This window comes from Musca autumnalis, unplaced genomic scaffold, assembly GCF_047663935.1.
Source record: "Musca autumnalis isolate F117 unplaced genomic scaffold, ASM4766393v1 scaffold_1, whole genome shotgun sequence".
In the NCBI taxonomy this organism is placed as follows: Eukaryota; Metazoa; Arthropoda; class Insecta; order Diptera; family Muscidae; genus Musca; species Musca autumnalis.
In genome coordinates, this window is record NW_027411644.1 from 119,361,462 (window position 1) to 119,505,640 (window position 144,179).

Consider the following 144,179-nt stretch of genomic DNA (forward strand, 5'->3'; position numbering starts at 1 on the left):
AACACCACCGTTGTGGAAAATCCCACGAAAGAGGAAGTACACAAGATGGTAGAGGAAGTGAGCGAGCATCGCAAAGCTCACGACGAAAAGAGTGCAGTGGTCTGGGGCCCAAAGGAAGAAATATAAGAGGAACCAGGCTAAACTAAAGAAGGAACAACAGCTGGTTGCTTCAAAGGTTACCACAGACTGTCCCTCCACTTCTTCGGAAGCGACGAAGAGGACAAGGTCTCCTGAGGAGCAGAACGTGGCAAAACCCAGTAAGAAGAAAAAGAGCTTCCCACCTTCAATTGCCCAGGACAAACCTCGTCAGGACAAAAGCCAAGGAGACTGCCAAAAGGATCCTTCAATTGTGACTGAAGAGGCGATGTCTGACAAAAAGAAGGTGAGCGCGACGTCGGAATCTTCTGCGGTGGCCAAGGACTCAGTAAAGAAGCCTACTACCACCCAGAAGAGGAAGATGGACGAGGAAACCGGAACGGAGCCGCCATCGACTTACGCCAAGGTAGCCAAGAGATACTACAAGGACGAGCTGTGCTACGCAGTAATCGATACTAGTAAAGGATCTGGAAGGCTACACAAAGAGTACTTATCGGAGATCGAGAAATCGATCAACGATAAAATATTGGAACAAATCCTGCAAGGACGGGTCTCAATAAAAATAAACTGCTGTGAGCCAAGGGGGGACCTCCTATTGTACCACCTGGACTCACACGCAAACTCTGCAGCTCTCGGGGAGGTAGTCAGCAGTATAGCAACTCCATAGGAATGTGGCAGACTAAAACTGGTGCGGAAAGACGAAAATTCTCATCTAACCAAAGCATCGGTGTACGTCAAGGGGTATGGCTGCAAGCTCGAGACGGAGCACATTCTCAAGGTCTTTGGCGTACAAAACGAGGCCCTAAAGGTGGAAAAATGGGAAGTCTTCCACAGGGAGGAAAAGGAAGACGGCACTCTCCTTGCATTATATGTCACAAAAACTTATGCTTTCTTTTTTCTCCAGAGTTGTCATCGTCGGACGTCACAGTATTGAAGCAGGTGAATGGTAACATATTCCTAGCATTATTATACCTGCCGTTCGACTCCCCGACATTACCACCTTCGTCGGAATTGCAGCAACTGGTGAGACGGATAAAGCAAACAGGTAACAAAGTACTAGTAGGTAGCGATGCTAACTCTCACCACATCTCGTGGGGTAGTACTAACACTAACAAAAGGGGTCAAGCCCTTATAGATTACTTAAATACTAAGGACCTGATTACACTTAACACCGGGAATACGCCAACCTTTGTTAATAGAATTAGGGAGGAAGTACTAGATATAACGATATGATCAGAAAATTTAATAAACGAGGTACACGAGTGGAGGGTCCTGGAGGAACACTCCTTCTCAGACCATAAGTATATTAGATTTAAAATAGCTAGGCCATCGCCTAACCCGATAACCTTCCAAAACAAATTGGACTAAGTTCCGAAAACGAGTAAAAGAAAGACTTGGGCAACCCGATGAGGAATGCCTAAGTAAGGAGGACATAGAGAGATGTCCATAAGCTAACCGAGGCACTAGTAAGGTCATTCAAAGAAAGTTGTCCACTTCGAGAAGGGAAATCTGCCTACGAAAAACCCTGGATGACAGGGGAAATTCGTAACAAGGGCAAGGAGGTCCGCAGATTTTATAATAGGGCCAAACGTAAAAAGCAGCTGTATTATGGGACAACTATCAGGCAAAATTAAAGGAATACAACAAAATAACAAGAAACGCCAAACGACACTCCTGGAATCTTTTCTGCGAACAGGTGGATAGTGCAAATGACGTTTCAAATATTAAAAAGTTTCTATCTAAAACCCATACACAGACCGAGCAATTGGTCGATGGAAATGAAAAAAGGATTGAAACAACAGAAGAAACTCTAGGCCTTGTGATGAAAACGCACTTTCCGCAGAATACCATGGTTAACACTGAGGCATCGACGGAATGTATTAACTCATCGGAAGAGGCACCAAAGATCGACAGCTTAATGGTCCAACAAGCCATCTTAAGCTTTTCACCACATAAAGCAGCTGGACCAGACCAGATCTTCCCGGCTTTACTACAGAGGGAAGTGGACATTATTGCGTCCAAACTGGTCGGGATCTACAATGCATGCTTAAAACATGCATACACTCCTATAGCCTGGCAGGAGGCAAGGGTAGTCTTTATACCCAAACCTGGTAAGGCAAGTTATGCAACACCAAAATCTTATCGACCGATAAGTTTAACTTCATTCTTACTCACAACAATGGAACGGACAGTCGACACCATAAAGAGTCGACATGATAAAGAGTAAGATCCCCAACGATATGCTTAAATTCAAATAACATGCATACGTTAAAGGCAGATCAGTGGAAACCGCATTGCATGAGGTAGTACACCACATAGAAAGAACCTTCGAAATGAAAATGTACACACTTGCTGTATGCATCGATATCGAAGGCGCTTTCAATAACGTAAGCACCGAGACACTTATCCACTCCTTAGACGAGTTTCAGGTAGACAGGGCCTTAAGGAACTGGATAAACCACATGCTAAGGAACAGATGGATAAGCTGCGGGCTATACGACTTGAAAATAAGAGACAAAGTTGGACAAGGAACGCCAGAGGGAGGGATACTTTCACCTCTGTTGTGAGTTACCACCATAAACAGTCTCTTGAGGACCCTAACCGAAGAAGGAATTGACCCAGTCTGCTATGCAGACGACGTTATAATACTTCTGAGGGGAAAGAATCCGAATCAACTCTGTCGAATCCGAATCAACAGAAACGGCTCTAAAAATTGCTTTTAACTGGGCCAGGCCGAGAGGTCTGAATGTCAACCCGGAAAAAACAGAATTATGTCTATTCACTAGGAAAACGAAAATGGGACACTACGAGGAACCAGTTTTTCTAAATAAGACAATAAATATCTCTTGTACAGTTAAATATCTAGGAGTAATTCTGGAGAGGAAACTTAAATGGAAAGACCATATACAAGAAAGGGCCAACAAGGCCCAAATATGTTGGTCAACCTGCAGAAGGGCGATAGGCTCAAAATTGGGGTTCAATCCCAGGATGATACACTGGCTATACAGAAGCGTAATTAGACCAATTCTAATGTACGCGTCTGTGGTATGGTGGACAGCCATGGACAAAAAATGCAATGTGGAAATATTGCAAAAGGTCCAAAGAACATGCTGCCTAAGCATTAGCGGAGCAATGAGGACCACACCGACTAGGGCTTTAGAAACAATTTTGTTTGTACACCCAATAGATATTCAGGTAAGGTATGAGGCAGCCATCGCAGCTGCAAGGCTAAAGTCGATGAGCGAGTGGATCGAAAAGAGCCACCAAATATACCACCAAAACATATTAAAGGTCACAACGGGTGAATCTATAAATCAGGCCTTGTGTGAAGTGTCAATACCTGACAGAGACATGTGGATCGGGGGAGCTCTAGCACAGATTCCCGCTGGAAGCTGTGGGTTTACGGATGGGGCTGTGCTAGGGGGGAGAACCGGACTGGGTCTTTATATAATGGAACCGGAAATCTCCCTCCGTCTGCCGGATCATAACACGATCCTGCAGGCGGAACTCCGGGCGATAACAGAGTGTCTGCTTTGGTTTGATACTCACACAAGGCCTACCACTGTAAATATCCTTACGGATAGCAAAGCAGCCATTAGAGCTATATCAACCAAGACAGTGAAATCTAGAACTTTCTTGGAATCTATAAATAATTACTCTCAACACGGTAAGGTAAACATTATATGGGTACCAGGGCATACCGGGATTAGGGGTAATGAAATAGCAAACTCCTTGGCAAAACAAGCCAAGGAGAAACCCACGGTATGTCTAGAAAACGCTAAGCCGTTTAAAGCTACGCGACTAGAATTAAAGACATGGGCAAAAAATGCACATATATCCCTCTGGAGTAGTGAAGAGATGGGAAAAAACACAAAAATCCTATGGGGAAACCCAGACGAGGACAAAACAAAAGAATTACTTTTACTAAGTAAAAAAGATATTAGTAGACTGACAGGAATCCTTACAGGTCACCAAGGTCTAAAAGCGCACCTGCACAAAATAGGTTGTGCAGAAAACAGTGAATGCAGAGCATGCGGAGAGGACGACGAAACGTTGGAACATTACCTCTGTCATTGTCAAGCCTTCACAAATCTGAGAACCCAGTTACTAGGGAATGACATTATACCAGGACTTGACCAAATTAGGACAATCGAGTTCAAAAAGATCAGAGACTATGTAAATAGGACAGAGATCCTAGACTAAGTCAAAAAAGATAATCTTCCATAACCCAAAATTAGAGCGCACAACAGGCCTACTTATGGCTTAAGTGTATGTCCACATGGGCATGTGGTGATCTAGTATCACCCCTCTTTTCAACCTAACCTAACCTATGTCCGCTTCGCTTCACGGATATAACTCCCAACGAATTTTGGGAGTTATGTCCGCAAAGCGCAGTGGACATAACGCCCAAAATCTTTTTGGGAGTTATGACCGTGGGAGTTATGCCCGGGCACCATCTTGTGGTACAGCCCTGGAAGGAAACAAACCCGTCACCAAGTATCGGAATTTAATACAAATTCATTTAAATACTTCCCTAATAATATTGCCCGGTTTATCTCAGGGCTTGAGAGTTACACACGTTGGGATTGATCTGCATTATTCAGCACAAATCTGTAGGCCCATTGCACACCATCACTGCCAGCCTACATTGCCTGTGATGGAGTTTTATTGCGAAGCTCTTGAAAGCCAAAGCCCGTGGAGGGTTCCTTAAGGGAGACCATTTTTGCTTTTATGGCGGTCTCAAAACCACGGCCAAATAAAAATATCCCTAGCTTCCGATGTGACCCTAAAGCTAAATGGTAGTAAGGCGTTTAGTATATAGGGGTTTTTTAGGCACTTGCTGCGGGTAACCGTATTTTTAGCTATACCTTGTTATTGTTAGATGTTAGTCTCAAAATGGTAAAACCTACGATAATATCATAAAGGCCAATCTTGTATAGAATTTTCATAGTCCCATTTCGTAGTACTTGCGGTTTCCAAGCAAAATCGTGAAAACCTAAAAAAAAACCAAAATTGTCTACTTGAATAGCGATTTATTTAAAAATAGCTGTTGCGATTTTTTGTTTTTAGATTTTTCTCATCTATGAACATTGTAGTTTCAGAATCCCTGATGTAAGCACTTTCCATTTAAGGTTAGATGAGTTTCGAAGAATGGTTTCGTTGCAAATAAAAAAACAGGTATTTGTTAATTAATTTTTTTCCAAATATTCTAAACAGTATTTATTTATATTTATTTACAAATGTATGAATGATGATTACGCACATGCACACCTTTGCAGGCAATTTAATAAAATGTACAATTTATTGCTAAATAATGTATATGCAATTGTTTAAATAATATGTTGGTATTCCATTAGTAGACTGCGGAATCCTATGCAAATGCATATATGGTTAGGATGGTCGTAGAGAAAATCTGATTAGACAGAAACTCGTTTTATTACAAAATAAAACGAATTAGGCCCAGAAATTTTTGCATATTTTGCATATTCTGCATATCGTGCATATTTTGACATATTTGTACATATCTGCATAAAAAGAGCATATGCAAAACCATATGCAAAAATATATTCAGGGATTTGTGGTCTAAATATCCTACCAAAATGGCTGAAATTTGGTATTAAGTCTTCGTTAGGGGTATGCAACTTTACAACTGAAATCTGTCCGCATATGCCCACGTCTTCATATAGGCCCCATAGAACGGTACCTACCGATATTCGGTATTTTGATAGTTGTAGCCTCAATATCCCACCGAAATGACTGAAAATTGGTATTTAGTCTTCTTTGGGGTATAAAACACTCCACCTGAAATTTGTCGGCATAGGTCCACGTCTTCATATAGCCCCCATAGTATGGGCCTTCTCATTTTCGGTATTTTGAAGGTTGTGGCCTCAATATCCCACCGAAATTACTAAGATTTGGTATTTGGGTTTCGTTGGGGGTGTACAACCTCCCACCAGAAATTTCTCGGTATAGGTCCACGTCTTCATATAGCCCCCATAGAACGGTACCTACCGATATTCGGTATTTTGAAAATTGTAGCCTTAATATCCCACCGAAATGACTGAAAATTTGTATTTAGTCTTCGTTGGGGGTATAAAACATTCCACCTGAAATTTATCTGTATAGGTCCACGTCTTCATATAGCCCCCATAGAATTGTACCTCCCGATTTTCGGTATTTTTAAGGTTGTGGCCTCAATATCCTACCGCAATGACTGAAATTTGGCATTTTGTCTTCGTTGTGGGTATAAAACTTTCCACCTGAAATTTGTCGGTGTAGGTCCACGTCTTCATATACCCCCCATAGAACGGTACCTCCCGATTTTCGGCATTTTGAAGGTTGTGGCCTTAATATTACACCAAAATGGCTGAAATTTAGTACTTAGTCTTCATTTGCAGTATTAAACTTTCTCCCAGATTTTTTTCGGTATAGGTCCACGTCTTCATATAGCCCCCATAGAACGGTACCTCAGGATTTCTGGTAGTTTGAAGGATGTGCCCTCAATATCCACCCGAAATGGCTGAAATTCGGTTTTAAGTCTTCGTTGGGGGTATAAAACTTTCCAACTGAAATTTATCGGTATTGGTCCACGTCTTCATATAGCCCCCATAGAACGGTACCTCCCGATTTCTGGTATTTTGAAGGATGTGCCCTCAATATCACTCCAAAATGGCTGAAATTCGGTATTAAGTCTTCGTTAAGGGTATAAAACTTTCCACCTAAAATTTGTCGGCTTAGGTTCAGGCCTTCATATAGCCCCCATAGAACGATACCTCCCGATATTCGGCATTTTGAAGGTTGTGGCTGTGGTTATACATTTCTCTATTTTATTGACTTGTTTGAAGGGAATTTTAAACAGAAAAATTTTACACATAGGCATTTTTGTACCTATTATTGAAATATTTGTTGCATAAGCAGATATGTAGAATGCATAAATTTTGCATATGCAAAAATTTATGCATTTTGCATAATTTTGCATATGTCATATGTTTCGATTGCAATATAATCAGAAGCCAAAAATATGCCCAGTCCCAAAATTTGACATGAATCGGACCAAAAATAGGGGTTGCATAAAATTCCGCTGTCTATCCATTAGTTGAAGTAATTGACATTAAATGAGTATTTTATTTAAGGATCATACACTGGTATTGTTGCATTGCAACAGCAACAATTTCATGTTTAATCTACTATTCTAAATAAACAAATGAAAATGTTTACGATTTGTGGAGGAGCAGAGCAATTGACTCAAAGTGGATTGCGCCATTGTGCTTGGAACATGTCTGTCTCCACAAATCGCATTTTCAAAAATTAAACGGTTCGGGTAACGGCAGTGTGTTTAGCTTAACTGATATGACATTTCAGTGGTTAAAAAGCAACCACAAAAATAATTCGTTGTATTCTTATTTGTATGTATATATAAATCTATAAAAATTTGCATTAATTATTTTATTTTTATATACAACTATGAAAGAAATAAACAAGGCAGCAAAAGTAAAGGCAGTAAAAGTCAAGATTGAAGTCGGAATTAAAATTAAAATAAACGGAAATGGAGAAATCTGTTGTAAAATTGGAAGACAATCATTTCGTGTGGAGCAGCGATTTGTGACGTAAAACTTAAAAATACTTTATCAAATAACATAGGCAATTTGTAATTAAAAAACAACTAAATTATTAATATAAATTATATGAGAGATAATAGTTTCGTCATAAAACACAAACAAAAAATGCATTTACAGACGTCCCGTATTATTGCTGTTAGTACCCCATGTAACTTGTGGTGGATTTCTGGTTGTTAATCTCAGTGAATTGACTTCGTCTTCTTCGGTTACATGTTCGTATCCCTGGTTTATGGTGCCACCACCATTGGAACCATAGATTTGCTGAAAATATACAAAGAGAAAAAATCAATTAATTAAATTAAATCAATTAAAAATTACAAAAAACATGGTTTTTCGATCTTTTGATAATTATTATAAAGCTACATCCAATGTTTCAGTAAAATTGGGAGCCATTCTGATAAAACAATAAAAGAGCAAGGGCAGCATACATCGTATTTTTCTTAATTCTTTAATCAGAAATGACACCCAATTTTACTGAAACGTTGGTTGTGTTTTCAGTTTAAGTTTTTGCACACTTTGATCTGGGATAAGCCAGGTTTCGCCCCTTACAAAGGCAATTGGTTATTGGCTTCATCTAAAAACATTTACTATAACTATACTGAACGTCTTTTTATGGTCATCTTCTTGGTCCACGAGCGCTACATTCATTATTAAAAATAATTTGCTAGGCTAAGGCATATCACATTGTATACCTTCAATCGAGATACATAAGTGAAGAACTTAAAAAGTTAAGTGAATACCTATTCAAGATTTTTTTATATTTGCAGCATTAGGAATTAAAAGGCGATACGAAGATAAGAGAGATTAAACAGAAACTTGTAATCTAGATATTTTGTCTGGATCTACTGAACTACCAAGAACTACGTTCTCTAAGAGATTGTTATGTTTACGATTTTTAATTTCCCGATTTCAATTTCCGTAGTACCCTGGAAATTTCTATATAAATGTACACGAGTTGCAGAAAAAGGATAACTTACCTCTCCTGGTCCACCATTCACATTAAAGACATCTTTAATACTAATGCCTGCATTAGAAACTCGCCCGCTACGTGTTGGTACGCCACCATTATTATTAAGCTGAAAGTGATATAAACATTATAAATAAGCATATAATTTCGATTTTTTGTAGCAGTTCCTAGGTATTTATACTAACCGTTGCAGCCGTGGTAATGCCATATTCATTTTTGGCGCCCAATGTTTGCATAGCTGATTTTCTTCTTTCTGCCATAACTGAATTTTTGCGAACTTCCAATGCTCTTATGGTTTCGGCACGCATAGTCAGTCGCCTCGTCAATATAGGCGTTGCTATAAAAAGGGGGAAAAGGTTAGAAATTTAGATATTGTTGCAAGGATAAAACAACATCTACACTAGCGTCTATTATCTTGCCATGGATTAATCTTGTTTTTACGACAGATCTATTAAAACACACTTTACAACATATAAATCTAGATGGATAAGCTTACCGAGACTAATAGCCTGTTTATATTATAGATTTCTGCCGGGTTAACCTTTTCTTTGAGGACTTATTTGACGTATACGCAATGGAATTGACATTTGAAAATAAGTGGGTCTATTATATCCTGTTATATGTAATCGAACTATAAGCAAAGTTTAAGAACAGTAGGTCTGTACGATAACCCAAAAGTTTGTACAAATGTGCACAAACTTTTACAAAATGCTGTTCGATAACAAACTTCTAAAGTAAAAGAGAGCGAATTTGGAGACAATTGTGAGAGAATTTTGGAGAGTTTTGTTTACAAGTTTTTGCAAGGAAAATTTTTCTTGTAAGAATTTACAAGTTCGATCAGCTGACTTAAATTCGAATGCTTTGTGGCGGGCTTCTTGGCAAAAACATATGTAAACAAACGTTTGGTTATTAAAATAAATAGAAATAAAAAAGGGAAAAATATTAAATAAATGTTGGAAAACGATAATATAAGTAAAATAACTTATTTTGTAGTTTGTGGTGACGTTTTTTTTTTATTTTATTATTTATTTTATTTAATCTTTTCCGCCAACTTCTTCTTCTTATTTATCAAATCAGCTGACTTCTTGCAAGTTCTGGCAATTTGCTGTTCGATAACAATCTGCAAATTTTTAGCTTCGACAGAGTAAAATTAGTGGAGAGAGGTTACTGAGAACTTGCTGAGTACTTGCAAGCACTTTCACTTGCGAAGTTATCGTACAGACCTAGTATGACAAGTGTTTAAAAGTATTTCCTTTAAGCCGCATTTACATGTAATGTACATTTAAATCATGGATGACCAAGAAGTAGAGCTGCTAAAATCTAGTTCGTTTGAACGATCTAGTTAACTATACAGTTCAATGGACACCGGTCGTTTATATGAATGAATTGCGTATGAGTTATTTCACCGCTTTGTTTTTATGAATTAACTAGTTCACTAGATTTAACATCTCTACCAAGCCAAAATGTGAATGTATTCAAACAATTGACAAGTTATGAATGTGACATATGCTCTTGTTTGTATGGTCTTTCTTTGCATTCGAATCGTGTGTGTAAATTGCCAAAAAACTTTGGTACCACCGTGTCTAAGGAGAACACTTTTGAATGTTAATTCCGTTGCCATAAATGCTCGCCATAATTCTAGTGTCTTTTATTTGACGCATACACTATTGAATTGACATTTGAAATCCAGTGGATTTCGTAAATCTAAACGTGTTATAGGGTTTTTATACCTGCATAACGTACGTTCACACTCAACATGTTTAAATAAATATCTCGCAAATAAATGGCGTATTAACACAAAACACTTGCTTTAGGTACCAGTGTAAATAAGTTTAAATTATCCTATCTAAATACATACATGGATTATTTTCTGCATCGGCTGTTAATTTCATGAAACGCTTCTTAAATGCCACATCCAGAGTACCAATTTGACGTCTGGGCTGTCTTGCCTTCTCCAGATTTTGTATAGTTTTTCGACGAGCAATACGATCGGGTCCGCTACCAGAATCATTGTCGTAATCTTCATCGATGCCTTGCAGTCGTTGTAGATTCTTCACAATTTCCACAGCATGCTTTTAGGGATAACACATAAATATTTTAACTTAGATATTAAACAACAATTAAGAGCCACTGTACTTACCTTATCTATCAGTGCATCTTGTGACAATTCCTCTGGTTTCTTCTTGAAGAAGTTCAATTCCGTCGAGGATAAAATGTGGGCCAAAGTACCAAAACGATGGAACAACATAGCCGTAAACTGTATTACCAAAATCAAGGCGAAGAAGAACACAAAGACTAAACCAATCGGTTCCAGTTGTAAATATTCCTTCGATATGTGGACCTAATCATTAGAGGATTAGAAATAAAATATAAATAATGGAAAATATTAATATTGGATTGTCATGCGATAGGTAGTAGTAATTATGTTAGGTGTTAGTTACAATTTTTCGATCAGAGAGTAGTTTTTTTTGGGGGGGATTTATTTTGTTTTATTTGATTGAATGCTTTATGAAACATGAAAACGGATATAAGTTTTATTGTTGTTGTTGTTGGTAAGAATGTAACAAGTAAAACATTTATGTGCCACGTGTAGGTGAGAACTGAATGTATGTTTCTTGTTTTATTTATTTTTTTAGTGCCGACACAGATTAGAAACACCAAACCGACGAACCATTGGCTCATTGCCCACATTTTGTTTTTATGTCTGTCTGTCTGTTGGATTGTCAAGCCACCAGAGAAGTACATATTTAACATTGGTTTTATTTTTTGTATTTAGGTGAATGAGAACGGATTAGGAATGTGAGAGAGCGTTATATGCTCGGGATCCTGGGAAGCCTTGGTGGTGGTGGATAGAACAAAAGTTATATAGCAAATAAGTTTGATTGAAAGGCTGTTGACTGATTGATTGGATATTAGGAAATTAGATGAGAATGATTATTGTTTGCGTTTATCCACAGATGACCATTCACATTGTTGACCATCACACTGTCATATAACAAATATACACACTTACATACACATACATAAAATTTATTCAAAAACATACATATTAAAATAGAGTTTTCTTCTTTTTTTTCATTGTTGTGATGAGAAAGTAGACCTAAAGAATTGTTTCAAAGTTCTAGGGGTTCGAGCAAATGAATCTTTGCATTAAAAATACAATGTATAGCATTTTATAGTACATGGTTTGCAAATCCTTTTGAATTAGTTGTTTTAAAACATGTGGAATCTTGATTTTACTGCCTATTTTGATGCACTCTGTTCCTTGCATTTGAACAGCATCCGGTTTATATCCAAGGAAGCTGTGACAAAGGCATTGCGGTCGTTAAATGTTTAACACATTTGTTCTTCAAAAACATTTCCAAAATTTTGTTACAATGTAAAAAAATTGAGAACGTTTTTGTTTTTGGGAATTCTTAATGAGGTGCAGTACAACAATTTGCAACAAAAATAAACAGACAGCTTAATTAGAAAGGTTAATTCGAGTGTTCCTAAAACTTCAAAAGAATATGCACAATCTATGTATGTATGTGTACTGTTTGAAAAATAGGTGCTGTTTTCACCCAATTCGTCAAATTCATCGCTATTAGACCCAATTTGTCAACTTCATGTAAACAAACATTTTGAAAGCTTGAAGAACTTTTAATCAAAATAGTCTTGTTGTTGTGGTTCACCTTAGTTATAGCATCATGGACTACATTAGATTAAAACCACGACGCTGGCTTTTTAGCCCCCCTTCCACACGATGAAATAAATTTAATGAAATTATGCGTCCTTAGATCGAGTTCCACTCGGTAATACTCGTCAAATTTTTGTTTGATAATGTTCTGCAAATTTTTAGCTTCTAGAGAGCAAAATTAGTTGAGAGAAGTTACTGAGAACTTGCAAGTACTTTTTACATGTGAAGTTATTGTACAGACCTAAGAATGTTCACAGCTAGAAGGAATTTCAATTGAAACAATCATGATGCAATAAATAAGGTGAAACAATATGACCAGTTGGTTCCACCCAAGTCTGATCGGCGCGAAATTTTATGTAAGCTTTGAGTTTACGACAGAGAAGTAGATTGCAATTTAACGTGATGATCAGATAATATTTAGCGGGTTAAATGAACCAGAACTTTTCTGTGAAAATTGGTAAAGTTTTTAGTGAAATGACTATATGTTTATATCTGGAAACTATGTTTAACCCATGTAAGTTATATTTAGAAGAGGAATGCTTGACCTTTCCATTGATCCTAATTATGTTGATGTACGTGGTCAGATAACAGAGTTACAGCCTAGTATATACATGGATCCCTCAGTTTTAATTGTGGGTAGTGTAATCTTAATCAGGCTAGATGTCGCAGTTATAGTTCAATACTGACAAATGTTTACACGAGGTAATGGCCCCGGCACATACGGCCCGTTGTTAAACCCTCGGCACAAACGGTCCGTTTAGTGACACGTTGGGACACCCGTTGTCCCAAAAAAGTTAAATTATGTTTAACTTTAATGCGTCAGCCACATTGTTGTTTTTCAAAAAACTTGGCATCACTTGTACTTTTTCCATGTGGTTGTCGTACCGCGACGCTCAACGCACCGTATGTGCCGAGCGCTTGAGTCATGTCACGCGTTAATAACAACCACATGAAAAAAGTGTAAGTGATGTCAAGTTTGTTCCCGAAGTTTTCATGAGGTTCTTATAACGCGATGCTCAACGGACCGTATTTGCCGAGGTCTTTATAGTTTTCGTCAAGGATAGTGCCAATAATTGTTGATAATTATCGGATAGTATTTAGCGAGTAAACTTGACCATAAAGCCCTCGGCACATACGGTCCGTTTAGTGACACGTTGGGACACGCGTTGTCCCAAAACAGTTAAATTATGTTTAATACGTCAGCCATGTTGTTGTTTTTCAAAAAACTTGGCTTCACTTACACTTTTTTCATGTGGTTGTTGTAACGCAACGCTCAACGCACCGTATGTGCCGAGCGCTTAACTTTTGTGGGAAAGATATCCAAATTTAATTTTTAATCAGTAATTTAAATTTTGGGGGCTTATTCGGACAACTTACTAAAACTTAACTTGAAAATCCATTCTTAACCTCCCACTTAATGCACATTATATCAATGTAGCAGTTAGATAAATGAACTACTGTCAAACATCACGGTGCGCCTGAACCAACTTTAAATGGAAGTTGCTTACACCTCGGAAGTTTTTGCGGATTCTGAAACCACAATAAAAAAACGGCGGAGCCCTTTTTAAATTAATCGCGATCAAAGCTAACATTTTTTTCGCTATTAAAGCTCACAAATTGGGACAATGCACTGACTGTATAGCCTCCTTATAAAACAATGTCATGTGCGGTGCGCCTTAACTAAATTCAAATGAAAACCGCTTACACCTGTAAAGTTTTTGCAGATTTTTTCTGAAACAGTAATGTTCATAGATGAGAAAATCCAAAAACAAGAAAATATCGCTGGAGGGATTTTTAAATAAATTACTGTCAAAGTTCACATTTTTAGGGGTTTTTAGGTTTTCAGGATTTTGCATGGAAATCGCAACCCCTATCGAAATGTGACGAATGAAATGTTGTAGAGAATTTTCACTGTTACAACATTTCCTGAAAACTTAAAAAACTCTAAAAATGTGACCTCTGTCGCGGTTTAAAGTTAGTTAAGGCGCACCGTGCATGACATTGTTTTGTATGGATGCTTTACAGTTAGTTCATTGTCCCAATTTCAACTTCTATATCTCAAAAATGGCAAAACCTAGAAAAAAGTCATAAAGGCCAATCTTGTAGAGAATTTTCACAGCTACAACATTTGCTCTAATCCCAAAAGGACCTGCGGTTTACAAGCAAAATCGTGAAAACCTAAAAAACCCATAAAAATGCGAACTTTGATCGCGATTAATTTAAAAAGCGCTCCGAAGATTTTTTTATTTTTCTCAGCTATGTAATAGTGCGGTTACACTAGAGTTTTTTGCCGGGTTAACCCACTTCATGAGGATTTATTTGACGTTTGCGCTATGGAATTGACATTTGAAACCCAAATCCGTTATAGTGTAACCGGGGTATAAGCACCTTCCATTTAAAATTGTTTAGGCGCACCGTGACATATAAGTGTGTTTTCCTTTATAGTTTTGTGCTATGTTTACATTTACGAAATCCACTCGATTTCAACTGTCAATTCCATTGCTCAAACGTGAAATGAAATCCAATCGACTTCAGATGAGTTTTCATTTGACGTATACACAAAGGAATTGACAGATGAAATCGAGTGGATTTCGTAAATGTAAACATAGTATTGGTTTGTTTATAAAGAACTACGTTTATCTTCCATGCTACAAAATTTCTCAACCATGATTGAAAAGTATTAAAATCATGATAGGGGAATTCCCTTTTTTTCTAAATTGATGCAAATTACGATGCTGTACGGGGTTTTGAAGTTTTTATACTACCTTTGATTAGAAGTAATGTAATACCTCGAAATATTGATCGATTTCATTGATCGAATCGGATGAAGTCCCAAAAGCTATTCGTAAATGCATTTGGTATCATACATACATATATTCCCAAAACATACCCGAAGGAAAAAGGGAGACTTGGCAATCATATAAATAAATTCCGAGGAAAATTAGTGGCCAGGGGAAGTGGTGTAGGGTTTAACATTGTCGGCCCCGTCCGACAATAGCCCTTTTTGATTTGTTTTTTTTTTTTTTAATTCATTCTGTTAATACCTTTTATCTTAATTAGATATTTACATTATTTGATGTTCTTATTTTTACGTTGAATGAATCGTATGAAAACATAAACAACAATTTTGACAGCTGTTACGTGCCACCTACTGTGGCGCAACGGTGCGGTTCCGAATAGCTCAGGGCGTCATACTCAGTGCGGTCCCAACCCATACACCTGTAGCCCTGGGGGAACTATAGGGCTACTGGTGTATGGGTTGGGACCGCCCTGAAGATGCCCCTGAGCTAACTGGCACCACACCGTAGCGGAACTGCAGGTGGCACGTAACACAGCTTGAAGGACTTTCAATTCAAATAGTCTTGCCGTTGTAGGTTTTGATTCACCTTATTAACAGAATCAGGGAAACAATCTTGTTATTGTATTCTTTACGTAACCATCTTAAATAGACCTTGAACTATGCTTTTCCCAGAACCTTGAGAACTAACTAAACGTACGCGTCTACTAGCTCTTGCTATAATGATTAACATCTCTATTTTGATTTATTTAACATTATATATTCCATATAAAAATGTTCCCCTTGTTTTATTTGTTCAACGCATGCATAAAACATAATTCAATCACTAATACCAGAAACTAGAACCAAATTATTGCAGCATTACTACATAGAGATTCACTCCGTCAAAACTGATAGTCCCTCTAAAATAGTTGAGAAAAAAAACTCATTCCAATTTGAAGAAAATAACAATGTCCATTATCCAAAGTGTAAAAAAAACAAACAATTATGATTAATCATAAAAAAATAATGTTAGTGTTGGAAAAGCTTTAACAAACTTTTTTTTTAGAAAATGGAATAGATATTTGGTATGATAAATGAATTTGTCACTAGTATAAAAACAGAAGTAGTATCCAGTTGAATTTATCAGTTAGATTTCAAATGTCAATTCCATAGTGTATATGTCAAATAAAATCCAATAGGTTTATGAAGAGGATTTATTTGACGTTTACGCTATGGAATTCACATTTAAAATTGAGTGCATTGCATAAATCTAAACTTTGAAGTTTGATCAATCAATCAATCGTCTTAAGCTGAAAACACATCCAACGTTTAAGCCAAGCTTAAATTTTTCTTTATTGTTCTACCAGAAATTACAAAAATCTTTACACAAACGTTGGATGAGTTTTCAGCTTTATTCTTTTTAAAATTTCGAATTTCAAATGGATACAAATGTCCAAATTTCAAATTTAAAAGAAATAACAAATATCACAAACATTTATCACTACCAAAAAACGCAATCATTGTTTTTTTTTTTTCCAAAGGACATTCGCAAATAAATCAATCTCAAACATCATTTACAATAAATTAAGAAAGGGTGAGTGAGACAGGGTTAGGTTCAAAGGGGTAAGTTAATTAACTGGCAAAAAAGAAAAGGGAGGGACAGGAAGAAAGGGTGCTAGTTAGCTAGGTCTAGAAGAGTGACTTAGAAAAGTTAGGCTCATTTGGGTGTTGGGGAAGACAAACGGGGTTTGTTAGGAAAAAACACACACACATAGTACATTAAAAAATATACACATAGAGACAGATATAGAATGATAGTAACACATTGAACAAACAAATTGAGGGTATTGGTTGGGTGGTTAAATATTATTTGCTGTTGTTTTTTGAGAATAATATTCGTTTGATAAAAACCTCAGATGTCTCTTCAATGTACGTTATGTTCGTCTTGACGCCCAATGGCCACACAATGTGAAGCTTATCCTTGTTCAATTGCAACAAGAAAACGATCAACACAAACAAGGCATTGGCCATGAAGAATGCAAACACCGACTTATTCCTCAACTCAATCAGATCTGCAGCGATACGAGCCTGCATGTTTTTAGCATATTCATTCAAAAGTTTGTTTGCCCAAGACGTATGTATGTAGTACGTTGCCGGCACATCACAAAGAATTTTTTGTTGCGGTTTGGTTTCAAAATAATTGAATTTTTTCATTTAACATTCAAGTTTTTTTGGTTTTTCAAAAGCCCAACAAGTTACAAATTGTCGTAATACAAATAAAAAAGAAAATAGAAAAAAGAAGAAAACAAAATGGGTTAGTAATGTTGTACCGGAGGGATTTCCTTTAGAATAATCCGGTTGCCATAATTATCAACTTTTTATTCCTCCGGAAATCCCTTTAAAAATTACCTCTTGTGTGGATTCGTCATATGTAATGTTTGTGCGTACACCGAACGGCCACTTGACGTGGATATTATCCTTGTTCAATTGTAACAAGAAGACAATGAGTACGAACAGGGCATTCACCATGAAGAATGCAAATACCGATGAGTCGCGCAATTCTTTAAGATCTTTTGCAATTCTTGCCTAAAAATTTATAATTTTTATCAAAAAGGTTATTATTAAGGTTATGAAAAATAAATTAGATTAAATATCCTCGGTATGTTTGTTTGCTTCGTATATAGGTTATATTACAAGAATGGACTTCTTAAGAGAGATTAGATTATAAGGGGCTTCGTCCGGGTAAGTCAGTTACACATATGCTCTGTCCTTTTAATTTTAGAAATGGTAAAAGTGGCAAAAGTAGTAACAGTCGTGAACTACTCTCATATCAAGTTTATGCTTACATCAAGTTAGGGAAGACTTTTCAAGTAAAAAGTGGTAAAAATGAAGATTCTTACACGTAAAGGAACAGAGCTGTAATAAAACGATTAAAATAAATGATCTGTTCCAGTACTGCAAGAATCTACTAAATTTTACTACTTCTTTCGATAACATAAATGAAAAAATGTTATCGTAGTAAAAAGTAGTACCTTCTTGCGGGTTCTGGAACAGAGCAAAAGGTATACAAATTTGAATCAATCAAAAATTGTATAAAGTTCGACAGTCCGAATGACGAAATAATATAGGCTCATCCACATGGCACAGATTATAGAGTTCGAATTCAGAGATCGAGTCTAAAGGTTTTGACGACAACAACGCATTTTGTATGTCATATCTGAAATATTTTTAAAGGCTTGGCTACTGGCGTGAATTTTTAAAATATTTTTTAAATGCTTGCGTATGGGCGTGGATTTTTAAAAACATTTTGACTATGGGCGTTGATTTTTAAAAATATTTTGCCTATGGGAGTGGATTTTTAAAAATATTTTTTAAAGGCTTACCTATGGGCGAGGATTTTTAAAAATATTTTTTAAAGGCTTACCTATGGGCGAGGATTTTTAAAAATATTTTTTAAAGGCTTGCCTATGGGCGGGGATTTAAAAAAAGTTATGGCTAGCATATTGGCGTGGGTTTTTAAAAATATTTTTTAAAGTCTTGCCCATGGGCGTGCATTTTTAAAAATATTTTTTAAAGTTTTGCCCATGGGCGGGGATTTTTAAAAATATTTTTAAGACTTGCCTATGGGAGTGGAGTTTTAAAAATATTTTTTAAAGGCTTGCCATTTTCTAAAAATTGATTAGAAAGTAGTTGAAATTTGAAGTTTGTTTGAAGATAGTATGAAAGAACTCGTAATTATGTTGCTTTCAAGCCTCAATTATGTATTAACAAAAAACGTAGGAATTTAACTGGAAAGGTCGTAAATAACATGCAAATAATTTTCCCCTTCAACTGAGTCCAATTTTCGAAAAAATTTTTTTGGAACTAAAATCAATTATTTGCAATATCCCCAAGTCCATTCTTGTACAAACCAATATAATCTCATCTCATCTGGAGTTATCTGCTCTAGAAATAGAGATTTCGAGCATGCAACTTAAGCTGAAACAAAAAGGGTATTAAATAATCACGGTGTACATGTGTCATAGTTTTTCTGTTCTAATTTTTGCAAGAATCCACAAGCTTCTCTAGCAACATCTGACATTACCTGTTCCACGGGATCATTATCGATGGGGAAGAGATATTTATCAATTAAATCTTTCCAGAATTGAATTTCAGCACTTGACAAATAGTCCACTTCACCCTTACGCAAATCGGGATCTTCAATCCAATAGGGATTTGTGAGGAAATCTCTTTCCTGCTTTGGTTCGGCCGATGAGTCCGAATCACTGGTCTCAGATTCATCGCCAGATTTTTCAGCTACCGATGACAACAGATGATGATCCTTGGAACTACCCGATGTGGTGCGACGGCGATGATGACGAGTGGAAGTGGTTTCGTGTGGATTAATAGTTTGTTCTATGCTATCGATACGATTCTTAATTGTATCCAAAGAATCGGCAATGGCTGTTAGCTGTTGCTTTTCATCCGATGTCTTGCCGTGCGTACAGAACATACAACGGAACAAACCGGCCAATGAGAATTCCACTGAACCTTCTTCGTCCGCATTATTGCCCATACCGCCTTGTAAAAAGGCCAACATACTCTTTTGTTTTGCCTTTTTGGCAGCTTCTTCGGCTGCCTTCTTTTCCGCTTCCATTTCTTTTTTGGTCTTTTTGGCAACAACTTCACGAGTACCCCAGGAGACGACATTCAAATTGATAATGGAGTACAAAATCAAGAGCAAGTACATAGAGGGAATGGACAGCAGATATATGAGACCACACGATATACACCAAAACTCCTGCGGATGAAGACACGCCGCTATGAAGAATGACCCCGTCATGGCAATCAAGAAAATAGCCGATGGTGAACCGATACCGTCCTCACCCAACTGTAATGCCGTACCAACAATGACAGCCATCATAATCAGGGCATACGCCGTTGACAGCACTTGCGCCACGAACAGCTGTATATTGGCTTTACACGTGAAACAGACAAACATGAATCCCAAGATCGGCACAATATTGTAGTGGAAGGAGGTCCAATTGTCAATACGGAAGGCAGCCACAAAAGCACCCACCAACATAAGGAAAATCGTACCAGGGCCCAAAATAGTACCACCCATCAACATCATTTGGTAGAAGATGTACAGCAGCGAAATATTGTCATTGATCTTAATCGTTCGCTTGGCATCGCCCAGCAGATCCATAATGTTGGCAATGGTGGAGGGTACCCAACGACGACGTTGATTATAGAACTCATTGAAACCTTCGGGGCAATGAGTGTAGGCATCGGAGGCAGCTGAATATTCGACACGATAGCCTCTCTGCAGCAGCAGTGTACACAACCAACGATCTTCACCCTGATCGTATTGGACATAATGGCGAGCCTCATCGGATTGGGTGGTGTATTTCTTCATGACGTTGTCGTCCATCAAAGCCTTACCACGGAAAAGCGAGAAACATCCCGGACTACAAAGTACACAACCGATCATGTGTTCGGTGGCCTTTTGCAGCCAATGACCAATAGCGTATTCGAACAATTGATACCACACCATTGGACCGGAGCCGACAGGATGAATACGACCACAGGCAGCACCCAGATTCTTGTTCTTTTTCATTAAATCGACCAGCAGTGTTACGGCATTTGGTTTGAAATCAATGTCACCATCGAGTGTCAAGAGATAGGTATTCAGGGCAATGGTGTCTTTGCGATCGGCAGAAATTGGCAACTCCATAAGACGGTGACCCAACAAATAGTACATGTACATGACTTGAGACCAACGCTTACGATGACGAATACGATCTTTGTCCTTCAAGTGGGCAATGAATTTAGTTTTGCCAGGCAGGGTCCAGACCAAACGGCCACCATAAGGTGTGGGATATTTTTTGGGTGGGCGTAAACGAATCGTAGTTTGATGAATTTCCGAGGCAGCATCATCCATGGTGGCAACAAGCAATTTTACGAAACGATTTACCTGAATATCATCATCACTGTGATCGGAGATTTCAAAGGCGTCATCGAAGAATGTGTGGGCTGGAAAGATGAAGTAGAAACATTTTGCATTGGCAAGGGAAAACTGGGTATTTTTTTAGGACTTACTTTCAAATTCATAGTAATCAGGATCAACAATTCTCAAATATTTCTGAGCCACACGACGGGCACATTGATCTTCATCCAGACGCATAACACTCTTTAAGAACTCCATCATCTCATCTTTAGTTTCGTGCCACATGGTAGCGCAAGCATAGATGCGGGTAATATGATCCGATGATTTAACAGTGGATTTGGTTTGTATGGCAGAACCATCAGTGTGGACCGAAATCGTTTCATAATATTCATCACCTTTTTCCTTGTCGATTTCCGAAAGATCCTGCAATGGAATTTGAAGAGAAGCCATCAAGCAACATAGTATAAATTTTTGAAAATCTAAACTTACCTCTGTCTTGACATCAGCTTGATCATCTCTTCGCCGATTTAATGCCATAGACTGATCAATAAGCAGAGAGCAATACATGGGTTTTACGAACAATTTTTCTGTTGTGGCCAGACGTTCACATTTCGGTGTCCAAATATGTAAACTAATCCATGTCTGACTGAGCAGCCACAGGATCCAGGCCCAGGCCATTTGTTGTGTCACAAAGTCATTAAATCTAAAGTTCGATGGGCTCGTAAAGAACAAATAATCCGGTATGGTATCATGGAAGAAGCAGGGATCATCAATACGAATGCCACAGGCCGCAATCAACAACGACACCGAAATGGGAATAGTCAAACTCACAGGGAAGGCATAACTGAAGCCCTGAATGAGAATTTTACAAGCGAATTTGCCAAAGATGTAGCAAAGGTAGGCTCCGAATATTTGAATGAGCAAAACATAAATTACGGTGTTGTGCGAAGCATCTATGTCAATGCTGTCAATATTGGCAGCATCAATTGTATCCGGCAGTGAGTTTGTGAGTGAGGTGGCCAATTCATCCACAGATATTTTGTGGGGACCAAAGGCATCGCCGTACATGCTAAATATGTTGCCCGGTTCATCTCCCTGTAGCCAATAGATAAACAACACCGAACATATGAATAGAGAAATCTTCCAAATTGACAAGAACATGTGACTGAAGTAACGTGTATATCTGAGGTCCTCTTTGACACGGCCCATTGCTCGCACAATGCCAAACGATGATTGTGGATCGACATAATTTTCCCACCAACCACATGAAATCATAAGACATGCCACGGGTATAATCCACAATTCTTTACGATTTTCCAGCAAAGGCCAAATTACAAAGCCCGTAACCTGTGCTGCCAATGCCACCAGATCGACAAGCATTTTGGCAAAACGTTTTCCTTCCTTAGATGTGCGGGACATAAGGCCCAAAATGCCGGGTACCACACACAAACAATTCGTCAACATAGCTCCCTGAATGGCGTCCAATTGTGGCAGTACAACAAACATCAGCAATGCTGTTCCAAATGTATTCAAACTCTCCATAATGAACATGAATAGGAAATGGGATTTTTGTGGTACTTTAAACGTCTTGAAGAAGCAGATACGTGTCGAACGTATTAGAGCACCAAGTTCCGGTACAGAGAATGCAATAATCAAGGCCCATATCCATGCAATACGCTCCTCTTCTGGCAATTTGACGACAAAGGTTTTATCACGACCCTGCGGGAGAAGATTGGAGGTAATTTAGGGTGTTACTATTACTTATACCGATCTTACTTACCAGATCTTTATTACAATATTCTACTCTCTTATTTTTATTGATTTGTGATGTCATAAATAGAACACAGCCCTTTGCTGCCACGCCTCCGGCTAACACAACGATGAAGGTGATTATGTAGGCCACAACTTTCAAGATTTTCACTGTTAACTCCAGACATTCTTGATTTGCTGTTGAACCTGTCTCAATTTTAATTGGAGGATCTCTGAACACATCCCAGCCTTTTGTTTCCTGTATTGTTCTTTGGCTGTATTTAAAAAGAGAAGAGAAGAAGATAAGATATTAAAGTTATTATTGAACCATTGTAGTGACTATACGGGTATATCATTGTTGCTGTGTTTCGGTAAAAGGGGTTTGGAAAATCCTACTAATATTACAAGTACGGATAACGCCTTAACTTTGTATGTAAATATAAAAACGTGGTCCTGTACAGGTCATTTTTTGGGGCAATATTATGGATTGGGAAAAGCGTCACAACAACACCTTAAGATGAATCACTGTATAATAGCTGTCATGATATAAAGCAAGATTTCGTTTGCGGATTTCAACATCAGTTTTATTTGCGCCCATGCGTCAACCGAAGAGAAGGACGAGCTGACTGAATATACATATATTTTATGATCGCTTAAAAATAAACATGTGAACGTGTACTGCCCATGAGATGCAAGTTATTGTAACTTCCAAAGGCTGCGCTACAAACCGTTTGTCATGCAACGGAAATCCAATATTACTTCAGTATAAATATGAGTTTCGAAGCACTGCCAGAGAAGCCACAGCCGATATGTCTGATGAACTGCGTAACTAACAGCGAAACCGGTCACATAATTTGGTGGTTGTGTGGGTTATTCGATTATTACTATTATTTTATATTATATTAAATGATCTTCGCCCTAACAGGCAAAATTTCAAATAAAAAACATGATAGTAAGGTCACCTGGCTGCCACCTGATCAAAAAAAAAAAAAAATAATAATAAAAATTTCGAGTGGGTTTGATGTTACAGAAAAGGTACGTATCCGATTAAACTTAGCAAATAAAGTAAAAACAAACACAACCAGAGTTCCGAAATTATAGTGAAACTCGCTCGAATTCGAGTGGCAGTACTCCTGTGAAAAGAAACAAAAACAATTACAGTGAAGATCGTTCTCCAGAATTTGTACCGACATAGCGACAAAAACCGGAAGCTACTACTCCAGAGCCAGGCAATATGCGCACTTTGCTCTCAGTGAGCGTTAATTTCAATGTATTTTATGATCACGGAGAGTAAAGGAGAGCACTTTGCCTGAACCTGTACTACACACACACGAACATACAAATCGACAACAAAAAATCATATTTTCACTCGGTTTTACTCTTACAGTAAACGCTTACTCTATTTCGAACATTTTTACTCCCACTCTTATTTTTCAACAAGGAGTACTCGCGAGCGCTGCGACATAAAACAAAAGGATGGAGAGTAACTTCTTGTAAAACTCGTACTCTCCCTCGCGAGTAAAATCGAGCAAATCGGAGCTCTGGACTCAATACGGAAGTTGGAAATCAGTAACCTGTAATCGCAACAAATGTCACAGCATATTCCACTCAATTGGCCTAATTACTTAATGAATGCACTTTTAGTTCCGATAGCAAATCAGCACAGTGACACGCAGTCGCAAAATTCATACTTGGATACCAGACACGAGAGATGTGTCGGGAGGAAGGGGGAGAGACGTCTTTTCCGCAGGACTATAGTAAAAAAACGGTACAGTGAAACAATATAGATGTACAGGAGCCAGAATTTCTACATCGTCCTATAGAGACTCTTGTTCGTCTGGTCAGGTTATGGAAAGAGCATTTTTCCAAACTGTTGGTATCTAATATTAGAGAAGACGACGAAGACACAAAAGATCCAATCTCAGAAGATGGTATTGAGTGTATTCCGCCCGGCCAAGATGAGGTAAAAACATCAATAAACCGACTGAAAATAATAAGGTTGAGCCGATGCCTTACCAGCCGAGTTGTTCAAGATTAGAGGCGACGCACTGATAAGGGGTATGCATCAGATCGTTTGCTCCATCTTGGAGGAAAATGACATACAGATTCGATTCTATCTTCCAATTATAGAGGCACAAGTCTGCTCACCATCGCTTATAAAATCGCGTCCAGTGTATTATGCGAACGATTTGAGCAGACAATACCAAAGATACAAACCATTTCCACCAATACATTTTTAAATTTTTCAATATGTATTTAAAAAATTGTGTATTGGTGAAAAAGGTTTGTATTTTTGCTATTGTCTGTCCAAAACTGACGTTTGTAAAGGCCAGGTAAAGCCTAAGGTCAATGATACTATAGGACCCTATCAATTCGGCTGTAGATCAGGCAAATATACAATTGACTAAATCTTCACCATACAGCAAATTTTGAAGAAAACTCAAGAGAAGCAGATTGACACCTTCTATCCTTTTCTCGACTATAAGGCAGTTTTTGACAGTCCTTTACGTTTAATGGTATTAAAAGCCATGTCTCAGTTTGGTATCCCAGCAAAGCTCACACGATTTTGAAAGATGACATTAAATCAGTTTAAATAGGAAAAACATTTTCGAGCAGTTCACTACCAAACGCAGTTTTAGAAAAGAAGATAGTCTTTTGTGTGATCTTTTCAATATTCTGCTGGAAAAGATCATACGACATGCGGATGTAAACAGAAATGGCATAATATACAAGAAAAAGTCACATGCTACTCGCTTATGCCGACGATCATCAAAGATCCATCAGAACAATTAGTAATGGATACCTTTACAAGAGTAGAAGAAAAATCAGCTATAGAGAGCATGACAGTAAACGTCGATAAGACCAAATTGATAGTATCGGGGCGTAATCCATTAGAACCCAAACCAACGGCGCAACTACAATTTTGAGGTACATAGTTAGTGATTTCATCTACGTAGGCACCGCTTTAAATAAGATAAATAAAACAACTTTAGTTCTGAACACCGACGTAGCCAGGGGGTGGCATGGGGGGCCAGGCCCCTCTCCCCCTAAATCGTAATTTTTAGTCATTTTTTGTATATTTTATTCAAAACACATCAAATATTGCCCACTCCCCAAAATGGTGTCGAGATGCATTTCTGACTACGTCCCGGGTACTGAAATAGGGAGAAGAATAATAATGACAAAAGGACGCTACTCTACAAAATGCTGATACTACACGTTCTAATGTATGGTTTCAAAACAGTACTTGGTGTGTTTGAGAAATAAATTATTCGAATGATCTACTGGCCAATCTCCGTTGGCGGTAAATATCGGCGTCGATATACCAGATATATTCTCAAATCGACATACAAGTTAAACGTATTGAGCTACAACGATTGCGTTGGCTTGGTAATGTCATAAGAAAAAAAAGGTGTATGCACGTTAGTCACAAGGCGGTGTGGTAGATTAAGACTTCGATGGAAAGAAAGGTGACATGGAAGACCATGTTATCTCGCCCATCTTTGATGATTGCTAGAGATCGGGGAAAGTTTAAATCTATTCTTAGTTCGGCTTATACGACAAATTTACTGTACGCAAGTATAGCCACCTAAGTAAGTAATACCAAAAAAGTGTGTTGATTTCTTCTCTTATAAAATTGTTGTTATATTTACGCTTGTAGAGATTACGAATTTAAAATATTTCAAATAAAAAACTCGTTAGGTAAGGGGTGTGGTACCCTTAACTGAAAACAACATTTAAATCTTACGGTACAAATGTCAATGTCGACAATACAATTACTTTGTTTCTAATATATCCGGCATTTGAAAAATAATGTTAGGACAAGAATATGAAAATACAAGAATAAGCGTTGATAACATAAATGTTAAAAAATGCATGAGTGCTCATATATGACCACACCTAATAATTATTTTTTCAATGAAATAAATAGATTAAATAAAAGACTGACATGTTTATCTGCATACATAACAATGATCAAATCTGGTTTTTAATATCATTTATTAGACCATTGAGAGAACGTTTATAATTGCTCAGGGTACCAACAAAAAACTGCTCTATATTGGATTATTTCACTTAGAGTGTTTGAAAAGTGATGAATAAATCAGAATCTCGATAATAACGTAAGTATAAATTCACTCTGGGTACAGTGGAACTTCTCAACAACGTAGCTGCTGTGAACGAAGTAAAACTACGTTATAGAGAAAAATCGTGAGAATTCATATTTGTACACCCTCCACCATAATATAGAGGTTAAAATTAAATTTGTTATGCCGTTTGTAACTCATCAATATATTCGTCAGAGACCCCATAAAAGGTCTGTCTGGTTACTTTCCCAGCAAGAATTGTCCAGCAAGAACTTTCTAAGAGTGTAAGGAGTTTTTATTCTCTTTTGCTAGAAAATTGTAAAAAGAAAACGGACAACTTCCCAGCAAAAACCAGCAAGCAATCAGCTGACTTGCATAAACAGAACAATTTGTCGGCAAATAAAGGAACCAAAGGTAGCAAAAATTTTGTATTTTATTAAAAACTAGCGGACCCGGCGAACTTCGTCTCGCTGTTAAGGAATAAAATTTCATACAAAAACTCAATTTTCGATTTTTCCAATTTTCCGACTTTTCCAGAGAGTTTTCCAAAATTTTCTTCCGTAAAGACCTTCTCCTCGAAAAAACGAATAACTGACAAAAAATTTTACAGAAATCGGCCTAGCCGTTCTCATTTTATGAATTACTATACATTTTTTACACCATTTTTATATATATAGATAAAAAGAAAATGACCCAAAAAAGGAATTTTTACACACCGCAAATTTGTTCTCCAAAAAAAAACCATCACATTTAGGCTTGCTATTTCCACAATAAATTTGTTTTTAATTTTCAGAAGCTTAAAGCACCGAATAATTAAAAACAGCTGATTGATTGTTTTCAGGAAGAAGAAGTTGCAAGTGCTAACTGGAAGAAATTTTTCCAGCACGAATTTTCAAACTCTCAGTAAAAGAACTGTCAAAATGTCTCTCTCGATTCGCTCTCTTTTGCTGGCTTTTTGTGTTAACAGACGACTTCCAGCAACAGTTGGTACAAATTGTTACAAGTTTTAGCGTAACCAGACAGACCTAAAGTATATATGGGGATTTCCGAGTGAAATCAGACACTTCTTCAAAAAGTGGTTTTTGATTTCCTTTATATTTTGCTGTGTGGATGCTGCTCCTCAGAAAAACATTTCAGTATATTTTCAGATTTTGTTTGACTGACGGTTTCAGAGATATCGCGCCTTGAAAAAGTTGAATTCTGTAAAAACTATAGCCAAAGAAATACTCATAACTTCTTTAATACAGGTGCAAATAGAAAAAATCGTTTTGGTATTTTTTGTTATTTTTATTGCACAATGGGCTTGAGTGCAATTTTCGCGATTTAATATACATAATATACATAATAATAATAATTATCATAATTAATCATATCTACCAATTTTTTTCTTAAACATTTCAAATGTTGGCCCGACTTCTTATTCATGCAAAATTTTTAATTAAATTATCGTTATTTTTACATATTTCTATAGCAGAGGCATTCCAGAAGAATAGATGAACAAAAATTTTGCTTCAAAATCCTTAAAACCCCAAAATATATAGTGCTCATAGGTGTACGAATACGATCTTTGCCACCCACACAGGCGCCATGTATACCTAAATGACAGAATAAATTAAAAATTTGTTTTGAAATTTTTAAATCTTTCCTCTTCATAGTAATTCTTATCAATTGACTCACATTTGCATACTAAATATGTAATTAACAACGATTTTATGCAGTTTTAAGGGGTGTACGAAATGAACTTTGCATACTGTATATTGTATTCTTCGATTTTCGATCAGTGTGAAACATTTGTCGTTTTATCAAAAAATTAAATTTTGTAAAATTTGTTTTGTTGTTTCATTTAGGAATTAAACATCTTTGGAATTGGTCAGCAATTAATGTACCAGCATTAAGGCCTCGGCACATACGGCGCGTTGAGCGTTGTGTTACAACAACCACATGAAAACTTCAAGAACAAACTTGGCATCACTTACACATTTTTCTTGTGGTTGTTGTTTTCAACGCGCAACGCGTCGCACAACGTACCGTATGTGCCGGGGGCTTTAGTGGGTATGACTGAATAACGTTTTTTTGTACCCGCGATAGTTATAGCCATTGTATATTTTAAATTCAAATCCTCACTTTAATATTTGGTAGATTATTCGGCAGCCCATTCATATAATTCCTGAGCTGTAGTTAGTATTTGATGATCAATTTAGTTAGTTGATTGTCTGGCTGTTGCAACAATTTCTAATCCATTTTCAAAATTCAAAAATGAAGCCGTTTTTAAGATGTTTAAGATAAATTCCTAAATATACAACAAAACAAATGTTAAAAAATTTAATTTTGTACATATTTTTTTTTTGGTAAAATAACAAATGTTTCACACAGGAAAGGAAAAATTGTAATTATTCGAATCCCACTACCAAATAGGACTTAAAAATTGCAGTAATTAATCGTGGTTTAATACAAAACAAATTTTAAGTAAATCGAAGGGAACAATCATTGCTAAAAATTGATTTCAAATATTAAAATTAATTTAATGTGCAATTTGTTTCTATTTCTATTTTGGAAAACAAAAAATAATAAAAAAATACAAAAAAAATACAAAAACAAGATTTTTTTATATTTGAACTAATATTAAAGAAGTTATGAGCATTTCTTTGCATATAGTTTTTACAGAATTCTAATTTTTTAAGGCGCGATATCTCTGGAAAAAGAATCTGAAAATATACAGAAATGTTTTGCTGAGGAGCAGCATAAAAGCACAAAAAAATAAAGCAAATCAATAGATTTCTCTCAGAATTCTCCATATGAATTTTCTTGATCAGCATAAAATTCTAAGTCAATATAACCACGTCCGTCTGTCTGTTGAAATCAAGATACAGCTATTTATTACTCCTAGGATATTTGATATTAAAAACGGGCTACATCGGTCCACGTTTTGGTATAGCCCCATAAAACGGTACCTCCCGATTTTTGGTATTTTAAAGGTTGTGGCCTCAATATCCCATCGAAATGGGTGAAAATCAGAAAATTTTCGGTATAGGTCCATGTTTTCATATAGCTCCCATAGAAGGGTACCTCCCGATTATCAATCAATATCCCACCCAAAATGGCAAACATTTGGCATTACGGCATATAACTTTCCACGTGAAATTTGTCGGTATAAGCCTTCATCTTTATATAGCCCCATATAACGGTACCTCTCGATTTTCGGTATTTCGAAGGTTGTGGCACCAATATAATACCGAAATGGCTGAAATTTGGCATTTATTCTTCCTAGCGGGTATAAAACTTTCCACCTAAATTTTTTTGGTTTGGTCCACGTTTTTATTTATTACTTTTTTAGCCACAGAAATGAACAGGTAAAATTTTCTCATCGATTGGACAATAATTACGGCCTTTAAAGCAATTTCGTGAAATTACCTTTGGTCCCATACAAATTACTATGGAAACTTTGAGGCACCAGTGGCACGTGTTAACATATTCCAATTGTGCTTAAACTTTGGCAATCTTATGGTACATTTACGAAATCGAGTGGACTTCAACTGTCAATTCCTTTGCGTATACGCCAAATGAAATCTCATCTGAAATCCATTGGATATCATTTGACGTTTAAACAATGGATTTGACAGTTGAAATCGAGTGTATTTCGTAAATGTAAACCAAGCATTAAAATAAAACAAAATTAAACACTTTAGGTGGGTGCCGCCTAAAAAAATCCGACTTCGATTTTTTCCCTTTGAGTTAAAACCAGCCTAATGTAGCCGCATCAGCCCAATGTAAACCAAGCATTAAAATATAACAAAATTAAACACTTTAGGTGGGTGCCGCCTAAAAAAATCCGACATCGATTTTTTCCCTATGAGTTAAAACCAGCCTAATGTAGCCGCATCAGCCCAGCTGATGGTACCACGAGCTGTCAAACTGGATTTTGTTTTTTAAAATAACATCCCTAAATTTATAATTTGTAATGAATTTGTTGAATTATATGTTTAATAAAATTTTCCGAATGAAATTTTGGGGAAAATATTGTAATAATCGCTTTATTTTGCAAAATATTGCCGAGGCCTTTAGGATGTGATTAGTTCTCTAAAAGAGATTTTTTCTATCACCATTAATTATCACTCATTATAAAAGATGTTAAAGACCCACAGAGATTCCATTACTTATTGAAGGATGAAAAATTGTTTCGATCATCAATCATTTGGCTATTTTTGGAATTACTTGCATTTAAATTGTACTGAAAAATACCACAACTATAAACTTCATTATTACCTTTATAATTATCAACTTAACCTTTATAATTATCAACTTAGTCATCATCGACATTTACACAAAATGTGGTGGTGGTTATGAGTAGAAAATAGTTTGTCATTGCAGCAGATAAATTCGTATATAATTGCAAGAGCTAAGCAATAGTGGGTAGCTAATGATGATAGTTCAAAATGTTGCAAAAAAACTCTTTAGTTTAAAACTATTTCATTCAAATTTAGATAAATAAGTAACTTCAAAAATGATTCCTATCAAAAAATTTGCTTTTTTTACTCACCTTCCGCCATAAATATCATGTGTCAATGGTGTACTCTCGTCGTCTGTGAAATTGTCATCACTATCGCCCGTGCCTGGCGGGGCCAGAGGGCGATGTCTGATGTTAGACATCTTTTTCTCCCACGGTTAGAGTAACCAAAATCAGTCAGCAATGCTTTACTGTGCGAAATGTGTAAATTCCAATTTTTCAAAGATTGCCGTTGCTGTTGTCTTTTTGTTCTGAAGTCTCTGTCGTTTTAGCGTATCCAAAGTCACTTTTCTGATTAACTGAATTTGAATACCAAACAATTTTTATTATTTACACTGTAAAGAGACAAAGAAGTAAAAAAAATTATTACAATAATAAGAAGAGGATATATTCTTCAAGTTTTATTTTATAAAAAAGTTTTGCAATTACAATACATTTATTTATAGCGTTTTCCTATATTTGCTGGTTCAATTAATTAAAATAAGAAAACGGAATTTTGTGTATATTTCTATCAAACTAAAAGACAGTGTTTTTTGACATTTATCAATTCGAGTGAACAATTGTCTCTTGAGTTTAACAAGTTTTTTTATTGAGGAAACAAAAGACAAAGGGTCTGATGAGGATAAGTGGCGAGATCCGAAGCTATAACCTGCCCCTTGTTTAACAATGTAAAATTTTCCCCACTAACAAATAAAAGTTGTTTTTAATAAAATATTAACTAAGAAACTTTATAATACCCCCAACTAAAGAATCATTGTACTATAATATTCTCCCATTCTGTTAACATAAAGTACCAATTTAAAATACATAATCATTAATTAATAATGAATATTTGAACAAATTATTCTGAGACATAATAACTTCAATTAAATTACTAACAATTATTAGTGATGAGAATCATTTATACAATCAATCATATAAACATACATACATATGGACATATGAACATATGTATGTACGTTTATGAGATGTTGACAATTTAATTGTTGCCTTAATTGTTTGTCATTAGAATCTATTAATCACATATTGAGCATTGAATTAATAATTGAATTATTTTAGTCGACAACAATGTTTATTGCGATAGCCAATCAAAATGTCCAACGGAAAAGTAAAATATTGCGTAAGTTTACTCACTTGTATCGACCGTGACAGGACTCGAACCTGCAATCTTCGGATTCGAAGTCCGACGCCTTATCCATTAGGCCACACGGTCCTTGTGCTTGTCACAGAAGGTTTTTATAATTTAAATTTGTTATCTGTCAAAGGATGACATCCTTTAAGGGATGCCATTGTCTATGTACATCTATGTACACACACATAATCAGCCATAGAAACCACCCTTTAGGGATGCTGTATTACTACTACTGCATAGATGAACAAGATGAGCACTCGCCGATACAAATTCTGTCTTCGTGTTCATCATTGTACTAATGCTACATGCACAGTTATCACAATCATCTTTCAAAGTTGATTTAGAAATAAGTGAGGTAATGTCATATCTATCACCTTTGCTATAATTATAGCAATTTTTTGAAAAAAAAAACAAAAATTTTTGAATGTTATTTGATAATCGTTACGGAAAATGTTTTTTGGTCCGTTTTCAAAAGATTTGGTGTTATTGTAATTTCATATTCAGAAACACACATTAATACCCGTCGTTCATGAAGAATAATCCAATATGTTGAATCAATCCAAGATATCCAAGAGACTAAATTAACTGTAAATTTTGAGAACTAACATTTTGAGGTAATTCATGACCCTTTATAACCTGCGAGAAAGGCATTTGGACCTAATGAAAGCTCGTACAGTAGTGAACAGCCTAAACGTCAAAGTCTAGATTTCCAAGTGAAAAATGGGTTTCCAGTTTGTAACAGTTAAATAATTGTGGTCATTCATTCGTGCACCAGGAAATAATTTTTTGAAAAAAAAAACATTTTTCATTTCATAGTATTTTTTCAAAAAATTTTTTTTCAAAGTCGTTTGTGCGGAACCTTTTTATATATTAAAATGGAATGAATTCTATTTTAGGCATTAGTAGGCATACATTCATTCATTCTCACTTCAGGAAATTATTTAAAAAGAAAGTCAAAAAGTCACAACCCTAGTGTGAACCCGAAAAAAGCTCTAATATAAACATGGCATAAAGATAAATATCCACCTTCCCCAATCTCTTGCAATATATTCCCATTTTTACGAGATGACATGAAGATATGTCATTGGTGGATTTGCTACGAACCCGTTGGTCTTAGGCTTTTTCGTTCGTATAATACGTCTTATAATAATGGTTTTAGACCCCAAGTATGTTTGGACCAAATGTGTTTCAGACAATTTGGAGTCGATTGAGCAATGCCCGTCCGTCTGTCTGGCTGTCTGGCTGGCTGGAGCGCACGATAACTCGCGAACGGATCAACCGATTCGATCCAAAATTTCGTAATATTTTGTCCAAATTTAGTTTAAGTTCGAAGATGGGCTATATCGGTCCACTCCTTCCGGTACCTCCCCCACAAAAGTTCGAAAATGTTCGGAAAATTTGAGCGCACGATAACTCTTGAAGGAAGCAACCGATTTGATCCATACTTTGCACATCGTGAAATTTCTACTAAACTTAGATGAGGTTCCAAAATGGACTCAATCGGTCCACTCCTTCGGGTACCTCCCACACAATTTTTCGGATAAGTTCAGATTAGGACTCGCTCTCGAAACGCTTTGATTTTTGTTGCAACAAGTTGTATTCATTGCCCCCCATACGACGGTAAAAGTTTCATCAGGGGCAAGTCCATACTTCCTGAGAAAATAACCTGAAAGATGCAAAAAGCCCCTATGACACCGTGTGTAGTGGTTGGAGCGCAAGATAACTCTCGAACGGATCTGCCGATTCGGTTCAAAATTTGGCCTTCGTAATATTTTGTCCAAACATAGTTTAAATTCGGAGATAAGCCATATCGGTCCACTCCTTCAGGTACCTCCCCCACAAAAGATCAAAAATGTTCGGAACAATTGGGTGCACGATAACCTTTGAAGGGATTGACCGATGTGAAGGGATTGACCGATGTAATCCATACTTTGCACATCCTAATATATCTACCAGATATAGATCAGTTTTGAATATTGACTATATTTGTCTACTCCTTCTGGCACCTTTCACAAACAATTTCGGATAAGTTCACTTTAAGACCTGCTCTCGAATTACTTTGATTTTTGTTGAAGCGGTTTGCATTCGCTACCTCCATTACGACGGTAAACGTTTTTTTCAGGGGCAAGTCCATATTTCGTAGGAAAAAAGCCCGAAAGATGTAAAAATCCCTATGTCACAATATGTGGCTGTCGGAGAGCACGATAATTCTCGAACTGTTCAACCGATTTGGTCCAACATTTGGTCTTCGTCATATTATATCCAAACTTAGTTTCATGTGGCAATACCGATCCACAACTTCCGGTATTTCTCCCCAATATTTAAAAAATGTCATTAAACTCTAGGACGATATCACTTGAATGGGGCAACCAATTTGGTCCAAACTTTGGATCTCCTAATATTTTGTCAAAAATTTAGTTTAACTTCTAAAATGGCCCATATCGGCCCTCCCTAAGGGTACCTCTCCCACAAAAGTTCAGTATTTGTGTCTTAGTGCAGTTAATTTTTGTCTGTAAGTTGAAATGTCCAAACAGGCCACAAAATTCTGAAGAGACCTTAATTACATTCGATCTGTCCGTAGGTGACAGTTTCACATTGGCTGAGGGTATATATCTGTCGGCAAATCGACTGACACTTTATTACTTGTTTAAATTCAATATCGATAGATAGTTTTGTCTGTCGATATTATCGGACTAAAACTGCCCAAACTAAAATCTATTCAACAGAATATAAATTACGCGGCTTTTCGGTTTTCAATTTCAAATGTTAAATCGCTCAAACTTACTTTAATAAGCATCACTACTTTTAGAACAATTATAACCTCGACTGTGTTTATATGTATAAACCATTGGTCGACTGCAGTTGCATATCTAAAAAGAACTTGTTTGACATTTATTGAATATTTAAAATGCATTTTTTATTAATTCTAGATTTTCAATGCCATCGTGTTTTAAATTATAGTTGTTGGTATTAGATAAATTTAACTAAAATCTGTTCACATAAAAACTGTTCCTGAGAACAGTATGTGTGATACCGTGCATGCGCATTTTTCATCAATAAGGGTGGTTTTTATCTCAGTATGGGTGAGATGGTCCATTGAGAAGAAGGATGTGATGTTTGTTAGCATCCTGTGATGAAACACAAAAAGGATTTTGTTGTATATTAACCTTAAAAGTAAATGACCAAACACGAAGACCGTGTGGCCTAATGGATAAGGCGTCGGACTTCGAATCCGAAGATTGCAGGTTCGAGTCCTGTCACGGTCGAAATACAATAATTTTTTTGTTAATAAATTATTATTGTGAAATATTTTCAGTTTTTTTTTCTGAAACATTTGTATATTTTTGCAAAACACACCCTTTGAGTGGTCAAATGGCAAAGCTGTGATTGTGTCTAAACAAAATACCAACTAAAATCAAATCATGGCATAGCTGAAACAAAAACAAAGCAAAGAAAAAAACAAGTCTTACTTTCAAGGTAAACAGCAAATTTAAATCTCACTCTATTAATTATTGCCAGTTTATGGTACCAGCAGAATTTGATTTGCACCCGTGTACCAGCGTCCGGTGTATCGGTCTGTCCGTCCATGTGCCTAAGCCAAAGTTAAACATGTGTCATAATACAAAGTTGATGTTTACTAGAAGAAGAGAGCAAGAATTTCTAGAAAACAAAGAAATATATAAGAATAACAAAGCATTGGTCCATAGGTAAGGTCGAACATACAGATGATCCAGCATATTATGAATCGTTCCCTATTCATATTAGAAATATTTTAGTAATCAATTCATTGTGTTGCCTTCAATTGCTAAAAATTATTGTTGTAATTTAAACTTACAGCAAATAAACATAAAACATTCGAATCTTAGAAAATCTTAGAAAATCTTCTTAAAATATCTATTTAAACAAACACGACTTGGAATATTTGTAACTACTGATACACACATCTACTGTAAGACGTTTTATAGCTTCCTGAACAGACAAATTTCCCTAAGTAAACCCGAATGCTACCCGCATTTTGCTGTCATTATTTAAACATACAACAATTTTTCTTGCAATAATCTTGAATCTCTTAAGAAGCAGAAGCCATTAACGCAACACATATACAGACTTAATGCTACAAAGGCAACAAACAAGACATATAATTCGCTGTAAGCCCTTTTTCGTAAAGTAGTCATTACGAAAAGCTTCTATGAAAACCCAGCATGCCTGTCATGGAACTGGTAGTCATCAATAAATTTCCAACTACATTTGTGGGAACATGGTGTGATAGTTTTAAGATACGAGTTAAGTAAAAAGTACAATTTAAGTGTACCTTGGAATAGGTTAAGTGATCTTGAACTAATGGAAGGAACACAAATAATGGAATAGCCATGAAAACAGCTCTACTCGAAAGGGGGATAAATTAGATAACAATTACTTTGTTTCCGTACTTTTTCTAACGGTAAAACTACCAAAGAGCAAATTGTCACAATTTTCTTTACCATATAAATTTATACAAAATGTACGGGAACGAAATATGGCAAATCTAGAAAACAGTCTGGCCAATATTTCAAAATTAACGTAACAGCCAATCAGATGCCAACATAAAGTACTATTTTGCAGGTTCTAGAACGCAACTAATATTGGGAGTCGCACAATGTGGAGTCCTGATTTTACTGCAGTAAAAACGGAGTTGTGATACCGGCACTCCGTTTAGCTACTCATTTCGTTACATTTTAAAAACATCCGAATAACAGACAAGTTAATCATTACACATTAAAACAGCAGTTTGTTCCACAAACAAAAAATTCCAAAATTCTGTTCTAAAATAAACAGTTATTTAAATTATTATTTAAGCTTCAAAATAAATTTGGGAACATTTTGGTCGTAATTCTCGAGAAGGAAATTCTTTATTGGAGTCGACATTTGAACTAAGGATGGGAAGCAAATTAAAACAACCGCTTTAAAAGAAGAATCAGCTCAGATGAATTAAATGGACAGCGGCGTAACAAACTTTATTGCTGTACATATTTTTATTTGTAATTCGAAACATTTCATTTGTAATTCGGAAATTATATTTGTAATTCGAATTATTTCATTTGAAATTCGAATTATTCCGTTTGTAATTCGAAATATTTTATTTGTAATTTGAAAAAGGAAATATAAAACCAATGGAACCAACTATTTTGTATTTTTTTCGAATTGCAATTGGAATAATTCGTTTTACAAATGGAAAAATTCGAATTACAAATTAAATAGTTCGAATTGATAATGAAATGTAATGAATTACAAATGTAATTCTCGAATTATAATTGAAATGTTTCGAATTTCAAATGAAATAATATTTGAATTACATGTGAAAATGGTGTAAAAAACTTTCGTCTATCAAGAAGTCTCCCGTGTCTCTTCTGGGATGTGTATGGGAACAAATCGCTCATTTACTCAAAGAGTATCACATCTCAAAAAATGTAGTTTCGGGAAAATCGCGATTTAAATTGTCGAAATTTGTTTCTGCAACATAAAAAGATAATCACATAATAAATAACAACCTGGACCTTCTAATGCCGAAAACACATCAAACGTTTTAGTAAACTTAGTCGTCATTTCTGATAAAAGAATAAAGAAAAATTCGATCTATGTTGTCCTTGCTATTTTGTTATTTTAACAGAAACGACGCCCAATTTTACTAAAAAAACCCTCGACTTTGGAGGGTTTTTTTTGTGTAAAAATCTTTTTATGTTGAAGAATCAGTTTTGAATCGACAAATTGCAAACAGCTAACCAGACATCAATGCTAAGTTTCTGTGCAAGATCAAGCATGACTTGAAGTGTTTTAGTGCTTCATAAATAACAAAACCGTTTTGGTTGATTTATGCCAAACTTTTAGAAAATACACTGTAACTCGTTGAGTTTTAGAGACATCAACGTGGAAATTTGACACAAGATAAAGTAGAAGTTCTAGACAAAGCAGAAAATTCTAATTCAGAAACCCATTTTTTGAGTTATGTCACTATATGAGTTAATGAGCGATATGAAAATGATATCAGTGTCATCGGTATTTTGTTGTACATACATATATTATTCTATTTCTGTTTGCTTCCGCATCTCGTAAGACTTCTCCAGTAGGACATTGAAAAAAAATCACCATTTCCTTGTCAGAAACATCGTTTGGTAGTGAACTGCTCGAAGAGGTTCTTTCCTAATGGCTATATTACACCATATGCTTTTTCACATTTATGTACGTAGTCACTTTGGGTATACTAATATACAGACCAGCAGATGTTATACACGTGAAAAACATATGGTGTAATATAGTCATAATTTAACAGATGATTGCGTATCAGTTGATGTCATCTTGCAAAGTTCTATGATTTTGGCGGGCATACCAAACTAAGACATGTCTTTAAATACCTTTGAACCTAAAGGACTGTCGAAAGCAGCCTTATAGTCGACAAAAGAAAGGTAGATGTCGATCTGTTTCTCTTGAGTTTTCTCCAGAATATTCCGTTAGGAATGATTGGATTTGCCAAGTCTATGACATAGAAACGAATTTATTCTTATTGAAGTATTTAGCATTCATGGAATTGGTTCTAATGCTAAAGAAAAGATAGGATGTTTCATGACTTCATTTGAACAGCGCATGGAAACACTGCCATAAAATGTTGCTGGGATTTAATTTCGCCTCCAATCTTAAACATTTAGCCGACTTATTGCTGTCTTTACCTCGCTATGGCTGGGCCGTATACATTCAATTCCGTCATCTTGAAGTCTGGTGGTAGTTCGAACGAATTTTTATTCGAATCATCTTAGTGAAACAGGCCATTAAAATTAAAGTTGGGCAATCTAGTTCCTGGAGCGGATCGATCTTTCTAGTTCATTTTTCCAAAGGGAACTAGTACCTTAATATAGTTCCATAGTTCCAAATAGTTCCGAGAGCAATATAGTTCAGTGAATCTTTCTCTCTCATCGTTCTTTATATTTCCTTCGTTCTAAATAGTTCCGAGATCGATATAGTTCAATGAATCATTCTCTTGCGTCGTTCTTTTTATTTCCTTCGTTCCAAATAGTTCCGAGAGTGAAGTAGTTTAACGAATCTTTCTCTATCTTTTTGTTTTCATCTTTTGGTGTATTAATTGACATAAAAGTAAAAAAATTGCAGCGATGTAACGAGGATGTGATTTACGTTTATTGAAAGAAAGATCGAAGTGCGAAGTGCAATTAAATAAAGAAAATTAATGAATGGAATTATATGCACGGCTGAACTATATGAACTAAAGGAACTATACAAATGAAGGAGCCGGATATAGTTATAATAGTTCCTTGTCCAGAATAGTTCCTTGGAACTAGTTCGTCCGGAACTACACAACTCTAATTAAAATGATTATTACAAGAAAAATAAAAGTACTAGACCATCTTTTGGAAAGAGATAGATATCAGTGCCAAATTTCTCTGCAAGATCAAGCATGACTTGAGATGTATTAGTGCTTCATAAACTTAAAAATTTATTTTGTTAATTTGTGCCAAACTCTTAGTAAATAAGCTGTAGCTCGTTGAGTTTTAGCTCTTTCAGTAAATGAACGATGTACACCGCACCCCGCTTATTATCCTCTCTGCTTAACTGCCTTTCCCGTTTAATTGCCTCACAATCTGAATTCCCAAAGTTTTTTTCATATAAATGAGTTCAAACTGTCCCGCTTAACTACTTTTCTATAAGTACCCAATTCGGATATTTGCCCGTCAAATATTTCCACAAAAAGAACAGTTAATAATGTTTTTCTCGGTTTATTACCCGCACTGGTGTATTTATGAGAAAATCAATTTCGGCGGCTACGTGAATTGTGATGAAGATGTCCAGTGTCATGTTATGGTGTTATGCTCACTGATTACTAAATTTCTTATTGATTAAATAATATAACTTATATATTTTTAGACTTTTTTTACTATAGACCGTTTTGTTTGTTTGGCGACTATGTTCTAATTGTTGTCATGTTTTGTAAGGCTGAGATGAGATTTCTATAACTACCCACATGAGGTAGTTATGCGGGATTTTCGTAACTGCCTTTCCCGCATAACTGCCTCAATTTTTTGGAATTTTATGAAAGGTAGTTAACCGGGGTGCAGTGTATGTAGATGCGATGGGATCGCGTAGGAAATAATCCATTCATGTTGTTGTGCACATAAAAGGGTTGAATTAAAAACTCCCAATTACTCAACATTGAGTTTTCGTTATGTCACACCAATTGTGGCCTACCATTCACTGAGAAGGTAGTCAAGATAGTAAGTCGTGTCATTACCATTTTTGAAGTAAACTGATTTTGATTTCAACACCAAATTAGGGAATAGTGGATAGCAATGGTGGTACTCATTTCATTTTGTACCAAATTTCAATTCATGTAATTAACATTTTTGGGGTTACCTATTGAAATTGTTGTGGGTGGATTTTGGTAAATAATATTGAAACACAGTTAAATTGATGATTGTTAGAGATAACAGGCACAACGAACAAACGAAACGTAACACAAAAGAAACGGAAAAACAAATTATTTATTTATTATTATATATTTAAAATGTTTATTATAATAACAAATTATAATAAAATTATCATTACAAAGCACTAGCACCAAGATTGGTTTAGCGGATAGCCTTAGATGCTAGTGCTATTTTTTATATAATTTTATTGTAATTTTTTATTATAATAAATATTTGAAATAAATAAATAAAATAAACACAGATTGGTGAAATCCACTGTAAAGTTGTCGTAAAGATTTACCAATAACAAAAGTATTGCTAACTTATATATAAACTTTTAATTCAAAATTGGTGTTTAATTTTTAGTGATACCTATCGCTAAAGTGGGGTACACACGATCAGTTTCGACTGTCAGTTTTGCTCAAATAATCGGTTGCTTGCCAGTGTGGCCGTTCATTTTTGTCAGTCATCAGGCAACCACAAAATATTTTGTGGTTGCTGGGCAGTTTGACATTTATCGATATTTCCGAAAAATCTCCAGTCAAAACTGATTGTGTGTATCCCGCTTAACCAAAAAAGTCGTTGCAGAAATCCACCAAAGGACACATATTTTATCAAACAATTTGAATTATTTTACCAAATACAGAACACTATGACCAATATGTGTAGGTAAGTGTGTAATTAGCCTTTCATTTTAGCCCACAAGACTTCTAGATCACAACAGCAACAGACACGTATAAAAATGTAGGAAACATACGACTTACACTACACTCAGTGGTGGGGGAATTGTGCATTTTAACTGTTTTCCTGCTTGTTTCAAGAAAACGAGAGACAAAATTGAAACCGGTTCTTCATTTTATTTACCGCAAAATTTAAATTCAACAATTGTTGCCTTCATTTATTCTACCCATTAAGCCAACCCCACAATACGACATATCGACAACTAGCCAAACTGCTCTGATCAACTAACCGAAAAAAAGAACTCCGAGACAAAACGTAACAAAATTTCAGAATAATGACTATGAAAATGTTATTTTATTCGTTTGTCTGAACGTTTCGAATTCGTTATAATCTGGAAACAAAGAAGGTATAAATCTGTTTTTTTTTTTTGTTCAATTTCAATGAAATGTTAACAGAATTTGTAATTTGGTATATCCATGATATGTTTGTGTGTTGTTGTTTTTTTGTGTTAACGAAACTTGTTTTATTTTTATTGGTTGAAGGAAGTTTAATGTTTCGCCACACTTCGTTTTTGGCTTAAAATCTTTTGGAGTTTTGAACAAAAGGTCATAATTTGTTTTCATGTCACACTTTCTAGCCCTTTCCCCTCATTAGACAGTAGGGAAATCTCTTTAAGCCATGAATGAATGAATGGAATGTTTATAGTGTTGGTGTAATGTTATTGGAGTTGAAGAAGTTGAATGTACATTTGACCACTTATGTAATAGGAAATGAAAAGTGTGTTCCAGAATGTTCCTCCAAACTGGAATGTAATTCGGGTATATTCTGTGAAAATTCATTAAAAATATGTAAATGATCAAACTATATTAAAGTAAGTACTGAGTAAAGTGCACTGTTTCGATTTCGAGGCCAGATAACAAGCGGTGGCAAAAAATCCTCAGGGTAATTTAGACATTTCCTGAGCATGTATTTCAGCCATGTAAAACTTCTTTATAAGTGGTGTCGTTAAAACGCCGTTCTGTCGATTAAATGGAGGTTCCATATTCTTGAGCACTCATTTACAGGTCAAAATATATTACGCATCACAATGACTCATAGATTCTGAGAAGTTATTGAAAACCAAAACAACATCCAATAAACTCATTAATGGCAACAGTGCAGCAAGGCCGCCGGAAAATGATAAAACCAGTTCCGGAAAGATCGAGTATACAGAAGAGTTTTGCCAATCTCAAGATTGCCAAACTGTAGTATACAGTGGACGGGATTGTAGATCAGGAGGGGATGAACGTGGACTACTCGGTGGAAACCGATATAATTACACTTACCAGGCAGGACATAGTTTAGGAAGGAACCCCAAATAAGATATTGGTAGACAATGTTCCCACCGTCCAAACTAGTGTCGTAAATCCGATGTCAAAAGAGGGCTTACCGCAGGTCGATGCACTATCATGGAAAATGTGGCGGCAGGGAACCCTTCCATCAACGATGAGAGAGTGCGGGTTGATCAGGATTAATTAATAGGTGGTGAACACATTCGACAGGAGATACCCTCACTTATCCAAGAAAAATCTTTCTCTCACTTATCCCGATGTTCATAGAGGATAAATTAAATTTATCCTCAACATAAACCCCAATACCCCCTTAAGGCTATATCGAGAGCGATGATGCATTTTTTAATCTCGCTTTGCATTTTTTAATCTCACTTTGTAACCACTCCGGCAGGACAGCCCTCGAAGTTGGAATATGTGAAGTCCAAGAAAAATAATCAGCCGCAACTGCCTCACACATGGGCGTGTGGTTTTAACCAAAACCAACTCTTTACCACCAAAGAACAAGGTCAAAAGAGTTAAGAAGGAACCACAAACGAAGGCAGAAAGACTCCAAATTCGCTACCTCCACGGTTTGCTATCAATATACTGACAGCCGAAAAGATACCGCTACCAAGGTAACCTCACAACCTAAATAAAGCCGCAGGATACTTCCGGATCTATTCTCACGTTTAATAAATAATTTCAAGGTGGTGAACAAATTCAAAAGGAGGTACCCTCACTTATCCATGATAAGTCCTGATCTCAACAAACTTTCCCTTTTTTATTCCGATGTTCACAGAGGACAAATTAAAATTATCGTCAAAATAAACCCCAATAGCTCCTAAAGGCTACATCGGGAGCGATGTTGAATTGTTTCAATCTTTCATGAGTGATTCTTCAAAGGGAGGCTTTGTAACCACTCCGGCAGGACACCCAGAAATATGTGAAGTCAAAGAAGAAGAATCAGCCGCAAGTTAAATCAAGGACGCAGAGAGCTGAAAAAAACTGACTTAGCAACTTCCCCGACAGCTGGGCGTGTGGTTTCAACCAAAACACAACTTTTCACCACCAAAGAACAATGTGAAGAGAGTTAGGTCAACGAAGGAGTCATACCGGAAGCTCAAGAGTCCAACCCGAGTGAGGATTCCAAATTGGCTACAGCCTCTGTTTGCTATCCAAATACTGAGAGCCGAAGAGACACCACTGCCAAGGTATCCTCACAAGCTAACCAAAGCCACCAGGTATCTTCAGGATCTTTTCTAAAGGGTAGAAACTACGAAAAGAAGATTACCAAATGACCAGTGGTTCCAGATGAGCTTCGAATTATCAGTTATCAATATAGCTGACAGTGAAAATCCATGGATGCTGATCGTAGATAGTCTGCGAGACATTGTGTTATCGGACAATGGGACCACAACTCTCCCCTTTAAGTCAAGTTTAACTGAATTTCCTTGGTAACATAGTATATGGTCTGAACTATGGGTAGGGTGCCAAATAGCTGCTGTCAGTATAAAAGAGATCTCTCCTGTCAGTATTATGCGCCTTGCACGTATACTGATAATAATCGGTAGGCGGAATCCAAACCTCCAGACAAGCTCAAGTCACATTATCAGCCACAGTCCGGAGAATGGATATCTTGCCAACAGGGTATTGTTTAAGGATACGTGAGGGCAAGCTGTATTTTGGTCTGGGTTCGATAAGATTTTATCTCACCTTAAGGCAGGACGAACGTAGCAGCAACCACTGCGCAACATGCAGAACCATTTTAAATCCTTCAAATCCATCCCATTATCAAGTCTGCGGCAGTTTTGAAATGCAAAAACTCTTTGGGGGTCTTAAAATTGAAAATTGATTACCATTATGTTGGGTCCCAGGTTATTTTTAACAAAAAAAAAAAAAAAACATGAAACCATAAACTTGTACTTATCCCATTTCCTCCCAGACCCATTGACGGCAATTGAGATCTGTTAATTTCTATTCACCTTTACACCCAGAGCTCCGATTTTACTCGTGAGTGAAAAATACTCGTGACTTGTTTTCTACTCACAGGAGTACTCCCGCTTGAATTCCAGTAGAGAGTGAAACTCGCATTTCGGAGCTCTTACACCTCGTATGACCTGTCCCACATTCTCCGAGTATTTGTTTGTTCCTTCTATGGTAGTATGGTATTAATTAATATTATCAGACATTATCAGGCATGGAACACCTTTTATGTTATTGTGCTTTAGGTTTGACAAAAGGCCTTTGTTTTTCATGGGTCTTCTGTAAGATTTGGTACGAAGTACTTTCCTATGGTGGAATCGGAAGGTCGAGGCCTCCATTGATAATTTCTTTGACGGTTGGTATTAGTGGCTCACAAGTAGTCCCTACACAGCACATTGAGTGCGATGGGTGAGAGGCTTATGTCTCTGTAGTCGAACTATAGATTTTCATCATTGGATCCAGCTGACCAGCTGGTGCATACTTCAAATCGGCATGACGGAAAATATTCATTATACCCTCTGTAATATCTTGGATATTTTGGTGAAATTTTTGTATAACCAAAATGTTGAAAAACTTTCTTTAACATTTCATTTTCTATACCAATAATGTTGTTTTTGTACAATTATTGGTTGTTGTAATTTATGCTTATGCCTCGTAATTGATATACTTTGATGATATAATTTCTTTTACTCGGACAAGGGTGGAGTAAAATTAACCATTTCAATCTTTATTGTCCGAGAATTTGTTGCCTTTCATTTAGCAAAACTTTAAAAGCAATTGCAAAGTAGAAAGATTCGTCATAGCTTATGGAATGTTCAATGCCATTGAAGGTAAACTGGTGAATTGGAATTGTGTAATTGGTTATGAACACAAAAGAAAGAGTAACAATTTATTATTTATTATAGTACGTAGATACCAGTTTGAAATATAAAATTCGAAATTTACGAAACAATATCTAATCAATAGACACTCAGTTTATAATTAAAAATTACCAAACACACTGCAATCACATAATTAAAAGCTCATGAACACGCGATCAGTTTGTATGTAAAACAAATATAAATTTTTATTTGAAATTATACATATCGCTCATTTACTCAAAGAGTGACACATCTCAAAAAATGAAGTTTCGAGAAAAACGCATTTTAAGTTTCCGATTGAAATTTGACTTTCCAACTTAAAAAGGTTATTGCGCAAAAAATAAAATAAATATTTAGATCATCATTTTTAAATACCTAGCCAGATATCTGTGCTAAATCTCTGTGCAAGATCAAGCATGATTTGAAGTGTTTTAGTCCTTCATAAACTCAAAAAACTTTTTGATGATTTATGCTATGCTACAGCTAGAAAATAAGCTGTAACTCGTTGAGTTTTAGAGGTATCAAATTTGACATAACATAAAGTAGAAGTCGTAGAAAAAATAGAAATTGGTAACTCCAAAAACCCATATTGTGAGTTATGCCACTCTTTGAGTAAATGAACGATATGTTCGAACATATGTATTTATGAATTACATATGTTCTCAAAAAAGTTATATAAATTCGGAATAATTAACAAGAATTAGAAAAAATTGTATTTCCTTTATTCTATTTCATATTTAATACATATAAAATATTTTAAAGCTTGTCGGAATATTACGTCAAATGTCGGAATGTAGGCAAATACGTTGATACATAGTATATACAGCCTACCAATACTAAATATATGTATGTATGTAAGTGGTAGTTAGTGGCAGTTTTAGACAAAAAGCAAACTCTTTTGTGTCTTTGTTGTTATAAAGGAAACTGAAAAAGTGAAAGTAAAAACAAAACTAAAGCAGAAACTGAAACTTTTCGTTTTTATTTTAGGTTTTGTTTTAAATTTTTCCATGAACACAAAGCCACAAAGCATTAAAGCGCAACAACCACAAGAAAGAAATAATAAAACACGCGCGCAGACGCAAAATGCTTTGGGCGGAGTGGAAACAACAACAACAACAAATGCCAGCGAATGTTGAACCATGACTATGATAGCATGTTTCTCTAGCAGACTGACAAACGAACATGGTCGAAGCAACAGCAACAGCTGGGTGGTTGGATGGATAGACCACAGACCAACATCTGATTGATGTGTAAATGTATGTGTATCATTGCATAGCTTTAATGAAACTTGTAAAACCATTCCTTAGTTTCCCTTCTCCACCACTGCATCACCATGCATGTCCGAACCTACATGATGCTGGCGGTCAGATGAAATGACCGTTCAACTGAAAATGAAATTAAATAATTCTATCTTAATGCAACATGGCAATAAGAAAGAAAACGAAAACATGTTTGTTGTTGCTGTTCGGTTTCTATATGCGAAGTTAGGCAGAAAAAAATCTGACTTAAAAGTCTTTGTTTAAAATGGCAAATGAGTAAGAAAACTTGGAACAAGTCTTCGACTAAAACTGGTCACCACTGCCGCAAACTGACCAGACGAACAAAGACCGAGAATTGAAATAAATAAAACAAAAAAAAAAAACTATTGCAACATATGCAATTTTATTTTGCTCACGTGGTATTACAGTGTTTGAGGGTATGTACGACTACGAGTATTAAAAAATGTATCTGTGTGGTGTTAAGTCCTGAAAATATGAGTCCTCGAAGTATATGTCCGCCACACATTTTTTGCTAATGTGGTACGTGTGATATTTCTTAAGCGAAGCAACCGATTTGGTCCAAACTTCGGATCTCATAATATTCTGTCCAAACTTAGTTTAAATTAAAAGTTTGTTCGTATTCGTTGGAATTTTTTGTGGAATGTACTCTTTGTGGTACTGTTTACAGCAATATTATGTTTTTCGTGAGCAAGTCCATGCAACCTGACATAATGGTAGAAAAACTCTAAATTATAAGGTGGCCAACTGAATTGTCTGTAGGGCGCGATATCTATCGAAAGGAATGTCTCCCAAAATAAGATCCATTTCCAAAAGGGACTACGTCGGTACATTCCTTCAGGTAATTCCTTCGCAACACTTTTTACGTCGGCAAATTCGTATGTCCGAAAAGAGCCACAAAATTCTGGAAACCCCCTAATTATAATATTTCAGATGAAAAGGTTTTTTTTTAATTCACACAGGCTGTCGGAAAAGCTGATTGATACTTTTTTTGGACTCTACTTATTGGGAAGGAAAATATCTTATACCCATTATACTAATAGCCTTTGCTGCCGCAAAATTATCGTAGTGAGCAGCACCAATCAGATCGATCTTGTATTGATAGACGGGAGGCACTTCCGCAGGACATTAGCAGGTCTATCGATAATAGTAGCGAATATGGATTCAGAACATTTTCGTATAGAACTCAAGCATCGTCCTCCGATTTATTACAGCTGTAAAAGTGCCAACTAAAAAGGGCGGAATCTGGATGGTGAAAAGTTTCAAATACATATATACAGCAGAAGCATACTTCGCTCAGCTTTCGTAGTTGCTGCATGAAACCACTATCTTTACCTATATTGTAGAATCGCAATGACAATCTGTATTAGGATACCAAAAATCGCTACCTAAATTTTTGTGAAACAACAAAGAGTATTGAACAGCTAATGAAAAAGAAAGCAATAAGCAGGGCAACCTATTATTATGCTAATTAGGCCGGGGCGATTTGAAAACCTTCGTGGGCCTCCCGATTTTGACTTGAAGTTTTTTATTGACGTTTTTTGGATATTTTGGCATGTAACAACCAAATCATTGAGATTTTCGATCCAACACACATACAAAAATTGTAGCCAAGACAGTAATTAAGAACTCTCTAATACATCGCGAAAGCATTGGTGCAAACTTTTCGAAAAATTTCGATAAATGAAACTGTGCTACAAAAGTTGACCAGAAAAATATTCAAGTGTTCTGAATGTTGGGATCCATGAACAACGACAATGCCTTTAGTAATGTATTGTGGGAGACCATGGAAAACGAAAATGCCTTTGGTTTCTTTGGATCACTTCGTTTTTTGATTTTATAATGGTAAACGTAGTGAAAAACGGGGTTTCCTGGATTTTCAACTTAAAACGGACATAACTTCTTCTTTCCACAACGGAATTTTACAGCTTATTTTTTTATTTAAAAGGTGAAAATAAAGTCTTTCGAACAAGCAATAAGTTTTAAAAATCGGGTAACAAATGGTTAAGTTATAGTCTATTAAGTGTGACAGAAACGCATTAAAAACAGGAAAATGCTTTTCCTCGTGCTCTAGGCTGCGCAGAAGACACCAAACTGCGTAATTGTTTACTTTTATCAAGAAGGAAATTTAGTTAGCTTTCCAAAATGGGAAAAACCAATGAAATCGGTTGAAAAATAGATGAGAAAAATGGGAAAAACCAATGTGTTTTAAAATTTTGTGTTCTCCTTTATAAAAGTTGGTACCTTTGGGCCTATGATTGTAATTTGAATTTGCCCAGCAAACCAATCGTAAAGACATCTTAACGAAATCGGAATAAAATTCGGACGATACGTCCGATGTCTGATCCGAAATCGTAACGATATCTTAACGAAAGTTGTATGAAGTGGTTGACATAATTTCGGAACGAAATGTCGGAGCGGCATCGTATCGATTTCGATCCGATTTCGTAACGAAGTCTGAAGAAAATCCTTGGGAAATTCGGAAAGGAAATTTCTTTCCGACATTCGTTCCGAAATCGGTACAAAATCTGAAATATTTCCGCTCCGAAAAATCGTTTAGAAATCGGAACGAAATCTGAACGACGTTGCTTCGGAAATTGTTCAGACGTGTCGGACATCCGACATTTGGTTTGCTGGGTGTCTACTTAATAATTACGCACAAGGTACCAATCTTTTTTAAAGAAAAAACCATAAAGTTAAAACACTAAAGATGACCGCTTTCATTGGTTTTCCCCATTTTGTAAAGCTAACTAAATTTCCTTCTTGATGATAGTAAATAATTACGCAGTTTACCGTTATAAAAAATAAAACGAAGTGACCCAAATGAACTAAAGGTATTGTCGTTGTCCATGGATCCCAACAAGATATAATTTTGCACCAGAACACTTAAATATTTTTCTGGTCAACTTTTGTAGCACAGTGTCATTTATCACCATTTTTCGAAAAGTTTGCACCTCCTCAAAGCCAAAACTGCCTGAAGGGGCGTTCCAATGCTTTCGCGATGTATTAGAGAGTTCTTAATTACTGTCTTGGCTACAATTTTTGTATTAGTGTTGGATCGAAAATCTCAATGGTTTGGCTGTTATATGCCAAAACTTGGTCCAGTGGACTTTTTTGCTCAGTTCAATCCCAGGAATCAGAAACGCGTATGGCCCATTAAGGTTTTTTTCCTTCCATACAAATCGCCCCGGCCTAATGCTAATATTACCGACGCAAAATACCAGAGAAAAAATATCGGCAAAAACGGACAGAAAGGAAGATAATGTTTTGTACATTCTATTCTTCTCTGAACAAGAAAAAACGTGAGCGGGATTTCTCGTGATGTTCAAGAGTCAAATTGAAGCTCGTAAAAAACAACTAAGAAAGTGTCAGTCAGCTGTGCCAACAGAGATAGATCCTCAGCCTCGGACATAAAGAAAATAGGTAAACGCAATACTTCTGACGTCTATAGGGGGTTTTTGGGCCAATTTCTCAGGAAGTATGTTCTAACCCCCGAAAAAAAAGTGTACCATGACAACTACATGTTGCCAAAAAATTAAAAACTATCCCAAACGAGTCCTTAAACTGCACTCTTTTCAAACTTGGTGTGAGAAGTACCTGAAAGAGTGGTCCTATGTTCAAATTTTTTCTGTAAAATGGTGTGAACGATAACTCCGAAAGGAGCAATACAACATCGCACATCGTGTTATTTCTTCCAGATATAGATCGGTTTGAATACCTACACATAATTCGGAAAAAGTGAAGTATAAGAGCTCCTCTCGGATCGTTTTGAAATTGTTTTCAATAGGTTGTCCTAGCTGCTCCCTTTACAACGGTAAATTGTTTTCGGAGTATGTCCATACTTCCTGATATAATGGACCAAAAACCCTGCCGGCAAGGCCTGTGTGCAAAATAACTCTCAAACTTTTTCAAAAATGTCTTCCAAACTTAGTTTAAAGTAATTTAATATTTTGAGTTCTCTTCGAATCAGTAGATTGCTTATAGAACATCTTTTGTATGTCAATGATTTGGTATAGCCCCACATTGCGGTACCTACAGAGGCTGAGGGTATATATCCGTCAGCACAACTGACAGATACTTTCTTACTTGTTGATGATAAATATTCGCATATTCATTACTAGGCCAGAAATATATATATAGTAGACCAGGTAAGTAGCCAAAAATCAAAGATGTAATCTCAATTTTCTTTTCTTAAATTTTATTGGAATCGTTATTTTCCTACAATTTCCCGATTTTGAAACATTAGGCATCGTTTTATACAATGAGGAAAGCTTACGGCAGGGAATCGTTTTGATGCACATCAATCACATAGTCGATCCCGTCATCTTTCTTACTCTTCTTACCGCTTCCATCTTTCGTTTTTATAAAATTAAGGTCATTTCCATAAATTGTGTGAGCTAACTTCATGCTCGTCTTATGAAATGCTTTATACCGGAAATTATGCAAAAGGTCAACAAAGTGGTGGCCGATTGTAAACCGGAAAATCAAAACCTCATTCGCAAAATATTTAAATACTCAATAAACCCAAAATATGAATATATGTTTTCTTATTAAAAAAGCGGTTTGGAACTTACCTTAAGGGAAATGACTAATTTCGATGGTGTTTTCCGCTTTCCTCTCTGTTCTGGGGGATATGATTTTGCAATGGTGCCGCACTAAAAAATCCTTTGTTTGGAACAATGAAGAAAAAAATATTAATTTAAGTTTTGCACTTTGGAGTTTTTCTTGTTGCTGTTGTTTGTTTCTACATTCCACAAAATGTGTTTGTTGGTGTTGTTGTATCAGTTATTGCTTTAGTTCTTTGTTTTGGGGGGTTCATTTGGTCTTTGGCTTATTAACACAATTCTGGTTTGCTTAATGTTTTTGATAAAATTCCCCCTGCTGCTGCTGATGCTTATGATGATGTGTCACTCGCTCGTTCACTCATAGTGCTGCTGTGTCTTTGGAAAAGAAGTGTGTATCAGCAAGGGTTTTGGGTTTTTTTAGCTCGTTTGCCATGGGTGGAATGTTAAACGCAATTTAATAAATGACTCATGGCCTCCATTTAAAAGATCAACCAATTCCAGTCTTGAAACCACAGTACAGAAATAAAACCACACTAAACCTTTTAAATGTCGCTAACTCTGACATTTCAATCATTCGAGTAACAAGAATTATTTATTTATGGTTTTTAATAAACCAGTTAAGATTTGTTTGGAATGGAATCAAATGGGGGATTTTGTTTGTTATGTTGGGAGCCTATGTTTCTTGTTAAATCAAAAGTCATTGCATTTAATTAAGATTGCAATGAATTAACACTTTCAAATAATTGTCAAGGCCTTTACGATCTCCCACCCTCAAATTACAGTTAAACAAATATTTGGGTTAGATTGTCGTCTAAATTTAATTTTAAATCCATTTATAAAAGAAATAAAAGTGAATGAGGCTACAGCAACAACTCGATATGTGTGTGTGTTTGTTTTAATGTAAAACATCAATAAGTGGTAACTGTGTCATAACAGCCAAATATTGGCAGTTACCACCAACAAAATGTAAACAAGTTTATTTAATTTGATTTGTTTTTTTTTTGTTTTTTGATTTTTGCCTTAATCAAATTTACAAACGTTTAACTTTGCAATTAAGTGGGGGAAGGGGTATTGGATTGTTGTTGGTATACCAAAAAGTAAGCGTATACCAAGTGTTTTTGTCCATTTCATTTGATATACCGTTAAAAGAGAGGCAGGCCTATATGCTCTTCCACTTGACAAAATATACTCTCCCACACATAAACATTGCCGAAATAATTAATCTCAGCTCTTCATGATGCATGACTCAATTTGTCGTTTTTTTTTTTGCAAAAGAAAAAAAGATAAACCTCTTAAATTTTTAATGCCACAAAGAGAATTTCAATGTTATAAGACAATCTTAGATAGAGTCTTGTTTATTTAAGTAGTAAAATCAAAAAGAGAGAGAGACACACACAAGAGCTATTGCATATACATATTACAAAAACAAACGTAAATTGTGTGTTAATAGAGCTTAGTGTTCAGAAAAAAATAAAAATACCAGAAAACAAGAATTTTGTGGTTCGCTTAAAAATCGAGAGACACAAAGAAAATGAAAGACTTAAGCAACAAACTTGATTGCTTGCATTTTGCTTTAATTATTAAATTATTAACTATTAAATTATTATTAAATTATTCAATTATCATTTTGTTTAAGGAATTTTTGAAGGCAAAACTAAAGGAATTTTTTAATTAATAGACTATTTCTTTGTTCTTGTGTGCCACCTCAGTGGTGCAATTGCTAGCATGCCTGAGTTGATAGCAGAATGGGTTTATATATGTATCTGATAACTGATATATAGTGTACTGAGGATGTAGAAACATACTTTTAGTAAGCGTTTGGTATCAAATATGAACAAGATACAGCTCGCAATTTTTAAGATAGAACTTTGTAATTTGATGCTGACGTTTGTATTATTCCTAGGATATAGGCCCCATAGAAAGGTATCTCCCGATTTTCGATAATTCGTAGATTTTAGCCGAAATGGCTGAAATTTGTTATTTAGTCTTCGTTCGGTACCATAGAACGGTACTTCCCGTTTTTGGTATTGTAAGGTTGTGTGCAATATGGTAGTTAGTCTTTGTTGGAGGGTGTAAAACTTTCCACCTAAAATTGGTCGGTATAGATCTAAGCCTTCATATAGCCCCTATGGAATAGTACCTCTAAATTTTCTGTATTTTGAAGGTTTTGGCCTCAATTTCCCACTGAATGGCTGAATTTGGTATTTATCAATTATTGGCCAGAAAAAAATGAGGTAAAATATATATACCAAGCAACGGTCAAAGCCCAGGACTTATCTTGGACTTTTAACACCCACTAAAGGCAGTGAGCTAACATATGTCGCTCGTTAACCAATAAGAAAAAGGAAAACAAACCCACCTTAAGTCGACGTTTTAAGTACCATGTTCTGCGAATCTACACCTTCAATATTAGGACTTGTTATAGGTAAGTTGCAGTTTACGCCCCGGTGGATGTATTTGCAAGGTACAAGGCCGATATTACTGCCATGCAGGAAATGCGATGGATTGGGAAAGGTGTCACTACATCATCTAAAGGTGACGATCTGTAATATAGCCGCCATGATATAAAGCACGAGCTTGTTTGCAGACTTGTAGTTAGTCGTATTTATGACCTACTAAAATCGGATATAAGTTAAATTCATCAACATCCATCTATGTCTATGCCTCCATCGAAGACAACGACGAGCAGATCAATGATATATTTTACGAGCGCATAAAAAACATTTTCATGCGTGGTGGAGGTACAAACATCGACTCGGATCATATCAGCACAGTGGCAAAATATTGCCCACTCCATGCAAACAAATGAAAAATCCAAACTTAAATAACAGAGGCCTCCACCAAGGAACCCATGGTATGATTTGGAGTGCCGAGCTGCTACCGAAGAGAAGAAGGCGGTATATAGCACTACTCTGCAATTATTAGCAACGAATGGCGCACGAGAGAGGAGAAACGTATTTCCACAAGAAAAAAAGAGAGAAATGGAAAAGCGGTCGTGTGAAAAAATCGAAATGTAGAGAAGCCACAATTAAGTCCAAAATTCTACCAAAGAAGAAAACCCCCTTTCTGAAAGACATATCCCCCTGCAGAGATGTGCAAGGTAATCTGGTCACAGTATCGATAGCGTGCTCAGGTTAAGGAAAGAACATTTTCACAAACTGTTGGTGTCCAATATTAACCAGAATATGGTTCAATCCCAGTCAGTGTATGGTATAGGGTGTATACCGCCCGGCCAAGATGAGGTAAAGACAACAATAAACAGACTAAAGAATAATAGGGTCGTAGGTGCCGCAGGTGACCGCAAGACCGAAGGCGACACGCTGATAAGGTGTATACAACAGCTCGTTAGCCCCATCTGACCAACGCGTACCGGATGTTTGTAACGTGAGCTTCCTATGTCCCGTCGTCAAGAAGGGAGATATGACTGTGAGCTTAATTATAGAGGCATAAGTCTGCCGCCTATTACGACTAAAGCCTATTAATCGATGAAATTCACCATTCCTTTAGCGGAAAGTCTAACTTTTATAGATTTTAAAGCAGTCTTCGATCGTTCTTTACGGTCAAAGGTATTGAATATGGCCTAGCCATGCCTAAATGTAATATTCACACAAAGCTCATTCGACTTTGTGAGATGACAATAATTGATACCAGGACTTTAGTCTAAACAGTTAAGTAACAAAATAGGTTTCAGACAAGGACACAGCCTTTCATGTGATCTTTTCAAGATTCTGCTGGAAAAGGTTGCAGAAGATGCAAACTAAGACCTAAGACAGACCTGTACATTATCGGCATACATTTGCGCTTTGTTATGTACTAATTGGAGAGGAAGGTCATTGACATAGAGTGTGAAAAGAAGAGGTTCTACAGTACTCCCTTATCAAACCTCAAGGATTTGGAAGCTTTAGTTCCCGAGTACACGGATTGAGATCGAGCGGAAAGGTAGGTATGTATAAAATGTACCGAAGTGTTAGGAAATAATTGAAGAATCCTCAGAGTTTGAAGCAGACGTTGCTATGATCAACCGTGTCAAATTCTTTAAATTAATGATCGAGGAGGACAAGAAAGCAAATTTTGTTATCATCCATCGCACATCTTATTGATTCTGATATTTCTTAATTAATTCACTGATGCAGCTGCGATCGGCGCGGAAGCTCTATTGGGTTCTTTTTATCAACCAATTGCGATGCATATGGTCAGATATTTGCTTGTGCAATGTTTTCTCGGCAAAAGACAAGGGATTAGTATCCATATGTACTTTGGGTCGAGTCGGTCGGGCCCGATTAAAATGTTAATCACTTAGAGTTCCATCCGCAGCAGAAACATGATTATCATAAAAAGAAGGGACGGTATATTGTTTTGTTCATCTCATTCACATCGCCTTGAAAGATGGAAGGAAGCTTTAATCTCACATATGAACCACGGCCTTACAACGACATCGTATAGTAAAATGGATCGAGTTACAACTATTGAGTTGACATAAGAATGAGCGAAGAAAAGGCGTATTAATACGAACCAAGAAGTGGCAATCTATCTAGGGGGCACCGAAGTAAGTAAGATCATCAATCAGAAACTGAGACTCTCCGCATTATCTCTTTTTGCATGTTGCTACCAAATGCACTAACATAACACCCTGTAATAACGTATGGTATAACAATGTATCTTGTGGAATAAAAATAAGTAAACTTGCAGTACTACATAGCTAACAAGCTTATTGCACAAATGAGCTTTTACTTCCCTAAAAAAGACGAATACCTTAAAATAGCAGTAATTAAAACGACGCCTTTAAATTAATTTCCTTAAGTCAAACACTTCGTTGTTGTATTTCGGCTTTGTTGTCTAGCTGGAAGCTTGAAATGGTTAACGAAACCGGTAATCCAATGCCTTAAGTTGTGGTTTGCATTTATATGCCAATAACTTTATGTTGCAAACCAGATCTCCTTGGATATAGGGTGGTGGTATGACAGCATTAAATTCAGCAAAAAAAAGAAATCACAAAAAAAACGAAACGAAACAAGTACTAGGATGGTCCCATCAGATAATAACAACATTTTATAATGTCAAAAACAGCAAAATGAAATGAAAGAAAAGCTGAAATGTTATGGACGGCAATCCAGCAAACTGTTTAGACCCAAAAACAAACAAGTTTAGTTGATAAATAATAAACGATAGTTTGATAGCTCATCAAAGACCGATTATATAACTCAGCCAGTCGCATGGTGTAAACTGAAAAACATAATTATGTACAAATGTTTAATTTTTATGGCCGCTGAATAAGAGATGTCTGTTGGCATAGAAAATACATTGTGGGAACATTCATTTGTGATTTGACGATTTGATGTGTAAACCCAAGCAATTGACCTGTACACCAGCGATTGATACAAAGAAGACCTCATTAACAATGCACTGCTGTCAGTGTTGTTGAGCTAAAGATACCTATGGAATAATGTAGAAATATGTAGAAAGAAGAGTATTTTCGAAATTGGAAAGGTCACTACTTGTGCGTAGTTGTAAGACAAGAGAGTTAGTTTTGGAATTTTTTCTAGAAAGGAAAATATATGCAATATAAGCTTTTCAACAGAATTTCGGTATGCATCTCGAATCATCGCTCTATGGAGGACGGAATCTGTACGTCTCTTTCAAAAGTTTAAATTTTGATAAGGAAATTTAGTATGGATTTGCTAGCATGACATGACATTTACTTGTGAATATATTTTTGCCACCACGTTGCAATGGTATGCACACCGGCTAGCATGCTTAATGCCCATGTTTGATTTCCAGACCAGACAACATCACATTTTCAATGTAAAACTTCTCGTGTGCACTCATTGATATTGGAGAAGTATCCCTTGTCCCTTCAGAAACGTTTATGGGAACATATCGCTTATTTACCGAAAGTGTGTCATAACTCAAAAAATGTGCATACAATAATCCGCGCATGTAAACATCTCAATGCCGTCGGGAGGGTGTGGAATTGCACAAAGGTAGAGGCTAAACAGTTCTGGAGGTATTACCCGGTTTTGGGGAACTTCCTGTTTCACTCTACGGGGTTTGGAATTCTTGTTTCTGAATTCCGTGTATGACTGGCGACCACACACATAGTTGGTGACCCAACGTATTAAACAAGGCCAAAGTGTAGTATTCGCGACATCCTCGAACAGTTTAGATGGCTGACCTATCAAAAGATTTTGTAAGGTCTAATGCTACCATCACTGTTTTGTGGCACGAACTGTTCTGGTTGAGACTACTGCTAATATGTTAGAAACCTGCACGCTGTGGTGGTACTATGCTGCTGGGAAGGAGTAACGCCTCAAATTCCTTTGCTACTGGTGAGATCGGCCTGTACAATGATTCTCCTTTGCTTGTATCCTTGCAAGGTTTCAGTAACCGGACCACATGACATGATGGATCGAACTGCTGAGAGAGATCTATGGGCCATCTGCGTTGATGTTGAATATTGGTGTTGTATGATCCACGATCTGCACCAGACATACATATACCGACATAGACATTAATAAACTCAGCGACTTTGCACCGTCATGTCGTCGCAATTTCGAGGGGCCCAACAGAGAAGATTTGAATATTTGTGGGAAAAATAAACAAACATTTTTCAAAAATTGCCAATTTGGCAAGGAAATGGTTTGTGGTCCCCCAGACCTCTTCCTAATTGTGTCGATGGTTCAACGCCTTTAGTAAAATTCAATTAAACGATTACGTTGGCTTGCTTATCTCTAGAAAATAATGAACATACAAGCGTTCTGACTTAACTTCTAACAGTCATAAGGCAAAAAAAAAAAAAAAAAAACAAATAAGAAAGCATCCGTCAGCTGTGCCGACAGAGATATACGCTTAGCCTCGGACCTAAAGAAAAGAAGTAAACACAATACTTCTGACGTCTATAGGGGTTTTTGAGTTGTCGAGCCAATTTCTCAGGAAGTATGGACTTGCCCCCTAAAAAATTTAAAAATTCGAAAAAATTGTAAGTCGTAACTTTGTCCGAATACACAACATGTTGCCAATAATTTAAAAACGATCCCAGAAAAGTCCCTAAACTGCACTATTTCCAAACTTTGGGTGGTCCGATGTAGTCAATATTCGCTCATACGTAATCCGAGTCTGTATGAAATAATACAATGTACAATGTTTGCACCAAATCGGTTTCTCCCTTCTAGGGTTATCTTACGTACTACTCAGTTAATTTGGTGCCGTTACGCTTTTTGCAGCTTTTGGGCAATTATCTCAGAAATTATGGACTTGCCCCCGAAAAATTTGCGCCGACGTAACAGGGCCCGTAAGAAACATTGGAAAACATTTGAAAATGAACCGAGATGAGATGTTGAACTGTACTTTTTCCAAATTTTGTGTGGTAGGAGTATCCGATTTAGTCCATATTTAAACCTGATCTATGCCTGGAAGTAGTATTACCATATTCAACGTTATGACAAATTTGGTTACTCCCTTCCATTTTAACCAAAAGGTTTTAACTTTTTTGGGGAGGTACCGGAAGGATTGGACCGATATGGTCTATCTTCGAACTTAAGCTAAGTTCGGCACAATATTACGATACCCAAAATATGAACCAAATCGAGACAGACGGAGGGACATGGCTAAATCAACTCCAAATTGTCTGAAATTATTTCGATGAGTCACAATTTTGGTCGTATCAAAATTTATATACGTACCCTATTTAGTCTAAAAGCTGAGGTTATAATAATAAAGACATCCCTATCGATATTGACAAAGTCCTAATTAAAAAAAAAAACTTTTTTGGCTGTAGGTATCCGACCTTTGGCCGGACTTTAAAACTTTCCAAATAGAAATTAAAGCCACCTACGCGTTTAAAATTCTCCTTCCTTAGTAAGAACTTATCGGATTCAATGGTTAATTGGATTTATGACCGTCATTTTCAAGCTAAAGGGATAGTTCAAGTGAAGTCTTGGAAGTCAATTCTACCTTCGGCTTTAAACCATTTCGACAAGAGACAAATTTTTTGTTATTTTTTTTAAGAAAAGAATATTTGTTTAGGGTAATTAGTAGACAGCGGGATCCTATGCAAATGCATATATGGTTAGGATGGTCGTAGAGAAAATCTGATAAGACAGAAACTCGTTTTATCACAAAAAAATTAGGCCCAGCAATTTTTGCATATTTTGCATATCGTGCATATTTTGACCTATTTTTTCATATTTGCATATGCAAAACCATATGCAAAAATATATACAAGGATTTGTGGTCTAAAAATCCCACCGAAATGGCTGAAATGTTGTATTAAGTCTTCGTTAGGGGTATGAAACTTTACACACGAAATTTGTCCGCATGGGTCCACGTCTTCATATAGCCCCCATAGAACGGTACCTCCCGATTTCCGATATTTTGAAAGTTGTGGCCTCAACATCACACTTAAATGGCTGACATTTTCTATAAAGTCTTCGTTGGGAGTATAAAACATTCCACCTGAAATTTGTCAGTATAGGTCTACGTCTTTATATAGCCCCCATAGAACGGTACCTCCGGATTTTTGGTATTTTGAAGGCTGTGGCCTCAATATCCCTCCGAAATGGCTGAAATTTGGTGTTATGTCTTCTGTGGGGGTATATAACATTCCATCTGAAATGTCTCGATATGGGTCCACGTCTTCATATAGCCCCCATAGAACGGTGCCTCCGGATCTCTGGTAGTTTAAAGGTTGTGGCCTCAATATCCCTCCAAAGTAGCTGAAATTCGGTATTGTCTTCCTTGGGGATATAAAACTTTCCACCTGAAATTTATCGGTATGGGTCCACGTCTTTATATAGCCCCCATAGAACGGTACCTCCGGATGTCTGGTATTTGAAGGTTGTGGCCTCAATATCCCGCCAAAATGGCTGAAATTTGGTATTAAGTCTTCCTTGGGGGTATATAACTTTCCACCTAAAATTTGTCGGTTTAGTTTCACGCCTTCATATAGCCCCCATAGAACAATACCTCCCGATTTTCGGTATTTTGAAGGTTGTGGCCTCAATATCCCGACAAAATGGCTGAAATTTGGTATTAAGTCTTTCTTGGGGGTATATAACTTTCCACCTAAAATTTTTCGGTTTAGGTTCAGGCCTTCATATAGCCCCCATAGAACAATACCTCCCGATTTTCGGTATTTTAAAGGTTGAGGCTGTGGTTATACATTTCCCTATTTTATTGACTTGTCTGAAAAAAATTGTAAACTGAAAAATTGTACATGCAAACATTTTTGTACCTATTATTGAAATATTTGTTGCATAAGAAAATATGTAAAATGCATAAATTTTGCATATGCATAATATGTTTCGATTGCAATTTAATCAGAAGCCAAAAATATGCCCAGTCCCAAAATTTGACATGAATCGGACCAAAAATAGGGGTTGCATAAAATTCCGCTGTCTAGATCTATTCAAAAAATTTCCGATTTTTCGTTTTCCCGGAAAGTGGTGTTCGAACTATCGTATAAAAAAAATTTATTTATTTTATCATTTTTGTATAAAAAAGGGGGTAAAGAACGGAATTGAGTTTTCTTTGGGCCTACAAAACTTTACCCCAAAATATGTCAGTACTAGTCCACGTTTTTGATCACCCCCGTAGAGCGGTACCTCCCGATTTTTGGATTTTTTAGGGATTTCGCTGCATTATCCTAAAGAAAAGATTGTAATTTAATACATATTTAGTCATCTAAGGGGGCTACTAAACTTTCCTCCAGAAATTTGTAAGTACAGGTTTACGTTTTATATAGCCTCCGTAGAACAGTACCTCCCGGTTTTATGGGTTTTCAGGGTTTTAACCGCACTACAGTAATGGCTGAAATTTAGTATTTACGGAAGAATTTTTTATTTGCTGACAGATCAGACTTTGTATATATACCAAAGCTTGTTTAAAATTTTACATTTTTCATACATAAATATTTTTTTAAAAAAAGTGTTTTTACTATTCGAACACTTATGTAGTATTTTGCTGCACTCTTTTGTATAAGAAAAATGTCCACTCGTTACTTGGTGTGTATTTGTGGGAATTATTTTTTTAGTTAATGCTTGTCATGACCTCTACCAGTCATTATAGTTACGATTAAATAGATAAGTCTTTAGTTACACACATCTTTATGAGTATGTCTTAAATATAATACTCCAACTTTTAATATGTAATAATTGTTGCACAAATATCCCAGAAGGGACAAGGGAGTCTCCCTTGTCGTGCCTTTTAGCTTGCTACAACCTTATAGAGTTAGGGCATAACAAAAAGCGATTCCCCCAATTTTCTCTTTAACAAAACACTGGAATTCCACAATCCAATAACCATTAGCGTCTTGCTACATATTTTGCTTGAGAGCGCTACATAACATAATAAAATACAACATAATAAAATTCCAATGAAAGAAAAGTAAAACAAAAAAGTTCATTCATTTGATTATTCGCTTAATGGACGAATGAAAATCATAATAACAAAAAAAAAAGAAAAAGTATAAATAGAAAATGGAGAGCACAAAATGGTGTGTAAAAGTAACTAATAAGGCGTAAACTTTCACATTATTTGAAATGAAAATAAAAATACTTTTGGGTAACAAATCAAAACTAAAACAAAAGGAATTAAATCAGTAAAAACCGTTGATAACGGTGCAGGGCATGTGAAATATGACTTTACGGTTAATAGCAAGATTTTTAGGATTTTAATGAGCCCAAGTGTATTTAGATCAATTTCAAACGCAAAAAATAAATATCAAATTTAATTAAATCATTTTCTTTTTATTTCCAATCCAAGACACTCACACTTTTAACCCAGACAATGAGAGACAAACTAAATTAAAGAATGTCTACAGCTATGAACACATCATCGGCAGCAACAGCAGCAACGGTAACGGCATAAAGAGCAGCAGCAGCATAGAATTAAGTTAAGAAGCCTCCAAAGACGCATGTATAAAAAAACAGAAGCAAAGAACTCACAGATACAAAGATGAATGTGAAGATGAAGAAATAAAAACAAATCTTGTGGAGTTTCTTAACACTTTTGATTTCACTTTTTTCTGCTGCTACAGTAATAAAATAAATCTAGGAATTTTCACTTTTTCATGTAACTTTTTTATTGTGGAGATTAATTGTATTTTATTTATTTTTTTCTTTCTTGAAAACCCATTGCAGAACTCGTGCAATGAATTTGTGTTGCGTGGCGTATTTGGAACTTTTTTCTTTCTTTATAATCGAACGATTGCTTTGTTAAATTTCAAAATCGAAGAAAAAACAGATTTAATTTGTTTCTTTGGTTGCTGTTGTTGTATTTGTTAATATTTTGTAGTAGTTGTTGTTGTTTTTGCATATATTATCTATTAGATACTTTTTTCGTTTGGACACATTCATTCACACATTTTGTGGCTTTAATGCTATTGTTGTTGTTGTTATTATTACCAATAGCTTATTGCTGGTAGCTGGCTTGCTTAGTTTAAAATTCCTCTCACTAGTCTTGCCACGCTCAAAACCAGCCACCAACAATGGTTTATACACTCACTTTTGTTGTTGTTATTTTATTTATTAAATTATTTTTTTTATTATTTTAAGCCACTCTTTTTATGTTGATTTACCCACCGTTTTATTAAGACGTTTCGTATCCGCGTTTCTTCGACTAGGCACTTGTCGGGTTCGTTGTCTTCAGCAAACTGAGTTGAAGTCTTTCGTTATTTCTTTGTCCAAGCTCTGCATAAAGTCGGACTTAGTTTGAAACAGCAATTCTTTCCTCTTCTTTTTCTTCGTCGTCGTTGTTGCTTTTTTTCTGAACGTTTTGTGTTGTTTAGTGCGTTTGTATTGGTTTAATGTTGTTGTTTTATGGTTTCTTGTTGTTCGATATGTATTGCAGTTGAAGCAGCAAAGATTTGAATAACCGAATACTCCACATTGATTCATAGTTCATTTTCTGAGAATTTCTTGTATTTTTCCAAAAATTAAAAAACAAAAATCATTCATTGATTCATGCCTATAATTTCTGACCTTCTTCAACCTGACAAATTGTTTGGGGTGAATCAAAAGACTTAAGACACAAACGTCATCAATGTTAATTGATACTATTTGGAAACTCCCAATTATTGCTTGGAAATGTGTAACAAAAATATACATTTGCATAGAATTCATACGTTTTATAAAACACATTTCATGAACCGGATGGAAGGGCGGGGAGAATTTTGGAATCTTAAACATCCAATACCACCTTCACTAATTAGAAGGTAAAAGTCATGGAGCCGAATTGATCCACTAATGTCGATGATCCCCGCTAACGTTTTAAGGACCACGATCTGTGAGTCTACTCCTGGAGTGTCCGGACTATTTGTTTCTAGAGTTTTCGCACTGGCGGATATTTCCGTGTTATAAAATGTGAATTGGGACGGGAAACCAACAACACCTTGGGGTGTCCGCTGTATGAAACACGTCATGAATTAAATGTTTGTCGGTGGGTTAGACTAAATTGTTCAGCAGCCCGAGTTCGATTTCTACGTCAGACAACATCCCATTTCAAACGGTGGCAAAATAGCCCTCAGCGTTATAAAGACTTCTTCAAGTGATGTCGTAAGACAAAATTTGGGTTCCATACCATTGAGCTTATATGAATGGGGTTGCACTAATTAATATAGCCCAATTATTGAAAAAAATTAAGATTAGAATACCTTAGCAGAAGCCACTTAATTTTAAAATGTTATGGACGTCATGAGTAAAAGGGTTTTGCTGAAAACATCCCATGTTGGGTTGGCTTATTTAGGCTTAGGGTATGCCTGTTGCAATAATATTTTGTCATTGTGATGATATATGAATCATTGATGACAACGAAAAAAATCATACTACATATGTACATATGTATTAAAGTACAATAAAATATTGGAAATTACAAAAAAAAAAAACAAATTTATATTATATTGATCAATAAAGATTATATAAACTTTACTGCGATATTATTATTTATATATTGAGTTAAATATTGATTATGTCTTGTACTTTTTTCTTTGATGTTTTTACTTTCAGAATCATAGCGAATAAAAGATAAGAATGAATTTATTAATCCTGCTTATGGAAAACTAAATCTTCCTGATATGTGTAGTTCTTCATTAGTTCTTCATTAGTAAAAAAAACATAAATAAATAATTCGATTAAGCCACACATTAGACAAACTGCATGAATAAAAAAAGCTTTAATGGATTTCTACTTATTTCGAGTACATATCTGTCATGGTGCAAACATACTTTAATTAATCGAATAAAAATTACATTAAGTCGGTACCACAAATGCACCTTTAACAGAATCTACAACAATTTTCTTACAACAACCATTCATATTGGTTGTCGAGGTCGTCTGGTTTATTTGTGTATGTATGCATTATTTAAAGATTTCTTATGTTGTTGTTATAGTTGCATGCAAACATACGCATGTACATTAGGGTTCTGACTGTTTTACAACCTCGTATCCCTGTAGCATATTTTGATGAGTTTTTACTTAAAATTGCATAAAGTCTTAATAATAAAGTGATTCGATTAAAACACCTCCCGCTCAAAATGATTTTAAAATGTTAATTTATCAGCACTTTCGACAATTTTTTGAAGTTATTTGTTCCGTCCTTCAAATTTTGACTACAGGTTTTGAACAATCCTATGAAATTTTAAAAAACCTCTTAGTTGGTTGGTTTTGCCAAACAAAAAGTGAGATTATTGTTTTACCACGAGATCACACTATGTATACATATTAGGGTTATGACTTTTCGAAATTTTTTCTCAAAAATGATTTCCTGTAGTACGGATGAATGAAATTTTGCTTATTAAGCACTAAAGTAAAGGTTATTCCATTGAAATTTAAAAAATTTCAGGCACAAATTGATCTTAAAAATCTATTTATTTGAAAAATTTATGAAATGAAAAAAAAAATGTCAAAAATTATTTTCTGTTGTACTAATGAATAAACTTAAGCCTACTATTAATATTGAAAAAGGTCATACAAAAACCACTTTAAAAATATTTTTTTTTTTGTTAAAAAATATATCTTTGAAAAAAGCGTGTGACTCTAAAGTTTATTTTCAATTTTGCTGGTAATAGTTTGGCTGGAGGTCATTAAAAGACTGTTTTTAATGGTTGGTTTAAGTTTTATTTCCAATATTTCAATTGTCTTCGACAATCATCCTCAGAAGTGGAATTCTGTAACTCATTTTTCGAGTTACCGACAAATATCGGTAAAATTAAAATGCTTATAATTTCGGTAATTAACGAAATTTGTTGGTAAGTTAACAACCAAAATAAAGCTGTTGCTAACTTTAAAGCCACACGCTGGCGTTCTTAGGTCGAGTTCCCCAATACAGTAATTTCATAAAATCACTTTAGTATGGAACTCGATCTATAAACGCCAAAATAATGGGAAAGTTTCGTATGAAAGTTTCAGCGTGTAGCTTTAGAGTAAATATTACCGATAGCAACAGTGTTGTCAACTTTTATTGATACTTTTCTGTTTTAAAAACACAATTTTATAATTACAACTTTTAAAATATATAAATGTAACACAAGATATTTTTATTTTACCTAATTTTATAGAAGAAGAGCGACTGTTGTGTTTCTAATGTCAACGTCAAATGAGCTTTCGTCGATGCTTACGAACTAAGTTTCTATTCTATACAGTGTTCTGTGTCAGTCTTAAAATTTATTCTTTTGTCAGTCGGAATATTAATAATATGCAGCATTTCTAGAGTAAATCGTCTTTTGTAATTATTTTCATGTGCAAGAATGCCAACGTTTTTAAAATCAGGTTTGTGCCCTGTTTGCGTGCAATGAGCTCCTAATGCTGTTTTTTGTTCAATAGGCTTGTCCGTTTTTTGATCAGATTTGTGTGCAGAAAGTCGCGTTTTAAGTTTTGTTTTAGTCGTGCCAACATATACCTTCTGGCATATATTGGCGTCGTCTCCATTACAAGTTATTTATTTAAGTTGCAACTATCTTCCTTTTTAGCCTTAGTTTTTATTTTGCTAAACATACTGTTGACATTGTTGTTTGTGCTTAAAGCAAGTTGCCTTTGTTATAACTATTTGAGTTACAGAGGCTCTCAGAAAATCCATGTAGGTTACGGTCTTATATGATTTTTCATTTTCCCTTTTCTTATTTTTGTTTTTCATTTTTGCGTTGTGTCCAATAACTCCTCCATTACTACATCGGTGACGCTGGCGATCCCATAGGAAGTCCTTTTCTTTGCTCGTACACCTTGTCATTAAAAACGAAATATCTAGAGTCCTGAATGCATAATTTCAAGATTTCCATGAATAATTCTCTTGGTATTTTTGTGTAGTCTTTAATAATATTCCATTTGCCATTTACATATAGTATTTAACGCCAAATTTATTGGGACGCTGGGGAATAAAGATATTACGTCGAAAGATAATAAAAATTCGTCCTCTTTTATCGTTGTATTGCCAATTTTTATTTTGAGATCTATAGCATCTTTAATATTGTATATCGAGTCCTTTGTTAAGTGTTTTAATATGTTTACAATATATTTGGATAGTCCGTATACAGGTGAATTTATGGATGTACAAATAGGTCGAAGTGGAGTTCCCTCTTTGTGGATCATATGAAGAACGTAAATCCGATGTGCAATTGATGTGTTCATTGTCAGTTTGTTTTTCTCCATAACGCTTATTATTTTCAATTTAAATAATTTGTCAGTCAATTTATTGTTTTGTAGTGAAGTTGTAGGATCCCGTTTTAATCTTCTGTAGGTGCACATGTCTTGTAATATATGTTTCATTTTACCTTACTCGCAGTTAATATTATAATATCCTTGTTATCTTTAAAAAATTGCTTAGTTTATTTTCAATAATATTTCTACTTACAGTGACTTCAAAAAATTGGCAATAATTCCGATAAATTCAAATTTTGAAATCGTTTTGTGCGTAAGGTTTTTTCGCCGAATCACCTTATAATTAAGATTTTATGTAATCTTATATAGAAACCCACCACGCTATGATACAGGGATATGAGGTTGTAAAAAAGTCATAACCCTAATATATATATATATATATATATATATATATTTTAACGGTTTGGGAAAAGGGATAACGAATTTCTTAATATTTTTCCATGCTTTACAGAGCTATATGGTTGTATTTTTGATGTATGGAAAAATGCAAAATGTTATACCCCTAATATACATGCAGTCGAACTTCCCTGTGACGAAAAGCGCAAGTTCAAATTCTCACACAAAATAATCTTCCTATAACGAATTTTTTCTATAACATAGTAATTCGTCGGTCCCCAAGTGCTACTTTATAGATAAGTTCGACTGTACGTACCTTTTACACACAGTACCGTGCCTAACACGAATATGGTATAATTCATTGGTTAAACCCGACATACACATCCATTGCGGCGATGACTTTTCGACTTTTTTCAAAAAATTTTTCCTGCAGCAGGAATGAAGGAACATTAGGGCACATAAAAATAACATTAAATTATATTTTTGTGAAAAAAAATTAATTTCTATTATTTACAAAGTAATGCAGGTTTTTCAAATAAAGAGATTATTAATATTGATTTGTTTTCTGGAAATACCACATCACCTCATCATTTTTATGACGACCAGAATTCAAGAATAAATGGTGAATGAATGGAATGAATGGTGAATTCTTTTATGTTTTTTTAAGAAGCCTTTGTGACCCATGCTAAGACTAAATAACAAATTCCACCCACTCCATTTCCATGGTATAATTTGGCTAAAACCTTTAAAATACCGGGAGGGGCTGTTCTGGAGAAAAGTTTTGTAACCCAAACAAAGACTATATACCAAATGTCTGTCATTTCCATGGGATAATGAGGTTAAAACTTTCAAAATACCGAAAATAGGGCGGTACGTTCTTTGAAGGCTATATCAAAACGTAGCCCACGTCCAACATTTTTGGTAAAGAGGTTTTTAATCACTGAGAACTATAAATGCCAAATAACAGCCAATTTAGGCCGAAATATTGGATAAAAATGTAAAAATGACTGAAACCACGTGGTGCCGTTATATGGTGGCTATACCAAATATTTTTAGCGGATAAATTTTACTAGGTACTAGGAACCTAAATGCCATATAACAGAAATTAAGACCGAAAATGTAGACGAAAACTTCAAAGCCAGCCGCTTATGTACCGATCGAGGCCTTTACATAAATATGTACATACATATGTATGTATGTTCCCACAACGTCTCCGAAAGTACAAAGCAGACTTCTCCCGTATCAATGAGTGCACGCCGAATCATGTTGGCTCAATGTCTGAAATATTCGGGAAGTGATTGCGAGGCGAAAGTGCTTACGACTGCTCCAAGTTGGAGACTTTGCTAGCCTTAGATAATTTCCCCTTTTTACCACGGAAAACCTTGAACATTTGCTGCAAATTTCATGAAAAACGGTACAGTAGTTTCGGATATAACGTTTTTTTAAAAGTACGAGTATGCGTCGTCGGGTCTTTTGGCCACAAAGATGTACCTACACACTGAAATACAACCGCCATTTTTTGACAAATTAATTTTTAAGGCTAATAAGTAGCAAAAGTTGTGAACTGTTCTCATATCAATTGTATTCTTATATCAAGTAAAGGAACATTTTTCGAGTAAAAAGTGGTAAAAATTGGAACGTAAAGGAACATATCTAATATGTGATTCAGTTCAAAACTGACAATACCTAAATTGGTTCGTTGCGCAAACTTTTTTCGCGATGAAGAGAAGGTGGCACAAAGTATTATGTTAACATGTGTCAGGGAAGTGCGCAAGTAGCTGATTTTGACACTCATAAGCCACATGCTGAAAAATAAGCGTATGTGCTGCTTGCTACTCTAACAAATAAATACGAGTGTGGCTAGCCACTCAAAAAATAAGTTGTTTAAAAATGGATATTTTTTGACACTTGCTTATGCTTTGCCAAGTAGTGTTAAATACGCAATAACAATTTCTGTCTTACGTTTTTGCTCATTGCACATCAAGTATTGTTTTCAACCCTTGTAATTCAACCGATTGTCTCGTGCTCTCCGAGAGAATGAGAGCTAAGATCACTGATTTTCAAACGTTAAAAGAACATGCAAAAACACACATAACATTCCAAGCAAATAAAGAAAAGCATACACAAACGAAACAACAACAAATAAAATTACAATTGTTTATTTTTTGTAGTGTTGTGTGTGTGCTTCCACTTGATAAGTCACTTGGCAAACTATCTACGATTGCGAGTTTTGTAACAGTGCAAAATATGATGAATACTTGTTTTACTTATTACGCACAAGCAACGGTCTTGATGCGTCGCAAGTATTTTTGGTGGTGGTGGAAAAAATACCGAGTGCGAGAAAACAGATGCGTTAAAATAGCAAAAGGCCCAAAAAACTTGTGCGTGCTCAATTGGCTTACGGGGGCAAGTAACTCATTGATGATCTCTGACATGTGTATTATTTTGTTATTTTTTAGCTATCCCAAAAATTTTTGTAAGAAATGTTCTTTCTGTTGTCAATTATTCATTTTGCGGTATGGTTTTGGAAACATTAGAACTGAAAATATATCGAATTTTTTTATTTTTGCCTTATTAAGGCGAAGGTCATTTATAGTGATATTTAATTAATTCTCTTACGAGTTGAGCTTATTATACATTGAAAAATTAGGAGTCTACCGAAGTCCCACACATTCAACCATTACGCTACGTTTCACGGGTGGTTAAGCCGATCTTCATGCGTATTGAATGTTGTTTTTGTGGCAGACGAAGGCAAAGCTAGGGAACTAGTATATATATATCGCACTTCATCCATTCATGATTTTTAAATCAAGTTGCCAAACTACAAGAGGAAACCGTTCGCAACAGATACTCGAGGGACCTCGCTGCAAAATACGCCGAATTACTAACCATCGCACAGTGGCAAATTTTACGAAAAACCTGGCCAAATCTTTAAAAATTAATGAATTTAGACCTAACCTTGGGTTCTTATGTTTTTCTGGTCCCTGATTTCCTTTTTCATATTTTCAGAGGTGATAAAAGGGATCTTTCTGGTCCCTTCTGCTATAAAATGTGATCGTATCAGATCAAAATTTTTTACAAATTTGTTCGCCATCAATTTTTACTATAGGTCCTAGAATACTCCAAAACTCTATATCTTACCTAAACTCCAGGAACATGCAAAATTAAAAACACATTTTAGGGTTAAAAACGTACTTCATGTGAGTTTTGGCACGTAATTGATTACTGGGAAAAGGGCTAAGTCCACAATTTTAGAAACAGCCGCCTAACGTTTAACTGTCAGGAGAGCACCCAGAAAATGCTAGATATCAGGCGATACGTGGGTGCTCATTCAGAAGCGCAAAAACAAAGAGTCGCAAATAAATGCAGCCAAAACAAGATCGACAAAACATGCCTTAAACAGATATTACAATGAGTTCGATAAGAAAGATAAAATAAGTACAAAATGATAAGGAAGCTTAGGGAAAAAAGACAACATTTTCAAAGGGTAGCGCATGGTAGACCAAGAAAAGGTAGCAGCAATACCCAGCTGACTGAACTGGGCTGTAATGTTAGTGTCAAATTCCATACGACATTTTATATATTTATTTCTTTGTTCGTATATTAGGGATGTATATTTTTTGAAGAACAAATTTATTCATCAGAAAAAAAAAACTATTTCCCATAAAGACTCCTTCATATCATTGACATGTAACCTCCTCCAGGTCCGAACGACATACCGCACACTAAGACACCGCTTATAGAAGCGGTAAAATATTTGTTAAAAAGTGTGGTATTCTGTTAAACTTGAAAAGAATAAAGCCCTAATACACATGTGTTTCTATGATTTCAAAAACAAAATATTGAAACAGCTTCTCCTTTTTCAATGAATGTCTAGCGACCCCAAACATTCTACTTTCTGCGAGAAATTATGCATTTAGTGCAGGGATAGGCGATATGCGCTTACTGAAAGCAAGTGAGCGAAAACTTCGATGTAAAATGCATTGAAATGTATGCTCACTTGCTCTCAGTAAGCGCACATCGCCTATCCCTGATTTAGTGGAATGATATGGAAACATTAAAATTGAAAATCTAACGAGTTTTCATTCATGTTTTTCAAAATATTTAAACATATGTGAAAAATTATTAGTTTTTTAAATTCCAATATTTTATAGACATTTCCTTACCCTGCGTTTACAAATGACAGGACAGTTGACTTCATGTATTGATTGTCAAAATCCCACAACTTGCCTGTGTGACGTAAGCGTCCAGACAACTGCGAAAACAGTTGTAAAATTATGAATGAAAATCACCGATTTCTTTTTGTTTTCCATTCACATATTTTGTTTTGTACATATTCTTTTGTTTTCAGCACATTTGAATTATCATCTCACTTCTTTTTCACAAAAATGTCAAAAATTTGTCAACCCGGCTGTCTGTGAAAAACTGATGGACAGCTGAGAGACAAACGACAAATGTATGCATGTGTTAGTAAATCAGAGTTGTATTTGAAGACAAACCGTCTGGTGTAAACGCCTAGTTATTTCGATTCTGTTTCTATGAAAATGTGAAATCAAAAGTTTTATAAAGGAAAAACTGCCAAAAGAAAAACAAAATTATAAAGGAAATATTTTTCATTTCAAATTTTATAGAACAAGAACAGAATTAAACAAGTAAGAAAAGCGTTAAGTTCGGTCGGGCCGAACTTTTTATACCCTCCACCACGAACTGTATTGAAGTGAATTCCAAAAATTCCGAAAATTGGGAGATATCGTCCTATGACGGCGTTGACCTATACCGACAAATTTCAGGTGGAAAGTTGTATACCCTTAACGAAGCCTAAGACTAAAGCCACACGCTGAAACTTTCATACGAAACTTTACCATTTTTTTTATCGTTCTTAGGTCGAGTTTCCCAATACAGTAATTTCATAAAAACACTTTAGTATGGAACTCGATCTATAAACGCCAAAAGAATGGGAAAGTTTCGTATGAAAGTTTCAGCGTGTAGTTTTAGAGTAACTACCAAGTTTCAGTATTTTCGGTGGGATATTGAGGTCACAACCTTCGAAATACCGAAAATCAGGAGGTACCGTTCCATGGGGGCTATATAAAGACGCAGACCTATGCCGATAAATTTCAGGTGGAAACAAACACCGAAATTTGGGAGGTAAGTTCTATTCAAAACACCGAAAATTGGGAGGTAAGTTTTATGGGGCTATATAAAGGCGTGGACCTATACCAACAAATTTCATATGGAACGTTTAATACCCCAAATGAAGACCAAATACCAAATTTCTGCCATTTCGGTGGATTGATGTGGCCACAAACTTCAAAATTCCGAAAATCTGGAGGAATCGTTCTATGGGGGCTATATGAGGGCGTGGACCTATACCTACAAATTTCTGGGGTAAAGTTTTGTACCCCCAACGAAGACTAAATACCAAACTTCAGTCATTTCGGTGTGAGTCTAAAACCTTCAAAATACCGAAAATCTGGAGGTATCAAAACGTGGACCTATGTAAACATTTTATGGTAGAAATGATTCTTAGCCTCTAGAAACACAAAATACAAAGTTACAACCGAATCTGTAGTCAAATGGGACTAATACATTCAAAATATCGTAAAGTGACGCGTGCTATATACGGGGTGTGGCTATACCAAAACGTGGACCTATATAAACAAACTTTGGTAGATATATTTTTTAGCCTCTGAAAACACATAATACCAAATTACAACCGATTCGGTAGTCAAATGGGACAAATATTTTAAAAAATTCCTTAAAACGACGACACTTCACGCGTCACTTTGTATGGGGGCTATACGAAAACGTAGACCTACATAGCCCGCTTTCAATACCAAAAGTCCTACGTACATATAATAAATTTTACCAAAATTTCATTCACCTACATCAATCCGTTAGGACGCTAGAGTGATTTCCACAGACGGACAGACAGACGGACGGACATGGCTATATCGATGTAGAATTGCACGCTGATCAAGAATATACATATATAGTTTGTGGGTTCTACAATGATTATTTCGAGTAGTTACAAACGGAATGACAAACTTAATATACCCCCCATCTTATGGTGGAGGGTATAAAAATTTGCAACTGCGAACATCACGAGACTAGAGACGATACAAGCACCTCCTCCATAGACGAAATATGTCATGCCATACCATCCATAAAAACAACAAATCAGTAGGCATTGTCGAAATCACACCAGAAATGCTAAAAGCGGTCCCATATACAATCACATTGATCTTACATCCAGTCATCAACAACTTAGTCCCGGTCCACACTAGAGTGATTTCATTAAAAAAATTGCATGAAATTATGCGTCACTAGATCGACTTCCATAGTAGAGTAAAATCATAAAATTGCTGTAGTGGGGAATTCGTTTTTGAGAACACCTAATTTCATGAAATTTTTTAATGAAATTCACGCTAGTGTGGACCGGGACTTATGGAGTGCTGGGGATGTGTCATCTGATCTAACGGCAGGACTTGTAATAAATGTGCCAAAAAAGGCAATCTCTCTCAATGTTCAAACTACCGGAGCATAACTCTTTTTCTCCAAAAAGCATTCGAAACTTTATCCCACAATGCCATATGGTCATCCAGGGTCTCCAACAAAAATAATCGACCTTATTAGAGCTCTGTATTAAGGCTCCTACCATAGACTAATGAAGACATAGACGTCGGATCACTCAATTTTTCCGCGGTCAAGTCACTCAAACCCGAAAACTCAAAAAAGTTCGAAGACGGCAATAATTTTTTGGACATTTTTATCTGAGAATATAGTTCCCATCAAAAACTTTCCCCATGTAGTCTTTTGCCAGAACAAAATATTTAGCTTTGTTCCTTTACTTTTTTAATGGTAAGGGTGGTAAAAGAGAAAAGTGTCAAAATTGCTCTATATTGCTCTCCCATGAACATTTTTACCAGAAAAGTAAAGGAACGGAAAAATGGTAGGTCTGGCAGCAATGTCAAAAATAAAAATAAAAAAATCAATTTTCGTCTTTTATTTCACAGTTTTTAATTTAGTTTTGTCAGCGTTCGGCTTTTTCTTCTGTTTTTCGTCCATTTTCATTAGGTTTGTACGATAACCCAAAAGTTTGTGCAAATTTGCACAAACTTTTACAAAATGGTGTTCGATAACCAACTTGCAAAGTAAAAGAGAGAGAATTTGGAGACAATTGTGAGAGAATATTGGAGAGTTTTGGAGACTTTTGTTTACAAGTTTTTGCAAGGAAAATTTTTCTTGTAAGAATTTGCAAGTTTGATCAGCTGATTAAAATTCGAATGTTTTGTGGCGGACTTCTTGGCAAAAACATAAACAAACGTTTGGCTATTAAAGTAAATAGATATAATAAAGGGAAAAAAAGTATTAAATAAATTATGGAAAACGGTAATGTAAGTAAAATAACTTATTTTGTAGTTTCTGGTGACTATTATTTTTTTTATTTTAAAGGTATCAAATCTCAGCAAAAAGCAGTGCATCCATGGAGTAGGAGAAACAATGTAAACGGCCAGGTATTCCCAACGATATCAATAAATATGTTTGCCAAACATCTCAATGTGTTACAGTATATTTTATATTTGTGCATTGGAAAGGGAATTATTTTATTTTTATTTGATTAATAGATGATATTACATATTAATTGTATTGATTATTCTATAAAATATGTACATAAATATAACTAGTATGTATTATACATCTATGTTTGGCATAGCTATATTGCTGTTAGCCATTTTTTCTGATTGTAGTGTTTACGTTTACAATAAATTGATTTGCATTTACATGTTGTATTCATTTAGTATTAATCTTCTATATTTACAACTTGCAATAATATATTTGTATAGAGAATTGAAATTCGCGCCATTCAATATATTAATAACTTCACTTTCTTCAAGAATTGCTTTTCCAAAGAAAATAGTTCTGTACTCGGCAAATATAGGGCAAGCTCCAATAAAATGAAATGTGTTTTCCGGATGATTCAAATTACAAATGGTACATAAAACATTTGAGTTATTACTACCAGTAAAATTTCTGGCATTTAGATCTAGTAAGCCTCCTCTAGCTTTAATAATTAGACTTGTTGCATATGTAGACAAATCTCTTGTACGAGATGGTATTTCATTGTATTGTAAGCATGAATACAGGTCATGAAATTGAGAGTTTCTAGCATGGCAACTAAAATTATTACGTTCTTGAGTATTTAAAGCTTCAATAACATCCTTCCAATAATAACAAAGAGGTATTGCATTATTGGGAGGAGAATACTGTAATTTATGGCATATATTAGACCACTCTTTAGCCCAATAAGTATTCAATTCAATAACCTTTTCTGCTAGTATACGTGGAAGTCTGTTGGAATTTAAACGCAAAACTCGGTTAATATAACAAAAATGATTTTTCAGGGTAGAAATATATAAGGTTGACAGACCAGTTTCTAGATACAGGACATAGTTTGGTGTATTATTTGGAAGATACAACATTTTTTTAATGAAAAACCTTAATAATTTCTCAACGCTTTCAAATTTTTGAAAACCCCAGACTTGTGATGCGTAAAACATTATAGACCTGCAGCACGCGGTAAAAATTTTCTGTTTATTGGTTTTTGATATATTAGGTTGGCTGAGATATTTTGACCATGTTGAATTTATGGCCATTTTAGAAGATACAAGTTTCGTTTGCAAGTGAGAATTAAAAGATACGTTATATGTTAGTTCAACTCCTAAGTACGTGTATCGGTTTACGATTTCTATTTCCTGATTGTCATAGTACCATCTTAGATTTTGCCTCATTCGATTACATTTGCGAAAAACAAGTATTTTCGATTTTAACAGATTGACCTTCAAGCGCCATTTAGTACAATAATCTTGCAGAGCGTTTATCATGTCTTGCAAACCATTAGGCGAATCCGATAGGATCACTATATCATCTGCGTAGAGCAAAACCTTAATATTACAATCAGCGACATTGACACCCCCTGGTAATTCACCAGGTAAATCGTTAATGTATAATGAAAATAGTGTTGGGCTTAGTATACACCCTTGTTTCACACCCGAATTTACGTTTAAAGCTTCTGAGAAATTGTACCCATCCCATACTTTAGTTGTTGTATTATTATACATACCTTGAAGGATTCTTATTAGTTTTGTAGATAAACCCAGGCCTGAAAGTTTGAAGAATAGACTGTTTCTTGGAATCAGGTCGAACGCTGTTGAAAAGTCTACGAAAAAAGTATAGGTGGATTTATTATTATGCATGTTTAGATATACCGTATTAACGAGATTGAAAATATTGTCCACTGTGGAATAATCCTTCCTAAAGCCTGCTTGATATTCATTAAGAATGCTTTTACGTTCCAACCAATTCGTAATTCGATTTAATAAAATGGTGTTGAATATTTTTGAGATGGTGTCCATAAGAGATAATCCCCTATAATTTGAAGCAACATTAGGATCGCCTTTTTTAAATAAGGGAATTAATATTGATTCTGTAAAGGATACTGGTATATCTTCACGAAGAAATATCTTATTGAGGGTAAAAAGGACTTCTTTAAGAAAGCTATGAGGAGCATTTTTATAATACTCATAAGGTATGCCGTCCTGCCCTGGTGATTTGTTTGGTTTCAGCTTTTTGACAACATTGAGTAATTCTACAAACTCTAACGGAGAGTCTAAAAAAGGGTCCACCACAAAGGGCATACACCAGCTCACAGTTCGATCTCCTTCTGTATTTTGTAGAATATGTTCAAAATGGCATCTGAACTGATCAGCGTTAAGATTACTTCTATGAAAGTCCGTCGACTTTTTTAAAGATTTAGACAACGCCCACCAGTCCTTACTGCAACTTATAGAATCTAGTTTCTTTAAATTGTCATTGTAATAAGCTAGTTTCTTTTTGTGACATAAAGAACGAAATTTAGCTTTACAAAGAAAATATCGTTGTCGATTTATTAGTGTGTGTGATTATCTATATCTTTTTAAACTTTTTATCATACTTGAACGCAGACGAAAGGGAATTATAGTTGTAAGCAACAGTAAGGACCTCGTCACATAAGAGGCAGAAATTATTTCAGCCTGGTGGAACTCAATTCCGGATCGTTGACGCAAGTCAACGGGGTTATGGACTTGACCACGGAAATCATAATATGGCTGTAAACAGGACCACAGCGAACTCTGCAGCCACTACATATGGTGCCATTATGGTTTTTACGCCTTTCGGGCTGTTTTCTCAAGAAGTATAGACTTGCCCTTGAAATACTTTTACTGTCGTAATAGAGGCAGCGAATGCAAGATGCTTCAACAAAAATCAGTGATTCGAGAGCAGGTCTTAAAGTGAACTTTTCCAAAATAGTGTGCGGGAGGTACCTGAAGAGGTCTATTTTCCTCTTATTGCTCATATTTTTGTAATTTTAAATGGAAAATAAAAAATGCTAGACACCTTCAATTGGTAAATTTAATCTTTTCCGCCAACTTCTTCTTGTTTATTAAATCAGCTGACTTCTTGCAAGTTTTTACAAATTCCTGTTCGATAAAAATGGTGGAGAGAGGTTACTGAGAACTTGCTGAGTATTTGCAAGTACTTTTCACTTGCGAGGTTATCGTACAGACCTATTGTGAAATAATCGTCAAACAAAAGTCGAAAAATCAGTTCTGCCATTTTTACCTGCAGAAATTTTGCTGGTAGCCTGTGGTAGAAGAGAAAGCCATTTTCGCTCTCTCTCCACTCTCACTCTCTTAAAAATTGCTTCCAGTTTTGCCACTTTTCGGGGTTAAGAAACGCTTTCCAGGTTAAAAATGGTAGCAAATGGTAATCTCAGGTAAGTAAAGGAACACAGCTTCTGTAATGTTGTATTTTTTTGCATTTTAAGCCTTTACCTAATTAACTGCGTGTTGCGTGTGCGTTCAAAAAAACAAAATACATGTATTTGTTTTTGTTTTCAATTTGAAATACATGTATGTATTTTGTTTTTGTATTTTTGAACGCACACGCAACACGCAGTTAATTAGGTAAAGGCTTTAAATTGAGTTTCTAATGCTTTGTTTACATTTACGAAATCCACTCGATTTCAATTGTCAAATCCAACGGTTAAACGTCAAATGAAATCCAATGGATTTCAGATGAGATTTCATTTGACGTTTGAGCTATGGAATTGACAGTTGAAATCGAGTGGATTTCGTAAATGTAAACTTAGCATTAGTTACCAAACTCAATTCGAACATAAACGGTGAGTTCCGACGTCTATGTCTTCATTAGTCTATGACAAAATGCCAAAAAATACAACTTAACAAATATTTTGTTCTGGCAAAAGACTACATGGGGAAAGTTTTTGATGGGAACTATATTCTCAGATAAAAATATCCAAGAAAATATTGTTCTTTTTCCCCAAAAATCGTCTTCGAACTTTTTTGAGTTTTCGGGTTTGAGTGACTTGACCGCGGAAAAATTGAGTGATCCGACGTCTATGTCTTCATTAGTCTATGCACAACGGTTTAACGAGCCAGCGAATTAAAATACAGTGAAGCGCTCGGCACATACGGTGCGTTTAGCGTCGCGCTACAACAACCACATGAAAAATGTGTAAGTGATGCCAAGTTTTTTGAAAAACAACAACAATGCTGGCGCATTAAAGTTAAACATAATTGAACTGTTTTGGGACAACGCGTGTCCCAACGTGTCACTAAACGGACCGTATGTGCCGAGCGCTTGAGTGTCAAAAATATTCGGTTTTAAATTTTATCAATGAAAACACCTCAGTATTTAAGAAGCCAATAACCAAAAAACCAAATACTTAAAAATGTTGGTTCAGTGGCAATTAAAAAATGTATATAACATGGATCCATGGCAACCCTATATGTCCCGGACCACACTACAGAAATTTCACTGAAATTTTGATATGAAATTATGCGTCTCTAGATCGGCGTCCATAGTAGAGTAAAATCATAAAATTGCTGTAGTGGGGAGTTCGATTTAAGAACACCTAATTTCATGAAATTTTTTAATGAAATTCACGCTAGTGTGGACCTGGACTAAGCGAGAATAACAAAAAAAAAATTGTTAACCTATTTTCTATGCGTCAAAAATATTCGGTTTTTGTAACTTTTGTTAAATATTTTCCCAATAAGCATGTCTTTATCGACCTTTTTGCAATATTAATATATACATTTTAATAATTACGAACAGAAACTTTGTTCCTGAGTGTAAAAATATTATATTTTGTAGCAAATTATTAAAATTTAGCGCTAAGGAGAAACGGCATCTTAGAAAAGAAAAAACTGGTTATATTTTCTTATAAAAACGCCAGAAATAAAAGCAAATTTTGCTTATTTTTGAATATTTAGTCGAATATAGTTGAAATCATGTGCAAATATAAACATAATATATTTCGTGAAACATTTAAGCCAGCCAAAACCAAGGACTGGGAGATAAGTAGAGGAATCTCCTGAAAAATGACGTCTAACTCGCCAGTAATTTTCTTGAAATTAGTCACCGAGTCCTAAATGACGTTGAGAAGATAGAAAATCTGCACTAACATTCCAAAAAATGATAAGGATAAAGCTTCTCATAGCCTTGTAACACACCACAAACCTTCGGCGTTTACGTAACTAACGTGCAAGAATCTTCAAGTTTTACCACTTTTTACTGAAAAGCGTCCCTTTACTTCAGATACCATACAGTTCATATGGGAACAGTTTACAACTTTTACTACTTTTGCCTGTTTTACCATTTTCAAAAGTAAAGGAACAGACCAAATATAATTCGAGGTTCGCCTTGCTGACTGATCTATACTACGCTGATGACATATGCCCGTTGTCGCATCAGAACTCAAACATGCATCTTCAACATGCAAGCAGAGCTGGTCTTCAGATGAACATATCTAAGACTAAATACCTCTTTGGACGAAGTAGAGGAATTTAATTATCTCGGCAGCATATTCACATCAACTGAAGGATCCGAGAGCTAATATCAAACATAAAAAGGAGAAAAACTGCGTATTTGGGACATATCATGAGGAACCAAATATATAAATAATTACAAAACATAACCCGCATAAAAATTGAAGGAAAAAATCTGCACCTGGAATGTTCGCACTCTTTATAGAGAAGGTGCAGTCTTCGCATTGGCAGACGTACTTGAAAAGTACAAAAAAGCAAAAAACATGGTAGTTAGCAGTACCAGATTTAATCATCTCGATATTCATAAGGGCACCTGGCTGTCTCCAGATCAAAGAACAAGTAATGAAATTGATCATGTTGTAATAGATGGAAGACATTCATCCAGCGTGTTGGATGTACGATCGTTCCGAGGCGCAAACATTGATTCGGACCCCTACCTTGTTGCAGCAAAGGTACGTAGCCGTCTAAACGTTGCAAATAAAGCACGAACAGACACAACGCGGAAGTTGGACATCGATAGGCTGCAAACACAACAGATAGCCACAGCATATTCCACTCAACTAGCCCAATTGCTTAACGCGATCAGTCCTTGTCCCGATAACATAACAACACAATGGCAACATATTGCCCACTCCATGCAAACAGCCGCAAAATAATGAAGTCCGAAAATTCTACCAAAGAGTGAAACATCAAACAGATGGCTTTGGTACAGGCACATCCTCCTGTAGAGACCAGCAAGGTAATCTGGTAACAGATACAGATAGCGTGCTCAGGATATGGAAGGAACATTTCTCCAATCTGCTGGTATCCAATAGTAGCGAAGACGATGATACCACAGATCCAATCCCAGAAGATGGTATAGAATGTATACCACCCGGCCAAGATGAGGTAAAAACAGCAATCAACCGGCTGAAGAATAACAAAGCAGCAGGAGCCGATGGCTTACCAGCCGAGCTGTTTAAAACCGGCAGGAAGAACGCGTACCCGACGATTGGAACCTGAGCATCCTATGTCCCGTCCACAAGAAAGGAGATAAGACTGTATGCTCCAACTATAGGGGCATAAGTCTTCTCCCTATTGCCTATAAGATAGTGTCAGGGATATTGTGCGAACGACTAAAGCCAATGGTCAACGAAATAATTTGACCATACCAATGTGGCTTTAGACCTGGCAAGTCCACCATTGACCAGATATTTACCCTGCGGCAAATCCTAGAGAAGACCCAAGAGATGCAGATCGACACATTTCACCTTTTTGTCGATTATAAAGCAGCATTCGACAGTCCCCTCCGATCAAAGGTATTCCACGCAATGTCTGAATTTGGTATCCCCACAAAGCTCATCCGGCTTTGTAAGATGACTTTAACTGATACTAGGTCCTCAGTTAAAATTGGAAAGAACCTCTCCGAAGAATTTTGTACCAAAAGAGGTTTCAGACAAGGAGACAGCCTTTCGTGTGACCTATTCAACATTTTGCTGGAAAAGGTAATACGAGATGCAAATGTCAAAAGAAATGGCACAATTTACACCAATAGCCACATGTTACTTGCCTATGCTGATGACATAGACATCATGGGACGATCAGTTATCCCCCGCCGGGGATAACAATCTTGAAGCGATGCGGGGGCTAGACGTCACAATCTTCTCATTTAACTTCTTGTAGTGTTGAACTGGGAGGCTGTGATCGACCAAAGGTTATCCACTCTCTGTCACGCAACAACTTAGTGCACTGGAACCCAAGTGTATCTCCAAGTTGAGTGACATATATTTGGTAGCGATCTCCTACCAAAGTAATTGTGAGATCCCCTAACACCGGGGTGTTACGCGACCTCGTGCCCATCGGTGTTCCTATGGTTTGCAGTTAGGGTACCAACTGTATTAGTACGGAGCCTCGCTGATACCTGGGCACCTCAGCGAGTAGTCAGCGCCCTAGTCATGGTAGAGGAGGGCTATGCCATGACTGTCCTCATCTCCCCCATTAATCAAATTTTTCTATGGATAATTCAAATTTTAAAACAAACCCCCAAAAAACAACAAACCTCAATCAACCCTCGATATCGACCCCGGCTACGACAACTGACAATGATGCACCCAGTGCAGTAATGACCCCATCCATGGGCGGGGACGACAGAACGACGACTCTGACAATGGACGTAGTCAGCGACGCCATACATACTCAGAGCAGGGAATTGCTCGGTCTCCTGGAGGAGAATGAGACTTTCAGACTGAGTCAGGAGAGCCCCCCGCCGTGGGACTGGGAGGACTTCCCTCTGACGGACGACGAGATGGATGTCACAATCATTCCATCTCAATCGTCCAAGGAGGTAACTCCTTCAGCCACTCAAGGGGGTATAGTTCCAGCAGTCGAGAGACCTACTCCCTCAGGGGAAAAAGCGTCGGTCGTTACCGACAAGCCCTCCCTGTCTAGGCAAGATGCCTTGGTGAAAGGGGATGAAGAGGAGGAACTGTCATCAGACTCCTTATCCTCAGCAGCCAAGAAGAGCGGGCCCAGACAGAGGAAAGACAAGTATAATTATAAAAGGGCTATCTTCTACTGCAAGCGCTTCATAGGCGTGAATCCCGCTGAGGTAACTCAAGCGCAATTTCGGGAGATCGGATTGAAGCTTCGATTCGTGAGGCGTTTTGAGCGCAAATATCCTCACGTCGAGAAGATCTTCCTTCCGATCGACCAGCTTCCAACCCCTGGAAACGAAGCAGTCTCCAGCCCAACGGCTGTGATGAAGGCAGCGTCTCCAGGCAATAAAGAAAAACCGGGAGTTTCGGGCAGCTCGAACCCTTTGCGGACAACCTTGGTGTCTGCGGTAGGGTCAAGCGATCCGATACCCTCGGCCCCTAGGATGTCGGATCGGTCAAAAGCCGATTCGAATTTGGCGCGGAAAGAGAGACAGACGCAAACCAACCAACCGCACAGGGTGTCTCCTACTTCGGCTGGTTCGTCGGCGTCTGCCTCTGGATCTGCAGGGGCAAAGAAGAGCGGAGAGTTATCAGGAGCTCCGATTGTACAGAGGACTGGCTCACAGACCACTGTAGGATTGCCTGCCCCTGGTAAATCTTGCCCTTCTGTCGCTGTGAGGAAAGGCGTTGGTACAGCCAGGAGGATAGTGACTGGTACGTCCGATGGTCCATCGACCTCGAAGCAGGGTGGGAAATCGAAGACATCTGCGCAGGAATGCGTAAAGAGGGTTAGATCTTCTGAGGACCCACACCCGACTGCTAAAAGGACGGCGGAAAATCGGGCGAACAATCACTCGGCCTCCTTTGCTGAAGTGGCCGCTCACCAGACGGTTCAAGGGGCTCAAACAGGGAAGACCACCCAAGTCGGCCAGGGTTTGAAACCCCCACAACCTTCAGGTGGGAGGACGCGGGATCCAACAAGATCCGCTAAGATGATCGCCCCGGATGACCTCCAGGTTGCGATCATCGATAGATCTGATCCGGACGGCATGATCGACGACGACCACTGGCTCCTGGTGGAAACTCTTCTGAGGAAGGTGATTACCTCAGACGAGGTAGATGCCAGGAATACCGGCTTTGGCAGGGCAGTCGTCCATATGGGCGTCAGGATCCTGAATTGTCAGGATGAGGAATCTAAGAAATTCCTCATCCAAACAATTAAGGACTCTGGTGCACTATGGGACGGCTGTAGGCTAGCCGCGGTTCCTGTGGGCGAGATACCTCGCAGGATCGCAGCCACGACATGGGTGCCACCGCCGGAATCAGACTTGGCGGATGTCCTGAAAATGATCAGGAAGCAGAACAGAGGTCTTCTGACGGACAGCTGGAGGCTGGTGAAGTCCTTCAAAAATGGTGGAGGAACCGTGATGGAATTCACGATGGATAATGAGAGCGCGAGCTATATTAGGAACTGTGAGGGAGTACTGTACTTCGGATCTGGAGGACTTCGGTTCCGGATTCCGCAGTTGCAGTAAGGAGGTTAGGCAGCATGGCCTTCGTGTGGTGCAAATTAATTTGCATCACTGCAAGGCTGCGGCTGCCGAACTCCTGCTCTCCCTCACAGAAACCGAAATAGACATCGCTTTAGTCCAGGAACCCTATTTATACAAAAATAGGGTCTCTGGACTAAACGATGGTCGCTACTCTGTCTTCTTTGCATCCAGTGAGGATAAGGTAAGAACCTGTATTGTAGCCAAGAAAAGTCTTAATCCTATTCAACTCTACAATTACAGCGATGGCGATACGACTGTAGTGAGGCTAGAGGAGGATACCGGAAGGGCCTTAGTGCTAGCCTCGGTCTACATGCCGTATGAGACACCTGACCCGCCGAACAGACTGGTACGTAAACTGGTGGAGGAGACCATGGGCAGTTGCAAACTTGTGATGGGCTGTGATGCAAATGCTCATCACTTCCACTGGGGAAGCAGTGACACCAATGTGCGAGGTGAGTCCATATTCGACTTTATTTTAGTTAATAATTTGCGAGTATGTAATAGGGGAAACACTGCCACCTTCCAGAATAAGGTAAGGGAGGAAGTCATTGATATTACCCTTACAAATTTGGAAGATACTTTTATAGCAGACTGGAGAGTATCGAAGGAGTGTTCCTTCTCGGACCACAGAGCGATACACTTTCGAGTCTGCTATAGTAGTAAAAGGCAAACGCCTCATCGCAATCCAAGAAGAGCCAACTGGGAAAACTACAACTCTCTCGTTTCTTCAAGGCTGAGTGAGCTTCCTGAGCCCCACACAGCGGAGGAAATTGATAGACAGGTTGAAGGTCTCACAGGCATTCTTCGAGGTTGCTATGAGAAGACCTGCCCATTAACATATCCTGGTAGGAGAACTCAACCAGTTTGGTGGAACAAAGATTTGGCCAAACTTAGGAAGAACAGTAGGAAAACTTATAACAAGGCTAGTAAATCAAAACTCAGTACCGATTGGGATCTTTACAGAGATGCCTTCAACAAGTACAAGAGTGAGATTAGGAAGGCCAAAAGAAACTCATGGATAAACTTTAGCGAGGCCGTAGAGGAGGTTAGTGCAGCAGCGAGGTTCCGCAAGGTGATCTCAAAGGACCCCAAACCCATTGGGAGCATTATGCGAAACGACGGTACCTGGACTAACTCCGCTTCGGAGACTCTTGACCTGTTAGCAGAGACCCACTTCCCAGGGTGTAAGGATGCCAATCCGGGCCCGCATAGGGTGGCTTTGAGCAGGACTTACACCTTGGAGGATTCGGTCCTTGTTGACGAGCTAATAAGTGATCACAGAGTTTCGTGGGCGATTAGTACTTTTCAGCCCTACAAGTCTCCTGGACCTGATGGTATAATTCCAGCGATGCTTCAGAATGCACCGACTAGTTTGGTTACCATACTGCGAAGGATCTTTAGGGCCTGCATTCTACTTTCGCACATACCGGCACTATGGAAAGAGGTAACTGTGACCTACATTCCCAAAGCAGGGAAGCCAAGTCATTCGTTACCTAAGGACTATAGGCCGATAAGCCTTTCTTCCTTTCTTCTAAAAACTTTGGAAAGGTTACTAGACTTGGAAATTAGATCATACATGAATGATGACATCATAAGCAGTTCACAACATGCTTATACCAAGGGGAAATCGACAGAAACAGCGCTGCATAACGTTGTGAGTTGTATAGAAAAGAATCTGGATGGTTCGAGTTCCACCCTAGCTGCCTTCCTAGATATCGAAGGTGCCTTTAATAACGTGAAACTCGAATCCATTCATTCTGCTCTAGAGTCACTGGGTGTCCCCTCTATCCTTACTAATTGGATTGATAGCATGCTGGAAAGTAGGCTTATAAATTCAAGTATTGGGAAGAGTTCCGTTAGGAAGTCGGTCACCAGAGGCACTCCACAGGGGGGAGTTCTATCTCCCCTACTTTGGCTTCTGGTGGTTAACGGGATACTTAAGGAATTTGAAAGACTAGGAACTCGGGTAGTTGCATATGCAGATGATGTAGTAATCCTAATAAGTGGGAAATATTTATCTACACTGTCTGAGCTTATGCAAGGTGCTCTGGTCAAACTCTCACGCTGGGCATACAGCAATGGTCTTGGTGTGAACCCAGCAAAGACAGAGTTGGTACTATTCACCAAGAAGAGGAAAATAAATGAATTCACACCACCTACGCTAGATGGGGTGCGATTGACCCTCTCTACTGAGGCGAAATACCTGGGAGTGATCCTTGACCATCGGTTAAAATGGAAAAGGAACACGGAGGAGCGTACTAAGAGGGGTCTAATTGCACTTTATTCTTGCAAGAACTCCATAGGTAAGAGCTGGGGCTTAAGGCCACATGTAATACATTGGCTGTATAGGGCAGTGGTCTGCCCCATTCTGACCTATGGATGTCTTGTCTGGTGGCAAGCCCTGAACATTAACGCCAACCTGTCTAGGATATCTTCAGTGCAACGGGCTGCATCAGTTCTCATAACTGGGGCAGCAAAAAGCACCCCTCAGGCAGCCCTGAATGCTGTTCTGAATTTCCAAACACTGGACATTCTGACACAGTACCAAGCATCCAGGAGTGCCTTGAGGCTTAAGGAGATAAATCAGTGGCGTTGGTCAGAGCTTGGACATGCTAGTATTCTGAAACGGATAAACAGCCAGATTGGACTATGTGACAGAGGGGGTGATACTGACTATATTTCACCATTCCTGGACTTTCACAAAGTGACCGTGTTTATCCCTGACAGAAGTGCTTGGGAACAGGACAGACCACTGCCCGAGCGTCTACCCATTTTTACCGATGGTTCAAAAATGGAAGATGGTACGGGAGCTGGTGTGTACTGTGAAGAGTTGAATATTAGCCGCTCATATAAACTTAGCGACGACTGCAGTGTCTTTCAGGCCGAGGTTTTTGCTGTTTTAAAAGCTTTAGAGCTACTAGCAGAAATGACACACAATGCAGATATAACAGCAACCATTTACGTGGACAGCCAAGCTGCCTTGAAGGCGCTTGGATCTTGCACCATCAAATCTAGGATTGTTCAAAACTGCAGGTCTCTTCTTAAAACAAGCAATTTGAACGTCAATTTTTGTTGGGTACCAGGGCATTGTGATGTTGAGGGTAATGAGATAGCTGATGAATTGGCGAGGCGTGGCTCCCAATCCTCGGACCTACGGGTAGAGGACTGTGTAAAGCCACCGCTCTGCTACTTCCTCGGCAAACTCAGGCAGCTCTACGCAGAGAAAACCGTAAGAATTTGGCAAGACACACCTAGATGCAGGGTATCTAAGTCAATCTGGCCGGCAATCTCAGGGCGTAGAACTGCGTCCCTTCTTTCACTTTGCAAGTCAGAAATCAGAATCGTTACAGGGGTCATAACTGGCCATTGCCGAATAAGATCTATGACTTGTAAGTGGGATGACAACAACATTGAGTATTGTAGGTTATGCGAGGATGAGGAGGAGACTGAGACAATCGAGCACCTTCTGTGTAGGTGTCCTAGACTAATGGTCAAAAGACATAAACTTTTTGGTGCGCATGTGATTGAATCTCTCTCTTTCTTCTCCACCATTGACCCTACAGTCCTGTTAGTTTACTGCAAGAGCTTAAATTGGCTCTGGGGCAGATCAACATAGGCTCCGAGTAGTCTTATATATACTCCTTTTAAAATCAATCCTCTTCTAAATTTGGTAATTTCCTCTACAATCACTCATTCTTTTTATTCCCCTCTACAATCACTCATTCTTTTTATTTCTCTCTCTCTCGTCTCATCACTCTCCACCTCCCTCCTTTCCCGTTTTTCCAACATAATACACCATCTTCTCCCATACAGCACACTTCATCATCATCATGTATCACCATCTGCAGGCAAAAAGCACAACATCACACTTCTACTCCACATCATCACCATTTACTTGCACACATCACCATATAGCCGGATCCGCAAATTTTTCATTCATAGACGACTTACAACCCCTTCAAATCATCACCATTTACAACACAATAGTCAGGATGATCACAATGGACCTTAAGGTCTCCGAGTGGAGTGGCTGCCGACACGGCAGCTGCGCATCCTAAACCTAACCTAACCTAACCTGGGACGATCAGTAAAGGAAGTAACTGATACCTTTAGGAAGGTCGAAGCAGAATCTGCGAAAGTGGGTCTGGCGGTAAACGGCGAAAAGACCAAATTGATGGTGTCGACGCGCAAAGCGTCCATAGAGCTCGGACCTACTGTGGAAGTTGGTACCTACAATTTTGAGGTAGTTAAAGACTTCGTCTACCTCGGCACTGCCATAAACACAACAAACAACATCAGTTGTGAAATAAGAAGAATTGTATTGGCCAACAGATGCTACTATGGTCTAAGTAAGCAATTTAAAAACAAAGCCACATCTCGTCAAACAAAAATAACACTATACAAAACGCTGATACTACCCGTGCTAATGTATGGCTCCGAAGCATGGGTACTTGCGCAAGCAGATAAGGCAGTGCTTGGTGTGTTTGAGAGGAAAATTCTTCGAAAGATCTACGGGCCGATTTGCGTTGACGGTGAATATCGACGTCGTATGAACCACGAGCTATATAAGCTATACAAAGACATGCATATAGTTAAACGTATCGAGATGCAACTATTGCGTTGGCTAGGCCATATCATGAGAATGAGCGATGATGAACCCGCTAAAAAGGCGTATGAATACATGCCACATGGCGGTGCACGCAGAATCGGCAGGCCTAAGATTGGATGGAGCATACAAGTGGATGAAGAAATGAATTCCAAAAAGTCAAGCGAAAAACAGAGAGGAATGGAGATCTTTTCTTAGTTCGGTCTATGGAACAAATGTTCTGTAATGGGCCAACTAAGTAAGTAAGAGACACAGAGAAGGATTTGCGGATTTAATAAATAATTTATGAAATCAAATTATGTACAATTTTGAAATGTAACTAAATTGTATTGGTCGCTAATATTCGGAAAACGAATTTGCAAATAAAGAAGAAGAAGAAGGATCCGAAAAAGATATATCGCACCAGTTCAACAAAAGGGTAGTAACTGAAAATGTTGAAATTTTCACTTTTTATTACAAAACGATAGATAATTGGTCTGTTCCTTTACGTGCAAGAATCTTAAAGTTTTACAACTTTTTACTCGAAAAGCGTTCCTTTACTTCAGACACCATACAATTCATATGGGGACAGTTTACAACTTTTACTACTTTTGCCGGTTTTACCATTTTCAAAAGTAAAGGAACAGACCAAATGATGAACTTCATCTACTGTAAAAACCTTCCGTTATTTTGTCCACTCTATCGTTAAAAAATACCGTTATGTCGCTCTTCATGTCTTCAGGTTAACTACTGGGGCTCAATTCTGTTTCTATGAAATGAAAACTTTTATAAAGGAAAAAACTACCAAATGAAAAAAATTATAAAGGAAATATTTTTCATTTCAAATTTTCATAGAACAAGAATCCAGCCCCTGCTGAACTGGAGTAGGAGGAAAAATATGAAACCATTTGGATGATGAAGCAAAATCAATTGCGGTGTAATAAAATGCAGAGCAGAGGAAGTAAACTCAGTCACGATTAAATTTAATGGGGCCTTTTTTATAATTTGTGTTAATGTAATAAAGTTAATATTCTTGTTTTCCACAAATAAGAAATGTATTTTTGGTCTGTTCCAGTACTGCAAGAATCTACTAATTTGTACAATTTTTTCCGATAACATAAAGGAAAAACTGTTATTGTAGTAAAAATTAGTAGCTTCTTGCAGGTTCTGGAACAGAGCATTTATTTATTTTTGGATATTTTGCAATGGCGTGCATTTTTATAGTATCTTTAGACTGCATTAAAATTCAATCCAAAACACTGCATCAAATGCCCTGATTTGGATCGAAAATGGAGTGCATCCTAGCTGCGCGCTCTCTTGCAAAATTCATAAGTGAATTCATAGAAAAAGATGTACTCCAAGGGCGCTTGTACTGATTAAACTGCATCCACGGATGCAAACTTTTTGCTGTGTACATAATTTGCGCTCGAACAACGAATAGAGAGCGAATTACCGTCAGTACGAACAAGGGAATCAAATACCTGCCTGAAAGTCTATATTAAAAGATTATTTTGGCAGGTCTCTCTCTCGTTAATTTTGAAAATGGAAATTTTTAAAATGTGTTGAAAACATCACAAGTTTAAGAAAAAATAGAAACCATGAATGAAAAGAATAGAATATAATATAAAAGATGTTTGAAGGAAAGAGAATTATTTTTTAAGTTCATTTCAACTAATTTTGCATGCCTTTTGTTTGAAACTTCCTTTAAAATCAACAAACAAGAAGTGTGAAAATATGAACTATGTTGATATCATGGTATTCATAGCTATCGTAATAAAAGCTGTGTTCCTTTACTTACCTGAGGTTACCATTTTTACCATTTGTTACCATTTTTAACCTGCAAAGCGTTCCTTAACCCCGAAAAGTGGCAAAACTGGAAGCAATTTTTAAGAGAGTGAGAGTGGAGAGAGAGCGAAATGGCGTTCTCTTCTACCACAGGCTACCAGCAAAATTTCTGCAGGTAAAAAATGACAGAACTGATTTTCGACTTTTGTTTGACGATTATTTCACAATGAAGAAGAAAATGGACGAAAAACAGAAGTCGAACGCTGACATAATTGATTTTTTTATGTTTTTTATGTTGCAGAATGTCAACAACTCTGCTTTTGACAGCATATACCATAATTGGTCTGTTCCAGAACTGCAAGAATCTACTAAGTTTTACTATTTTTTCCGATAACATAAAGGAAAAATGTTATTGTAGTAAAAAATAGTAGTGTAGTAAAAAATAGTACGTTTATATATAACCGGATTTAACAAACCCACTGGGTTTCAAATGTCAATTCCTTTGTGTATACGTCAAATAAACCCTTATTAAATTTAAAAGGCTATAATATAAACATGGCCTAAGAAAAAATTGTAATCAGCTGTTAGCTGTGGCCTAACTGTAATAACTCTATCATTGTATGTACCATGTCGTATGAACGGGTTAATTCGTATACGTAATTGTGAGAGCGAACAACTGGTGCTGGTATGAACATGGCATTACATAAAAGCCATTCATATTCGATTGTTCCTTCTATTCGATATGAAGGCATATTTATATAAGGTAGAAGTGACAATCAGCTGTACTCTTACTTTTTTTGTAAATTTAGTTTTCAAAATGTAATAGGTAATAGGGTCTACTCATGAAATTTGAAACTTCGAAATTTGCTACCATAAAATACTGCTTTTCATCCTAAACGTGTAATAAAAATGAGCTACGACAGTTTTGAGTGCTTTTTATTTACATTTTGATTTAAATTTGTTCTATTTTAGAGGATTTTCAAAATGTATTTATGTTTTTTTTTGAGAAAATTTTTGGAACGACCCTATTATTCAATATTTATCTTTGACAAATAATTTTCAATAACAACAATGTTGTTTTTGTAAATTTGTTAGTTGTTGTAATTCATGCATATACCTTATATGAATTTGCCTAGTTCAATATGTTCTCGAATCAGTTATCGATTAATTAAACATTTTTTATAGATCCCTATTTCTATAAAACTGTCGCCGTTGAACTTAGTCGCCGTTATTAAACTGCATCACCATTGGACTCTGGTGATTTGTCCGATTTATTATTTTAGTAAAATGAATAATAAAATTTAAGTGCACAAAATTAAATTTCCAATAAAACATATCAGAAACAATTTTCGCACACAATTTCGTTGCACAAATCAAGCGTAAAATGAGTGAATTATGAACAGAAGAAAAAAGGTACAACGACGACAAGTGAAGTGACCTTAAGCAGAGAAGAAAATAATTTCAGCTAAAAAAACAGAAAGAGACAGGAAGCAGAAGTGTAGAAGTGACAATACAAAAACATCAAGTTTGGATCGAGAAAATAAGCAAAAGAAAATTACAATAACTAGGGAAAAAATTCGGAAAAGACCGTATAGTGAGTGGTGTTGAGGTCTCATATATTTCTCGAATGAAATGGGAGGTTGTGTGGGACGTTATAGTGGTGACAATGAAACAGTAAGTGTATCATCGGCCAGTGTATCCAGACCGCCGACAGCAGGTATGTTATTATCGTACTGACCCCAGGCAAATATGTATAATAAAAAATATAATATTTATATTTCCTTCCGTTTATGTTTGATAAGGTACCCAAGTTGGTCCGGCACGCAAGAATCGTCCTTTGTGTCATGAAACAATACGCTGGCGTTCAGATGTTCCTCTGACAGAGGGCCAATTGCGTTCAAAACGTGATGAATTTTGGGATACAGCACCAGCCTTTGATGGTCGCAAAGAAATCTGGGATGCCCTAAGGGCAGCAACGACTGCAGCAGAAGCTCTCGACTTCCAGTTGGCCCAGGCCATACTCGATGGGGCCAATATTTCTGTGCCGAATGGGTGAGTACTGATTGTGTCAGCAATTGACATACACCAAGCATTGGTTTACTTGATTTGTATAACAATCGCTTACATTGTTTAAAAACTTGATTTGTCGGAATTATTTATTTTTATTGTATTTTAAGTAATGCGATTATTTCAAAGTAATGCTATACACAATGAAAAGTTTGGAAAACGCCATTAGAGTTCAATGTTTTTTTTACTTTGAGATATATGAAAGGGAGTAGAGACGAAGGCAAACCTTTCAAAATCAATGCAAAAACTTGAAACCGATGATGGTAGTTTGGTCGTCGTAATGCCTCATCACAACAGTATTTATATCCTGCTGCTCGATAACATGATATTCTTCGTATTTTCGTCATCACCACGAGCACTTTGAATATTGTAGCATGGGTAAGGGTGCTCATTGGTAATTGTTGCTAATTGCTCCTAAAACTTAATTGCTTGTTCGTGGTTTTTTGTTGTTTTGCTATGGCGTGGAGGTAAATATTTCAGTTACTTACATAGTACCACGGGGTTTTGGCCTTTTAAACAATTGTCATTGTCCTAGGAGAAAATGTTTTTCATTACCATGATTGTGGTTACCATTTGTTGTAAAGGGGTTGGAGGGCGTTGTGTTAGAAAGTTGTTGTTATGTTCTTCTTCATTATATCGCAGTACACACTTGTTGTCCGGTCATGCAATACAATGATGTTTTTATTTCGGAGTTGTTGGTGTCATTACAGTTGTGCGGTTAAACAAAAATATTTAATTTTACGAAGTGATGATTCTGATTGCGAAGGTTAGTAGAATTTCCACATTACATTTCTATAATATGAACAAAGAGAGCAACTATGAACGCATAGTTCAAGTATGTAATTACTTGATTAAGCATTTATTAATTGGATTTAGCTTTTGATTACAATTTTTATTATAAATCAAAGTGAATATTAGAAAACAATGTTCAGTATTGCTATGAATACGTCATTGAATTAAATGAACTAAATGAATCAATACATCTTGAAATCGGTCATAACTAGCTAAGCAAATCATAAGAATTGTACTTATCTTTTATTACGCCGGATAAGAAATTGATAAAAGCATATAATGTTTAAAACATTGCTCCAAAATTATCTACGTATAATATAAATTTGAGGTAATAAGAGAAGGCTGGAAGTTTGCAATCGGCCATTTTGCGCCCGATGGTTTTGTACGTTGCTGCCAAGTTAGCTAAGGAAATGCCAAGTATAAAATAAGCATTCAATGATCGGCCTTGGATAGAACTAGGCCTGCCACCAATGGATATGGTGCAGCGGAATTTGGTCGTTCGCTATATTGACAGTTATTTGCGTTACTGTTGTAACATTTCGGCTCGTAACTCGAGGTTTTTTCTAAAGAATATAATATACAAACAAAAAAGGAAAGAAAGATATGTATATTATTGTTGAAGGATTTGAGAACATTGATACACCCGGACCGTTGTGTCAGAATGTTACGTGTTTGTATGGGAAGTTGTCGCTCACTGTTCGAAATAGCAGAAGAATGTTGATTTAGGACTCTATTCGATTTATAGCCGCTTATGGCTTCGGAGACCACCTGCTGCGATGTACGCCTAGAGTAATTTTAATGTCATGGGCTGGACAACGGTCATATGTTTCTTCTAGGCGCTCGTAGAATATATCGCTCATTTACTCAAAGAGTGACACATTTCAAAAAATCCAGTTTCGAGAAAAACGCGTTTTGTATTATATTTGACTTCCCATCTTAAAAAGATTATTACACAAAAGCTAAAATAACTACTTGGACCATATTTTGTAAACAGCTAGCCAGATATCAGTGCTAAATTTCTGTGCGAGAACAAGCATGATTTGAATTGTTTTAGTGCTTCATAAACTCAAAAAACAGTTGTGTTGAGTTATGCGAGCTGTAACTCGTTGAGTTTTAGAGATATCAGCATACAAATTAGACACAAGATAAAGTAGAAGGTGTAAAATAAATAGAATTTGCTAACTCAGAAATCGCTTTTTTTTGAGTTATGCCACTCTTTGAGTAAATGAGCGATATCTTTGGTCTGATCATCTTTGTCTTCGGTTGGAGAATGAACGCAGATAAAGCTAATGTTGAAAAATTTTGTTGTTAAACGGTACTGGTACAAAAGTATATATGCGCTAAAAGAGTGCACTCTCTGGTATCATTATGCGAAAACAGTTCCCTAAGAGTTCTAGTCCGCTAAAGTTGGAATTTCACTAAAATTTAGTACCTGAAGAAAAATAAAATAAATGAGCCAGGCTGGGGTTTGAACCCACGTCCTTGAAAAACACAGGAAAAAGTGTTGTCACGGCGTGTTTGCGTTCAGAGCCAAACTCATAACTTTCAAAGGCAGCGCTAAGCGTTTGTCATGAAAGCACAACTAATTGGGAAAATCCTCATTGTTGTTGTAAAATACAAAACAAAAATGCATTTGAAAGAAGAAAAGTTCGAGGACATCGAAGCCGCTCCACATCCGATATGTCTGAAGAGTCTTTACCGAAGACGAAACATGCATGTCACATAGTGGTGGGTGTGTGGGTTCGAATCGTCGGCTTTCCTTTTTCACTTGCATAATAGATCATAAAGCTCGATTAAAAAAAAATAAAAAATTAATCTTAAAAAATGATCTTCGCCTAAAAAGGCAAAAATTTTCAAATAAACCTAACATAAAATAGCTCACTACGTGTGAACGCTACAGTAATTTATTAAAACGTTTCTTCAAGGCTCTAAGTCTACCTACCTAACAAAAAGCAATAAACACAATATATATTATAGTTTCCGAAGAAATAGCTTTCTTTCACCAGAAATTTGAAAAAATTACAAATTTTAAAATGAGGAAAGTTGTCGCATGTCACCTCACGCTCACACCTTCCAATATTTTGACTTAATTTTTTGGTATCTTTAATTCAATATAATTACTATCGAATCCCACATAAAAATTAACAATCGGTGACGACAAAAAATTGGGTTTGGGTCAGGAAAATCGATTTCTGATCCACTGTGCGACTGGTGCAAAAATGGAACAGTCTCAGGGAGTTTCACAAGATAAAAATTAATAAAATGGTTGAAATGACCTCGGCTTGCGGCAGCCGCATTTTGATCTTACGACATTTTGACTTTTTTTCTAGGAATTCGAAGAATTGGCAATCCAACGCATGACACCATTTGGAAGGGTGGAATTCCTGAAGTCGGAAATCAGCATTGATTAATCGACCGTATAGAACGCCTCGGACAGGAGTTATTTTCCTGTATTGCTTGCTGAATGTCGCTTGTGGAGAAGACGCATTGAACCCCATATATTTTGAATAATCAACCGAGTAATTGAGTTACAGCGTGGATCATTTAGGAGTTTTGAATTCCATATCTCGTGACGAGCGTTGAAGACGCAAGGAACACTTTGACATATTTTTAACCTCTTAGAATTGGATTTTGATATTTTGGGCGGGTAGAAACTTATCTTCTGGAACAATGTACCATTATAAAATGCGAACTGCGCCATAATACACTCTATGCAGAAGTGCGTTTAATGCGTTGTAGCGCAATTGGGTCTATTTTTTCGCACATTAGGGTATATTGTGTTAGTGTGTATTGAATGTAATTTTTATTTTTTAATTTTTTTTATATTTTATTAAAAACACAGTACCTAGCCCAAAACGGTTCCAAATACAACAATAAAGTTACTACTCCGAAAACTTAAAACTAATATATTAAAGTATGTAAATCTAATGCCCTACAAACCTTTTCTATCGCCTAAGAATAATACGCGATTCTTCTGGGCGATTAATTTGTCGCAGGCGATATGGCCTAAAAATCTTCCACGTATCACCAACCTAAAATAAGTGTTTATGGAATGCGAATCGCGACCAAGATTCGCTGACGAAACATTTGGAAGATCTTAAGAAGAAGAAAATATAAAGTAAAAATTGAAGGAAATTTAATTTTTATTATTATTTGTTTTTTGTTTCTTTCATTTGTTGTCTTTAATTTTTATACTTTTTGTTTTCTTTTCTGATTTGTTATAATTTTTAATTATTCCTTATGTTATAGTGGTTTATAATGGTTCTCGAGTACTTTCTTAATTTCACTTGGCAACACCCAAACATGTGTTGTGTTTGTCAATACTCATAATATTATACGTGCCATTTTTACCAAAGTTATGTAGAATGTGTATTAGGCCGGGGCGATTTATGTGGAAGGAAAAAACCTTAATAGGCCCTTCGCGTTTCTGATTCCTGGGATTGAACTGAGCAAAAAAGTCTACTGGACCATATGTCTACGATGAAAATCGAACCTCCCGATTTTGACTTTAAGTTTTTTATCTACGTTTTTTTGACATCTTGGCATATAACAGCCAAACCATTGAGATTTTCGAGCCATCACAAAGACAAAAATTGTTGCCAAGGCAGTAATTAAGAACTCTCTAATACATCGCAAAAGCATTGGAACGCATTTTCAGGTCGGTGGAGGTCATAAAGACGAAACACCTACATATGTGACGTTGAGCAAAATCAAAATCGCTCCTGATGTGATCTTTAGGGTAGATGTTGAACTTAATTTGCCCTCTGTGGACAACGGGATGAGAGAAATAGTATGTTGAGATCAGGACGTCTATTGGGTAGGGTAATTTGACTACCACCTTGACACTAATCCCCCTCAATTTGAACTCTTTACGATAAAGGGAACAATCGCGACTAGTTTGCCAGAGTTTCTTCCTCAACTGTCCTCAAACCTGCCTTCATAGGATTAGTGTTTTCTCTCGGAACAGAGGATAGTTTATCGACTGCTACAGTCGCTGAGCAATTGGCGGGTTAATTTCACCAAACTGCCCTGCCCTTCACCAAATCTAGGCTTCTCCGATTCTGGATTCATAATTTTCCGTGGACGTTGCTGCAGTGTTGTCATTAATGGACTTATTGGGAGATTATTTTGTTTTAAACCCTATCGCCAATATGTGATGAGGGAGGGCATAGAGGTCCAACAACTAAATCTTTACTACGTGTAGGCGTCTAGATATCTACAACAATTGGAATTCGTTCTAATACTGTTGACATTCTAACTGCAAATCCCATTTAATTAATTGCAATAATTTTTGTATACTTTCAGATACCTTACAGAATGCTATGATGAATTGGGTACACAATACAAAGTACCCATTTACTGTCTATCATATCCTATAAATATAGTTAAGGAGGAAAATGGTCGTGATTCACCTGCCGAATTTTCAGAGCCCGTCGATGGCGGTACCGAGGTATTCCTCAAACTGAGAATATCGTCAACAATGTCTGATGTTAAATTACCTGTATACTCCAAAGACACAGTGGGACAATGTAAAAAGAAATTACAGGTAAGTAGTAGCTTCTCAATAATACTTTTGTATGTCATATTCCAAAACTTGATAATCTGAATTTCTTTTTTAGGCTGTTGAGGGCGTAGATGCATGTTGTCAACGGTGGTTCTACAGTGGCAAACTGTTGGGCGATAAAGTCCCAATCGAAGAATGTAACATACAAAACGGCTATGTGGTACAAGTCATTGTAAATACAGAACACTACAACCATGACAATAGTACGAGTATTGCCACCGCAAGCTAGCCAACATTCATCACAATTCAGCACAAAGTGAACAACGCAAAGTTAACAACTTTACTATCGGTGGCAACAAATTGCAATAAAGTGTCTCATCATTTGTCACCGGCAAGCAATCATCTTTATCGCCAGCAGCATCATCAGTCACTGCATCAACAGCGTCAACATCATCAGCGATATCAGCATTATCAGAAATTGGGTTATTGCGTTCTTATGCCACAGCCTGTTGCACCAGTCACAGCGATAGCAACAACGACGACGACATCGTTTCTATTGCGTACAACAAGAATTGAAAGTGACATTGCATTTGTTGTTGGACAGAAGAATAATAGAAATTTGACCGCTCTGGATAGTAGTTGTTGTACATTTGTGAAGATATCATTAATAGTTTTATTAATACTATTGTTATTCGTAATGCATTTTGTTGCAATTTGTTGTTAAACTATGAATGAAGGAAACAAACAAAAGAAAGAAACACAAATCAAATGGTACATATTAAGAAATATTTAATAATTATTTTATGTTCTTCTCTCTTTCCACTCGTTTTCCTCCTTTCTTCTCCACTGGCCTAATCCCACATTCGTTTCCCATGCATCGTTTTAAGAAAGGGTTTTGCTAGTTGTGTTCTGTCTGTTTTTGCAAACAACTTATCGCCTGTGCAAAACCAAAAAATTTAATTAAAATATAAAATCCAATGGTATACTTTAATTAACTTTTGTATAGCAATTCTTTTTTATATTTATCAAATTTTCTTATTTTATTCTAGTTATATTCTACTTACTTGGTTTTTATTAGTGCGAGTAAAATAGAGTAATAATATAATAACAATTAGAAAATACAAAAACAACAACCCCAAAACCACAAATATTAACTAATTTTAAGTGGGTAACAAACATATGATTTTGAAATTTAATTTATAATTATAAAATTACAAGCAAATCTATCAAATCTCTTTTTAATTTAAAACATAAAGAAACAACTAAAGAAAAATAAAAATGAAATATATACTTTATTGCGTAACAAACATGTACACAGCCATATTAAACAACAACAAAAATAATCATCAAAAACATCGGAATAAAAAAACGACACAACCAACAACAAAGCAATTAATTTATACTACATTTAAAGTAAATAAAAAAACCTCTGAAATAATTATTTAACAAAAAGAAAATCTGTATTATCGGTGGGTGAAATGGGTAGGTAATACCTACTAGGTACTTAAAAAATGTAGCTAGTTATCTATTGCAGTGTTACCCAAAATTGGAATTACAACGTAAAAATTAAACAAAGTAAACTATATACAGTATGCAAAACTCATATTCGAACACCCTTCAAAACGAGTAAAATCGTTATTTATGGCAGATGTTGTTGAAACAAGTGCTTTAATTTATTGGATAGAAAATATTTGAGAATAATTCACCTGAAACAAAGATATAGTTTAATTAGTTCCATCATTTACGGTAGATGGCGTTCAGAGTCAAGGAAAAATTCATAAGGCACTACATTTTTGCTATTTTTGAAGTATTTTTCTGGGTAAAGTTCGACGTTTTTGTACTTGAATATCCTTGTAGAGGCATCTGATGTACAGAAACATACTAAATTGTAAAGTTAACGTTCGACATTTTTTAAAAAATTAAATTGTTTAAAAATATATTAAATTTTCTACAAAACTAAGCAATATTGTTCAAGAAATGAATATTAATGGTGCATTTTGGATGGATATTGCTTAAAATAGCTAATCTTAGTCGTTCTATGACAAAATAAGTTGTCGTGATTTAAAATAAATGGTGCTAGCTCCTTAGAATTTAAGCCAGTCTAGGCTTATGGCAGGACATTTCTCATTTATACGTGTGAAAATGAACACGTATCCTTCATAAGGTCTCCAATATGACACGTCCTTCAACCTAACCTAACCTAGATAACTTTTAGTGTTGCCATCCTGTAGTTTTTTGTGGGCTGTTTAGGGATGTTCGTGGGACATACACATTTTTTGCTTTCCCTTAAAAATAGCCATAACGACAAATTTGACAACTCTACACAGTAAATCTGTGGTGGTGCTTTCATGTAATAAACGAGTGTGTGTGCGCATTTTTGTTTACTTTGCATTCGAGCCTATTCATGTGGAAATAAAAATTGAGTTTTATATGGTCTCCTTTGTCCCGGTCCACACTAGAGTGATTTCATTGAAAAATTGCATGAAATTATGCGCCTCTAGATCGACATCCATAGTAAAGTAAAATTATAAAATTGCTGTAGTGGTGAATTTGATTTAAGAACACCTAATTTCATGAAATTTTTTAATGAAATTCACGCTAGTGTGGACCGGGACTTACTTTTGAAAACGGTAAAACCGGCAAAAGTAGTACAAGTTGTAAACTGCTCCCATATGAATTGTATTGTGTGTGAAGTAAAGGAACGCTTTTCGAGCATTGTATTTGAGAAGCGTGTTTAAAGCAGTGTTCACCAGCGAGCCCGTACTGAGAGCAACTAAGCATACATTACCGTGTGTTTTGGATTGAAAGTTACGATAATTTGCTCTCAGTAGCAGCTCGCTGGTGAACACTGGTTTAAAGTCATTTTTGTTTTCAATATTAGGTCTGTACGATAACTTCACAAGTAAAAAGTACTTGCAAGTACTCAGCAAGTTCTCAGTAAATTCTCTCCACTTACCTTACTCTCTCGAAGCTAAAAATTTGCAGAATGCTATCGAACAACAATTTGCAAAAACTTGCAAGAAGTCAGCTGATTTTACAAACAAGAAGTTTGGCGGATATGATTTAATTTAACAATTGAAGGTTATTTACGAAAATTATTTGATTATCCATTGCTACAAAAATAATTCCCTTTCCATATCATAAATTAACGGCTGGCCGTCCACATTGTGTTCCTCCTACTTCCTGGATGCGCCGCTTTTTGCTGGGATTAGAAATAAAACAATCATCACAAACTACAAAATAAGTAATTTATTTTGTAAAAAAAATAAGTTATTTTGTCGTTTTCCATAATTTATTTAGTTAATTATCTCTTCTCTTTTTTCTTGTAATTATTTTAATAACCAAATGTTTGTTTATGTTTTTGCCAAGAATTGCAAAGTCCGCCACAAAACATTCGAATTAGAGTTGGGCAATCTAGTTCCTAGTTCCTTGTACTAGTTCCAAAACGTATGGGTAACATCATGAAATATAACGTGTGATAGTAAGTATACGCAGTTTGTTCAAAGAAAAAATGTGGGCCATTGGTACTGCGAAGTGAACTAGATAGTTCCATATAGTTCCTTTGGCACAACTATAATTCGAATTTAAATCAGCTGATCAAACTTGCTAATTCTTACAAGGAAAATTTTGCTTGCAAAAACTTGTAAGTTCTCAGTAACAAAACTCTCCAAAATTCTCTCACAATTCGCTCTCTTTTACTTTACAAGTTTGTTATCGAACAGCATTTTGTAAAAGTTTTTACAAATTTGTACAAACTTCTGGGTTATCGTACAGACCTATTGCAAAATATGTTTTTATACCCTCAGCATTTATGCTAACGAGGGTATATACACATTCATACGGGCAAAATGTGCCTCATCGAAATAATGGTTTTAGACCCCAAGTATGTTTGGACGTGTTTCAGACAATTTGGAGTCGATTTAGCAATGTCCGTCTGTCTGGCTGGCTGGTGCGCACGATAACTCTCGAACGGATGAACCGATTTGGTCCAAAATTTGGCTTTCGCAATATTTTCGCCCAAACTTAGTTTAAGTTCGAAGATGGGTTATATCGGTCCACTAATTCCTGTACCTCCCCCATAAAAGTTCGAAAATGTTCGACAAATTTGTCCTCACGATAACTCTTGAAGGAAATAACCGATTAGGTCCAAAGTTTGCAAATCGTGAAATTTCTACCAAACTTAGATGTGGTACCTCCCACACAAAATTTCGGCAAAGTTCAGTTTAGGACCTGTTCTCGAATCGTTTTGATTTTTGTTGTAGCATCTTGTATTCACGACCCGCCATACGGCGGTACAAGTTTCATCAGGGGCAAAACCCTACTTCCTGAAAAAATAGCCTGAAAGATACAAAAAAGCCCTATGATACAGTGTGCAGTGGTTGGAGCGCAAGAAAACTTTCGAACGGATCTGCCGATTCGGTCAACAATTTGGTCTTCGTAATATTTTGTGCAAACTTATGGGCCGATTCCGTACAGCGAGGCGAGTCGTGTCGCGTTGCCAGTTGCAATTTTTCCATTACGTATGGCAAAAGTCGCACGACGACGTCAAATTTTGTCGCCGTAATGTTCATTTTGCGGCGACAACAAATTAGCTGTCGCCGTTAATTTTTACTAACGAATAAAAATAAAATAAAATAAAAATAACTTGTTATCGACGATTATTTTCTATCGCTGTACGTAGTGCATTTTTTAAATTTTGTCACAGAGACGATAGACGACGCGACATGACTCGCCTCGCTGTACGGAATCGGCCCATTAGTTTAAATTTGAAGATAAGCCATATCGGTCCACTCCTTCAGGTACCTCCCCCACAAAAGTTCAAAAATGTTCGGAAAAATTGTGTGCACGATAACTCTTGATGGGAGTGACCGATTTTGTCCAAACTTTACACATCATAAAATATCTACCAGATATAGATCAGGGTCGAATATGGACTATATTTGTACACTCCTTCGGGTACCTCCCACACAAAATTTTGGATAAATTCACTTTAAGACCTGCTCTCGAATCACTTTGATTTTTGTTGAAGCAACTTGCATGCGCTGCCTCAATTACGGCAGTAAAAGTTTTTTCAGGGGCAAGTCCATACTTCTTGAGAAAACAGCCCGAAAGTTGTAAAAACCCTATGGCACCATATGTAGTAGTGGCCGGAGGGCTCGAGCCGAATACTGCTTTCTTCCCACTTTGGATATTGTAATATTTCTTAAAATATTAGATGAAATTCGAAGGTGGTGCTTATAGATCCACTCCTTCCGGTACATCCCCCACAAAAGTTCGAAAATATTCGTTAAACTGGTACGCGCGATTTTTCATAGACGGTTGATTTGGTCCAAACTTTGCATCTCTAAATATTGTCGAAACTTAGTTTATGTTCAAATTCGGGCCATATCTGTCCAATCCTTCGAGGATCCTTTGGACATTTTTACCCAAGGTTTTCCTAGTGGCCCTGTTTACAGCAATTTTATGTTTTTCGCAGGCTAGTGTGATAAAAAAAGACCTATCTATCGATACCCCCTCAAATTTTTAAGCTTTAATCCCATCCATACTTTTGTCGGTGCATACGCCCATAATTTTGAAACCCCTTACATAGGTTTTTTTTAAGTATTTCAATTCACACAGGCTGAGGGTATATCTCTGTCGGCAAAGCTGACTGATACTTTTTTACTTGTTATTAATATTTTTGCCCAATTCCCCATCAATTTATTTGCGAATTTTTTCACAAACATTTTTCGCTCTCCCTTTCGATTGTGATAGCTATTTTTCACACTTGGCGGATTTTTTCCCTTCCGACCTTCTCGATGATAAGCCGCGCGAGTCAGAAAATTCGAAATTTCTATCAACTGTATATCGATGACTGAAACAACAATTTTCTGAGTAAAATGTTTGCAAAGAACAAATACAAAATTTTTGGCGACATTAACGTGGAGCGCCGAAAAATGTATGCAAGAAAGGTATGTATGTACCTCCACAAAAGAACAAGTAACACCAACAACCAACATATTGCCGTGTCGTTCTAAAGGGCTATTTCAAAACATGGACCGATATAATCCATCTTCGATACCAAAAGTCCTAGAAGTTACATAGTTTTTTAAGTCCTAGGAGTTATATAATGTTCTTTGAAAGCTATATCTTAAATGTTGTGAACTTTATCTTCATTTCAGCCGGCGGGGCCGACGGGGCTTTTCACTCGTAAACATTTTTTTAGGGATTATTATACGACTACCAACAAACTTAATGTGCCTCTTCCCCTCTTTAACCCCCATTAGCAACCAACATTTCGTGACTATCCGATCAAAACTCCGACCTGTAGTGTAATTACCTACTATTGCAATATTTATGTTGTTTGACCACCTACGACAACCTACTTTACATCGTTGTAAAGGTGATACTTTCTACTACAGGGGCCTAATTATGTGATTCGATATCGATTTGTTTCGACCTGAGTACTCAAAGTTAGGATGACAACATTCGTTATCGAGTAAAATTATCGAGTAATTGAGCATAAATTTGCGAGTAATTTCTCGTGGCCAAATTACCTATCGTAAACAAATAAAATGAAAGATTTCCTTATTGTCTTTTTGTTTAAAATGTAAAAATTGTTGTTTGTTGTCGTTTTATAGAAGAAAAACGATGTTATGCTAAGTTTACATTTACGAAATCCACTCGATTTCATCTGTCAATTCCATAGCTCAAACGTCAAATGAAATCTCATTTGAAATTCATTGGATTTCATTTGACGTTTAACCTATGGATTTGACAGATGAAATCGAGTGGATTTCGTAAATGTAAACATAGCATTAGTAAATAATTGGCAGCATTTTTTGGACAATATAACAAGAGAAATTGGGAAAAGTCCTTTGCAGTCGTTTTGAGAAATTGTTAATTTAGAATTAAAATGCATGCAATCATTAACCAAAAATAACTTTTGCAGTCGTTAAAAAATAAGTTGAAAAATGAGCATTTCTGGAAAAAAGAAAACAATATTTAATATTAATAGCCTTTATTGTATAAGGGAAGTACATTTTAAACATTTCATCCCCCGTTGTTTACCAAAGGAAATATTCTCTCAGAGAGGCTAATGCAAAACATCCACCAAACTCTCTCTCTCATTTATTTTGAGAGAGGATTATTAAGGTAGATGTATCAGCAATCCGTTACAACAATGTCAAAAAGATTTTGCAAGAATTAATAATTTTCTTATTTTCATAGCACAACTTCATTCCGAAATTATTATTGAATGTATTGTTCAACAAATTCCACAAATATTTACATTTTTCATTCATAATTTAGTTTTTTTTGGTTCTTGCTTTCAAAAAACACCTTTTTTACATCTACCTTCATAATATTTCCTATAGTACACATAGGTTTTCATAGTTCGATTACCGGTTACTCTCGAAACATTCGATCAACGATTTCGATCGAATCTCGTCATGCCGCTTTTTTATCGTGTCGAAATCTTTTTCACGAGCAAATACTCGATCGAATCGAATCACGTAATTAGGCCCCAGGTTTTGCTTTTGATATACCTCTTATAGAAGCAGAGATATTCGGTTTAAAATAAAACGTTGACCTTTTCTCCAAATAAGTTTTTTGTCAATTCCGACCCCCTGAATATTATGCGATCATCCCCTCTGTGGGACACTCATCAACCTTCAAAATTTCGTGACGATCCGATTAAATTGCGACCTGTAGCGTGATTTAAAAAAAAATTGAAAAATGGGATTTATTAACATTACCGACTATTCCCAGCAAAATTTGACGGAAGGAGTTCTTTGCGATGACGTGATTTCATGTCATCTTTTGCATTGGTTCAAAGGAAGTCGTGAAAGATCCGATCTTTTCATTAGGATTTGAACCAATGCAAAGGAAGTCGTGAAAGATCCGATCTTTTCATCAGCATTTGTACCCATTCCATCGATCCAATAGAGATGATGTTTGTGTTTTTATTTACACACCTGTTTATTTTCATTTTGGTATGTTCCAGTACTGCAAAAATCTACTAATTTTTACTATTTTTTCCGATAACATAAAGGAAAAATTGTTATCGTAGTAAAAATAAGTAGATTCTTGCGGTTTCTGGAACAGACCAAAGTTTTTAGAACTGTCGTCGTGATGTTGTCTCACATTTCCTGCATATCAAACAACTAAAACTTCTAAACAATTGGTATTATATGAAGTCCCAACCATCGAGCTAAAAATAGAATCGGACTGCAAACATTGCTATTTTAAAAGTTCCCTTGTCTGTTCTAAATCTGACATAGAATGAAATCAATCAAATCTCGCTTCTTGGAATTTGAAAAAAAGTCCGAAACGAAAAGGAACAAGAATCTGAAAATAAAGAAGAAACTACTTTTGGAAAGAAACAATTAAAAATAAATTAATTAAGCATAAATGGTATTTTCCATAAAAAGTCTCTCCTCCCCGTTCGTTACATTTTGTTCTTACGGCCCGGCACATACGGTCCGTTGTGCGTCGCGTCACGCGTTAAAAACAACAACCACATGAAAAAAGTGTAAGTGATGCCAAGTTTGTTCTTGAACTTTTCATGTGGTTGTTGTAACGCGACGCACAACGCGCCGTATGTGCCGCGGCCTTTAGAGATCCCTAAAGTATAGTACACATTGACAAGCAAAACTGACAGTCATCGAGGTCTATTTCGAGAATATCAAACCCTAACTGAAAAATGTCTTTTGTAATCTCTAAATAATACCGTACATATTTTATTTCAAACGTTTTTAGCTAAATAAAAGTTTTTTTTTTGTCGGAAAATCGTCCAAAAAGTACGTTGACTGTCAGTTTTGAATGATAGTGTGTACTCCCCTTAAAGCAAGCCGGGTTGTAGATCCCTACATATTTCCGTCACTAAACAAAAGAGTATAAATTACCATGTTGTTATAAAATAACAAAATTATAAAATAAAAGTAATTTACGAAATAAAAATACTTAAAGAAGTGCATGGAGTCCATGTTGAAATCTGAACTGGTGATGGGAAGATAATTGAAAAAACTTTTTGTAAGATGAAAGAATATCAGTTGCGGAGAACGGAGGAAGTAATCTTTTGCGTTGCAGTGGTGGTGATTACATTGCAATTTTGGATGTAAACTTTTGAAAACTAAACTGATAAATTAATTGTAGCTATTTCATGAATTCGTTTGAATTAATAAAGAGTTTTGTTTTTCATGAAAACCATATTTCAATACAGCATTTCCATTTTCCAAACAGGACATGAAAATTTCATGCCAAGGGGTTGGTGAAAATGACATGCCAAAGCATTGGTTAAAATGACATGTCAAAGCATGGGTGAAAATGACATGTCAAATCATTGGTATAAATGACATGCCAAAGCATTGGTGGAAATGACATGTCAACGCATTGGTTAAAATGACATGCTTAGGATCCAGAAAAGAACGTCATCTTTTGGGGTCCACGCTCATATAAAATTCATCGATGAAGATGCTAAAAAGATGACATGCTAGATCACTTGCACCCATGATTGAATGTCATCTTTGGCATCGAACATTTTGCTGGGTTGCGATATCTCCGTTATTTGGCCACGTACGCCAACCTTATTTGCATCATTGTAAAGATGTGATTTTCTACTTTCATATTCAGGCCTTGCTTTTGGAAGGTCCCCAAACAAAGCTGTGATATTCGCCATTATAATTAAAATCGCAAAAATGAAATGTTGGGTTCTATTAGCGACTATTGCGATATATTCCCCAGCAAAATGTTCGATGCCAAAGATGTCATTCAATCATGGGTGCAAGTGATCTAGCATGTCATCTTTTTAGCATCTTCATCGATGAATTTTATATGAGCGTGGACCCCAAAAGATGACGTTCTTTTCTGGATCCTAAGCATGTCATTTTAACCAATGCGTTGACATGTCATTTCCACCAATGCTTTGGCATGTCATTTTCACCAATGCTTTGACACGTCATTTTCACCCATGCTTTGACATGTCATTTTAACCAATGCTTTGGCATGCCATTTTCACCAACCCCTTGGCATGAAATTTTCATGTATTGTTTGGAAAATGGAAATGCTGTATTGAAATATGGTTTTCATGAAAAACAAAACTCTTTATTAATTTAAACGAATTCATGAAATAACTACAATTAATTTATCAGTTTAGTTTTTCAAAAGTTTACATCCAAAATTGCAATGTAATCACCACCGCTGCAACGCAAAAGATTACTTCCTCCGTTCTCCGCAACTGATATTCTTTCATCTTACAAAAGGATTTTTCAATTATCTTCCCATCACCAGTTCAGATTTCGACATGGACTCCAAATGCACTCCTTTAAGTATTTTTATTTCGTAAATTACTTTTATTTCATAATTTTGTTATTTTATAACAACATTTTGGTAATTTATACTCTTTTGTTTAGTGACGGAAATATGTAGGGATCTACAACTCGGCTTGCTTTAGGGATCTCTAAGAACAAAATGTAACGAACGGGGAGGAGAGACTTTTTATGGAAAATACCATTTATGCTTAATTAATTTATTTTTAATAGTTTCTTTCCAAAAGTAGTTTCTTCTTTATTTTCAGATTCTTGTTCCTTTTCGTTTCGGACTTTTTTTTTCAAATTCCAAGAAGCGAGATTTGATTGATTTCATTCTATGTCAGATTTAGAACAGACAAGGGAACTTTTAAAATAGCAATGTTTGCAGTCCGATTCTATTTTTAGCTCGATGGTTGGGACTTCATATAATACCAATTGTTTAGAAGTTTTAGTTGTTTGATATGCAGGAAATGTAAGACAACATCACGACGACAGTTCTAACAACTTTGGTCTTTTCAGAAACTGCAAGAATCTACTTATTTTTACTACGATAACAATTTTTCCTTTATGTTATCGGAAAAAATAGTAAAAATTAGTAGATTTTTGCAGTACTGGAACATACCAAAATGAAAATAAACAGGTGTGTAAATAAAAACACAAACATCATCTCTATTGGATCGATTGAATGGGTACAAATGCTGATGAAAAGATCGGATCTTTCACGACTTCCTTTGCATTGGTTCAAATCCTAATGAAAAGATCGGATCTTTCACGACTTCCTTTGAACCAATGCAAAAGATGACATGAAATCACGTCATCGCAAAGAACCCCTTCCGTCAAATTTTGCTGGGTCGTTATTTGGCCACCCATGACAACCTACTTTACATCGTTAAAAAGGTGATATTTTCTACTTTCATTGTATACTTTTGGTATACTCCTTATTGAAGCTGAGATATTCGCTTTAGAATAAAGCGTTGACTTTTTCTCCAAATAAGTTTTTTGCCCATTCCGACCCCTGAATATTATCCGATCATCGCCAAATAAGTTTTTTGCCCATTCCGACCCCTGAATATTATCCGATCATCGCTAAAATCAATAAGCTTCTTCCCCTCCGGGACTCTCATTAACACCCAAAATTTGGTGATGATACGATCAAAATTGCGACCTGTAGCGTATGGGTCTACGACCATTAATTTCATGCGTTACAAACTTTTTGACCAAAACCATCTTATAATACCCTCCCCACATAGTGATGTAGGGTATAAAAATGCTCGTACCACCACATAGAGCATGGAAAATTAATAAGAAATTTGGTGTCACTATTCCTCTGTATTAAAGAGGAATGGAAGTTATCCATAACCTATTTTTTATACGGGACCATTTACATACATACATATGTCAAAGTTAACTGTTTTCGTTCAAATTAAACTCAAATATTTAATCACACGAAAATATCATAAGACTTTTAAAAATAGCTGCTTTTTAGCCCCAATGTGTACTGTACATGGTCCCCATATATATTTATTATACCATCTGATTTTGGAGGGTATATAAATCGTAGAGTATATCAACCATCTCAACTATCGAGTATCGTTTTATTATAATTGAATTATTGTCCACATCCTTCTGTTCAAATTGGGCCAACAGATGTAGTCTAAATCAAGTGAATCAAGTACATTGAAGTTCGTTGGGGAACAAATATCCACTGGAAAGAACCAGGTTCACGTTATTCCAAACCAGCACTCTGATATATGTATGTACATATGTATGCGTATATTTACAGTAATTAATTCATGAACATTGGTTACGTTTTTCAAGCGATGCCTATAAATCATTTTTATAACAGTTTTTTAACTGATGTTCTGACATTGAATTCTCGTTCACACAGCCCCGATACAGGAGTCGATTTGAGAACCCGTTAGAAATCGCTTTAGAAGATTGATTTCAAAACAAACGCCATTAACATTTTCCTATTTTATGGAAGGCTAAGAATATATTTTTTGGGGGAAAGTATGACGAAGAATTATGGTTTCAATTCAATTAGTTTTCTTTCGATTATATAAAATTCGAACTCCGGCATCGAATTTCTAAAGTCACCATCTCCATGGCTCAGGGAACACAATCCACGTATCATTCTTATAAGATCAAATCATTGTGTCAGTTGCCTCAACTGGAATAGCGACCGTATTTCATAAATATTGCCGAATCATTCGATATTAAAATTCAAATATTCGGTACTAGCATATGCCCGCTACTTCGTTAGCGAAAAGTTGTCATTTATAGAAAAGATAATGCAAACAGACCCCGTTTTATTTATTCCAGAATTAATAAAATGAAATTTTAAAAATTTATTCAAATTACTAAATTCGATTCCTAACCTTCCCAATACCAACGGTACAACATTGCTACTTTCCGCACCCCTTTGGCCGGTTTCTCTAAGTCGATTCGAATCCAAATTCGTTCGAATGTTATGTAGATTTTTTTGTTTGTTTGAAAACAAAAACGTGTTTACAAATTTTTCAAAAAAAAAGAGAAGTTTGGTAGATGTTCGAACAAATTTGATTGAATTGAAATCGTCTAAGTGAGTAGTTTGAATTTCAAGAACTATTTTTTCATGTTAACCTATTACGCTTAGAGTTACTGGCCTTAATTCAAAAATTTAGTACTATTTATTACTTTTTTGCACATATAGTACGCATTATCCAGATCTATTCCATCACCCAGTACTAAATTTAGTACCATTAATTACTTTTCGTAAGCTTATGACTATATTTTCCAAAACCGCCTATATATCTCAACCCTAACCGCAGATTTTCAATTCCAATTATATTCCTTTATATACAACTAAACGTTTTTCCAATTCTAAATTTAGAACCTTTCGTACTCTTGTAGTACGCAGTTCCAAAACCACCTCCACATCTCAACCGTACACACCAAAATTCAGTATTCAATCTCTATCCGTACAACTTTTGTATTGGGAATATCATTTACCAAGTGTTTGTATCTTTCGTTTACCTATGGAACGTATGTCCAAAGCTCTTACCTACACAGCAACACTGACCTCTGTTCCAAACTTCGGAATTCTAAGTCTATCCCTAGATCCATGTCAATATTTAGTACCTTTTATACGTACTGAAGTATTTCCAAAACCAACCAATTTCCCATAATACCAAATGTCGGACTACTCCTACGCCGAGTACCAAATTAAGTAGCAATTAGTATTCTTCGTATACTTATAGCAGGTACTTCCAAAACCACATCTCATTTAATAATTTTAGTATACTTATGGTACGTATTTCTAAAATTCAATACCAAAAAATCCTACTACAAAACTTACTCTACCTTACGTACTCTTATCACAAACAGCGACCCTAATGCCAAATTACAGAAAACCACTTGTAAACCTAAACCCAATGCCCAATTTAGCACCGTTTAGTACTTTTCGTAGAACCATCTCCACATATAAACCCTACGTAAGCGATCTTCATTTCAAATACACTAATACCTCGATTTGGGTTAATGATTGGTTTTGACGCAAATCGAAACAAAGCAAATCAAAATACATGTTTCCACATGTTTTGAATAATCTCTTCACAAAATTCAAATATTAGTTTTAATAACGCAAATCGATTCAGCAGCGCAAATCGAAAAAACTGTATTATTTTTTGCTTAATAAAAATCGAAACAACGTACATCGAGGCAACGCAAATCGAGGTATAAGAGTATCAGAATTACAACTATATCCCTACAACCTAGATGAAAATTAGTTTCAGATAGTACTTTTCGTGTATTTTCTGTACGTATTTCTAAAACCACCTCCATGTCTCTACCCTACGCATCCTAATTTCAGGATCTTAGCTCCATCCATTCTTTCCAAACCGACCTCAATCCTAAATTCCAACATTAATATTATTTCCAAACTTCAAAATTCCAGATCCATTCCTTTACCCAAATTTCCAAATCAACCTAAAACCTACAATCCAGCAGTAATCTTAATTCCACATCTCAGATTAGACCAAAATTAGTACCATTTTGTACTCTTCGTATCCATAAGTACGAATTCCCAAAACTACCTTAAACCTACAATTCAACAATAACCTTAATTCCAAATCCCAGGATTCCAGCTCCATCCGTTCACTCGAATCGAAATTGTACAAAATTTAGTACCATTTAGTACTCTTCGTATCCAAATATGCGAATTTCTAAAATTACCTCCATATCTCAAACCTACACTCCAACAGTAATCCTTATTCCAAATCTCAGTGTACAATTTTGGAAGAGTTAGCCGTTTAGCGGACTGTAGCGTGTAGAGAAAAGAAGCGGTGGCAAACTCCTTCAGAATTGCAAACAGTAGAAGCAAATGAAAGCGGTAGATATTGATTTATTTTGTTGCAGACAAAAAAAGGTTTTATCATATTTTTTTATTTTTATTTTACTGTAAATATCACTGTGCAACAAGGTTTCTGTGCGGTGCAAAATTCCTTTTGGAGATGAAAGCCCTTAGTGAGTATATTAAGAACCCAAAAGGAAATTTTCCCCATAGGTCAAGTTTCTGAGATATCGCGCGATGAATTTTTTTAATTTTCGCCTATGATGCTTGAGAAAATAGCTTTATATCTCCGTTTGCCGTTATTGTAGCTTCGTTTTGAGATTACATGTCTTCAGTCAAATCGAATGGCGAATCTTTTTGTAGAACATTCTTCTAACTCAATTCCTTTCATGTCCTTTTCGTCCTTTCTTTCTTAAACCGTAGTAAAAGTACCACAAGATGAGATTTTACAGCATCCAAATATTCCACAAAAATATTGCTCAGAGAATTTTAGGTACGGTTCTCATTGACAACTAATCGATATTGTCACGTTTTCATTGTCCTTTTTGACATTTACCCGGTTTTTGTTCAGAAAAAACCTATGTTTTGTTTTTCTGTATATTCGTTATTTGTTATGTATTGGTAGGTAAGCATACTAGATAATATTAGATAACCGGATCTATTCTCCAAGAAAATTTGTCATTAACGTGTTTAGCATATCGGGAGCTATATACAAAAACCGGGTAAATGTCAAAAAGGACAATGATATATACTCACTAAGGGCTTTCATCTCCAAAAGGAATTTTGCACCGCACAGACCTTGAGTTCCAATTTGTGGCACAGTGTATTTCGTCTTGATGACGAGGCGGTATTTATTCAAGTGAGATAAACAAAAAATGAAAAATGCAGCCATTTGCATACATTTTTTGGTTACAATTCAGCAAAAGAAAAATGACAGCACCGATATGAAATGGTAGCCTCTCAGAATTTAGGAAAAGCTTTATTATTTGAGGCTACCAGATCGTTTAGGACAAGTTTCAGTTGTAATTCAAAAAGTAGTTCATTTATGATAATTCAAATTCTTAATGCTAGTTGTTGAAGTCGCTTCAACACTCAGGATTCCAGTTCTATCCGTTCACCCAAATCCAAATTGCACTAAATTTAGAATCATTTAGTACTTTTGTTATCCACAAGTACGAATTTCTAAAACTATCTCAAACCTAATTCCAAAATTCAGAATTCCCACTCTATCCGATCACCTAAATCCAGATTGCATAAAATTTGGTACAAATTAGTACTTTTCGTACCCATATGTACGAATTTCCAAAACTATCTCAAACCTACACTCCAACAGTAATCTTAATTCCAAATCTCGGGATTCCAGCTCTATCCGTTCACCCAAATCAAATTGTACCAAATTTAGTACCATTTCGTACTTATCCTAATCATAAGTACGAATTTTCAAAACTACCTCAAACCTACAATCCAACAGTAATTTTAATTCCAAATTTCAGGATTCAAGCTCTATCCGTTCACCCAAATCCAAATTTAATACTATTTAGCACTTTTTGTACCAATAAGCACGAATTTCCAAAACTACATTAATCCTAAATTCCAACAGTAATCTTAATTGCAAACCTCAGGATTCAAGCTCTATCCGTTCACCCAAATCCAAATTGTACCAAATTTAGTACCATTTTGTACTTATCGTACCCATAAGTAAATCCAACCTGTACCAAATTTGGTACCATTATGTACATTTCGTACCCATAAGTACGAATTTCCAAAATTACATCAAACCTACACTCCAACCAATCTCAGGATTCCAGCTCTATCAGTTCACCCAAATTGTACCAAATTTAGTACCATTTGTACGAATTTCCACAACTACCTCAATCCGGCACCCCAACTGTAATCTCAATTCCAAATTTCAGAATAATCAGTATACCAGTTTAAACAATATAATTATAACAGTTATTCTGTATATTTCGTATGTGCGCTAACCACGCTTTATTTTATTACATGTCGTGTATATACATACATACATACATATGTATATTACAAAGGACAATTTAATATTGAAACTTGTGCGTGAATCCTTGATACTGGAGCTTATGTTTATTTGGTCCTGGGAAAGTGCATCTCAAGTGTGCTTCAGATAATTCAGAAGTACCTGAAATAAAATGTATAAAAGTTTAATGAGATAATGAAAAATATATTGTCCAAAAAAAGTATCTATACTTACCAAATATTCTTCTAAAAATATTCATCCTTTTTAATTTAGCTCAATAACACGTTTGTTGCATCTTTATTTAACAATGATTTTTTGCACATCAAGCGCATAGAAAAAAGTTTTTATACCCTCCACCATATGGAGGGTATAATTAAATTTGTCATTCCGTTTGTAACACATCGAAATATTCGTCGGAGACCCTATAAAGTATATATATATTATTGATCAGCATAAAATTCTATGTCGATTTGACCATTCCGTCTGTCCGTCCGTCTGTCTGTCTGTTGAAATCAAGATACAGCTCGCAGTTTTAAAGATAGAGAGTCAAAATTTGGTACAGAAGTTTTTATTACTTGCAGGATGGTTGATATTGAAAATGGGATATATCGGTCCAAGTTTTGATATAGCCCCCATAGAACGGTACCTCCCGATTTTCGGTATTTTTAAGGTTTTAGCTTCATTATCCTACCAAAATGGCTCAAATTTTGTACGTAGTCTTCTTTAGGGGTATCAAACTTTCCCCCAGAATTTTGTTGGTATCGGTCCACACCTTCATATAGCCCCCATAGAACGGTACCTCCCGATTTTCGGTATTTTTAAGGTTTTAGCTTCATTATCCTACCAAAATGGCTGATATTTGGTACGTGGTCTTCTTTAGGGGTATCAAACTTTCCCCCAGAATTTTGTTGGTATCGGTCCACACCTTCATATAGCCCCCATAGAACGGTACCTCCCGATTTTCGGTATTTTTAAGGTTTTAGCTTCATTATCCTACCAAAATGGCTGATATTTGGTACGTGGTCTTCTTTAGGGGTACAAAACTTTCCCCCAGAATTTTGTCGGTATCGGTTCACACCTTCATATAGCCCACATATAACGGTACCTCCCGATTTTCGGTCTTTTGAAGGTTTTAGCTTCATTATCCTACCAAAATGGCTGAAATTTGGTACGTAGTCTTCTTTAGGGCTATAAAACTTTCCCCCAGAATTTTGTCGGTATCGGTCCACACCTTTATATAGCCCCCATAGAACGGTACCACCCGATTTTCGGTATTTTGAAGGTTTTAGCTTCATTATCACACCGAAATGGCTGAAATTTGGTACTTAGACTACGTTGGTGGTATAAAACTTTCCCCCAGCACTTTGTCGGTATCGGTCCACGCCAAGAGTTATAAAATATTCCAGAAGAGTATTATCAGTATAGGTCCACGTCTTCCTAAATCCCCATAGAAGCTTACTTCTTGATTTTCGGTTTTTTTTAGTTTTAGCCACATTCTCTTACCGAAATATAGGAAATTTGGTATTTTGTCTTCTTTGAGCCTAAAAACTTTCCGTCAGAAATTTGTCGGTATAGATCGACGTTTTGAAATAGCCCCCATAGAATGGTGCCTCACATTGTTTTACCGAAATTGCTGAAATTTAGTATTAAGTCTTCTTCATACACGAAATGAAACTAATTATTCCATTTTACTTCAATACAACTTGTGGTGGAGGGTATAACAAGTTCGGCCCGGCCGAACTTATCGCCGTTCTTAGGGCGAAACCTATTGCGTGTTGCGTGTGCGTTCAAAAATACAAAAACAAAATACATGTATTTCAAATTGAAAACAACAACAAATACATGTGTTTTTGTATTTTTGAAAATTTTCAGGAGGAAGAAAAAACATTCTACTTACCATTTTTCATATTTCGAGGAGATAAAGGGATCTAGCAATGTGTGTCCGTCCATTAAAAATTTTAATAAAACATCAGGCTTCAATTATGGACCGATCGTCACGAAATTGTGTATACAGGTCGAGTTCCGACCAGAAGAGGCCCCCATTAGCCAATTATATTGATGAACGTGGTCAGATAACAGAGTTTTAGCCTAATTATACCGGGGTCCCACAGTTTAAATTGATTGATTGATGATTGTATAACCAAAATCACGCTAGAGGACGTATTAATAAGATGATAATAATTGTGGATGATGATAGGATAGTATTTGGCGTATAAAAATGACCATATGGTGTTTAGTAATGAGCAAAAATGGCAAATTTAAGTTTTGGTGCATATTTTAATTTATGCAGGACAAATTTCGGTAAAATAGCTTACAAATGTATAGAAAAAAAACTATTGACCTTACTCTTGATGCAAATTACAATAAAGTAGCGGTTTAATAACGGAACTGCCTAATATATAGTATGTGGGTGAGAACTCCAATGCAATTATTCCATTATTAATTGTTTGAGATTAACTCTTCCACTGATCCTACAAGTTCAGTTTAAACAAATGATCTCCATTTGGCGTGTATTTAAAACCACACAGACCCGTCACTTTTGCGTTATCGGCCAGATTGAATAGTTTTAAAAAATTAAGCATTCTTAACACTTTTAAAAAATTTATGATCCGAATATACGCAAATGCAAATTCCAGTGTAATCAGCGGAAACATCAATCTTTTTTTTTTTTTTGCAAACCACAAAAGGACGTATTAAATATGTGCACATCACAAAATATTTGATTTTTTTTAAAATATTAAGTAAGATATGAACAAAAAAACAATAAAAAAATTGGGATTTTTTGACAAATTTTGCAATATGTGTTTTATTTGAACACATATGTACATCATCCCAATGAGTATCAATGAAAAGGTCAGAAGTCCATCTTTTATAATCAGTTCGCTTATAGAGGAAAATAGATTTCAAATGTAAATTTTCGTTACAATATAGAAATTATCAGATTTTTGTTCAAAAGTTTGGTCCACTGGCTCCGCCAAATATCATCCGATTATCATCCAAAGGTGTAGGTTTGTTCTGTGCATTGTAACCCAACCATGGAGAACGTTAAACATTATATCTGAACTATATTAGCTGTAGTATTTTTTTTAAATCTACTTTTTCCTGTGGACTTACGACATTTTCTTACTCAAATGTGTACCCTCATTCTACCAGTTATTACATGCCGCATTACTTGTAACTAGAGAATTGACATGCTAGGCAGTGAAGCCCATTTAAACTTTAAAGCAATGGTGGGCAAATTGCGGGAGACTCGTGTATTTTTTACACTTTTGTGTATGAGGCCGAGCATTTCTGCCCAACAGTGATTTAAAGTGACAAAAGCAAGCTATAAGCCATTTTGTGTGCCATTTTTGTGTATAAAGCAATATAGCGATGTGTATCAGTCCGTCCGTCTGTCCATTATAAATTGTAATCAAACTCTAGGCCGCAATTATGGACCGATCATCACGAAATTTTTAATGGAGGTCGGGGTCAGACCAGAATAGACCCCTATTGTTATTCGTAATGATCGGAAAATATTTAGCGGGTGAAATAGACCAAATACCGAATTTTATCGATTTTGTTGCTGCTCTGTAGGGCGCAATAATAGTCCGATCGCCTCAAAATTCTAAATATTCTAAGATTATATGACGAAGAAAAAGCTTGCAATTTGAGATGGTCGTCAGACAACATTTAGCGGGTTAAATGGACCGAAACTTTTGTGCGAAAATTGAAAAATGAATTAATATTCAGCTTATATCTTTATTCTAGAAAGACACATCCCGGGCAAGTAAGCCACACTTGGACAAGGATTTCTTGACCTTTCTATTAATGCCAATTATGTTGATCTACGTGATCAGATAACAGAGTTAAAACCCATTATATCCAGTTATTTGTTTGTAATGTAATCATAACAACGTTATATGTCGCAATTAAAGTTCAATAGTAATGAAATTTTGCACGAGGTAATAGTTTGGGTCGAGGAAGATGCATACAATTTCGGATAATGATCTGATATTATTTAGCGGGTGAAATTGACCATACTTTTGTATAAAAAATATAAAAATTTAATTTCTGGTCGATGTTTTAATTCCAGAATGGTAAATTATCTTATGCGCGAAAAAATAACTTCTGACTTTCCCCTGATGCATATTACAATAATGTGTCGGTTAGATAACGAATCCACTACCTAATATATAATGGACTCATTATAACCTACTCCACAAGGCGGGAAGGGTATTATAAGTTTGTTTGCTAAAAAATCATGTAACATAGCGAAATATTCGTCGTAGACCCCCAATGTGGTATACCATTTTTCATATCTCGAGGAGATAAAGCGATTTAGTGGTGTGTATGTAAGTCCATTCATGGGCGTAGCCAGTAATAGCTGGAGAGGGGCAGCTGCCCCCCCCCCCCCCTATGTCCTACAAAACAGTTCATTTGTATGTAAATAATTATAGAACGACCAAAAAGCATTCCTGGCTACGCCTATGTGTCCATTATAAATTTTAATCAAACTCTAGGCCACAATCTGGACCGATCGTCACGAAATTTGCAGGCCAGCTTCAGACCAGAATATACACCTATTTTTATTGGTAATGTTTATTAAATATTTAGAGTGAAATGGACCAAAACCAAATTTTTTCCGATTTTGTAACTGCTCTGTTTGTCGTAAAATGGTCCGATCGGCGAAATTTTAAATAAGGATTGAGTTTATGACAAAGAAGAAGCTTGCAATTTAACATGCTGATGAGATAGTACTTAGCAGTTAAAATGGATCGTAAATTTTATGTGAAATTAGTAACATTTTTAATATATGTGTTATATATTTGTTCGTGGCAGACACATTCAGCCAACGTGATTTATTTTTGGAAAACGTTCTCTCGACCTTTCCAAAGATACTAATTGTGTTGATGTAGTTGGAGTTAGTACTACGCTAAAGTTCGCAGTTATAGTTTAATACTGAAAAATTTTTGCAAGAGGAAGATGCCAAAAATTTTGGATAATGATCGGATAGTATTAAGCAGATAATAGTATTTGTGGGAAAAACATCCAAATTTAATTTTTGGTCCATATTTTAATGACAAATTGCGAAAACATTTTTTCATCGTTTGGAAAATAATTGTGGCCTATAATAGAGCGATGTCCTGAAGATCGCCTTTGGACCCCGTACTATGGAAAAAAAGATCGGTCAGGGAGTACGTTTAACCGATCATCATAATTTTTTGTAGAAATAGTTTTTATTGAAATTAATGAAATATTTTTTAGCAAAAATAATGAACTGGTAGAGTTTTTGCATCTATTGGATCACGGATTAACGTTAACCGATCGCCATAAAATTTCTTATATAAAGTTTTGGGATCAAATGGAAAGAAATTTAGGGAGTAGGCCTTCCAAAATTTTTTTCGTTTTTTGGCCCGCCCTAATATATAACTCCCAAGGGCTATATTAGATCGGACAAAGCCCATCTAACTATTCAGTTTGCTGTCAAAATTCATTATTGTGATTTGAAATACAAAGAAATTCCAATCAGAATAATGTTAAATAGATAATTTTTATTATCAAAAGTATCCAAAATGGCCGACCTTATGTAGACCTTGACAACTTCCTTTGATTTACTCTTTGCCTCTTTAGAGGATATAAAATCTGCTTGCAAAAAATGTTCGTATCCCCGCCGGGGATAACGATCTTGGCGCGTTGTGGGGGCTAGACGTCACAATGTTCCACTCAGCTTCTTATAGTGTTGATCTGGGGGTTGTGACCGACTAAAGGTTATCCACCTCTACTGTCACAAACCAATACAGTGCACTGAACACCCACAGTGTATCTCTGGAATGTGTGACACATATTTGGTAGTGATCTCCTACCAAATAAAAAAATTGCTGAGATCCCCTAACACCGGGGTGTTAAGCGACCACGTGCCCATCGGTGTTCTCAAGGTTTGCAGTTAGGGTACCAACTGTATTTGAACGGAGCCTCGTTGATACCTGGGCGTCTCAACGAGTAATTGTCATGCCCTTGCCGTGGTAAGGAGGATATGCCGTGGTAGACCTCAGCTCCTCTACAACTCAATATCTTATGGACATTCGAAATTTAAACATAAAAACCAAAAAACCAAAAACCCAAAAACCTCAAAATGACCCTTCGTCTCAACGAGTAATTGTCATGCCCTTGCCGTGGTAAGGAGGCTATGCCGCGGTAGACCTCAGCTCCTCTACAACTCAATATCTCATGGACATTCGAAATTTAAACATAAAAACCAAAAAACCAAAAACCCAAAAACCTCAAAATGACCCTTCGACCGATGTAGGTGTGGATGCCTTGGCACCCTCAGTCTTCACTCTCTAAAGTGCATCCTCCTCATTATCCCTGACAATTACGAATATGGGCATTGACAACGATTCCCCTAACGTTACGGCCAGCAGCTCTAACTCTGCTACAAATCGGACTGGAAATATGGGCGGTGACGACGTTCCGAAACTGGACCATATTAACGACAGTTAGAACAGACAGAACCTTGTACTCCTCAATTTAATTGAGAAAGCGTCCCCTTGACACTCAAGGAGGAAAGCATCCCGGATGAAATTTGGGAAAAGTTATCGCTGACTGAGGAGGAGGAAGATATGGACGCGACAGTGATCCATGACCCTACCTCTAGCGAAGAACCTGTCTAAAAGATGGACGATTTGCTGAATCCACAGACCTCAAAAATAATAGTAATAAAAACTTGCTGTTAGTTTGACCCGGCAAGTTTATTGTGCCTTTTAATCCAAAATAACATAATTTTGTTATGCATATTAAACATGTATTAGCTTCTAGCATTTTAGCTTCTACGAAGTCATCTCTATAGTCCTTTGTCCATGGTCTGTAGTAGCGTCAAAAAGGAAAATGCTGTTGTGATTACCTGGAGAATAAACGAGAATTTCTATTAATTTTTAAACAACAATAACGCAAGGACTTACTTACCCAACGATACCAATCTATATTTAGAGCGAACTTTGTACCGGCTGTCAACTGGAATGGCCGACGCGATTTCAACAGGAATATAAGGAAATCTTGTTTTATTTCACGCATATGTAGATACCAAGGGCTTCTTAAAATTGCCTCACCACAACGTTGGCTGTTGCAAAAAATTATTTCTCCAAAATAGCAGATTACTAGGAATTCTAAAGCAACCAATAATAGATATTGACCCAGAGATAGAATTTTCAGAAAAGAAGAATTTGCCGAGGATGACTACAGAAAGGAATTTGAGATGGGGTGATTAGGTGGTATGGGTTTTGTCGTTTGCTTATTGTGTTTACCTTAACCGAAACAAATGCAACCAAACATGCCAGTAAAATGACTTCGCCAGTTTTAATGAACCATATTGGGTTGAAAAACCATTCCATATTTTCCAAAGAGTTCAAAACGAATCGATGATGTTCGATGCACTCCTTTATTGCTCCACCAAAATGGTAATGGAATTCCAGAGAAGACGTCGAAAATTTAGTTGTCTTCACCGTGTCATGGAAAAACTTGTTAATTGGATATGTTTCCTCCTTCGAACAGTAGAATTCATTTACTTCCGGTGCAGTTAATTCCTGAAGTTTGAACAAGTTTCTGTAAAAAATAAAGAAATATCCTAATAATTCTCTATTGGTAGGTAAAGAAAAGACTAGGATCCTTTATTATATGTTTCCTTTTGCTATCGGCTGAATTTTAAAATGCCGAATAAACAAATTCGGAGGCTTTAAATATAAAAACTGGATACTAAATTTATTGCTCCATTCCTTTTCATGGCCACATTTTACTATAAGATAGCCCGAAAGCTAAAAATATGTTTGTGAAATCCGAACAATAACAAAAGAACACTTATAATAATCGAGGTATTATTGTTGCTCTAACAGAAGAAACACATATTTTTCCCTGTGTATAAATGAGGGATTCAGGGAATCTTAAAAACTGTTGCTCCGTTCCGGATCCTGGACATGCCAACCCCAAGCTAAGATGACAAACCCAGGGACGTGGAGTTACGTACAAAGGTTTTTTTCTGAATATTTGCAAAAGGTTTTACAACGGATGGGCCAACCCCTTGCGTAAACGAACCAAACAATTTAACATACAAGTGACATCAATACCTACCTCAATTGTGTTTCCGTCGAATGCATGCGAAACGCAACAGTTGCAAATATATTCTTTAAACTGCAAAACAGTACATCATATTGACCAGATATTAATATAGACAATACCATGTGAAATCCACTGGATGATGAAAAAGCAGCGGCAACTTGGATTTGAGCTATAGCTTGAAGGACATATACCGTCTCATAAATGATAGGCTTCTGAATGGAACCAAATAAAAAGGAAAATTGTTGGAGGACTCAAGTGTAAATTCTCAAATTTGAAGGAATGTCTATTCCCATTCAATTCATATTATTAAAGCTGGCTTCACATTTCTAACATACCTTATAATCCAGAGGGTACCAACAAGTCAAAGGGAGACTACGATCCCCATAGGTGATTGGCAGTATAAGCCAGAACACAGCTCCGGCAAAACAGCTGAAGACGTATGTTTTTATCCATCTATTTGACATGGCTAAACACTGGTCCATAGTCACATATGTAAATCCTGTTAATAATGGTGAGTACTCGTATAACGAAAGACAACAAGAATCCAACATCCAATCATCTTCATTCAACATACCTTTTGCCGAACGTGTCCTGTATTGCTTATTCATGGTCTCCATCAATTCTTCAAGCTGATCTGAACGTAGACGACGAAAATACAACTTCATTCCTAATGTCCAAATGTAAATGATTATCTGCATCATACAGTTGACCAGCAGCTCTAAATCCCCACTGTGGTAATTCAAATAAAATGTACACACATACAGAATAATAATGTGTATGGACACCAGATAGAGGAATAATTCGTAAAACAGTTCAAAGAGATGGCCAATACTACAAATGCGTTGTGGCAGAAAACGTTCCAAATGCAGAGGATACATGGCCGCCCAATACATTGTACGGCGCATAAATTGGAAAAGATCCTGCCGCTCCTGAAAAGACTGCATTCTAGTAGACTTCCTACCACTGTTGTGACTCTAATGCTATATTGACTCACACAACAGTTTCCTATAGTCAGGGTACTTGTGTTCATCGTCGTTGCACTTATATGTAGTTATTTTTTAACCGCAAATAAATTATTGATACGTAAATATTTAATAATAACAAATGAGTTCAGACAACAATACGTTTATATAATACCTATTATGCTATCAAAATTTGATTCCTGAGACCACATTGTTTCTCTGTGTGTTCTCTTGAACGAGTATTCTTATGTCATGTTCACACGAACGTTTAAATTACGTTGTTCGCCTCGTAGAACGACGTACACGAATTAACCCGTTTCCACGACACAATTCGTATTTAACAGAAGCATAAACAAATGTTCCTTCATTTTGGTTTCCTTGTTTTCACGAACATTTGAACCGAAAACATAAAATATACTTTAAATGTTAAATAAAAACAATAGGCTTTCCTTCAAATGTATCTTCTATATTTAACTACACACTTTTCATTCATATTTTCCATAAATTCTGAATAATTTTGTATTTTCAATATATTTTTATATGGTTCTATTTTCAAAATTAAAGAGAGAGAAACAAGTCAAAACAATGTTTGTGTATACCGACTTTCAGTTATTTGTTTCTGATTATTTTCTCGATTTTGAACTAATGGGCAAGAAATGAGCGTGGAATGAAGAAGGAAACACAACCTTCTTCCTTCTGCATCTATATAAAATGATTAGTTCATTAATTTTTATTCATCTTTTTCTTTTTTTTTTAAATTTTGAGTTTTCAACAAATTTTTCAATTTTGAATTTAGACATGTCATAATTTAGTTTTTCGATAAATTCTCTCATTTGTTAGGGATGTGACATATTTATTCGTCGTTCATAGAGTATTTCTACTTGAACAACGTAGAAAAATCGTCGTTCGTTCATAGAATTTTGTATGGGGAAATAAGCAATTTATTCGTAGTTATGGGTCGAACAACGAATAGAGAACGAACGACGTACCGTAGAAACAGCACATTACCTATAGTTGTTATCTATAAATGCCAGTATTGGCAAGACAATAACAAAAATACAAACCTTTTTCACAAATCTATATGTATGTATATATAAAAAAGGATGATGCTAGTTACTACGCTTATAACTCAGGAATGGCTGAACAGATTTTGACAATTCGCACCAATTCGGAATGGTCTCATGGCAGAAAAGGATAAAACCTAAAAAAACCGCGAAAATTTGCGAAAAATTTGCAAACATATTTTTTCAAGAAAGTCAATTTTTCCACAAATTTCTAACGAGCTTCGCGTTTGGAGTATACCTTGACACCTATTTGGACAGTTTTTGGCGAAAATTATATATGTGTGAGGGTCCATTGTTCTCTGTTTTGTCAATTTTTGAAAGTTGTATAGAATTTTTTATTCACGATCAAATCGATTTTCATTTATTTTAGTTTTGAGTTTGTAAAGATTAGTGGTGGTTTCGGTCAGATTCCGATTGCAAAGATGAAGATGGTAACGCCAAACGTGGTTTCCACAGTTTTGAGGAAAAAGGTACAAATCCACAAAATTGGTGGGTTATTTGAAAAATCAAGAGCTCTGATGTAATTTCATTGGGAGTGAGGTTGTGGCATATATGTATACTTTTAAAATGTAAGTAAAAACAACTTCGAAAGATCAACTTCCGATTTATGCGGTATAAAATTTAAGCTGTACCAGATATATATTGATACTATTCAGATCCTAACATGATACTAAAAAATGATATCCCCCCTGAAAAGGAGTATGAATTCAATCAGTTTAGTTCCCGCAGAGCTGGAAGGCAATTACAAATGGCCAAATACATCCATATGTAAACTAGGGTTATAACTTTTTTTTTGCAATTTTTGCAAATATCAAAACTACCACCGCATAGCCGTGTAGAACATAAACAACTACTATGAAATATGGTGTCTATCGTGAAAAAAGTTTCTGCACCAAATGCATTGAAGTTCAGTAGTGCATTATTTAATTTTATTTGTTATAATGACATTTACGCTTTTCGTAATAACTTATTAATAGTTTTGATCATATTTAAAACCAATATCAAACCATTCTGGACCAATTTGTTATCAAATCGCGATATTTCAGAGCATTTAATGCACTTTTGACAATATTGAGATTTGTTGTTTTTTTATACCCTCCACCATAGGATGGGGGTATATTAAGTTTGTCACTACGTTTGTAACTACTCGAAATAATCATTGTAGACCCCACAAAGTATATATATTCTTGATCAGCGTGCAATTCTACATCGATATAGCCATGTCCGTCCGTCTGTCCGTCTGTCTGTCTGTCCGTCTGTCCGTCTGTGGAAATCACTCTAGCGTCCGAACGGATTGACGTAGGTTGATGAAATTTTGGGAAAATATGTTATATTTACGTAGGACTTTTGGTATTGAAAGCGGGCTATGTAGGTCCACGCTTTCGTATAGCCCCCATACAAAATGACGCGTGACGCGTCGTCGTTTTAAGGAATTTTTAAGATATTTGGCCCATTTTACCACCGAATGGGTTGTAATTTGGTACTTTGTGTCTCCAGAGGCCAAAAAATATTCCTACCAAAGTTGGGTTATATAGGTCCACGTTTTTGTATAGCCCCCATATAAGGCCCCATATAAAGTACGCGTCATTTTAATATATTTTGAATGTATTAGACCCATTTGACCACAGAATTGGTTGTAATTTGGCATTTTGTGTCTTCAGAGGGCAGAAAACATTCCTACCAAAGTTGGGTTATATAGGTCCACGTTTTGGCATAGTCCCCACATAAGACCCCTTATAAAGTACGCGTCATTTTAATAGATTTTGAATGTATTAAACCCATTTGACCAAACAATCGGTTGTAACTTTGTATTTTGTGTTTCCAGAGGCTAAGAAACATTTCTACCATAAAATGTTTATATAGGTCCACGTGTTGATATAGCCCCCATAATACAATATCTCCCGATTTTCGATATTTTGAACGTTTTAGCCTCATTATCACACCGATATGGCTGAAATTTGGTATTTAGTCTTCTTTAGGCGTATAAAACTTTCCCCCAGAAATTTGTAAGTATAGGTCCACGCCATCATATAGCCCCCATAGAACGGTACCTTCCGAATTTCGGTATTTTGAAGGTTGTGGCCACATTAATCCACCAAAATGGCTGAAATTTGTGGTGGAGGGTATAAAAAGTTCGGCCCGACCGAACTTAATGCTTTTCTTACTTGTTCTTTATAGCCTCGCGAATTTTATGTTTATATTTATTGTACCTATCGGACAAGAGAACATGTGGTCATTAGCAACGAATTCGCGAAAGTTACAGGCTGTTTTTAATGACTTTGCCTGTGAGAATCGTATTTGTTTTCTATAAATATTTATTTAAACAAAGCAAATTTAAATTTTTAAATAGAAAAAATACCAAAGAGGCTTTAGTAATCGCAGTCGGTGCGGAAACTTTTTTCACCGAATCGAACTGAAACACGCATTTTCGTTATCAGAACAATATACCGCACATGGTACTGGCGTGCTATGTTTTTGGTTATAGCCCTAATGTACACTGGTAGTGTTGGTATACTGTATGCATGTACATCGAAAAAGGATGATATTCAAAATTGGAAAGAAAAAAAAAAAGAAATCGGAGGTACTGGAGATTTCTTGGTCGAATTATTTGACAAATATTCTTTATCAGGCGACATAAGTAGGTAAATACTTATTAAACGTTAATTAGTTTGTGATATTAATTTGACTATGTTATTTACGAAATTAAATATAGGGTGACAAAAATCACGTGTTAGTGTGACAAGACTTCAAGCATCCGAAACACTCAAAGAACGGCAAGTAATAGAATAGCTCTGTTAACAAGGATCTGTGTACCAAGTACAGTCTTAGTCAAACTTCAATTACCGCATTTGTCTGTGTTACCAGAGCCATTGCATCTAATTCCGAACTTGGAATGCAAGTAGAATTCGGGAGATCACGTTAAACAGAGAAGTCAGAAAATAAGCAGACGAAGGTGGTTGCCTGATAGCGATCGGATCCCTCTGCTCAAAATAGGTTAATTGATTAAAACGCAAATTTAAATAAGCACTATATTCAGCATTAAATTCAAATTCCTACGTTCGCATTCCTTCCTTCGTATTCAATTGCTTGAGTGAAATATCGTGTTCAGTGGTGAAAACAATAATTGCAGAAACCATCGATAATGAAACGAATGTGCTACCAATTATTTTTATTTACATTGCAAAACGTGTTATTTGCTTTAAAATATATCTTAGTCCCGATTTAGAGTTGCCTACTTTTTCGCGGCTATTGTCGGTTTATAGGAGAGAGAGTCGAGGAAAATTTTTCATTTGAAATTTTTTGTTTGGCAAATGTTTTTCGGGTGTACACAAGCACTTTGTTCTTTTGTTTGTCAAAAGTTCGAAAACGATATCAATGTTTTTTATTCACAAGAAAAATTGTTTCGAGACATTTTTTACTTTGAAAATTTTTTTGTTTCAAAAAATAATTTTATGTTGTTTGTTTAAAATTCCCATTTGGTTTTTTCAAATGATTTCGATATAAATGCTACGTATAATATAAACAACTAGCAAACTGCCCGCTACTTCGTGATTGTGATATAAAATGTAGAAAACCGATCGATTCCCCGGTCAGGCAACATTAAATTTTCAACGGTGGCAAAATACCCCTCAGTAATGTTGGCGACATTTCCTGAGTATTTCAGCCATGTAAAACTTCTCTACAAGTGGTGTCGTAAGGCTCGCCATTCGGACTCGGCGATAAACAGTAGGTCACATATCCCTTGTCCCGTCTGGGATGATTGTGGAACAATTATTACATTATGTAGATACCGAGTTCGTGTTAACATAGAAACAATGGTACATTATTCAGTACAATTTTTAGAATCCAGAACCTTAGCTCATATGTTACAGTTTTAGCTCTACTTGTTCACCCAATGCCGATGGTATTACATGTAGAAACCTTTCATACATTCAAAGGTGGATTTTAATAAACATTCTGATCCAATCTCAACAGTGGTCCTCACAACAAATTTCATTTATCGATTCACTCAATACCAGTGCTTCAATATTTAGTATTACTTAATACTTGTAGTACATTTATTGTACGACCACTTCTAACAATGAACCTGACAAATAAATAATATATCAGAATTCTACTTCTATTCCTTAGCCCAGTACCAAATTTATTGCAATTTTGTACTTTTCACACACTAATTATATAATCCCAGCTTCATTGCTACACCAATGTAAAATTTAATACCATTTAGTACATTTCGTATTTCTCAATAAGTCAGCCAGCCCTCAGCCTAATTTCAGAATTTGCATGCATTTCAAAAAATCCTTATCTAAACACCAACACCATCCCTCAGACAACAATTCGAAATTCCACCTTTATCCCTTCAAGCAACGCCAAACTGGTACCAAATTCAGTACTTATAATATGTATAAGTTAAAAAAAACTTCTGCCTTTTATCCAAAACTAAATCCCAACCGCAATTTAGTATATTTCGTATACATAAGTACGTATACATAATACCGAATTTCACAATTTCAGCTCTACTAATTTACACAATAACAATTTGAACCAAATTCTGTGCCATTTTATAATTTTTGTACACTTATTGTACGTATATTCACAACCACATTCATATCTCAACCCTACACATCAAGAGGGTCTCTCTAATACCAAATTTCCGAATGGCATCTCTATTCATAATACCATCAGTACTTTTCGTAAGAATGTACGAATTTCAATAACTATCTCCAACAGTAATTCCAAATTTCAGGATTTCACCCTATCCGTCCACCCAAAACTAAATTGTACCAAATTTAGTACCGTTTAGTACTTTTCGTAAGCATAAGTACGAACTTCCAAAACTTTCTCAGTCCTACACTCCAATAGTAATCCAAATTTTAGGATTCCAGCTCTCTCCGTTCACCCAAATCCAAATTGAGCCAAATTTAGTACCATTTAGTACTTTTCGTACCCATAAGTACGAATTTCCAAAACTTCCTTAACCCTGCACTCCAACAATCAACTTAAAACAGGATTCCTGCTCTATCCATTCACCCAAATATAAATTGTACCAAAATTAGTACCATTTAGTACATTTCCAAAAGTACCTCAATCCTACACTCCATAAGTAACCTTAATTATAAATTTCAGGATTCCAGCTCTATCTGTGCACCCAAATCCAAAATGTACCAAACTTAGTACCATTTAGTACTTATCGTACCCATAAGTACGAACTTCCGAAACTACCTCAATCCTGGACTCCATAAGTAATATTAATTCCAAATTTCAGGATTCCAGCCCTATTCGTTCACCCAAATCTAAATTCTACCAAAGTGTAGTGAACTTTCATTAAGAAATTGCGATTTTTGATTGTTTTATTTTTAAATATAAAGGAAATAAATTTAACGGTCGTAATATCTACCGATTCCAATATTCCAAGAGTTATCGATCTGATTATCTTCAATTCCTTTTGGTATGTCGCAATCTGGCAACATTTATCACCTTCTACCAATTTTGGCATTACGCTTTAACCCCTTACAAATCGATTAACTAGAGGTTTCTTGAAACACGTTTTTTCCTAAGTACATTCTTTTCGCTCTAAATCCGCATAGAGTACACTTCAAATTATCTTCTGATCCTTAAGTTAAAAAAAAATTTAACCTCATAAAAAATTAAAGTGTCATAATTTTCCTATATACGGATATTATTATAATTATTCGAAAATTCAATTAAAATATCAAAAGGTAAACTTTATTACTCAAATATATTTGAACAAAAGTGGTAATTTTTGAAATATTTAGGAAAATTTACTCCTTACTTGGAAATTGTAAGGTTAGCTCCAGATTTTGGAGCGACCCGACATAAATGGTGGAGGTTTCCTTTATATCTATCCAAGGAAAACGATTTTTTTCCTTATCTGCAGACGAATATCCAACAAACCTGTCCAATACCAAAATCAATAAGAAGTTTTAAGGTGAAATTTGCACTTTCAACGCAACTGTACATGGCGTGTCTTCTCCAAGCCATCAATTGTCACATGTCCAAATAGACGGGTCATAACATTATATCCGGAGTCAAGAACAGTTGAACAGTGGGTGAACTCATTATTTTCACAGGAAAGTGTCATCAGTACCCCAAGCATTCTACAAACGTGGATTTCAGATGGTTGAAAAGTATTGAACCATCCTACAGAAGTCCAGTCTCGAACATCATTTGAATTCACCAAATTTCCCTTGGATTCATGTTTTGGTAATCAAACTAAGTATTGGAGTTTTGGTCGTTTTTATTTTTGGAGCAATTTTCAAATCTTCTCGACCAGCGATTTCACAGTAGCGGCACCTCTGAACATTATTTTAATATTATTGGACCTCCCTAATATCCATTGGAACTTCATCTGGAACCAACCTGGTTACAGAGAGAATTCAATTGTGATCCTCTTAGAAGAAAGAAACAAACCTTAAGTATTGATAACAACAAAAACTTCATATAAAACTTTCTTGACTCTTTTGCATTCTCTTTGATTTGACGACAACCAAAATAGCTGTTCCATATTCACTGATCATTTTTCCTCTTCTTCTGTCTCTAATTGCTGTTGTAAAACAACAACAAATTATGACCTTCAACTAATTTCTTGCATTCTTCACAAAAATCTAGTTTTGTGTGACGCGTTGAATTGAACGGTAATATAATGTTAATCTAAAATAGTTTTTTTTTTGAAGAGTTAAAAATACATCAGTGGATATTGAAAAGTGAATTAAAATATAATAATTATAATTGATTGTTAAAATTTGCATGTAATACAATACACATAAAGTAATGCCTAAAAATTTCATAGAAAGTGTCAGGAAAAGTATAATGTAATTATTAAAATTAAACCTACAAAGAAACCTAGTTATAGTGCATAAATTAATCTAAACAGGGATATGCCACAACGTTGAAATCAGTGATTAACTTAATGAAATATTCAAAACCTTAAGCGTATAGATTTGTTCCAGCATAATAACCATACATCGAACGACATCAATTGGGAGGCCTCTTCAATGGATATCAGCTGTTTGTATGGTAAGTGAATGTTGTTTTTGCTTTATTAAACACCCCATTTTACTTCACACTTATCCGTAACAAAGAATAATCAACGAATAATCCATCTTTTCACTTTTGTGGTTTATCTCTTTTTTCTACTTTTATCTTTTTTCTACTTTTATTAGTTTTGTTTTGCTTTCGAAAAAGCACCCTACATCTAGATTATAAAGTTGTAGGTTTATCAAATCCTACGTTCTTGTAATTTCTATTTACATTCTATAAAGTATAGTAATTAATTCTGTTTCCCTCAATAGCATTAAGTTACAAAATGAAAACAAATGTCAAACTATACTGAATTATTATTGGCGATATTATATTTAAGATTTTTTATTATTTACATGCATGCAATAAGTTGAATAAATTGGATATATAATATGGATCTCTAAATTTTAAACTTGTGGAGTTTCCCTAAAGTAGATGTTGCAAACGAAATAAAAATCTAGTTTCTTTCATTAGTTAAGGGGTTCTATAACAATGTATTCGCCGAGTAGAACCATAGGTAGGGTGGGTAATGAGGCTAGCGCTCCAAAAACCACCGAGGAGTCGCCCAAGGAAAAACAACCTAAATCAATACCATTTCTTATTTCTTATTTTTTTCATGACAGATTAGTAGGTCTACAGGGGTCAATTAGTTTCAGGGGACCTAGGTAATTATTGGCCAAATACAAATTTCTTATGTTAAAAAGGGAGTTAAAGTATTATTATTGCAACGTTCGAACAGATAAATATTAGTACAGGACGCGAACCCCCCAGCCGACTGCTATTGCTAGCAAATTAAAAACTCCCGTAGTCCTGTTACTAGTGTTTGTTTATGCCGAAATGTATGTTTCTGTGAACATGATACTTCTAAAGGAAGTATTTGCAAACACCGTCAAGTGTTCGTTACAAAAGTTAGTACCATTTAGTACTTTCCGTACAAATAAGTACGAATTTCCAAGACTAACTCAATGCTACAGTCCAACAGTAATCTTAATTCCAAATTTCAGTATTCCAGCTCTATCCGTTCACCCAAATTTAATTGTAACAATTTTAGTACCATGTAGTACTTTCCGTACCCATAAGTATGAATTTCCAAAACTACCTAAGTCCTTCACTCCATCAGTAATCTTAATTCCAAATTTCAGGTTTCCAGGTATATCCAAATCCAAAATTTACCAAATTTAGTACCATTTAGTACTTTTCGTACCCATAAGTACGAATTTCCAATACTACACTCCAAAAGTAATCTTAATTCCTAATTTCAGGATTCCAGCTCTATCCGTTCATCCAAATCCAATGTGTACCAAATTTAGTAACGTTTAGTACTTTTCGTACCCATAAGTACAAACTTCCAAAACTACCTCAGTTTTTCACTCCATCAGTAATCTTAATTTCAAATTTCAGTTTTCCAGGTCTATCCAAATTTTACCAAATTTAGTACCATTAAGTACTTTTCGTACACATAAGTATGATTTTCCAAAACTAACCCCCATATTTCACTTCGACTGTAATCTAAACTCCAAATTTCCGATTTTCAGCTTTATTCGTTCACCCAAATCCAAATTGTACCAAATTTAGTACGATTTATTACTTTCAAAATCATTTCCTTATATCAACATCACTTCCCAACCTTGATTCCCATACCAAATTTGAAGATTGTAGCTATATCCGCTCAGTACTTTTCGTACACTTATGGGTGGAATTTCCAAAAACCATACCAAAGGGTTCTCTCTATAACTCTCCATCAGTGACCCTCGTTCCAAATTTCAGAATTCTAGCACTTCCGGTTTGCCTAATAACATGGATACGATATTTAGTACGAAATAAGTACGAAATTGCTGGGTTCCAGCTCTATTCATTCAACCAAATTTAAATTGTACCAAATTTAGTACCATTTAGTACTTTTCGTAAACATAAGTACTAAAACTACCCCATATATCAATCGTACACTTCAACAGTTATCTTTATTCGAATTCCAAGTTTCTTGCTAAATCCATTCAAAATATACAATTGGTACTAAATTTAGTACTTTTCGTACACATAGAGGTCGAATTTCCCAAAACCCTTTGTTACATCTTTCTAACTCTCCATCAGTTACCCTCATTCCAAATTTCAAAATTCTAGCTTTTCCCGTTTGCCTAATACAAAGGTTACCATATTTAGTACTTTTCGTACCCTTATAGGTCGAATTTCCTAAAATCCTGCCTTATCTCATCCCTACACACCGACAGCAACCCACAGTCAAAATTTCAGCTTTCTAGCTTCAGCGGTTTCGTCTGGGCGATGATATACATGTCACTCACTCAGTCATCACTAAGCTCTTTTATATATATAGATATGTATAGATAAGTGTTGATAAAGACAACATATGCCAGACAACAGAAACATCAAGAAACTCCATAAAAAATGTTTTTCGCCACTATCGTAAACTAATAATATTATTGCCGATATTCGAAATCGAATGGTTTTCTGCCACAAACTGAGCGACTCACAGTTCGAAATTTGGGAAGTTTAGTGGAACTTTAAGGGATTTTCAAAGTACATGAAATTGATTAAACTTTTATTGAATTCGTTAGCTAAGTACTCCACTGCAAATGGTCCATACTCAGTATGCCGATTTACTTCAAGAAACGACTTAAAAATGCACTTTTGTTTAATATTTTTTTGTAAGAAATGTATTTTTGATTCATTCAAATAATGGAGTGGCGCGGACAAATGGTAAGTCAGTATGTCATGATTTATTTTTCTTAATATTTTACAAAACAATTATGATATTTTACACTTTAAAAAATGCTTATTGTTTTCGTGCAATTTTAGTCGCAAAGAAGTGATTTTTTAAGTAAGTAAGTAAGTTTTCAAAATTATAATTTTTTATTTTCCGTATTAAGATATATATAATCTGAAAGATTGGATTCTCCTCTGTTCACAAAGCTATAAAACTGGTGCGGTATCGCGCGGTCTTTGGAGATATTCAAGATTTTCTTTCTAAAAAGACTTCGGAAATTTCATTCAGTTGCATTTTCCAAAAGTGGAAGGTAAACGCGACAATGAACGCCATTGTTGACTGTGTTTTGAAGAAATTGACTCACTAATTCTAACAATGATAATTTCTGTAAAATTAAGAAACCTCTCGCAATTTATCATACTTTTGACCTCTAAATGTTGGTGATTTACATATAGTGCAACATTTTTAGATGCTGCGGTGCAAATACCAAAATACGTTAAAAATTGTAATGCAGTGCAGGCCTGAATTTGCTCTGAAAGACATTATTAACAACATTAATGGTGCAGACCTGCTGAATGCATCAATAAACATTATAGATACAAATGAAAACAAAAAATATTAACATTTTACTCCTTAATAGATGTGTAGGGTTGTGGGGCTTCACCCAGAAGTGGACCTATGTTGACAGCTTTTGTGTGAGGAGGTTTTTTATTCGCTAACATCTTAAAATTTACATTGGCATCAAAATCGGCTGCAATGTTTGTCTTTAACCTTTAAAATACCCAATATGAGGGCATGTGGGGGCTATTCCAAAACGCGAACCTATATTGAAAATATTTTGTACATAAGTTTTCTATCCGCTGAAAACTCAATATACCAATTTGCATCAAAATCGATTGAAAAATGAATGTAAAACGTAAAAAACGGCAGCCACTCACATGAGCGCTACAGGAAACCGCGGGTCTATGTGGCCCAATTTGAGCCCCACACTGTCCACTAATATAAGAAACATTTGTGCAAAATTTTAGGAATCTGCACCTTTTTGCTTTGAAAGTTATTAGTAAAGTTCCGCTAAAGTCATCATATTTTGCACTGTGCGACGAATGAATCGTTTTCAAGTCATTGTCGTGTGTCGTTCTCGAGCAAAATATCCACAAAACTATAGAGAAACATTCGAAAACGATATCGTTTTCGATAGCAATGGTATGTTGTTGTTTACATTGCAAACAACAAAACAGTTGTTTACCAGCAATCAGCTGTTTCGTAAATACAAGAGCTGTCGTCTGTCAGGGTAAAATTAAATGCATTTCTTAATGCAAATCAACGCTGCCGTTCGTCTGGGGTATAGTACCTTAGAGAGACGGCAGCGTCAATAAGCATTGAATAATTAGTTATTTTATGGCCACTAGAAGTCGAAAAATAAGTTAAAAACATATGATCTATTTTTAGATCAGTTAAGGGGAATTTATATATGTATATTCAATTTCAATACACTCCATATTTTTATTTTACTCTCTGCTAGATGCCAACTTCTGATTTGATTTGTAGCCAAACCTACATCTCATCTCGGAGGCAAAATCGTTATAATTTTGTTCCGATTTCTATACTATTTTGCCACCTTGGCCCCTGGTTTTCGGTTATTTGACACCCGTGCGAACAGGGATGATCCGTATAACAATTTTTTAGGTTTTCGACAGTCAAAATTTTATAAACATCGAAAACGTCATATGCCTGCATAGAACGTATAAAAAGTAGGAAACGTCGTAAACCTTTTAATAGATTGTTGTATTCAAAAGTGGTGGTCTCAAGTTGATGAGAAAGGTAAAAGGGAAAAAGACCTCGATGTATTCATATAGGCATTTTTCTTGGTATTGGGCCTCTAAGTGACCTTGCGGGGAGGTCCTAACTCGTACGGGAAACATGAACCAACAAATTGCTGCGCTATTAATCTCTATACGTGTCGTCATCTTGCAAATATTTATACTGATTCTAAATCAACGCCTTTTGTGGTTTCTGAGTTATCAGCACTGACTAGCGCCGATGACGACATCAAGGATCATAACATTCTTTTTGGACGATTGCTCTGAAGAGACTATCGACATTTTAGATCATATAACCCCATCAGCTTTTTTGTGTATTTTTTGAGAGCATCGAGTCCGAAGTTTTCGGGAACACAATCTTTAATCAAAACAAATGGGCTTTATCGGACTTGACGTCTATTTTTCACACTGTGGTGGGTGCAATTCTTTCTACGATTTCTTTCCGCCGGCTTGGAGAAAATAGAATAGAAGAAGAGAAAATAGTTTGATCCCCGGAGTACCGCAGTATCTGCTACCAGAGTCTTTTCATTTTGCATGTCAGTGGTGGAGGCGATTCATTCAATTCCAACAATATTAAAATAATTGTATTATCTGTTCGTCTGAAACCACAAAATCTTCTAAAATGTTACATTTGTCAAAAACCTATTGCTTTTTACGGCGTTTTCGAAAGGTATGTATTATACGTCGCAACAGTATCTCATATATGTCACACTCTCTGACAAGCCATCTCTGCTTCCCAAACGAAATGAGTAAAAACTTTCTGTCCATATCTGCAACCATTTGAGATTTCTCAATATTTTAATGAATTGCCGATTTTTTTTTGTAGCGACAGAATTCCGGTGTTCTGTCCTCTATATTTATTTATGGTGTTATTTTAATCGACTTCTAAATTGTCCTGTTTCATAAAACGGAAATTTCTTGAAGGAAACTCATATTTTTAGGGCCATTGTCCTTTTGAAACATCTAATAATCCTTACACTTAGGGACTATTCTATTGAACAAATTATAACAAAATATGTATTTAAGATCCTTAAGAGGATATTAATTGGTTTTAATGACAGTTACAGTACTTATAGTGACAAAACTATCAAGAATTTTTCACAGGCCCACAAGGGTTCTCCAGTGCATACTTTTACTTTTGTGATACAAATGTTGGACTTTTTGGGATTCGAACCTTACATTTTCTTATGTATGCAGATATTACACACTTTTCGTTCATTGCACCGAAGACTACCTCACGTCTGTCAAATAAAACTATTTCTTTGTTGTTTTCAATAAGTTATAGTGCCTTTTATTAAAGTTGGGCAATCTCGTTCAATTGAACGATCCGGATCACTGTCCTCGTTCAACGACGAATGAGTAACATCATAAAAACCAACGTGTGAAATTAAGTATACATAGTTTTGTCAAAGAAATTACCGGTGTCCACTGAACGAGATGGTCCGGATTGTTCAATTGAACGAGATTGCCCAACTCAACCTTTTATCCATAATACATGTTCGTTTCAATGTTGCATACCAACATTTGTGACAGACTGCAATTAGGGTGCAAAAAAAAACCACCACAGTTTTGTCTGATTTCTCAACCGAACGACGGACCAACAATGCGGTGTATCTATAATCAATCTAAGTGTATATAAAGTTCTTTAAGACAGACAGGATGTTCTAAATTGAACTTTCGAATCGACTGAACAGAAGTTGATGAAATTTTGTGTGTTGGTTCATAAGGAGGGAAAATACCGAAAATGGAGAGGTTTTGGACCTCCCCCAACAAAGGGTTTTAAGAAATCTTACTGATTAGATTTACAAATTTAGTAAGTGGGACAGCAAACACGCCATGAATATTGACTTCTGTATTTGGAATAACTCGATCAAGACCACGTTTTTTAATACAACAGAATCTAGATAAATCAAACTAGCATTTTGAAGTCATTTTTTATGAATCACTGATGTTTTTTATAAATCACTGATGTAGGAGTGTAAAATAGTAACGAGTTCAATGAAACAACACTTTGTTAACAACAAGTAAAAACAACGTTAATATCGACCGTACCGAACTTTTTACCCACCACCACAAATTATATTGAAATCAGGTTTCAACCATTTCGGTTGAATAATGTAGCTAAAACATTCAAAATCCCGAAAAAATGGTAGGTATTGTTTTATGGGGTCATATCGCCCCCATAAAACAATGGATGGAAACGTGGATTTATACCAGGGACGCGCTTCTTTGAAAGACAGTATAGTGAGGGCGACCACTGAGTTGTTTTTGCGTTTGCTTCTCTCTCTCATGTACACTGTACATAAAGAAACAATGGACATCGTGTGGTTGTTGTTTTCTTCACCCATGCATACACACATGCTTTAGTATTGATGGAAATATTATGGGCGACGCTGATTTATACCGACAATTCTCTGCTAAAATATTTGATACCTCCAAGGGAGACTAAATACGAGTACTAAATATAACCATTTCTCTTGCACAATGCCGCTAAAACCTTAAAAATACCGAAAATCGATGGAAGCTACATAATAAAATTCTACCGAATATTCTATACGGGAATATTTTATACTCACAATGAAGACTAAAGACCATATTGTAGCCATTTCGGTGTGATAACTAGACTACAACCTTCAAAATATCGAAACTCGGAAGGTACCGTGCGATGGTAGCTGTATTAGAACGTGCACCTATGCCGATAATTCTCTGCAGAAATGTTTTATACCCCCAAGGGAGACGAAATACCAAGTTATTGTCATTTCGGTAGGATAATGTGGCTAAAACCACTGAAGTAATATCCCATGAAAATCATATAATACTTCAATACATTTATAAGATGTTGCATTATCGCTAATATTCGGATACAGAATTTGCAAATTAAAAAAAAAAGAATACATATCCTCGAAGAAACATGGGAGACAACTCCCATATCATTGAGTGCACGGAGATTCATCAAATGTCGCCTACATTACGCTGAAGAGTATTTTTGTCACTGTTGCATACAAAGCGCAAATAAAAAGGTGGTACCGTTTTACGGGAGCTATATCAAAACATGAACCTATAACGACAAATCCCTGTAGGAATATTTAGGATTCCCAACCGAGACTAACAAAACAAATTATAGTAATTTTAATCTAATACTATGGCTACAACCATCAGAATACCGAAAATCGGGAGGCACCGTTCTATGGAGGCTATACCAAAACCTGGACGTGTACCGACCATTCTATGTTGGCCACAAAGTTTATCATTTATAATTAAAGAGATTTTCTATTTTAAATTTGGAGATACCATTACATGAGGTTTATGCCAAAACATTGATTTATATTATGATGATTCGTGAGGTATCAATACTAGATAGATAAATATATACAATACTAAGTTTTACATGGAGAACCCAAACAGCGGGCCAGCAACGCGGACCGGTTCAGCTAGTAAACATATAAAATAATGTTTTCAGTTGCAAATGTTTTGATCAGCACTGTATATTTTTGAGTGCTGTACAGGGAATGATGAGGTTCTTTATTTTCCCAGCGAAATTCATGCGTTAACCCAATTTGAACAGAAGGATATGGACAGTTATGCAATCTTTATAAAACCCTACTGGGTTTTTGAGTTGGTTGATATGCTCGCCATTAACCATAAAATGTATGGGATAGAAAATTCGTCATTCCGTCGGAAACACATTTAAATATTCGTCGGATAATATATAAAGTATATATAATAATCATAAAGTTCTAAGTGGATATTACGAAGTCCGTCAATCCGCAGAATTTAAGATAGAGTTTTCAAAGAACAGTATATAACTCCTGATGAGACGGTTACAATGCATCAGGTCATTGGGTGATAAAGGTCTATGGTTAATGATAACAAAACTGTCGGCCATAAATTATGTATGTATTTTTATCAGCCACAGCGTATTATGCTTCCTGTGTGCATAGCATGCACTTGTGCGTATATTTGTGTTTAGTTTAGATTGTAAGGTATAGTTGTAAGAAATGATTATAAATAAATTGAGTTTCCTTTCAGTTGCGGAAGAAACAAGACATCGCGATGCGTGTTTATTTTCTTTTCCGTAACTTCTTAGTTTGCACATTGCACAGTATGCAAGTTGCTGTAATTTAATATACAGTATAGTCTCGATAGTCCGGACACCACGTGTTTCGGCGATGCCCGGATTATCGAATTGTCCGGATTACCGAGTAGTCACAAAAACACATAATTTTGTAAGTTAAAATCATTAATATCGGAGGTTTACTAGATAATAACCTGACAACTAAGGTAACCGAATTCATATTAAGCAAATATCACGGGTTGCGACCATTTTAAGCAGCTTTCCTGGCTACCAAATTTACTGCTTAATTTTACTCCTTCAGCGTAATTTAGGTGACATTTCCTGTGTATTTTTGTAGCCTAAAACTTCTTTACAATTGGTGTATATTTATTCAAAGTTTTATTCAAGGACATAAACTTCGTAGCCTATGTACACATATTCATTTTCAGTGTCCATGGGACATGAGTCTCTTAAGGCCTGCGTACATAAGCTGCTTTGCCTGATTGCCTTGCTTACCTGCTTCATTTCTGACGTAATAAAAATAATAGAATAAAGACGAAATTTCGAACTGGGTTGCCATCAGTTGGAAATTGGGTCGGCCTTCTTTGTTCTTTTATGTTTTTATTGAAGCAGCAAAGCAAGGCAATCAGGCAAAGCAGCTTATGTACGCAGGCCTTAACGACTTGAGATATAACTTCAGAATTTAAATGTAATCATCTCATTATGGTGAATATATTTTAGCAATTTCTATGAACATCAGCAACTGGCTTTACATTGTCGTCGAAACCAAAAAAGGTATTGTTTTATATAAATGTTATAAAAATGTTGGAATAAGAAAATAGAATTTAAATCTATTGATTGTATAATTACGAGAATACAATACAACAATTCGTAGTTGCCGGTGATTTTGTATATCAAAGAATGAAAATAAAAGGAGACATAAGCTATTAGTTCCAACGCTTTAATTTTTTTAAACATTTCTAGATAAAATATCATTGGAAAACATTACACATTTCCAAGGGACTTTCTCACTAATCGAATGTCTAAAGAACAAATTCCCTTAGAGGAAAGGAACACCCAATATCGATTTTTAAGGTAACCCAACACTACGTTGAGAACACTGTTGATTATCATAGTTAGACGTCGATGGTTGAAGGGTAGAAAAATCATTCGACAGATTCAAATAGTTAATTCCATATTGACTGTATAACTGTGTCAACAGTGGCTATCCTGAAAGACGAGATGTGGACCGAAAACTTTGAAAAACTTAATTTTTCTTATTTATACACCAATTGTTATTGCTAAGAAAACGTCAATGAAATAAATAAGAACCTAATGTTGAAGATCGAAAAAAATATTGATGTCCGGATTATCGAGGTACGAAAAATATGAGATGTCCGGATTACCGAGTCTACAATGTAAAAAATTCTAGGGTCCGGATTACCGAGTGCCCGAATTATCGAGACTATACTGTACATATAAACTTTTTATACTGTAACGATCCTCTCAGCAGACTCTGTTTCTTCTGACAAATGCTACCAATAGATCCGACCGAGCTCAGGGCTTGGGGGTGTTCTTTTCAGAAGTAATAAGCCTCAACCAGTTACAATAATATTTAAGTTTTTGGTAGCAAAGTAAATAAATATTATTCGCGATGGTCATTACAAGTACGAAGGAAACATCATAAAGTTTGGAATCTTAGTTGTTCAAGATTCGTCGGATTACCCGCCCAACCATGCCGACTGTAACTTTGTCAGCCCATTAAACATTCTAAACGTACATGGCTTCAATTTCGCGGACCTATCTCAAAATTTACATTGAATAAATCGCCATAATTTATAGATTAATTCTGAATTTTATGAAATTAATATTTAATATGATATTTTCGATGATATTAAATTTAACAAATAGCAAGATTAAGAATATTGTGAGCAATATAAAATTCAAAGTTTATGATAATGACTTATAAAAACTATACGCCAGTCTCGTTTGGTAATATTAAACAAATCGCGGTGAATAGTGTTAAAAATAATAATACTGATGGAAATACATGTAAAATACAGGAATTTTAAAGTACTTACATTATATTGTGAATTGGAGGCTGCGTCGACAAGCGCTTGTGATGAATAAAATGATGATAATTTAATTAATACGTGTGTAGAATTGCGAATTATAACTATAAGTACTGCGTAATTATGATATGAAATTGTGACTTCTAGTTCGATCCATGTGATATGATCCTTTACGTTTTGCAATTGTAATTGATTGTAGTAATTCTTTTAACCGCGAATTTAAACTTTAGATTCCATAAATTCTGAAATTCTGCCACCAAAGGATTGAATTCAGTTCAAAATTGGCAGATGTATTCGATCAGAGATATGAATTAGATGCTTGATTTGTATCAATTAGCGAATGACGATAAAACTCCCAAATTAGAATCAATGATAATATTTGGCAATAGATGAGATAGATTTGCAGGGGTTGTTCGAATAAAATTTGCGTTAAAGAGATTTTCAAAGGATTTACGAGCGTTTGGGCAATTAGAAACTTCATATGTGGTCCATATATAATATTTAGCAAACGATATATAATTCCATAATTGAGACGATAATAAATAGCGATATATCCAATTGGAACGTTTATAGCAAGATTTATATTCTTCAGCCAATCTGCTTCTTTTCAGCAAATAAATTTTCTTCCAATTTCCAAAATTGTTAATAATATTTTACGTATTGTAATAACTTTTTGTCAGCTCGAAAACCAGAAATCGAATGCCTGAAAATTTTTCTGTCTTCCATTGAAAACTTTTTCCTGACTTAAACACAAATCCAAAGCATTCCTTATTTTAGAAACACTTTTTTATAGAAGTATTTATAATACAAAGTAGTCACAATACCCAAGTGTCAATTGGTTTTGGTTTGCAAGTGAAGTTGCTCGAGTTTAGGTAGTGCCAAAGAAATTCTCGATCAGCGAGCAGTTGACACTTGGATATAAAAAGTTTCTTGTTGAAAAACAAGCAACAAGGGAACTGATGAAGATCTGTGGCGAGATCTGAAACTATAGTATTCCCAGCTTACCCCTGGGCAAACATCGCAAATTTTGCCCACTAATAAATTAAAGTTGTTTTAATAAAATATTAAAACAACGACTATGGGATTAAGCCTGACTATTTGAAAAGCAAAATAGAAGTCGTCATCAGTGCTGCCAGATTATTTTTATGGAAAATCGTCAAAACTACGATTTTTAAAATAAAAATCGTCAAATCTATTTTATAAAATCGTCAAAGATTATAATACGCACATTTAGATGTATTTAAATATATTTTTTTATTAAAAGGAACATAAAATGGGTATTCAATTTATTAAACACGTTTGTACTTTAAGTTAATCTAGAAAGATATTTATTTTATACATAAATATTTGAAAAGTCATTTCGTCTTTTGTAAATAAATATTTGAGTTTATCATTTTCAACAAGTCAGTTTTAATTAATGTGTCATAATAATTTGTTTTGTTAAGTTTCAAATAATCTTCGGTATAAAGTACACCCTCCATTGAATCTTTATTGAGGGAATTTCGATAT

General features: G+C 35.9%; 3 protein-coding genes and 2 non-coding genes across 8 annotated transcripts; 2 read left to right on the top strand and 3 right to left on the bottom strand.

Annotated features, from left to right (window-relative positions):
- Positions 1-7,192: 7,192 nt before the first annotated feature.
- On the bottom strand, positions 7,193-63,358 carry kkv (hyaluronan synthase-like protein kkv). 2 transcript variants are annotated; one of them, XM_073991209.1, is made up of 13 exons: positions 63,239-63,358; positions 51,672-51,762; positions 31,441-31,742; positions 22,850-23,093; positions 21,559-22,788; positions 21,222-21,492; positions 19,225-21,155; positions 17,052-17,228; positions 10,823-11,023; positions 10,541-10,754; positions 8,868-9,019; positions 8,693-8,791; positions 7,193-7,976 (listed from the first exon to the last, which is right to left on the bottom strand). In XM_073991209.1, the coding sequence occupies exons 3-13, from the start codon at positions 31,548-31,550 to the stop codon at positions 7,827-7,829; spliced, it is 4,779 nt and encodes a 1,592-aa protein (XP_073847310.1). In that variant the 5' UTR covers positions 31,551-31,742; positions 51,672-51,762; positions 63,239-63,358; the 3' UTR covers positions 7,193-7,826. The 2 variants fall into 2 exon arrangements, with proteins under 2 accessions (XP_073847310.1, XP_073847300.1); XM_073991199.1 differs by lacking the exon at positions 17,052-17,228 and adding an exon at positions 17,550-17,726.
- TRNAR-UCG (transfer RNA arginine (anticodon UCG)) lies at positions 32,548-32,620 on the bottom strand. The gene has a single exon. It is a non-coding gene; the product is annotated as a tRNA-Arg (tRNA).
- TRNAR-UCG (transfer RNA arginine (anticodon UCG)) lies at positions 35,733-35,805 on the top strand. The gene has a single exon. It is a non-coding gene; the product is annotated as a tRNA-Arg (tRNA).
- Positions 63,359-90,871: 27,513 nt separating the features above from the next.
- LOC141406123 (ubiquitin domain-containing protein 1) lies at positions 90,872-99,692 on the top strand. Its single transcript, XM_073991225.1, has 4 exons — positions 90,872-92,589; positions 92,675-92,924; positions 98,037-98,277; positions 98,351-99,692. Exons 1-4 carry the CDS (start codon positions 92,505-92,507, stop codon positions 98,522-98,524), a joined length of 750 nt encoding a protein of 249 aa, XP_073847326.1. The 5' UTR covers positions 90,872-92,504; the 3' UTR covers positions 98,525-99,692.
- Positions 99,693-121,556: 21,864 nt separating this feature from the next.
- LOC141390788 (odorant receptor 83a-like) lies at positions 121,557-124,138 on the bottom strand. 3 transcript variants are annotated; one of them, XM_073963754.1, is made up of 8 exons: positions 124,073-124,138; positions 123,930-123,975; positions 123,510-123,864; positions 123,271-123,434; positions 122,948-123,147; positions 122,128-122,425; positions 121,790-122,059; positions 121,557-121,727 (listed from the first exon to the last, which is right to left on the bottom strand). In XM_073963754.1, exons 2-8 carry the CDS (start codon positions 123,963-123,965, stop codon positions 121,668-121,670), a joined length of 1,383 nt encoding a protein of 460 aa, XP_073819855.1. In that variant the 5' UTR covers positions 123,966-123,975; positions 124,073-124,138; the 3' UTR covers positions 121,557-121,667. The 3 variants fall into 3 exon arrangements, with proteins under 3 accessions (XP_073819855.1, XP_073819856.1, XP_073819857.1); XM_073963755.1 differs by having other exon boundaries at positions 122,948-123,144; positions 123,930-124,074; XM_073963756.1 differs by lacking the exons at positions 123,930-123,975; positions 124,073-124,138 and having other exon boundaries at positions 123,510-123,912.
- Between the last annotated feature and the right edge of the window lie 20,041 nt (positions 124,139-144,179).

Coding starts and splice junctions, on each gene's coding strand:
- kkv (XM_073991209.1), bottom strand. CDS start 31,550: ATGTCTAACATCAGACATCGCCCTCTGGCCCCGCCAGGCACGGGCGAT. Junction 11,024..17,051: donor ACATTGAAGAGACATCTGAG/GTTTTTATCAAA, acceptor TCTAATGATTAG/GTCCACATATCGAAGGAATA. Junction 10,755..10,822: donor AAGATGCACTGATAGATAAG/GTAAGTACAGTG, acceptor TATCCCTAAAAG/CATGCTGTGGAAATTGTGAA.
- LOC141406123 (XM_073991225.1), top strand. CDS start 92,505: ATGGGAGGTTGTGTGGGACGTTATAGTGGTGACAATGAAACAGTAAGT. Junction 92,925..98,036: donor AATATTTCTGTGCCGAATGG/GTGAGTACTGAT, acceptor GTATACTTTCAG/ATACCTTACAGAATGCTATG. Junction 98,278..98,350: donor AATGTAAAAAGAAATTACAG/GTAAGTAGTAGC, acceptor TTTCTTTTTTAG/GCTGTTGAGGGCGTAGATGC.
- LOC141390788 (XM_073963754.1), bottom strand. CDS start 123,965: ATGAACACAAGTACCCTGACTATAGGAAACTGTTGT. Junction 123,435..123,509: donor CAGGACACGTTCGGCAAAAG/GTATGTTGAATG, acceptor CATTATTAACAG/GATTTACATATGTGACTATG. Junction 122,426..122,947: donor TCGACGGAAACACAATTGAG/GTAGGTATTGAT, acceptor TATTTTTTACAG/AAACTTGTTCAAACTTCAGG.